Source organism: Rattus norvegicus, chromosome 10, assembly GCF_021556685.1.
Source record: "Rattus norvegicus strain SHRSP/BbbUtx chromosome 10, alternate assembly SHRSP_T2T, whole genome shotgun sequence".
Lineage (NCBI taxonomy): Eukaryota > Metazoa > Chordata > Mammalia > Rodentia > Muridae > Rattus > Rattus norvegicus.
The window spans coordinates 90,515,999-90,659,874 of record NC_141543.1 but is presented as its reverse complement, the minus strand read 5'-3'; the positions used below and the strand labels follow the sequence as shown (position 1 = coordinate 90,659,874).

General features: G+C 45.0%; 6 protein-coding genes and 2 long non-coding RNA genes across 13 annotated transcripts in view; 6 read left to right on the top strand and 2 right to left on the bottom strand.

Annotated features, from left to right (window-relative positions):
• Nucleotides 1-1,349, bottom strand: part of LOC148003103 (uncharacterized) — a 16,055-nt gene extending 14,706 nt beyond the window's left edge. Inside the window, exon 1 of the long non-coding RNA XR_015632107.1 lies at nt 842-1,349. This is a non-coding gene — a long non-coding RNA (uncharacterized LOC148003103). The remainder of the gene's footprint in view (nt 1-841) is intronic.
• A 30,264-nt stretch (nt 1,350-31,613) lies between these two features.
• On the top strand, nt 31,614-40,807 carry Krt20 (keratin 20). The gene is given in 8 exon segments (NM_173128.2): nt 31,614-32,057; nt 34,282-34,364; nt 36,511-36,667; nt 37,261-37,422; nt 37,614-37,739; nt 38,554-38,774; nt 39,446-39,483; nt 40,535-40,807. Coding segments are annotated over 8 exon segments (1,296 nt in total). The 5' UTR covers nt 31,614-31,646; the 3' UTR covers nt 40,633-40,807.
• Nucleotides 40,808-47,100: 6,293 nt separating this feature from the next.
• Nucleotides 47,101-54,814, top strand: Krt12 (keratin 12). Of its 3 annotated transcripts, XM_087573173.1 has the most exons (9): nt 47,101-47,245; nt 47,336-48,084; nt 49,394-49,476; nt 50,531-50,687; nt 51,607-51,768; nt 51,854-51,979; nt 52,117-52,337; nt 53,414-53,484; nt 54,376-54,814. In XM_087573173.1, the coding sequence occupies exons 2-9, from the start codon at nt 47,419-47,421 to the stop codon at nt 54,471-54,473; spliced, it is 1,584 nt and encodes a 527-aa protein (XP_087429299.1). In that variant the 5' UTR covers nt 47,101-47,245; nt 47,336-47,418; the 3' UTR covers nt 54,474-54,814.
• Nucleotides 54,815-82,435: 27,621 nt separating this feature from the next.
• On the top strand, nt 82,436-87,021 carry Krt10 (keratin 10). 2 transcript variants are annotated; one of them, XM_087573532.1, is made up of 8 exons: nt 82,436-83,371; nt 84,140-84,222; nt 84,681-84,837; nt 84,944-85,105; nt 85,199-85,324; nt 85,557-85,774; nt 86,035-86,337; nt 86,638-87,021. In XM_087573532.1, the coding sequence occupies exons 1-8, from the start codon at nt 82,748-82,750 to the stop codon at nt 86,642-86,644; spliced, it is 1,680 nt and encodes a 559-aa protein (XP_087429658.1). In that variant the 5' UTR covers nt 82,436-82,747; the 3' UTR covers nt 86,645-87,021.
• Nucleotides 87,022-96,962: 9,941 nt separating this feature from the next.
• Nucleotides 96,963-107,255, top strand: Krt28 (keratin 28). 2 transcript variants are annotated; one of them, NM_001415700.1, is given in 8 exon segments: nt 96,963-97,456; nt 97,873-97,955; nt 98,766-98,922; nt 100,552-100,713; nt 100,794-100,919; nt 104,605-104,822; nt 106,597-106,652; nt 106,918-107,255. In NM_001415700.1, coding segments are annotated over 8 exon segments (1,389 nt in total). In that variant the 5' UTR covers nt 96,963-97,012; the 3' UTR covers nt 107,061-107,255.
• On the bottom strand, nt 97,265-98,991 carry LOC108352132 (uncharacterized). Its single transcript, XR_015632104.1, has 3 exons — nt 98,902-98,991; nt 98,109-98,157; nt 97,265-97,345 (listed from the first exon to the last, which is right to left on the bottom strand). It is a non-coding gene; the product is annotated as an uncharacterized LOC108352132 (long non-coding RNA).
• A 14,396-nt stretch (nt 107,256-121,651) lies between the features above and the next one.
• Nucleotides 121,652-126,942, top strand: Krt27 (keratin 27). Its single transcript, NM_001008824.1, is given in 8 exon segments — nt 121,652-122,065; nt 122,698-122,780; nt 123,136-123,292; nt 123,682-123,843; nt 123,939-124,064; nt 125,631-125,848; nt 126,057-126,106; nt 126,803-126,942. Coding segments are annotated over 8 exon segments (1,350 nt in total).
• Nucleotides 126,943-133,159: 6,217 nt separating this feature from the next.
• Nucleotides 133,160-143,876, top strand: part of Krt26 (keratin 26) — an 11,426-nt gene continuing 709 nt past the window's right edge. Inside the window, exons 1-8 of one of the 2 annotated variants that reach the window (XM_087573526.1) lie at nt 133,160-133,407; nt 136,160-136,242; nt 137,399-137,555; nt 137,678-137,839; nt 137,925-138,050; nt 138,999-139,216; nt 141,617-141,675; nt 143,237-143,876. The exon at nt 143,237-143,876 is cut by the window's right edge and continues 709 nt beyond it. In XM_087573526.1, coding sequence (XP_087429652.1) covers nt 136,169-136,242; nt 137,399-137,555; nt 137,678-137,839; nt 137,925-138,050; nt 138,999-139,216; nt 141,617-141,675; nt 143,237-143,388 — 948 coding nt within the window. In that variant the 5' untranslated portion in view covers nt 133,160-133,407; nt 136,160-136,168 and the 3' untranslated portion in view covers nt 143,389-143,876. 2 annotated transcript variants of the gene reach the window in all.

The following is a 143,876-nucleotide window of genomic DNA, read 5'->3' as shown; positions in this document are numbered from 1 at the left end:
TGTTGGCCAACTATCCTGAGCATGAACGCTTCCATGGAGAATGCTTAGTGTACCCAGGGTCACTCCATTGGAGAGAATGATTTTCCCTCTCCCAGGAGTTATCATTTGCAAATGGCTTCTTGGTTAGGAATGGTACTTTGTGCTTGCTTCTCCTCCCTGCTGGGATTTTAACAAGATAGATTTTAATTAATAAAAGATGTCCTAAAAACAGAAAAGAAAGAAGTTTTTTCCCTTTAGTGTACATGCATGTGTGTGCTCATGTGCGTGCAGGTGCAGGAGTGTGGGAGTGCATACAGGTGTATATGCATACAGGTGTATGTATATGCAAGGGCCGTCATTCCTTGGTCACCTTTTCGTTTGAGTTGGAGTCTCTTACTGGTCTGGAGCTTGTTATTAGGCGAGGCTGGCTAAGCCAAAGGTATCATCAACCTGTCCCTACATCCCCTGCACTGGGATTACACGCATGTAACACCATATGCCATGCCTTTTAAAAGTGGGTGCTGGGGATCAAACTCAGGTCCTCATGCTTGCAAAGCAATCACTTTACTGAGAGCCATCTCCCCAGAGAAAAGACTTGGAGCCATAGTTCTTCCTTAGACAAATAGATGAAACTCCTCCACCTCTGTGTGTCTGTCTGTCTATATCTCTCTGTCTCTGTATGTCTGTGTCTCTGTCTCTCTGTGTGTCTCTGTCGCTCTCTATCTCTGTCTCTGTGTGTCTCTCTGTCTCTATCTCTGTGTGTCTCTCTCCTCCTTAGCTGTGTACTCATTGTCACGCACAGCCTTCAATGTTCCCCCCAAGACCCCTTCCAATCCCCTTTATTGGAATGTAGACTACTGACCCATTCTGCAGCTAGCCTGTAATTCTGGGATCCACCCTCCGGAAGTGCTGAGCTGGTTTCCTTTAGAGGCCGTTGGAGCTGGGAGGGATCTTCCCCAACGCAGTTGCCCTTTATACCCTTACTCAGCCGGCCAGCTTCCTGGGGCAGGAGCTGAGGAGCATGAAGCCAGGTAAACCCCGTTCATAAGAGGCCACTGCTCCTTCACAAGAGAAGCATCTCATTCTGTTGTTCTCCAGCGCACTCTCGCCTCAGAGTCACTGTGCCGTAGAATGATTCGGGGGGTGGGGTGGAGGGGGAAGATGGAACCTTCAGTAGGAGGAAGACTTGACCAGGTGTTCTTGTAAGGATGGTGAAATCTCCAGTGGCCTTATCCTCCTCTTGTCTCTACCCGTTGTCTCTCCTTCTTCCTTTAGCCCAGTCCCACCAGCATCCACCGCTGTGAAAAGCTGCATTCAGTCCTGACTGAGACAGTGTCTCTCTATGTGTTTCAGGATGGCCTTTAGTTATAAATCTTCCTGTCTCCACCTCCCAGATTCTAAGATCATAGGCTTGTACCACCACACCTGGCTCTGCTGATTTTTTTTTTCTTTTTTAACTTGAGTATTTCTTATCTACATTTCGATTGTTATTCCCTTTCCCGGTTTCCGGCCAACATCTCCCTAACCCCTACCCCTCCCCTTCTTTATGGGTGTTCCCCTCCCCATCCTCCCCCATTACCGCCCTCCCCCCAACAATCACGTTCACTGGGGGTTCAGTCTTAACAGGACCAAGGGCTTCCCCTTCCCCTGGTGCTCTTACTAGGCTATTCATTGCTACCTATGAGGTTGGAGCCCAGGGTCAGTCCATGTATAGTCTTTGGGTAGTGGCTTAGTCCCTGGAAGCTCTGGTTGCTTGGCATTGTTGTTCATAAGGGGTCTCGAGCCCCTTCAAGCTCTTCCATTCCTTTCTCTGATTCCTTCAATGGGGCTCCTGTTCTCAGTTCAGTGGTTTGCTGCTGGCATTCGCCTATGTATTTGCTGTATTCTGGGTGTGTCTCTCAGAAGAGATCTACATCCGGCTCCTGTCAGCCTGCACTTCTTTGCTTCATCCATCTTGTCTAATTGGGTGGCTGTATATGTATGGGCCACATGTGGGGTAGGCTCTGAATGGGTGTTCCTTCTGCCTCTGTTTTAAACTTTGCCTCCCTATTCCCTGCCAAGGGTATTCTTGTTCCCCTTTTATTTGTTATTTTGTCTTTTTTTTTTTTTTTCTGGAGCTGAGGACTGAACCCAGGGCCTTGCGCTTGCTAGGCAAGCACTCTACCACTGAGCTAAATCCCCAACTTGTTCCCCTTTTAAAGAAGGAATGAAGCATTTGCATTTTGATCATCCGTCTTGAGTTTCATGTATTCTGTGCATCTAGGGCAATTCAATCTGCTGATTTTTTTAATTGAAGTAAAATTCATGTAACGGATATAAACTATTTTTCTTACAGATTATTTTTTCGTGTTATTTTAATTGTACACACGTCTTATGTTCAGAATATGTGTATATAATGTACAATGACAAAGTCAGAGTATTTTGTATTTATGTCTCCATGACTTCTTTTTTTTTCAGTGTGAACTATTAAATAAACCGCCCCCAATGCCAGTGGTAGAATACATCTTCATAAGTTGTCGAGTCAAGATATCTCAGAGGCCACGGAAACAATATAGGCTTTTCCCAGTCTTCTTGGGTGCCTATCAGAACTAGATGATAAGACCCTGTTGTAAATACACCACACACATAGGATGCATGAAACACAGACACCACGTAGAACTGAGCTGGAAACTTCCTCCATACCTACTAGTTTCGTAGTCCCTAAGGATGCTATGCAGGCTACGGGGGCGGGGAGAACAACAATGTTGTTCAGCGTCCCATGATTCAGCAGAACAACCTGCCAGGTAGATCTGCAGACAAGCACTGCAGTTGCATTGCTGTTGAGGGGATGGCCGATTGTTCTTTAAAATACAATTTATTAGAGTTTAGATCTACTCCACAGACAGGAAGTCCTGCCTGGTTCTGTAAATCTAACCCAAAACCCATGGCAGGGGAGATCATAGGTCCTAGGAGGGAGCTAAAGGCTGTTGTTTATCTGAATTGATGATCCTGAGCCGCCATCTAAATCGATGCTGATGCCCGTAGACAAATGCTACTCTCAGCCTCAGTTAGGGACACCTTTCTGTCCCATGAACAGTGGTAAGCGCAGAAACTCATGGATGCACAAGATGCTGAGAATACGTAACAGACAAGTGCTCAGCCCTAAGCGAGACGCTTCTACCGCCCGCTCTAAGGCTCAGGGAACCTTGCAGAAGGAAGAACAAACCTAAAAGCCAGAGGATGAGAAGAGATGCAAAGTGTTGCCTTCTGGGTAAGACACAGCCATGGCAGTTGTGAGCTCATAGCAGCTGAGGAAGCTTACACTAGGCAGTCGGGCATGGATGGTAGAGGGACTGGGGGTGGGGGACTTCCCCTCACTGCTGAACTCTTTGCTACTGAAACTTTGGAGAGCAGAGAAACCAATGCCTTTGGTTGTGTACCTATCAGTGTGCCCGTCAGCCTCCGGTGGATACCTCCCATCCAGTGGGTGCAAAGGTGAACTAAATGGCTCACAAAATAAAACCCAAGGCCATGAAGCTTGGAAAAAGACTGGTAGGGATGGGAAGTATAGTTGATAGGGATGGGGGCAGGGTAAAAAAGGAGAGGGGAAGAGAGTAATCTGAACACATTATGGAATTATCAAGCAAGAAAATTAATCAATAAAAAGGCAAAATAAACTCTGATTAACACATAAATAAGAGTTAGGCATTTTTACGAAGAACTAATTTATTTTTTAGACAAAACCTCTCTACTTAGCCCCCAGCTGACCTCAAACTCACTATCCTCCTGCTTCAGCCTCCCAAGTATTAGGATCAAAAGGCGTGAGCCGTCATACCCAGTGTTGCCAAGAAATTCTAATGACCAGGAGCTGGATGGAAGGGAGACGTCAGAGCAGATACAAGATGGGAAAGCAAGTAGGCTCTCAGAGTCTCCCTCATCGCAACAGCCTAGGCTCCTGCCTTGACTCGGGAGGTCTTGGGGCTCCCACCCTAAGTCATCAAAAGTATCCCCACTAGCTTTCTGTTTCTTGCAAACCTGTGTATGTTTTGCCACTGATACCAGCGTCCTCCTTTCAGTGACTGAAATCATTTTAAATGATGTTTTTGAAAAAGTGGCACATTAATCAGTGCCTCTCAGGTACGGTCTCTATAGCTGTTGAATTCCTGCATGGACGAACTTTGATGGCTTCTAAAGTCACACGGAGTAAAATCTGCAGCTCTTGTAGGACACGCCTGCCTGTAGGTCCTGCCCTCTCTCTGCCTTCCTCCCCTGAGCACCACCACTGGGCCAGGGTGTTCCATTCACACACTCTTATTCCAGACTTTGCACCAGGAAGGTCCCTGACCCCAGACTTCGTGGCTCTTCCTAATTGGGCCTGGCCTCATTGCTCATAAAAGTATGCCCTCACTGGCTTTATCATGTGTACCCTCTGACTCACTCTCTTCCCCTCAACCCCCACCCCCAACCCCAGACTGGACTCCATGGGGCAGACACCTGTGTTTTCACTACCGTATTCCCAGTATCTACAGCAGAGCAGGACACACACTCACATTTATTTGCATTTATTTATGAAAGAATGGGTGGGTGAATATCAAAGCCCTATAAGGCAGGTCTTTAAAAATAGCATTCCTTGTCTCTTACTCCTAAATCTTCTTCTCCAACATCTCTTAGCTATTCTGGCATTAGCCCACAGATTTCTAAATCAAATGCTTGCTAGCTACACAGTAAGATACCGTACATGTCAGCGGCAGGGCATAGCAAAAGCAACCTGAACTGACTAAGAAAGCTTCCTCCCTGCCAGCTAACTTTCACAGGGAAAGGGTGCTAGGCAGGCCACTGGGAGAGAAGGGGCATCAGCGGTCTTACCCAGTGCTGGACCCTCCATGTTGTAATGTCAACGCGTTAAGCAAGATGTGCTCACAGATGAAATGGGCATGGCTGTCATGGGGCAACCAGCTGCTTTCTGACTGGACTTGAGGCCTGCTCCACAGAGATACCTGTTAGTGTAAAACTTCTCCGTGTCCCATGACTGGGGAGGTCATAGGCCCTTGAGGGAGCCGACTATTGCTGTTTCACTCAGTGGTCTGTCAAGCTGCCTTCTAAATACTTAAAACGTTTATATCCATGGATTTGTATTATCTCTGACTTTGATTTTAAAAAAAACTTCTTAATGCATGAGTGGTGGAAAATGCAGAGACTCGTAACTGATCAACCAGCTGCGAATAAGTGTCAGTGAGTGTTCACCCTAAATGGGACATCAATATCTACACCCCGCCATCTCCAACCCCAATCCTCAGGGAACATTGCAGCAGAAGGGGCAGAAGCTGGAGGATGGGAAAGAGAAATATACTGGGAAAAAACTGTATTCTGGACATGACGCAGATGTTACACTCAGGAATTCACACCAGCTGGGGTTACTGGCACAAGACCAAGCCAGTCAAAATTCTATTATCAAGAGATGTCTTAGCTACTCTTCCATAGCTGTGACAAAGCATGTGACCAAGGCAACTTATAGAAGAAAGACTTAGGACTGGAGAGGGTGAGTCCATGACTATCATGGTGGGTCATGGCATAAGACCAGCAGGCGTGAGAGCTTACGTCTGATCCACAATCATGAGGTAAACAGAGTGATAACTGGGAATAGCAAGAACTTTTGAAACCCTAAAGCCCACCCCAAGTAACATGCCTTGGAGAACCCACACCTCCTAGTCCTCCTCAAATAGTTCTACCAACTGGGAGCCAAGCATTCAAGTATGTAACCCTATGAGGGCCATCCTCATTCTCATTCAACCACTACAATGTGAGAGGAGCTCACAAGTCCCTGATTCAAGCTGAGAAGATACTGGCAGTCAATGGCTGTCAGGGGAAGCAATGTCAGTTTTCCTTAGGTGTGGGGGAAGTGGACCATGCCACCAGACAGAAAAACTGGTAAGGTCGAGCTGGCTCAAATCCAGGGGAATCTCAGAATTGAGAATAGCAAGTGTGGTGTCAACTCTCTGCCAAGCTACCTGATCTGGAACTTAACCATGATACCCCACTGAGAGGACAGTGACAATGGGTCATGTAGCATTAAAAACTGCAGTTCTCCATGCTAATGAGGTATCTAGATGGGACCCAAGAGTTCAACCAATGAGATTCCCTTTCTGGGCATTCCCTCCTACAAAGGGTATTTAATCTCTGATTCGCCCTAAGTAAGGTGTACTCATTCACACCGTCCATCAAAGAAAACAGATAGCAAGGGCCATCTCCTTCAGCAAGGATCACTGCAGGGGAGGCCTTTGTCATAAAGAGCTGGGCCTAAATCTCCCAGAGAAGCCCTTCCCACTTCCAGCCCCACCCTACTCTCGGCACTCTCTCAGAACCAAACTGGATTCTGCTGCCATCCAGGGCTCAGTCCTCCCCTTCCTGCCTGGCTCATAGATTTCCTGAGAGGAAGCGTGGACCTGTGGACCCCCATTCCCAACTCCCTGTGGTACCCCAGCAGCATCCGGGTACACAGGAAACTAGGAACCACAGCGTCCACCTTAGACTCCACTGTTTCTCACCCAGGGAGACAGGGACTGTGTTCTGCCTCCCCTGAGCATCTTCCCAGGGAACCCCCAGCAGTGAGACTGATGTGCAGCCTGGCACTTAGGGGTGTGCTCACTTTTAAATCAACTCTGCTACAATGCACATCCAAGAACTCAGCAGATCACTAAAAGAAGGGAGAGGGGAGATAAAAATTAGGAAAAGGCATGTGTTGGAGGAGTCAGGGTATAGATGTGGTCAAAATATATTGTATACAAGTATAAAATTCTCAAAGAATGTCTTAACACTGTATTTAAAAACCAGATGTGTGCACTGCTACTTATGGCCTTATCAATTTAAGACCTAAATTCCTATCACTGATGATGACAATACATGACTCACAGTGCCCTACACCTCCGGCAGCCACTTCTCTACCTACCATGTATAATCACAGAAGAATGTAGTGTGTGTGTGTGTGTGTGTGTGTGTGTGTGTGTGTGTGTGTTGTGTGTGTGTGTGTGTGGTGTGTGTTGTGTGTGTGTGTTATGTGTGTGTGTTGTGTGTGTGTGTTATGTGTGTGTGTTTGTGTGTGTGTGATGTGTGTGTTATGTGTGTGTGTTTATGTGTGTGTGTGATATGTGTGTGTTATGTGCTTCTGTGTGTATATTCATGAGTTTTATTTATGTGTGTAGGAGTGTGTGCTGTGTGTATGTGAGAGAGACTTCATTTTGTATGTGCATGAGTTCGTGTGTGTATGAGTGTGTGTGTGTGAGTGTGTGTGTGAGTGTGTGTGTGAGTGTGTGTGTGTGTGAGTGTGTGTGTGTGAGTGTGTGTGTGTGTTAGGTCTCTATCCCATGAACAGAAATGTCTGCCTGTTTTGCTCAGGGAATAACAATGCTAACCACAGAGAAGATGCTAGAGAGGAGAGTGTGTGTGAAGACATATGGAATGAGTTGATAAATCCTCAGCTTTGTGGCCTGAGATGTATCCCCAAGGCTACACTGTCCATTCCTCTTCCCGTGTCCCTCTTGACCTTGACCACCTAGCTAGTTACTCTCCCTTGAACACTGTGTGGGCATCTGAGCACTTCTAGAAACCTTCCAGCTTTACTCCTCTGGGTTCTCACGTCTTATCATTAGCATATATTGATTTACAGCTTATGGTTTCTTTATTAATCAGTTTCTCCCATGAGCCTGAAGCCTCCTTATAGACTGCGGGAGATGTCTAGGCCCCAGTGTCTTTCACAGCTTCTGACTGATTACAATAGATTCTCCAACGTCTCTGAGTAAATCTCGCTTAGCCCTGCCCACCACTGTGAGGCAGATGGTCTTCCTGCAGTAGGCAAACCCCTACAGTCAGCTGCCAGGACAGTGTCCAAGTGTGACTCCCCTTCCCTCTGCTTTCCCTCAGCTTCAGCAATCCCAGGTCATTTCATACACTTACTTTTGCTGCTATTTTTCTATCTCCTTCCATGTTTAAGCCTCTCTCAAAAATAAGTATAGCATGCGGTTGGAGAGGTGGCTCAGCAGTTAAAAGCACTGGCTGCTGCTCTTCCTGGGTTTCGTTCCTACAGCAGCTCACAAGCATCAGCTGACTCAAGTTCCAGGGGACCCAATGCCCTACTCTAACTTCCTCAGGTACCAGGCACACATGTAGTACACAGATATACATGCAGGCAAAACACCGATACACATAAAATTAGAAAGACAGACAGACAGACAAGATGGACAAAGACAAAGATCTTTCATATTATAGTTACTAGAGTCTGAGCTACATTGTTTCTTTCAAGGGAAGCTAATGGCCTTATAAAATATGGTCTCTCACTAGCCTGGTTTGAACAAAACAAAAAACAAAAAAAAACAAGAAAAACAAATAAACAACAAAAAAAGACATAGAAAACATAGCCAGTTCCCTGCAATGTTCCCTGTGCTCTGTGACCAGCTGGTCTGCAGACTGAACTTTGAGTCAAAGACATTACACATTTCACTCTAATAGGAAATGATGTCTTGGGCTCCATAGCTTCGAGTACATTTCAGCTATTTTATTTCTAATCTGAGCTGTACGGCTAAGACATTTCTGCTGTGTTTAAACTTCCGGCAGAAGAGAAAGCAGTTAACATATAAACTTTCACCTGCATGAAATTCCATTCTGAATGGACCAGCTGACTCATTGGCAGAGCCCATGGTCACAGAGTAATGAACCGTGAAGGGATGGCTAGGAGGGTGGGGCCGCTTAAACGTTGACTGAGGAACGTTTTGTCCTTGTGATGAATGAATGGTCTTCCATTGACTTCCTGCTTCTCATGCATTATTGACTCAGAGTCTCCTGGGTCCCTTTTTATGCTGTTATATCACCTTGCAGTGATGGGTAAAGGAGAAAGAACATAAGCTCTTTAAATGCCTCCCTAATCCATTACTCTCTTATACCTGCAGGTAACAGTAAGGACGCAATGAGGTGAGTGTGAGCCGCCTACATAGTTTGAGGGGCCAAAAATAGAAAGCGAAAACTTTGTCCTGAAATAGAAAATTCAACACAGCAGAACTGTCAGTTAAATGTCAGAGCCCTCTAAGCACATATATATCCACAAAGCCTACCCTAAAGAGGAAGTCAGGTGATGGGTTAGAAATCCTCTTATCTCTCCCCTCTTCCCTTCCCAACTTTTACGACTAGAATGATCCTTACATGGTTGAATAAAAACTTGTTACCATCTTGTTCTGCCCGGCGTTTTTTTTTTCTTCTAAATATCTCATCCTTCTAGTCAAGAAAAGTCTTACTAGATGCCACTGATTCCAGAGAGGGCTAAGTCAAGTCCACCTTTGGTCTGACTGTGATAAAAAGGTTTACCTAATCTACGATAAGAATGTGTACTGTGCAAACATGGTTACAGGGAAGAGTGCACGGTCTCAACCAAGGACAAGCTTCTTCAGACATCTGACTCACCACAGATCCTGTTAGATTCAGACTTGGGAGGTACAGAGGAGATACAGGACATTAAGGGTGATAACCACTCTCTGAGTAGCAAAGCCAGGAAGTACCCTGTCCCTTGAGGCACACACTAGCAATAGGGCTAGACTAAAGATGGGACTTCTCTGAATACATATGAACCAGGAGGTTAGAAGATACACAAGATTTCAAATACTCCAAAATAAGAGAAAATATCCCACTAAGAACAGTGTATTTTCTAGGTAAAATATGTTATTATAATTCTGTTGGTTTTGTCTTGTAAAGTCATTGTGGATGACACAGTTCTACAAGATCAGTGTAGCCTCATGTGTCCTTCCTCTCCAGGGGATTCAACTTTCAGGCAGGAGCATGGGGCCAACCCAGGGAAAGATGTGTTGAAGATTGATCTCATCTGGCAAGGTCTAACTATGCCAAGCTTCTTCTCTCTCTATGTTAACTCTCTCTGTGTCTCTGTCTCTCTGTCTACCTCTCCTCTCTCTTCCCCCTCCTCTCTCTTCCCCCTCCTCTCTCTCTCTCTCCCTCCCTCCCTCCCTTGTCTCTCCTTCCTCCTCTCTCCCCTCTCCTCTTTTCTTCTTCTTCTTCTTCATCTTCTTCTTCCTCCTCCTCCTCCTCCTTCTCCTCCTACTTTCTTCTTCTTCTTCTTCTTCTTCTTCTTCTTCTTCTTCTTCTTCTTCTTCTTCTTCTTCTTCTTCTTCCTCTTCCTCCTCCTCCTCCTCCTCCTCCTCCCCCCCCCCTCTCTCTCTCTCTCTCTCTCTCCTCCCCCTCTTTTTCTGGAGTCAGTAGACTTTAGCACAAGACCTTATTTTACCACATGCAACTCTACCCTAACTAGTCCACACATAAAGTCGATGTTCTGTGTAAGTCTTTCTTACACCCTCACACTTGCAATACTTCCTGGCCACTATATGTATGAATTTCAAAATAACCATATGTGTCCTCAGTCACCATCTCCTTCAGAAATCTGTCTCCAACTTACCTAATATTTTCTATATGAACCCAGCCAACATCAGTGACAATACATTTTTTTTTGAGTCATGACTTCACTACATAGTTCTGGCTATCCTGGAATTCACTTTGTAGACCATGCACCACCATGCCTGGCTAATATTTATTTACTTCAGCAGTATTTTTTCTGTCCATGTTTAGGTTATTATACAAAAGCCATGGATTTAGTTATGACATTTTCATTTGTTTAAAATTTGTCTTTGGTCTCATTCATTCCCCTCCCCCGCTCTGTCCTAGCTCCACCCTCTCTCTCTCTGACTGATGCCTTCCCCCAAACCTCAGACAGTCCCCCCTTTCTTTTTCCATGTCCCTCTTTTATTTCCCCTAATATTTCTTCCTACCCCTTTCTTACACCCACATATGAGTACATAGATCTTTATATACATCTTTATAAATATTGTTTTAATCTAGACTCTGTGCATAAGAAAAAGATTTGTGGCATTTGTCTTTCTAAGTCTTGCTCACTTTACCTAACACAGTGATTTCCAGCCCTATTTTCCAGCAAATGTCATATTTTCATTTTCTTTACAGTTCCACAAAACTCCTTATGTGCAGGCCCCACATTGTCTTTATCCATTCACCTTTTGATTGCCTTGGTGCACATTTAATGACTCTTCTTGGTCCTCACCAGGTTGTAGCCATCACCAAGTTCATGATCCCTGTGCTTCTATTATGGCATCTGCTATGAGGAGCTACAGTTCAGTGGGCACTGCCTGGCACCATGTACCATGTTATGCACCTCAGCGATACACTCTCATTTAAGCCTCACACCAATGCTATACTGGTCATAAGCACCGTCCTCCACTTCATGACTGAAGGAAATGCTTTGCCCAAGTTCTCACCACAAGCAAATGTAGAGGCAGGTTCCGAAACAGATCTCTGACTCTGTCTTGGTCCAGCAGAATTGCTCAGAATCATCTGTTCAGCAAGCAGGCAAAGGTGACGTTGGACACTATGACCTACAAATGACATTGACCAAGAATCACTGGGGAAGAGTCTCAGTGAGGAACTGTTGGTATCAGGTTGGCCCGTGAGCGTCAGTGACGAGTTATCTTGGTTGTCCTCATTGATGGGCAAAGAACCAGCCTGAGGTTTCCAGAACTACTTTTCAATTAATTGACCATTGCTTCGGAGGTCAAATTTGCTGTATCATTTTCAGTTCTGACATTTTTTAAACACTGTGTCAGCATAATTAGGGGAGAAAGGAGATTGGAACTTGAGATCTAACACCTGAATTCTGGGCAGGGGTCACACTTTTTGTATTCCAAAAACATAAATAAGCACACACTGCAGTCTGTACTGTACTTTGGAAAATTCACCAGGTAAATCTTCAGGAAGGCCTCACGTGACCTAGGAAAAAAATAAACCCTGCATCAGAAAACAGAGCAAGTAATGGGTTTTGATCTAATTGCCCAGAAGCATGTGTGTCACCATTAGCGTCAACACCTCAGAACCAGTATTACTCTTTAATTACTCCAGCCTTCCCACACCTCGAGTTTTTCTGACAGCCCGTTTCACAAAGCCGTATTTGTTTTGAGAAAAGTATACCCAGCTAGCAGCCATCGACCCAAGATTCAGCCATAAAAAATCCTCTTCTCTTTCTCCCCAGGCAGCAATTATTTCATATCTGTGTCAAACACAAAAGAAATTGTTCAGGGTTTCCCTTCCTTTTCATCACTCAGAATCCCAGAGAACAAGCAACCGTCTTTGTGTGATCCAAGGCATCAGAAATGTTAGTTACATTATGGCGGTTGAATAGAGACAACTCCTTGTTGGAAAAAAAATTAGCAAAACAAGTCTCCATTGGTATCTAGTGAGTCCCCAGAGAGGTATAGAGCAGCAGGTTTCGAGGGAAGCAGGACACGGGAATAAGACGAACCACAGGAGCTGTTATTGGTGCTGCTGAAGCTTGCTTTCCTGCCGGGCCCTGACCTTCTCTCTTCTGAATCACACTAAATGAGGCCCCCTAGTAGAGCTCTTCTGTCCATCCCTCTGATGCCCAAATGGGATCGCCTGAGGACTAGTTACTTTATTAGAATGTAGAGGGTGCGATTAGCTTATTTCCTGAACTCTGCAGATCCACCTGCCTCAGCTCTTTATCCCAACAGCTGTTCAGGTCTTAAGCCCTATACTTCCTGGTCTCTCTTATCCATGTACATTAAAAAGATAGTGGTCTATATCTGGTTAAAAGATGTAATAAATGTGACTTTTTGGCCTGGTTTCATGCCTTTCCTAGTCTGTTTCCTTTCTAGCCCACCTTCCCATTGCATGGTCCTTGAGTTCCTGCTGGCCCTTCTCTGCCATACCCAGTGCCCAGGTCAGTGAGGGTCTGCGTGAACAGGGCCCTTCTCTCCCTCACTGTCTCTGTGATTCCAAATCTTACACAAATCATGTCTCGCCGGGGTGTCACTGTTCTGCAAAGCCTTCCCTGACTTCTTCAGCCTACAGGCTTCTCCCCACCTCTGAGTTCTCATATCACTGTCTGTCTCTAAGCCTTCGCTTTTTCTACTGGTTCACACCCATGACAGTATTTCCTCTACTGACCACCAGCTCCCCAAAAGTGAGCCACCTTCTGATTTGAATAGTTCTGCTGCTCCTCTCTCTGAATGTGCAAACTTTCACTATGCTAAGCACTTACACAGTACAGGGTAACATCTTGTTTCCCTCTCAATGTCAAGCAACCGTGTAACTAATATTTCCAAACCTTTGCCTCTTTTGGCTCTAACCTACTCATGCTTTTAAAATGTCCTGTAAGATGCGGCTTACACCCTTTTTATTAAAGAGACTATGACCCAGGATTCTGTGTGGTTAACACAAGGTCTCCTTTATCAAAGCCAATTGATCTACTGTAATAAAACTGTGGCCAGAGAGGTTTGCCTAGCGGGTGGACACATTAAACATCTCAGAACACTGACTAACAGTTCAGCTCAGTTCTTGCTCTCCCAGATTCTCTTTGTACTTGAAGCATGATGGATGAAAACATTGTTGCTACTGACCACAGTAGAATATCATCTTTTCTTTTGAAAATTCCATTCGTGCATACAGTGTTTCTTGGCCACATCTGTCCTCCACTCCCTTCCTCACGTTCCCACAGCCCATTCCCAATACATCTCCCACATCACTATTGACTTCATGCAGTGTGGAGGGAGCTCTCTTAGTCAATAGAACACACTGAAAGGTAACAACCGAACAGCCCTCTGCTCTGTAACACGAACACATCTGCCACTGTGTTCTGCTAATAAATAATTCATCTCTTCCCCTCATATAATGTTCTTGGGGGCATCATGCTTTGCCTTGGGAAGATCCCGGGGCCAATGGTGACCCAGAGCATCCGATTCAGTTCCGTGCTGTTAGGACCACACGGAAAGAGTAGATCTTTCGTCCAGCACCTGAATGGAAAACAGAAGGCACTGGGCTTATATTGAACTTTTATAGTGACCTATTAACCAACAATTTAATTGAGAGTGTTGTTTCTCAGCAGGGTGGTGTTTGCAAAAGAGTTTCCCTAAGCCACACAGAGAGCAAAAGATCAATTTAGAGAGCAAATATTGTGTTATCTAATCTCAACTTTCCATGTTTGCACTGTTGCTACAGGGAAGTCACTAACCCACGGGGGCTTCTGCCATCTCGTTTGCAGAGGGAGGAGGCTGGGCTGTGAGACTGATCTCTTCCAGATGTGAGACCCAGGATAGTTCACTGCGTTTAAGAAGAGGTCACACAAGAGATGAGAAGATGGGGTCAATGACTGCCACTTGCTTCCTTGTTTTACAGGAAAAAATAACTAAATTTGGGTCGTCCAAGAAACATAGAAGTACATTCTAAAACTGAATTCCTGCCCATTTCTTCTCATCACGTACTACCCAGTGTCTGAGCCAGGGCCCGCTGGAGTGACATATCCATCACATTTAATGGTCACTCCTTAGACCTCTGCGGACTGTTTACACACTAGCTTCTCCTCTGTCTTCCACACCAGCTCCATGCTCTCCTCTCATCCCAGGAAGTCTCAGCTCCAAGGACGGTTTGTGTAAAGCTGAGTCAAAATTGCATCTGCAGGCAAGAATCAAGCCCTGGGTTTGGCGAATGCCATTAGGGGTCCCAGGATTGTTCAAGCACACTTTAAAAATGGGGATACCCTTTCCTCCCCTCCTCCTCATGGTGAGAAGCAAGTAAATCTTTCCTGGGGCCCTACGAGTAGCACATGTGTGAGAGCAGAGTCCTTAATGGTCTGTTGAGTGAAGGGGAGCACACAGAGGCTTTCAGTGGGACTGGTCTCTAGCTACTGTGCTTTGGATGCATTGGGGAGCGAGGAGAGGGAGAGTCTGGCTGCCTCCTAAGGCATCTTGTGCATAGCCTTCAGGGCAGCTTCTCCCTGCATCTATGCATGAAACGTCTGCAATGAAGACATGTTAGATAAATGGCTGATGGATAGAAAGTTCAATGCTAATTGATTATTACTGTCTCATAACAACGTTTGACCAACTGTATTAAAGCCTGTACCTAGACAACCTCCACAAGTTGCACTCAGGCACCATAAAGATTACACACTCGGAGAATCATAATTAGCAAAATGCTCAGCTTTGGGTTAATGCAGAGAAGCAGAAAACCTGGAGGCAGCAGGGAGATGTGCATCAATGCCATCTTCCCCAGATTAACTTATGGTCTGGCTGTGCAAAGACCTGGCAAAAGTATGGGGAGACGGAATGAGCTAGAATTGTGGCGGTAATTAATATAATAAGGAGAAATGTGAAATTCAACAAGGTCAGAGGAAATCCTCTATTACGCATAACCAGCCTTGACTCTGTTGGATTCGGGGTGGAAGCCAAGAAAACTCTCTTTAGAGACAGAAATTTTAAAATGTAAAATGAGCTTTGTTTTCTGAGCGCTCAGGGAAGCGGCCAGTTTGGGTTCTGAACCGCATCCCTGAAGCGAGATTGCACATTTTTATAGGATGGGAACACAAAGCCAGGGGATAAGGAGCTGGGAGGAGCTGCAATGTTATCCAATCGTATTTTGACATTATGGGTTTAAAAAGGGAGTACCTGTTAGAGACTGGGCTGTATCTAAGGTATTCAGTTTCAAGGGCCTTAATTTATTCTCCTGGACATTAGATGCAGAGCTAAGAGTGATAAGTGGACCAAGGAGTGGGTTGCTACTAGAACTGGGAACATGAACTTGTTTGACCCTACCAGAAAGATGGCTCCCTGAGATGGCTGGATCCAGAAAACAGTCTTTCTACAACAGAAGCTGTTCAGTTATAGGGAAGTCCTCAGATCCCCTAGGGCCTGGGACCTGGGATTTAGTTTCTCCCTATGATTAAATGGAGTCTGGAAATGAAATGGTAGTACTTAGAATACGTTTCTTTTGCTTGTTCCCAACAGTCTTCAGAAGGAAACACCCAACCATCCTCTTCACACAGAACGTGTTCAATGTAAACCCAACACAGGCCGGTCACACTTTCTATCTCCAGAAATAGACATCCCATCTCCCTCTGTCACAGCACCTCCCCAAACCCTCTCCCAGCCCTGCCCCTAAGGCATACCTATAAACTCACAGATCCTTCCAGCAAGACTTTTGAGAGAAGCTTATGAAGCCAGGCAATGTGTTCTGGTGTTAGGCCACTTTCAGAGAGCCTTTCGGTGGCTAGCTGGGAAGCTGGGAGGTGAAATCTAAGTGGCAGTGGAGACCCTAGCCTATGGTATAGCCTGTGGCACTTTGGGATGTCTGTGGGAGAAAGCTGCACGCTCTGAGTAAAGCAAGCTCAGGAGAGAAGCTGAGGGGTTGCAAACAAAGACTGCAGGGGCAAGGCTACCGGAGCCCATTGGAGTTTGCGTCATGACAAATGCGTTCTAGATGCTTCATACAGAGCTGAAGGTACAGTGTTCAAAGTCTGCCTTGCTGCATTTTGGTCTTACTCTGGTCCCATCCCTCCTTTCTGTGCCGCCATCTCTCCCTCTTGGAATGAGGATGTCTCGTCCTGCCCTGTCATTGTATATTGGAAGTCTATCTGTTTGTTTTGCTTGTTTGTTTGTTTGTTTGTTTGTTTGTTTTATCTTGCAGAGGCTCCTGGCTGAGAGATTGACCTGAACGTTGCTGGAAATGTTGAACTTCAACTTCTGAATGGCTCGGAAATTGTTGAGACCACAGGGATTCCTGAAGTTGGGCGGGCTGTATTTCAAATGACGAAATAGTCGTGAGCCTTTAGGACCTGGGAATTCTATGGATTGAATCTGAAATGTTCCCCCATGGAGCCTTGGCTTCTAATACTTGCTACCCAACCCTCACCCTCGCAGCAGGCGGTACTAATTTAGAAGGTCGTGGGAAAGGGAACCTAGCTAGCAGAAGTAGGTCACTAGACATAGGCCTCTGAAGCTTAAGCCCTTGGTTCATCTGCCTCACTTCCCGCTTCCTGGTTTGCCCTAACAGAGCAACTTCCACTGCATCCAACCAACAAAAACGGAGATGCTCCTCCATGCCTTTGAGATCATGGTAGGCTGAGACTGCCTGAAATCACGATCCCCAAACGATCTTCCTTCCCTAAAGTTGCTCTGGTTGGGCATAAAGTTGGGAACAGCAAAAGTAACTAAAATAGTGGGATTGTACATCCCACTACGGTTTTGGTTCTTTTCAGACTGCGTGTGTATCACTGACCAATTCCGTGTTCTTTTTTTTTCCTTTAAGTAACCCACTGCATCTAGAGCTTTCATTTTTAACAATGAATTCACTCCCTCCTTTCCTAACTGGTTTTGTCATGCTCAACCAGTTCTAAACTGGGTTCCCACACTCAGGACTTTCTGAGCTCTGTGGGCTCATCCAGTAGTTTATTTTGCAGGATACTTGAGAAGAGATGAAGATGTGAACAAAATTATAAACTCAGTGTCATCACACATGCGCTCTTAGCTTGTCCAAAGAGACTTTGTCCTTTTCCCAAACATTTAGAGGGGGAAAATTAACTGTATGTGCTGCACTCCCTATCAGTTGCAGTCCTCCAATAGATACCTAAAACTGTAGACAGCGGAATATCTATACTGTTACGAACTGAATATCCACTGTTTCCTAGAGTTGAGAGGATAGTCAATGAGCAGCAGTGTTCTACCGTGCTTCCATATTTGGTCATTACTGACACCATTACTTCTGTACCTTGGGGCCATTATTCAGTACACTAAGAATTACCTGAACACAGATACTGTGGAACTGTGATAGCTGGTCTGGTAATCAGACAGTTTCTAAGTTGCTTAGGGAGAAGTAGCACAGACCATGGAATCTGAACAAAATTGGCCCCTAGGTGGAACAGACAGCAAGGGGACAATGTGAGATTCCATCATTCCACTCTGAATGGCCCACATTGAAACTTCAAAGTGATTATTTCTGAAAACTTTATACTTAGTCCATTAGAGAGAGGCATTCTACTGTTGCAGTTGTTTGTATTTTGTTTATTTTTATTATTATTATTATCATCATCATCATCATCACTATTGTTGTTATTATTTTATTTTTATTATTGTGAGATAATAAAGTATAAGTATATGCCTACCCTGGCATGCATGTTTTACTTGATATTATTTTTAACCAATATTCATTTAGATGGGTCTGTAATAATCACTTCTCTGTTGCTGTGCTAAAGCACTATTGCCAAGGCAACTTATAATAAAAAGAAACCATTTATTTGGGGCTTACCACTTCAGAGGCAGGCAGGCCTGGCTCTGGAGCAGTAGTCAAGAGCTCACATCTTGAGATGCAACAAGGAGGCAGAGCACTGGGAATGGCTCCAGTCTTTTAAAGCCTTGAAGCCCAACCCATGACATACCTCCTCTAATGAGGCCACACCTCCTAATCCTTCCCAATCAGGTCCACCAATGGGGACCAAGTATTCAAATTCATGTGCCTATGAGGGCCATTCTCATTCAAACCACCACAGTTATAGATCTAGCTCTTGCTGGTCCACCTTCCATGCTTGCACCTTGGATCCTACATCTGCAGAGAGTACAACTTTTCAGATTACTTTTCGTGAGGCTGTAGGGGCTGATGACAATTCTTTTTCTTCCTGAGATATCTCTGCATTGCCCTCCTTCAAACTTAGGATCTCTGAACAAGAATGGTCCAAGAAGGACGGTTATTTTCCCCCAGCATATTGGACACATCATTCATTCCCCATGTTCAAGTGGCCTTTGAGAGTCAGCTGTCCCTCAAAGCCCTGTGCCTGGGCTAGTGGTCTATCTTTTCTCTCTACCTCACTCAGGTTTCCTTATGATCTAGTCTTTGTTCTGATGGTATGGCTATGGTTTATTTGTATCCACTATGTTTGAAATTCATTAGGCCCCCATAATCTAAGGATTTGTTACTTTAAACAATTGTATGAAATTCTCTGTTTTATTTGACAAGTATTTTCCTTTGCTCTCTTGTCTTTTTCTGGAACTTTCTTCCTACATATTTAGGCTTTTTCAGTCTACTCTTTACACCTCTTGACTCCTCTTTGTCATTCGGCTAACAAAGCCTTTTCTCGGGAGCCTTTTCTCGGGAGGATCTAGTTCAATAATTTTATCTAACCTCGCTTAATATATTGCTACTACCATCACTGAACATTTAATTAGGTAATCATTTATTCTCTTTTACTCTTCAATTCTGCAGGTAGATCTTACAATCTCTTAGAACTTACTCCAACTTTCAAGTTTATCTTTCATTTTCAAGAAATGACTCAGGTACAGTAGCTTATGTCTGTAATGCCAGCACTCAGGAGGCAGAGAGAGGCAGATCACTACAAGATCAAAGGCAACCTGGTCTACACAGTAAATTCCATGCAACAGCATTCCCATAAACAAAGAAACACGGGTGCATTGTTGTGAATGACAGTCACCCCAGCCATGCAACCGCCATCTTGGGAAGTTCAGCGATTCCCTCTTGAAAAAGCATCATACCAGCCGGGCTTCTTGACTAATTTATACCCCGGCATGTAGGAATAGAGACCCTCATCTGAGTATCTAGCCACTTCCTACCACTCTGCTTAAATCGCCCATGCCCTCAGGGAGGGGCTAGAATTTTCAAGCTGGGGAAGACTAGGAAAAGGGGGTGTTCTGCCTATACAGTGCTGAGGAAGCCCTTTGACCTGCTGAGTAAAGGCTTTTTCAGGTGTGGCCTGTTAGGGAGAGGAGTAGCCACACCCTTGTTGATAATTCTTTCCCTACGCTCTATAAGGAAGCTCAGTAAACTCATTGGTTCCCCAAAATGAGCTTTGGAGAAATTGTGTCTGAGTTTGTTGTTTGTACCTTAGAATAGATAGGCATTGCTTATGTGTACCCTGGGAAGGAATCTCAGCTTCCTGCATGCATGTGTGCATGGAGGCCAGAGGTTGATGTCAAGTGTCTTCCTCAACTGGTCTCCACCTGATATTTTTGAAACAGAGACTCTTGTTGAACCTGAATTTCATCGGCTCAGCTAGGCTCGCTGGCCAATGAGCTCTAAAGATCTGCCTGTCTCCAGTACCCGCTGTTGGGACTATAGATGTGGTACCAGCTTTTGAGCATGAGGGCTAGGAATCTAAGCTAAGGCCCTCATCCTTGCTAAGGCACTTTACCAGACTGAGCCATCTCTCTATCCCCTACTGTGTCTCCTCTGTATTACGTCTTCTCTTACACTTGGTTTAATCTTGTGTTGTTCTGTTTGTCATGGCTGTAAGAGCAATGGGAGCAAAGAGAGACGCATATGTACATCACTGAGTTGGTTAGTTTTTGTTGACTTGACACAAGCTCGAGTCATCTGGGAAGAGAGAGACCCACAACTGAGAAAATGCCTCCATAAGATTTCCTGCGGGGGCTCTCTGCTCCCAGACCCGGTGAGAGAGAGACCCAACCGCCTGGTCAGGTGGGCACTCCTGAGGCTACAGAGCGGAAGAGACCACCAACTCTGCTCACCCCTGCCCACATCCCTGGCCCAAGAGGAAACTGTATAAGGCCTCTGGGCTCCCGTGGGGGAGGGCCCAGGAGCGGCAGGACCCCTGCCTGAGACACCACCGGAACCTGAAAGAAACAGACCGGATAAACAGTTCTCTGCACCCAAATCCCGTGGGAGGGAGAGCTAAACCTTCAGAGAGGCAGACAAGCCTGGGAAACCAGAAGAGACTGCTCCCTGCACACACATCTCGGACGCCAGAGGAAAAAGCCAAAGACCATCTGGAACCCTGGTGCACTGAAGCTCCCGGAAGGGGCGGCACAGGTCTTCCTGGTTGCTGCCACTGCAGAGAGCCCGTGGGCAGCACCCCACGAGCGAACTTGAGCCTCAGGACCACAGGTAAGACCAAATTTTCTGCTGCAAGAAAGCTGCCTGGTGAACTCAAGACACAGGCCCACAGGAACAGCTGAAGACCTGTAGAGAGGAAAAACTACACGCCCGAAAGCAGAACACTCTGTCCCCATAACTGACTGAAAGAGAGGAAAACAGGTCTACAGCACTCCTGACACACAGGCTTATAGGACAGTCTAGCCACTGTCAGAAATAGCAGAACAAAGTAACACTAGAGATAATCTGATGGCGAGAGGCAAGCGCAGGAACCCAAGCAACAGAAACCAAGACTACATGGCACCATCGGAGCCCAATTCTCCCATCAAAACAAACATGGAATATCCAAACACACCAGAAAAGCAAGATCTATTTTCAAAATCATATTTGATCATGATGCTGGAGGACTTCAAGAAAGACATGAAGAACTCCCTTAGAGAACAAGTAGAAGCCTACAGAGAGGAATCGCAAAAATGCCTGAAAGAATCGTAAAAATCCCTGAAAGAATTCCATGAAAACATAAATAAACAAGTAGAAGCCCATAGAGAGGAGACACAAAAATCTCTGAAAGAATTCCAGGAAAACATAAATAAACAAGTAGAAGCCCATAGAGAGGAGACACAAAAATCCCTGAAAGAATTCCAGGAAAACACAATCAAACAGTTGAAGGAATTAAAAATGGAAATAGAAGCAATCAAGAAAGAACACATGGAAACAACCCTGGATATAGAAAACCAAAAGAAGAGACAAGGAGCTGTAGATACAAGCTTCACCAACAGAATAGAAGAGATGGAAGAAAGAATCTCAGGAGCAGAAGATTCCATAGAAATCATTGACTCAACTGTCAAAGATAATGTAAAGCGGAAAAAGCTACTGGTCCAAAACATACAGGAAATCCAGGACTCAATGAGAAGATCAAACCTAAGGATAATAGGTATAGAAGAGAGTGAAGACTCCCAGCTCAAAGGACCAGTAAATATCTTCAACAAAATCATAGAAGAAAACTTCCCTAACCTAAAAAAAGAGATACCCATAGACATACAAGAAGCCTACAGAACTCCAAATAGATTGGACCAGAAAAGAAACACCTCCCGTCACATAATTGTCAAAACACCAAACGCACAAAATAAAGAAAGAATATTAAAAGCAGTAAGGGAAAAAGGTCAAGTAACATATAAAGGGAGACCTATCAGAATCACACCAGACTTCTCGCCAGAAACTATGAAGGCCAGAAGATCCTGGACTGATGTCATACAGACCCTAAGAGAACACAAATGCCAGCCCAGGTTACTGTATCCAGCAAAACTCTCAATTAACATTGATGGAGAAACCAAGATATTCCATGACAAAACCAAATTTACACAATATCTTTCTACAAATCCAGCACTACAAAGGATAATAAATGGTAAAGCCCAACATAAGGAGGCAAGCTATACCCTAGAAGAAGCAAGAAACTAATCGTCTTGGCAACAAAACAAAGAGAATGAAAGCACACAAACATAACCTCACATCCAAATATGAATATAAAGGGAAGCAATAATCACTATTCCTTAATATCTCTCAATATCAATGGCCTCAACTCCCCAATAAAAAGACATAGATTAACAAACTGGATACGCAACGAGGACCCTGCATTCTGCTGCCTACAGGAAACACACCTCAGAGACAAAGACAGACACTACCTCAGAGTGAAAGGCTGGAAAACAACTTTCCAAGCAAATGGTCAGAAGAAGCAAGCTGGAGTAGCCATTCTAATATCAAATAAAATCAATTTCCAACTAAAAGTCATCAAAAAAGATAAGGAAGGACACTTCATATTCATCAAAGGAAAAATCCACCAAGATGAACTCTCAATCCTAAATATCTATGCCCCAAATACAAGGGCACCTACATACGTAAAAGAAACCTTACTAAAGCTCAAAACACACATTGCACCTCACACAATAATAGTGGGAGATTTCAACACCCCACTCTCATCAATGGACAGATCATGGAAACAGAAATTAAACAGTGATGTCGACAGACTAAGAGAAGTCATGAGCCAAATGGACTTAACGGATATTTATAGAACATTCTATCCTAAAGCAAAAGGATATACCTTCTTCTCAGCTCCTCATGGTACTTTCTCCAAAATTGACCATATAATTGGTCAAAAAACGGGCCTCAACAGGTACAGAAAGATAGAAATAATCCCATGCGTGCTATCGGACCACCACGGCCTAAAACTGGTCTTCAATAACAATAAGGGAAGAATGCCCACATATACGTGGAAATTGAACAATGTTCTACTCAATGATAACCTGGTCAAGGAAGAAATAAAGAAAGAAATTAAAAACTTTTTAGAATTTAATGAAAATGAAGATACAACATACCCAAACTTATGGGACACAATGAAAGCTGTGCTAAGAGGAAAACTCATAGCGCTGAGTGCCTGCAGAAAGAAACAGGAAAGAGCATATGTCAGCAGCTTGACAGCACACCTAAAAGCTCTAGAACAAAAAGAAGCAAATACACCCAGGAGGAGTAGAAGGCAGGAAATAATCAAACTCAGAGCTGAAATCAACCAAGTAGAAACAAAAAGGACCATAGAAAGAATCAACAGAACCAAAAGTTGGTTCTTTGAGAAAATCAACAAGATAGATAAACCCTTAGCCAGACTAACGAGAGGACACAGAGAGTGCGTCCAAATTAACAAAATCAGAAATGAAAAGGGAGACATAACTACAGATTCAGAGGAAATTCAAAAAATCATCAGATCTTACTATAAAAACCTATATTCAACAAAATTTGAAAATCTGCAGGAAATGGACAATTTCCTAGACAGATACAAGGTATCGAAGTTAAATCAGGAACAGATAAACCAGTTAAACAACCCCATAACTCCTAAGGAAATAGAAGCAGTCATTAAAGGTCTCCCAACCAAAAAGAGCCCAGGTCCAGACGGGTTTAGTGCAGAATTCTATCAAACCTTCATAGAAGACCTCATACCAATATTATCCAAACTATTCCACAAAATTAAAACAGATGGAGCACTACCGAATTCCTTCTACGAAGCCACAATTACTCTTATACCTAAACCACACAAAGACACAACAAAGAAAGAGAACTTCAGACCAATTTCCCTTATGAATATCGACGCAAAAATACTCAATAAAATTCTGGCAAACCGAATTCAAGAGCACATCAAAACAATCATCCACCATGATCAAGTAGGCTTCATCCCAGGCATGCAGGGATGGTTTAATATACGGAAAACCATCAACGTGATCCATTATATAAACAAACTGAAAGAACAGAACCACATGATCATTTCATTAGATGCTGAGAAAGCATTTGACAAAATTCAACACCCCTTCATGATAAAAGTCCTGGAAAGAATAGGAATTCAAGGCCCATACCTAAACATAGTAAAAGCCATATACAGCAAACCAGTTGCTAACATTAAACTAAATGGAGAGAAACTTGAAGCAATCCCACTAAAATCAGGGACTAGACAAGGCTGCCCACTCTCTCCCTACTTATTCAATATAGTTCTTGAAGTTCTAGCCAGAGCAATCAGACAACAAAAGGAGATCAAGGGGATACAGATCGGAAAAGAAGAGGTCAAAATATCACTATTTGCAGATGACATGATAGTATATTTAAGTGATCCCAAAAGTTCCACCAGAGAACTACTAAAGCTGATAAACAACTTCAGCAAAGTGGCTGGGTATAAAATTAACTCAAATAAATCAGTTGCCTTCCTCTATACAAAAGAGAAACAAGCCGAGAAAGAAATTAGGGAAACGACACCCTTCATAATAGACCCAAGTAATATAAAGTACCTCGGTGTGACTTTAACCAAGCAAGTAAAAGATCTGTACAATAAGAACTTCAAGACACTGAGGAAAGAAATTGAAGAAGACCTCAGAAGATGGAAAGATCTCCCATGCTCATGGATTGGCAGGATTAATATAGTAAAAATGGCCATTTTACCAAAAGCAATCTACAGATTCAATGCAACCCCCATCAAAATACCAATCCAATTCTTCAAAGAGTTAGACAGAACAATTTGCAAATTCATCTGGAATAACAAAAAACCCAGGATAGCTAAAGCTATCCTCAACAATAAAAGGACTTCAGGGGGAATCACTATCCCTGAACTCAAGCAGTATTACAGAGCAATAGTGATAAAAACTGCATGGTATTGGTACAGAGACAGACAGATAGACCAATGGAATAGAATTGAAGACCCAGAAATGAACCCACACACCTATGGTCACTTGATTTTTGACAAAGGAGCCAAAACCATCCAATGGAAAAAAAGATAGCATTTTCAGCAAATGGTGCTGGTTCAACTGGAGGGCAACATGTAGAAGAATGCAGATCGATCCATGCTTATCACCCTGTACAAAGCGTAAGTCCAAGTGGATCAAGGACCTCCACATCAAACCAGACACACTCAAACTAATAGAAGAAAAACTAGGGAAGCATCTGGAACACATAGGCACTGGAAAAAATTTCCTGAACAAAACACCAATGGCTTATGCTCTAAGATCAAGAATCGACAAATGGGATCTCATAAAACTGCAAAGCTTCTGTAAGGCAAAGGACACTGTGGTTAGGACAAAACGGCAACCAACAGATTGGGAAAAGATCTTTACCAATCCTACAACAGATAGAGGCCTTATATCCAAAATATACAAAGAACTCAAGAAGTTAGACCGCAGGGAAACAAATAACCCTATTAAAAAATGGGGTTCAGAGCTAAACAAAGAATTCACAGCTGAGGAATGCCGAATGGCTGAGAAACACCTAAAGAAATGTTCAACATCTTTAGTCATAAGGGAAATGCAAATCAAAACAACCCTGAGATTTCACCTCACACCAGTGAGAATGGCTAAGATCAAAAACTCAGGTGACAGCAGATGCTGGCGAGGATGTGGAGAAAGAGGAACACTCCTCCATTGTTGGTGGGATTGCAGACTGGTAAAACCATTCTGGAAATCAGTCTGGAGGTTCCTCAGAAAATTGGACATTGAACTGCCTGAACTGCATATACCCAAAAGATGCCTCAACATATAAAAGAGACACGTGCTCCACTATGTTCATCGCAGCCTTATTTATAATAGCCAGAAGCTGGAAAGAACCCAGATGCCCTTCAACAGAGGAATGGATACAGAAAATGTGGTACATCTACACAATGGAATATTACTCAGCTATCAAAAACAACGAGTTTATGAAATTCGTAGGCAAATGTTTGGAACTGGAAAATATCATCCTGAGTGAGCTAACCCAATCACAGAAAGACATACATGGTATGCACTCATTGATAAGTGGCTATTAGCCCAAATGCTTGAATTACCCTAGATCCCTAGAACAAACGAAACTCAAGACGGATGATCAAAATGTGAATGCTTCACTCCTTCTTTAAATGAGGAAAAAGAATACCCTTGGCAGGGAAGGGAGAGGCAAAGATTAAAACAGAGACTGAAGGAACACCCATTCAGAGCCTGCCCCACATGTGGCCCATACATATACAGCCACCCAATTAGACAAGATGGATGAAGCAAAGAAGTGCAGACCGACAGGAGCCGGATGTAGATCGCTCCTGAGAGACACAGCCAGAATACAGCAAATACAGAGGCGAATGCCAGCAGTAAACCACTGAACTGAGAATAGGTCCCCTGTTGAAGGAATCAGAGAAAGAACTGGAAGAGCTTGAAGGGGCTCGAGACCCCAAAAGTACAACAATGCCAAGCAACCAGAGCTTCCAGGGACTAAGCCACTACCTAAAGACTATGCATGGACTGACCCTGGACTCTGACCTCATAGGTAGCAATGAATATCCTAGTAAGAGCACCAGTGGAAGGGGAAGCCCTGGGTCCTGCTAAGACTGAACCCCCAGTGAACTAGTCTATTGGGGGAGGGCGGCAATGGGGGGAGGGTTGGGAGGGGAACACCCATAAGGAAGGGGAGGGGGGAGGGGGATGTTTGCCCGGAAACCGGGAAAGGGAATAACACTCGAAATGTATATAAGAAATACTCAAGTTAATAAAAAAAAAAAATTTCCTGCGGGGAAGTCTATGGAACTTTCTCTTGAATAATGGTTGCTATGGGAGGGCCCAGCCCACAGGATGGTGCTGCCCTTAGACAGATGGTTCTGAGTTGAATAAAGATAAGCAGGAAAAGCAAACCATGAGGAGCAAACCAGTAAGCAGCATGCCTTCCTGGGTCCTGCCTCTGCTCCTGCTTCAGTCCTTGCCCTGACTTCCCTCACCAACCATGCTCAGGACATACGTGTCAAATCCTGAGCTCCCTCAAGTCACTTGTGGTCATGGTATTTATCACAGCAATAGAAAGTAAAGTAAGATAATGGTATAAACAGTGTGTGTGTGTGTGTGTGTGTATGTGTGTGTGTGCCAGTGTGTGTGTCAGTGTGCCAGTGTGTGTGTGTGCCAGTTTGTGTGTATGTGTGTGTGCCAGTGTATGTGTGTGTCAGTGTGTGTGCGCCAGTGTGTGTGTGCCAGTGTGTGTGTATGTGTGTGCCAGTGTGTGTGCCAGTGTGCTGTGTGTGCCAGTGTGTGTGTATGTGTGTGTGCCAGTGTGTGTGCCAGTGTGCTGTGTGTGCCAGTGTGTGTGCCACTATATGTGTGTGCCAGTGTGTGAGTACGTGTGTGCCAGTGTGTGTGTGTGCCAGTGTGTGTATGTGTGTGTGCCAGTGTGTTGTGTGTGCCTGTGTGTGTGTGTCCCAGTGTGTGTGCCTCTGTGTGTGTGTGTGTGTGTGTGTGTGTGTGTGTGTGTGTACCATTTAGGCTGTGTACCATAAAGCCTTGGCTTTACATAATTATACTCCACAATATCCAAACAACAAGGACACCACCTAACGACATACCTCTCATAGCATATCCCTGTCGCTAGGTGACTCATGGCTGTGTATCATAGTCTCACTCTGATAATCCAATAGCCACTGAGATAACAGATCCGCCAAGCCCATCCCCAAGTCATAAATGAGCAGAAACACCAAATAAGGGTGAACCATCAGCTGGAGGCGCTGGACTAATTCAGGTAAAGACAATAGTATAAGTTGACTTTCATGCCATTGAACAACCCCCTCAGCGTCCTGCTTCAACAAAGAACATACGTCAAGTTTCTTCATCTCTTCTCTCTTCACCTGCCTCCTGATCCCCAGAAACCCTCCCTATGTGCGTTCTATGTCTGTATATCTGAGCTGTGATAGCTTGTCTGTGCTGTGGAAAAGCGAAAGTAGAAAGTCCTCTGAGAGCTATAACAGCACTTCAAACTCCTGTCCAAACTTAACATTAATCGTTAACGCTCAGCTGAGTAGTCGCGGAGGTCAGAATGCATCTCGATCACATACAGGAAGTTGGAATCTAGTGAGTATCCAAACAGCCTGGAATAGCAAGGACTCTAAAGTCGTACCTGTGTGTACGCATAAAGGCCAATAGGCTCTTTATTCAGTCTCTGACATAATTTTCTTAAAAAGAATTCCTATGGAAACAGTGGCTTGACTTCCCGTAGTCACTTTATAAACTAGAATAACTTGCCAAAGGGTAAGTCTCAATGACACATGGAGAACCCAGTGTCCTATACTAAGTGCTCCTGTGTAGAGAGAGATAAAGGCTCCAATCGGAGTGCTTCTACTTAAGCAGATCAGTGGTGGATGGGACGGCAGAGCCCCGACCCTATCGCCTTGCAGTATCAGATGTTAGTTCAAATTTGAAACATCGAAAATCTATAAATAGTATGCAATAAGGTGAAGTTATATCTTCAGACAATTAGAAATGGAGTTTAAAGTCTGAATTAAATATAACTGAGTCTGATCGCAAGGAAGAATTGATCTAAAGAAGAGAATACAAATTATAAATACAGCTGTATTTAGATCCCTTCCTATTACAAGGCTGTGTCCGTCAGCCTTCGGATACTGTGACAAACGCCTGAGGTAAATGATTTAGAGAAAAGGTTTGTCCTAGCTCGTGATTTCAGAGCTTCTACAGACAGGAAGAGAAAGAACAGCTTCCAAACATCCCCTTCAGAAGCGCATCCCAGGTGACTCCTTCCACAACATCCCACCTCCTAAAGGTTCTACCTTCTCCCACTAGTACCTCAGACCAGGGACAAAACCTTCAACGTGGGGACCCTGGGAGGACACCTCAGACCACTCTTAGCACTAACTGTGGATTCAAGTGGTGCCTTTAAACATCTTCAGTGCATATGCTAGTGTGTGAACCTCAGGGAAGACTCACCTCAAATTTTGTACAGTTTTACTGGTATAGTTTTCCAAAGGCTTTTAATCAAACAATTTTCTCACCTACCCAATTACTCAACACCAAAAACCACATTCATTCACACACACACACACACACACACACACACACACACACACACACACACACACACGGTCTATGTGTCTCTAAAAGCTTGCTAACTACAAATTTCAGCTGTGACAGCTCTTAGCAAGCTGACTTATGATCTAACAAACGTGAGCTGCTTGCTGCCTGTTCAGCCATTGATGGTGCTCAGTGGGCAAAGATGAGCTGGGGAAAGTATGAAGACTATGAGCCGTCCACAGAGACCGCACACAGCCTAAGGCGGGGCTAGCCTGTCAGGTTTTCATTCTGTATAGCTTTTCCTTTATCAAACTTATGGCTGAGATAAAATATTTATTACTTAAAGGTATGTTATTTATAAGACAGAAACAATAAGACCTTACTTTCTTTTAGAAGAGAGTTATTTGGAAAAGAAACATTTAGGAGAGACTATACATTCTTTTCTCTGTGTGTGTGTGTGTGTGTGTGTGTGTGTGTGTGTGCATGTGTGTGTATGTGTGTGTATGTGTGTGTGAATGTGACTGTATGTGTGTATGTGTATGTGTGTGTGAATGTGACTGTATGTGTGTATGTGTATGTGTGTGTGAATGTGACTGTATGTGTGTGTGTATGTGTGTATGTGTGTATGTGTGTGTGAATGTGACTGTATGTGTGTGTATGTATGTGTATGTGTGTGTGTGAATGTGACTGTATGTGTGTGTATGTGTGTGTGTGTGTCCACTTGTTTTAATCATATTCAAGTCTCCAATCAAGTAAGAATTAAAATGGGAGTTGGTTGTGTGTTTTCTGTGGCCTTTCCAATCCCTTCTGATTAATTTGATTTAAAGAAATGGCGCAAGTTCTTCAGCAGAGGAGACATTTTCAGTCAGAAAACGAAAGGGAGTCTGTGTGGAAGCTCTTGCTCCAACCTAGGGAGTGCTCACCATCAGCCCCCTCATCTCATCAGCTGGTGAGGCGCAGCCCACAAGGGTGTGTGGAGGAAGCAGCAAAGTCCGCTTGGACACGGATTCACCCTCCAGAAGGAATGTTCCTACTCAAACCAATCAATAGGCTGAATGGCTGGGGCTCAGAATAATTGCCCTCTTAATCAGCGACTTCTGGGAAGTTATGTGTGAGTCCCATAACCCTGCAACCTTCTTTCTCTTTCCCAGGGTTGGGGGGAAGGGGTGGGGGAAGGAGGAGGCAGCAGGGGGAAGGGAGGGGGGAAAACACTCTCAGGGAACCACTGCACTGATCTACAAGGTGACACAAGCTTCTGCAGCTGGGACAGATCGGTGTCCTAAGAGGCAGCTCCTGCAGGCATCCTCAGGAAGGCAGAAGCAGAGTCTCCTGGTGTTATCTAGCTGGCCTCAGACAGGAGAAGCAGGCTCCCACACACAACAGACCAGGTATTAAAAACGGGAGTTTCTCAACAATTTCAGTTTTTAAAAGCATTTTTCAACCATTTAGATGCTAATACTTAAAAATATTTGCAAGATTTCTATAATAAGTTTGCTTTTTTTAAATAAGGCTAACCTAGGAGTTCCTGGCAGTTGCAGGCTGCTGGGAGCCAGGACGAGGTTCTATGACCACGGACAGGTTGTCCACACCCCCATAGTTGGCCCCACACCCACAGTCATACAGGCAACACTAATTAGATTCAGTTTTTTTTTTTAAGAAAAATGAAAAAGGCATGAAGTTGTGTGGGATCTGGGTGCAGTTGGAGAGGCGAGTCTGGGAGGATATTACATTGCATATTCACGGATGAAATTACCCAAAAACACTATTTAAAATATCTTTAAAAAAAAAACACTCCGAAATCAACTGATCCACCGCCTACCGATACTCATTTACATATTCACCTACTGACTATACTCAGTTCTCAAATTCTTGGTGAGTGGGTTTGTGCACTTCAAGACAGGGTCTTGTTACACAGCACTGGGCTAGACTTCACTCCTTACTTCAGCCAGGCTGGCCTCAAACTTGTCCTGATCCCCCTGCCTCTGCTTCCCAGGGGCTGGAATCACAGGTGCTCACCAGCCTACCCAGCTCCACTCAAGATATTTCAATAGACTGTAAACGTAAGTTCTAAACAAGGATAAACTTAAAAGTAAAAATAAAAAAAAAATTTTTAAAGAGCCTGAAACAAAGCGTTTTCTTTTCAAATTCATTATCATTGGAACAAGCCATTGTCTTTTCTCACCAGTGTGACTTACTTTATGCTCCCACAGCTGCCTTGTTCAGCGCCTAAATTATTCATATAGATTGTAAATATTCTTTATTTGTATACGGGGAGGGAGGGAAAAACCTGCCAGGGCAGGTGCAAGACCTGAAAGAACACCCCCTTCCTCGTCCTTTTTGTTACCTCTGTTTATTAAAAAGAAACCACCACCACCACCACCCCCAGAAAGCCTTTAAGAAGTGCCTCTAGTGGTAATTTCTAGAATGGAATAAAACCATATTTCCGTACAAAAGAGGGGGAGGGGAGGTAGGAAGGTGGACTGTGTCATTTCTGAGGTGACACTGCAGCAGGGGAGGAGTCTCTTGAACTCTATAAAAGGTTAGCGCCACAGCACCGTGAGACAGGCTGTGTGCTCCAACTCCAGGCTACAGGTGTTGCCTCCCGGGATCAAGATGGACTTCAGTCGTCGAAGTTTCCACAGAAGTCTGAGTTCCTCCTCACAAGGCCCAGCACTCAGCACGAGTGGCTCCCTGTATAGAAAGGGGACCATGCAGCGTCTGGGGGTTGCACCCAGCGTCTACGGTGGGGCTGGAGGCCACGGCACCCGCATCTCTGTCTCCAAAACCACAATGAGCTACGGGAACCATCTCTCCAACGGAGGGGACCTGTTTGGGGGCAATGAGAAATTGGCAATGCAAAACCTCAATGACAGATTGGCAAGCTACCTAGAAAAAGTGCGCTCCCTGGAGCAATCCAATTCCAAACTTGAAGCCCAGATCAAGCAGTGGTACGAAACCAATGCACCGAGCATCATCCGGGACTACAGTTCCTACTACGCACAGATCAAAGAGCTGCAAGATCAGGTGAGCCATGAAGTCCGTGATTTCTACCTCACTGTTCAGTTGCCTAATAGATTAAGAGAGATGTATGCTAGGTGAATTCAAACACATGAAGCAGATTAGGTCGAAATTTATAACTGAAAAAATGCATCTTATCTCGTGGTATCTGTCAACAGGATGGGTTTAACCCATGCTTTTTCTAAAACTTCAACCTAATTGCATATAAAATATGACCATTTTATCATCCAAGATCACAGCCTATATCTTTGTCTATGGTTTACAATATAAGGTCTTCGTTGTGAATGATCTTATTTTTTTCAGAGACCTGCCAGGGTTTCTGTGAGTTTGCTACTTGTCTTCACTAACTCGGAAGACTTCAAGTTTGAAGAGATTTTTCATCTTTCGTTATATGAATGTTATAATAAAAGTATTAACCTACTATGGGAATAAATAACAAAAGGCTCCAGGGAAGACACAATACATATATTAATGATATCTATACTGATTGATTGATAAATGGTTGGATGATAGGTGATTGGATGGATGGATAGATGGAAGGAAGGGGGAGGAAGAAAGGAAGGAAGGAAGGAAGGATTGGTCTTTGATACAAGATCTGTGTATCCCAGTTTAGTCTGGACCTCACCATCCTCCTGCCTCCACTGCCTCAGCACTGGGATTAAAGAAGTGTGCTATCATGCAACAATTCTGATACCTGGATTTTTTTAATGCCTTGTTTAATTATCTCCTCACTATCAATAAGCATTTTATAATGCATCTCTGCGATAATGAAATGTTCTATTGCCCCCAATTCAACTTTATTACAGTCATATCACCATCTGCTCCTGTATCATCCACGGTAGGTGGGGTTCTCCTTTTTATAAAGGCAATGGCATAAGAGTTGGAGACTTTGCTCCTGACTAAGGAGGTCAGCATTAGCACGTACCATTGGCTTAGCTCCGGGGTTCTTATCTAATCAAGAAAGGCCTCCCCTTTGGTTTTGTTTATATCTTAAAGTTATTACCCCTTTAGAGCAAAGACCTTTGACTGAGCCAGGGGCCTCTTCCTGGGTTATATGACAGACATCAGTGCAGCTTAACTTCAGACTTTACAGACCACCAAGCTATGGTGCTCACATTACTTCATCACCAGGACCGTCCTTCAGGCTTTTTGATACAACACAAAATTCAAATTAAGCACTTCTCACAAGGTCGATGCTTCTGAATTGACATGGGGATTTTCTGTGATACTGAGGCACAGCCCTCAGTGTCCAGTAGTTTGAGGCCTATCGAGTGGCCTCTCGCCAGGAATAGCCACTGAGAGGGATATGCCACTCTACTATCTTCTAGAAGTAGACTTCTAATTCTCATCCATCTTAAAGAACACGGTGTTTGCCTTGAAACACGAGAACCTGAGTTCAGTCCCCAGATTAAAAAACAAAACTGGAGAATGTGTGCTTGTACTCCCTGCGATGGGGGAGTGGAGACAAGCAGACCCCTGGGACTTGCTGGTCATCCAGCCTGGCCTAATTGGTGAGCTCCAAGACACTGAGAGACCCGGCCTCACCCCCCAAAATGGTAGCACTTAAGGAATAGCATGCAAGGCTGTCCCTTGACCTCCGCATACGCACACACAGAGAAAGATGCACATGGATCCAGGGTGCACCCATCCTTCTGTCCTGTGCCTAACTCGCACAGACAGCAAGTTCCCATTCAGCCACTACTGCATAGACACCGGCTGGGTCCTGAGCAACACACATGGCGAACAATGACAGCACATGAAGTGTCTGACGTGAAACAGGCCCGGACCAAAGAAACCATCACTGAAAGGGTAGATGCAGGGATGCTGTGGGGGCAACAGCAGCAGGGGTGCATTCGCTGCCAGAACTGGAAGATGTCATGGGGTGGGGGACTTCGAAACAGTGTTGACTGAGCTGAGGGGAAGGAGCTCGAGCTCACCAGGTAAGAAGGGTTAACAGCAAGGCTCCAGTGTGAGCAGTGTCACAAACAAGGCGCTCAAAAAGGTCCAGCGATGTGGGTGACTTCAGCTTTCATTTCGTATGATCAGAAAAAAACTAGGCCAAGCCACTACACTAATTCCTCTGTCACTGTTCCTCTTGTTCTCCCACGGTCATTCTTGAAACGAACATCACTTATGATGGAATCACAGTTGTCTCTGAGGACCAATGAAATTACCTTACACTCCTTCCCAAAGGGAAAATGTCATTCTTTTTTCCTCTCACATTTCCCAGATTAAGGATGCTCAAATAGAAAATGCCCGATGCGTCTTGCAAATTGACAATGCTAAGCTGGCCGCAGAGGACTTCAGATTGAAGTAGGTTCTCTAAATGGTGTGTGTGTGTGTGTGTGTGTGTGTGTGTGTGTGTGTGCTGTGAACAGATGCCATGACCAAGGCAACTCTTATAAGGACAACATTTAATTGGGGCTGACTTACAGGTTCAGAGGTTCAATCTATTATCATCAAGGTGGGAACATGACAGCATCCAGGCAGGCATGGTGCAGGAGGAGCTGAGAGTTCTACATCCTCATCTGAAGGCTGCTAGCAGAATCCTGACTTCTAGGTAGCTAGGACTAGGGTATTAAAACTCCCACCCACGGTAACACACCTACTCCAACAAGGCCACTCCTCCTAATAGTGACACTCCCTGGCCCAAGCATATACAAACCATCACAGTGGGGTGTCATTTGGGTTTCTGTTTTTGAGATAGGTCCTTGCTTTGTAATACAAGCTGGCCCCAAAGTCAGCATCCTCCTGACTCAGCCTCTAAGGACATGGAATTACAGATGTCTTCCATAATACCCAATACCATGATAAATTCTTCTGAAAAAGAAATGCTTTTAGTGGTTTTTTTCCCCATTTATTTAGCAGGTATGTGTATATGTGTATATGGCAGGGGGAAGGAAAGGGAGAAGGAGAGGATGGAAAGGAGAAAAAGAGAGGCAGACAGACACAGGGTGTTGCCAGGTGCATGTGGAGGTCAAGGGACAGTTGGCAGCCGTCAGTGCTTTCCATCCATCAGCGGTTTCCAGGGACAGAACTCCAGATGTCAGATTTGGCAGGGGGTACCTTTGCCTGCTGAGCCATCTCACTGGCCCTGAAAAAGAATCGACTTTTAATAGTGCTTTATCATGCTTAGATGGGCATGTTATTGTGAGTTAAGAAGCTTCTACTTCATTATTTCAGAATAGTGGAGCATAGGGCTGTTAGAAACTATGTGGCCCTGCCCAGCACTTGCTCTCCCAGGATGCTAAGGTTTGTTTATCCACCATTCTTTCTGAACACCTCCCAGTAACTGCCACAGTTCTGGTTGGTCAGCTCTGGTCACTAGAATATTCTTAGTGACCTCACTTCTGCTCTTTCACCAACTAAAGCTAATTCTATCACAAAGCAACCCAGGACTCCATCTCTTCACCGGTGGCCTTCTGTGATGTGAGAGCCACATGTCTCCACTGGGTGAGCATCCACAGAATCGCTCCACAGACTCATGTGGCTCCCGTATCACAGCCAGATTCCACAGACGAATCCCGTAGCTTCCAGTGTGTTGGAGTTCTCTGGTCTCACCCAGCCAACCAAAGAACCGGAACCAACCTATGATTAATGCACTTCAGATGTCTTCACCTGCTTGGACACACTCACACGACCACATTCCCCAGAGCTGATGAACAGTAGGGCTTCCTGATCCCAACCTGCAGGGTGTGTCCACACTAAGCGCCCCACAGTTTAGATGCTCAAGGAGACTTAAAAAGAAGGAAATCAGAAAGTCATACGTGAAGGTGAGGCAATTAGATCCCTGAACCCCGGCTTTGCCCCGTCAGCAGCTGGGTGTTCTAGTGCTATCATTTGGTTTGGCTTGGTGTGTTTTAATTTGTGCCTTTGTCAGAGGCTGTAGAGGGAAAGGAATGACTGAGGTGACCCACACTGGGAACATCTGTTTATAAAATGATAGATAAGTTCCCCTTCACCCCTAGCCTCTGAATTTAGAAACTCTTCAAAGTTACTTCAGACTAAAAAGGAACGGAATTTTGTGACTCGTGTGTGTGTGTGTGTGTGTGTGTGTGTGTGTGTGTGTGTGTGTGTGATATGTGTATGAACACTTTGCCTGCACCTATGTCTGTACACCATGTGTGTGTCTGCTACCCACGAAGACCAGAAGACCAGAAAAAGACATCAGATCCCCTGGAACTAGACTTACAGAGATGGATGGGAGCCACCAGAGGATGCTGAGAACTGAACCAGAGTCCTCTGCAAGAGCAGCCAATGCTCTTAAGGACTAAGCCATCTCTCCAGCCGCACGAGAGTTATATTACAGAGCAAATGATCTGGCCCGCATTCATTTTTCATTAATATGTGAAGGAGATTGTTATAAAATACATGAATTATCTATCTCATTATGTTACGTTACCTCTTCTACACTAACTTTAGAAGACTTGAGTATGTCTGCATCTTGACTCATCCGCAGGTTTGAGGCTGAAAGGGGCATGCGGATAACTGTGGAAGCCGATCTCCAAGGCCTGAGCAAGGTCTATGATGACCTGACCCTTCAAAAGACAGACTTGGAAATTCAGATTGAAGAACTGAACAAGGACCTGGCCCTCCTCAAAAAAGAGCATCAAGAGGTAAGAAATATGCAGGGATGGTATAGGACGAGACAGCTCCAATCATATAAATGAAAGGAAGAAAAACAGGAGGAAGAAGAGGTGATAGTGGTGGTGGTGGTGGTGGTGGTGGTGGTGGTGGTGGTAGTGGTGGTGGTGGTGATGATGGTGGTGGTTGTGGTGACGGTGGTGGTTGTGATGATGGTGGTGGTGGTTGTGATGATGGTGGTGGTTGTGATGATGGTGGTGGTTGTGATGATGGTGGTAGTGGTGATGATGATGGTGGTGGTGATGATGATGGTGGTGGTGGTGATGATGGTGGTGGTTGTGATGATGGTGGTAGTGGTGGTAGTAACGGTAGAGGAGATGATAGTGCAGGTGACAGTGGTAAAGACAATATCAATCATGACAATAAGCCTAACTTCGTTCCAAGATGTTGCCCTCGGTTAAATAACTCCAAGCCGTGCTCGGACCACAGGAAGCCCCCTTCTTATTTCCTTTCATCTTTATTCATCCCCGATGAAAGAAGCCACAAGATGATTTATGTCTCCTCCACCAAGCCTGATCTGAGAATGTATTTCAAACTAACCTCAGTCAGAACCGCCCTCTCATAGGAAGTCGAGGTCCTTCGCCGGCAGCTGGGCAACAATGTCAACGTGGAGGTGGATGCCGCTCCAGGCCTGAACCTGGGTGAGATCATGAATGAGATGAGACAGAAATATGAAATCCTGGCCCAGAAGAACCTGCAGGAGGCCAAAGAACAGTTTGAGAGACAGGTAATTCTGGAGTGGTGACAGATGGGTAACACTGTTACACGGGAGAGAGACCATGTTTTCTCTCGTTTTCCATCCTTCCGTCTTTCTTCCTTTCTGTTCTTTCCTCTCCTTCGCTTGCCTTCCTTCCTTTTTTTCTCTCTCTCTCTCTTCTGTATCTCCTTGCTCATTTTTCTTAATTCTTGGAATTTTAGACTCAAACTCTGGAGAAACAAGTCACAGTGAACATTGAGGAGCTGAGAGGAACCGAGGTTCAAGTCACGGAACTGAGACGCAGCTACCAGACCCTGGAAATAGAGCTCCAGTCCCAACTAAGCATGGTGAGCCCCTCGGATCATGTTCAGAACTCTGGAAGCACAGACAACCGAAATAAACAACCTTTCCCCTTGCAGAGCCAACAAGGAAACAGGTCCAATGGCTAATAAGAACTATGCCACAGGAAGAAACCAAGGCAAGGGTAACAGGCAATGCGGGGCAGAGGAAAGAGTAGATCTGGAAGCTTCCACAGAGAAAATCACATTTGTCCTGGATCTTGAATCAAAGATGAGCTTTAAGTTGCAGGAAAGGGGTAGAGGCATTGCAGGCTAAGTAAGTTATGTTGACAACCCTCCCAAGACGACATGATGGCATTCCACTTTAGGAGTCAAGGCTAAAGGGACAGACCAGTCTGGGTCATGTCAGGGTGGTGGAAGGAGGAGAGAGAGAGTTGAACTATGGGGCAACTCTTAGAGTTGAATCTCAGGAGAAAAGGGAAAGGCTCTGTCAGTTTTGCCTGCATGTCAACCGCCAAAGAGTCACATGATCAAGCCTGGGCCCGTAGCTTGAGAAATCCAGTTCTCAACTGACACCATGAATTGTGTGGCCAGGCCTACTAAAGGGGTGACAGGCATGACCTCTTTCCAAGCAAGGAAGTAAACCTCGACGCTGTGGCACCGTGTGCATCACGCTGTGGGAACCGTAAAGGTTAATCGAAACAAAGCAAAAAGGCAAGAGGTGGCAGGGGTAACTGGCTGACTAGGCAGAAAGAGCTAGAAAACCGGGTGGTGCTCAAAGGCTGCAAAAGTTCTTCCCAAAAGACACAACGGTTGCGCTATCCACAAGTAAGAATCCCCCCTCTTTGTCTTGCATGCTTAGAAAGAGTCTCTGGAGCGCACCCTGGAGGAGACCAAGGCTCGTTATGCCAGCCAGTTGGCGGCCATCCAGGAAATGCTGAGTTCCCTGGAGGCCCAACTGATGCAGATCCGGAGCGACACTGAACGCCAGAACCAAGAGTACAATATCCTCCTTGACATAAAGACCCGGCTTGAGCAGGAGATCGCCACCTACCGCCGCCTTCTGGAAGGAGAGGACATAAAGTGAGGCTCTTAGCATCCCGGAATGTGTGTCTCTCTGTGTGTTTGCCATTCTCCTTCACAGTCCTTGTCCAGCCAATCCCCAGCACAATAGCAGTGTTACACACGGGACAACGAGGCAGAAATACACCAAACAGTAGAGAACACCCCACACAGCAGTAGCCTATGAACGAGGTCTGTGACAGGACCGAGTCAGAAGACGGTTCTCCAAAGGATGCCGATCACCTTTGTGTTGATTCTTGTGCTAAGTGTATAGCTGGAAGCATAATGCCCTTTTGAAAATTCTCACTGACTGCTCATGAATTAAACCACCGGCCGCGAAGGCCCACGGGAGCCAGTTTGTAGATGAGCAGAATTGGAGCAACGTCTGCCTTCGCATATAAACCTCCCCCGCAAAACAAACAATCAAAAAACCCCACAGACTTGAACGTTTGTCCTAATTTTAGTCCTCAATGTACAAATTTCTAGTAGATGATAAGTAGGTCGGTGTTTTCCAAGCTAAAAAGCAGATCACTGCAGCGTGAGATAAACACAGTCCAAAGGACAGACATAGGAAAAGAACATTTAACCACATGTCAACCCAGACATTAGAAAACAAAGGGGCAAGGAGGGAATCCCCACAGCTTTGACCCGGCAGTAATGCTGTCTTTCTTTCTGCTTACTTCACAACACAGAACTACAGAGTACCAGCTAAACACTTTGGAAGCAAAAGGTAAGTGTTCTGCACTTGGGCACATGTCCTATAGTGCGGAAATCTCAGCAGCTCCCTGACAGCTGTCTGTCAGTGGGGGAAGGTGAAAGGTGGAGGTCCTCCAAAGCACAAGTGAGGGGCAAGTTTCTATGTGTTTGTTTGTTCCGTGTGTGTGTGTGTGTGTGTGTGTGTGTGTGTGTGTGTGTGTGTGTAAGAGAAAGGAGAGAGGAGAGAGGGGGAGGGGAGGGAAAGAGAAGAGAAAAGAAAGAAGAGAGAGAAGAGAAAGAAGAGAGAGAGGAGGGGAGGGAAAGAGGAGAAGAAAGAGAGAAGAGAGAGAAGAGACGGAGAAGAGAAAGAGGAGAGAGAGAGAGGAGGGAAAGAAGAGAAGAGAGAGAAGAGAAGAAGAGAAAGAGGGGAGAGAGAGAGGAGGGAAAGAAGAGAAGAGAGAGAAGAGAAGGAGAAGAGAAAGAGGAGAGAGAGAGGAGGGGAGGGGAAGAAGAGGAGAGAGAGAGAGAGAGAGAGAGAGAGAGAGAGAGAGAGAGAGAGAGATTGCCCATGCCACACTGCATGGAAGTCAGAACAACTTCCTGCCTACCACCACATCCAGCATGTTTTCAAAGGAAAACCATGGGTTTCAGCACCAGAGCACAGACCCCATACTTGTTTAGCAAGTGCTGTATTGGCTGAGCTATCTCACCAGCCTCAAGGCATCAAGATTCTAAAAGGCTTGGACATCATGCACAGAATGCACTCAAGTGGAGACTTTGGCACACTCCCTATGACGAAGTGCCTTTCTTAACCCATGCTATGGCTAGAACAGCCCCGGGTCCTGGGGAGGCAGGGGGTTGGGGGGGGGGTGTGTGCAACTAAAATGTGGATTTCGTTTTATTCGAGATTGCCTATTTTTATCTGAGGTGAGAAGATGGGGGCCTTATGAATTTGGGGAGAATGAGATACATCGTTCTATGCTTTTTTATAAAATCCAACTTAAATTTGTATATGGAAAAAGTCGAGTGATTTTTCAGGGTGGCCATGAGCCTGGACCAACTTCTAATGTCTGACACTCACACAGATATCAAGAAAACCAGGAAGATTAAGACGGTCGTGGAGGAAGTGGTAGACGGCAAGGTCGTGTCCTCTGAAGTCAAGGAGATAGAAGAAAACATATAAACAGCTGCCAATGGGGAGGCTGCTCCAGCTGTGGCGTCCGGAAACCGCATCAATACTGTGCGGTGACTGTCTATTTATTTACCGGGCTCTGTAATTAAATATAAACGTTTTCACTCTGGGGAGCTGTAAAGGGCTTGCAAGATTAAAGCCAGTGAATCCTGGAACATTTAAGCCACCTTCACTGTGGTCCTCTTAGGGCGGAGGAGTTCAAGCAAACAAACCTCTCACGTCTGGGGTTTTGTTTTTCTTGTTTCTGAATTCTAAAAGCCCCCTGTAGGGTTCTCCCAGGAGGCAACTTCCCAGTTACTCTCATTGCCCTCCTGTTGCCTTTAAGCTGCCTTTGCCTCCCCTCCTCCAACCCAGTCGCCTCTGCCACCTCTCAGAACTCAACTTAGTCACTGAATCATTTAAGACAAATTCCAATCACGAATGCTGAAGAGAGTAAGGAGCCCTGCGCAAGGTGATTGACACGGGGCTCGGTTAAGAGCAAAACTAGACTGGAGGTAGACTGGTGTCTTCTTGTCGTAGTAAACTGCTTAGCTCATTAAACGTAGCTTTATTCGGTGAATGTGGGGTATGGAGTGTCTCTCACGGTTTTTCTTTCGTGAGACTCAGCTACAAACTGCGAAATCCACCTATGTAACATGTGCACCCGGGGGTTGTACAACGATGACCACTAATCCTTGAACATGTCCACCACCCTCAAAGACAGAGCCCATACCCACTGGCAGTCATCCCCAGTAGACGAGGATTTCGGACACCAACCTTGGTCCCCACGTGGATGCAAATACAAGTGCACTTGCAACACGAATGGATATGCACTCACACACATGTGTACATGAACCATACACACACATTCACATGCACCCACACACATGTGCCCACACACATGCATATGTATACATGGAAAGTGCAAAATAAAGAAGCCACGAGTAGATGACACACATAACTGTATTCTCACATCTCTTGCATTTGAGTGAAAAAAAAAATAGGGTTGGGGATTTAGCTCAGTGGTAGAGCGCTTGCCTAGCAATCGCAAGGCCCTGGGTTTGGTCCTCAGCTCCGGAAGAAAAAAAAAAAATGACTGTTCTGCATGCTAATGGGAAGTTTTAATTTGCCCTGTATCATTTGCTTCCTTCTTAGTAGGTTGATAAGACTTAACATTGCTACAGGATTGTGACTGTCGATTTGACCATTGTATGAAAGATGGCCCTATGGCTCATTGAAAACTGTCTAGCATTTACTGAACACTCACTGTGCGCTAACCAGCGGCAAGCATTCATAGGGTCTCACTTCAGTCTCGCAGCGATGGTATGAGAGGGGAACAATCCCGTGACTCACTGAACCTGTCGGGATGCAATAGCTAACACTTTCGTACGACTGGACTTTATGAGATCATCTCCCCCTTACATGCAAGTGTTATGCATAGAGACATGCGATAAGTGGATTCCCTGAATCACCGTTGGCAATCACCAGTTCCAGAATGGTCTGGAACTTTGACAGGCAAACACCAGAGACTACAAATCGAACCAAAAAAAAAAAATTAAAATTAAAAAAAAAAAAGCAACACTCTGGAATTGCCCATCCCAGGGTGCCGGTGTGTTCGTTTTAAAAGGTGGAACTGAGAATCTTCAGTTTCAGATCAGAAAATGGAGAGGGTTTTTTTTTTCCTTCCTCTTGTTTTCTGGTCTATCTCTGATTTTTTTTTTCCCCAAAATAGTCTTTCAAAGAAAATAAAGGGAGACCACATGCACAGGTAGGAAGGATGGCTGGCCTCCCCTCCAGTTCTGTCTGTAATTTCTATGCAAAAGAGCAGTGCTCACCTCTGCGCCTGTTTGTACTGAGTAAACAGGTTTCGAACAGAGCAGTCTGGTCCTGATGGGCACACAAACCCAGTGAAATCTGGTCGTTCTGAAACATGGGATGACACAGTATCAGACCTCAGAATTAACATCGTCAGGGGACTCTCTCATTCATTTCTCGCCCACCACACCACACCTCTAGAACCATCCCCCCCCACCTTGCTTTTTATAACGACTGAGCTCTAGGGTCCAACCCTCAGCCTCATTCACACCTTTTAGGGAGTCATGCTCATCCCTAGCCCAGGGCCACATATATGAAACACAAGAGACCCCAGAATCTTCCCCCGCTCACCGGGTTTTAAAATGTAATCCCCTGCAAGAGGGGTTGCCATGAAAATAACCAGTGAGTCACAGAAGTGTTGAGTCTGACTTGCAGGAGGTGGATTCAGGTGTGAACTCAGTCGGGTGTGAACTCATTCGGTCGGAGCTCAGGGAACTAGCTGTGACCAAGACACCATGAAGGCCACACTTAATAGAATCTAAAGATTATAAACAGCACATCACTTTCCCATGTTGAATATCCCATAAGTTGTGCAAAAGTGGAAGCCATGTAACATATACCATAGATAGATAGATAGATAGATAGATAGATAGATAGATAGAGATATATAGATATACAAATATATCATATATATGATGTATAATATTTAAAACACTCATCACACTCATTTTTGCAAAACTGAGGATCAAATTTATGGCCTTATGCATGCTAGGCAGGTGCTTTATACGAAATCAAGAAGACTTAATATTCTCCCTCCTCCTCCCCCCCTTTCTCCCTTCCCCCTCCCCCTCCCCTTCCCCTCCTCCCCTCCCCCCCTTTCCCTCTCCCTCTCCCTCTCTCTCTCTCCCTCTGTGTGTATGTGTGTGTGTCTGTCGTCTGTCTGTCTGTCTTCCTCTGTCCCTTCCACACCGTCTTTCTTTCAATCTCCCATGTATCCCAGGCTGACTTCCAACTTAATGATTCTCCTCCCTCAGCCTCTCAAGTGCTGTTAATACGAACATTGGCCAGCACACCAAGCAGATCCTTAATTCTTGTTAGCAACTCGTCTTTCGTCTCTGTGCCTCACCTTACGCAATCACTTAGCCAACAAGTTCTCGCTTGAAACATCTCCGCCTTTTTACCATTTACACGGCTGTCAAAGAAAATTACGTTCACCTCTAAAAACTCAATGACAGAAGGCAATGACTAGCACCAGCCTCCCTCCCACCAACTAAGCTAACAGGCCATGGTGAGCAGGGTGGGGTGGGGAGAGGCAGGGAACATGGCATCCGGCCTTTCCAAATAGTTATTGAAAAGGAAATATGTCTCTTTCCAACTTCCAAAGTTATCCCCTTACACACGAGTTCAGAATAAGTTTTAATCCAGCATTCCAGAGAGTCAGGGCACGATGATCTTTAAGTGAAGTGCATTTTCGTGATGCATTTAAGCAAATTTACAAATAAGTTCTTTCAAGCAAACCAACTCTGGGTATAAAATGATGGTTTTTAGCCAAACGATAGCCTGGGACTCAGGGTAAAACATCAGTTAGACACCTGATCTCTACTCAGGAGAACACATGTGTAGAAACATAAATGTCTATTATGAAAACTGAAAACCTAACACAGGCTATAAAGCAAATTTACTTAAACTATACAGCCGGGCAGTGTCGGCATATGTCTTTAGTACCAGCCTTCGGGAGGTAAGATCTCTGACAGTTCGAGGCCAGCCCGATCTACAGAGTGAATTCCAGGATGGCCAAGGCTACACAGTGAAACCCTGTCTCAAAAAAACAAAAAGTACAATAAAAATGTACATGAATATATACGTATAAGGATGGAAAGCACGCATTTCAGCACAAAGTTGACTCCGAGTCTAAAAATACATGTTATTGACATTATTAGATGCTTATAACTGCTAAGTGGAGGCTTCGTTTGGGGTGCATCCCTTTTGATACTGGAAACGAGCAACGGCCTCTGTTTTGTTTCTATGGGGGTAAAATGGAGCCACTCTGCCTTGTGAAAGTGTCGCTTGTGAGTCATAGGAAACAACCACAATGTCACCCACCCAAGCTTTGTAATATGTCTGGAGATGAGAGCAGAGGACAAAGCCCAAACTAAAGACACATTTGCCTAGGCCTTGGCAGAGTCTCGCACGGTGTCATTTTTCATAGACCACAGAAAATCATTCTGTGGTCTTGGGCTGTGCCCTGAGAGGTTCCAGGAAGGACAGAGTCAGAGTTTCTGGTTGTGTGTGGGTGAGAATGCCGATCTCACAGTCAGAGAGATCACAGTCACCTTGTGCCCTTTCTAGTTTACCGAGAGAAGCATCAGGGTTGTGCCGCTGTCTGTAAACGATACTGCGGATCCAAATTCTCTCTCTGCCTTAAATAAATCAACGTCCTGACTCTGACATGAAAATGGGATAGAAGGGCCTCTATAGGAACTCTCTGAAACACAAGGTCTGTGGCCCACTTGGTCCAGTGCCTGGACAACAGCAGGAACATGGGAACTGATGTCAGATCAAACAAGGACAAGCTCTGCCAGCAAGCTTGGGGCATAGATTGGAAGAACCCTTGACGAAGCCTCCATCCGGGACTGCATTTCTTGCCATCTCTGTTAACAACTTTGAATTAACAAATTTGCACGCTCCCAAGAAGTGAATCAAGTGAATTGCAGACTCTCTCATCAAACCTTGTCTGCCTGAGATTGCTGATCCTTCCCAGGTTTACAGTATAAATGCATAATTTCTGCAAACCTCTTGCTTTGAAGCCCTGCCCGTTCTTTGTGACTGTGTGTAGATTGGGAGGAGAATGTGTCCCTTGCAGGGAGACTGTGTTCCCTATTGAACAAGGTTTAGGGCAGTTGCAAGTGGTTGTCACCATCTGACCCTGGGAAACTGATTTGAAAAGGCATCAGTCTGTTCTGTCCTGGGTATTTCTCCTTTTATTTTTAAAGATTTACTTATTTTATGTATATGAGCACACTATAGCTGTCTTCAGACACACCAGAAGAGCACATCAGATCCCATTACAGATGGTTGGGAGCCACCATGTGGTTGCTGGGATTTGAACTCAGGACCTCTGGAAGAGCAGTCAGTGCTCTTAACTACTGAGCCGTCTCTCCAGCCCCAGTCCTGGGTATTTTTTATATAGGCCTGCTATGAAGCTCAGGTGTGATCTTCTGCGTGTGCTTCTGAGTCTCGAATAGGCAGCTCTAATTCTAGCTTGGTACGACTCCAGATTTAAGATCTCAGCTCTGGGGAGCCTAGATAAGGGCAAACGCTATCTGGATTAGGTGGGTGTTACTCAGGCTGAATGAGGAAGGATCTTCCCTCTGTCACTGTCAAGCAAATACTGACCTTGAGACCAACGCTGATGTTATAAAAGCCAGAGAAAGAAGCATTCTCTGGGACCAGAGCTCCCAGGAAATATGAAGCTGCTATTAAAGGAACCTATGCCCCAGAGCCTTCTGGGAATGTGCAAACGCTCTCATTAGTAACACCTCGCCCTCCATATGCTATGCTGGAATCTGTTAACACTTGGTGCTGCTTGTCTCTATGCCAGTGCTCTCCTAAGTCTGTAATACACAATCATGAGTCAGCAGTTTGCCTTATCAAGAGGAAAATCAACCCCATACATCTTGAACGCTGATTTTGTAAGACAAATGAACCGGGCATGGGTGATGTCCAGGTGTCTGTTAGTTATGCAAGCTTTATTAAATAATAAGACCAATTATGTTCAAAATATAAATCAACAGTCGTCTACACCTATATCTTCTTTATATTAGAACAGTTCCTGTATTCTCTATGTGCATAGAAAGCTGTTTTCAATGATAGAATTAGTTCACAGTGAGGAACATGGACACCTAGACCTCATTTGAAGAAAGTCCCTTCCCTTTCTCACCCAGCCGAATGCCTTTAACCTAATTCCTAAAGAGCTCTCCGGGCCCTGAAATTGCACCAGTAGGGTTTCCTCTGGCATCAACATTTTCTCTCCTTTCCAGTTAACCTTTCAAGGTAACATACTTCCCATCAGAATACTGTTCTCACGCCCCATACATAAGCTGTATCTGTGTCAAAGGCTATATATATATATATATATATATATATATATATGTGTGTGTGTGTGTGTGTGTGTGTGTGTGTATTCAAATAAGACTTATAACGGGAATGTTAGTTTTAAGAAAACCATGACATAAAAATCTTTTTTATTATTATTATATTTTGGACAGTGTTTTTTCTTTGTGCGTTTTGTTAATGGTGAAAAGTCCTAGGTGATCTACAATCCACTCAGTCAACGGGTTCACTACAAAATTCTCATGGGTAACGCCATTGAGGAAATGGCAGTGAGCACTCAGCCTAGAGCCCAGTGTCATGGTTTACTAAGAAAGCCAATTCTTTTGTAACCATAAACATTCGACTTCCAAACAGCTGGCCCCGTGGTTCTCTGTTCTGCTTTCAGCAAAACAAGAACCATGCCGCTCCTAACAGCGAATGTTTGCAGAACCTTGCAAGCTCAGATTCTAATGTCCACTGAGGAAACAGCCTTGTTTCTCACCTCCCAGGAATGCGCTCTTCATCTGCCTCTGAAACTGTCTCTACAGAGAGAACTACGAGCATGGTTGGCTGGCTTATATTGTGTTTCCAAAAGAAACAGACAGGGAAGAAGGGGAAAGAGCTTCAGGAAGCATGGGGCTTCGGAAGATTCCTTAACGCTCCAGCTGTTACTTTCCTGGAGTCCGGAAGATACAGGAAGTGCTGAGGGCGATCGAAGGTGACAGATTCCTTACGACAGCCTATCTGTTCCACCCAGCCTTCTTTCTTGTGTGTCAGATATCTACTGGAAATGGTTATTCAATTATAGCTATATCAGTGAATTTTCATGATGCATAAATCACAAACCCCGCTGAGCTGGCCGACTGGGTGGAGGTGGGCATCGGAGTTGGAATGTGGAGAGTGAACTCTTTAACCGCAACGCCCACCTCACAGTCTATAAAAGGTGCGACCCCTTCTGGCATACCAGCACTGCGGTCTCTCTGGGGTCACCACCTTGCCAAGCTCTCTCTCTCCAACAACAGCATGTCGCTTTCAGTCCGCACCTCTGCGCTATCCAGGAGGTCATCCTCACAGAATGGGGTGGCAGGCAGACCTTGGGGTGCATCTGCTTCTAGTGTTGCCTGTGGCTATGGGGGAACAGCCTCTGGCTTTGGAGTTGGCTGTGGAGGGCTCCTTTCTGCGGCTTCCATGTTTGGGTCTAGTTCTGGCTTTAGCGGTGGCTCTACAGGTTGCTCGCCAGGGCTCGGCACTGCCTATGGGGGACCTCTGGGAGCCGGCGTGGGAGGGATGGGGATAGGGGGTAGCTCGGGCGGTGGCAATCTGTGTATCTTTTCTGGCAATGATGGAGGACTTCTTTCTGGTTCTGAAAAAGAAACCATGCAAAATCTGAATGATAGACTAGCTTCCTACCTGGGTAAGGTTCGCGCTCTAGAGGAAGCTAACGCGGAACTGGAAAACAAAATTCGAGAGTGGTATGAAACTCGAAGAACTGGAGACTCCGGGTCCCAGAGTGATTACAGTAAATACTACCCGCTGATTGAGGACCTGAAGAATAAGGTAAGGGGAGGGGTTTCAGAAACCCTTTGAAATTATTACAATAATTATAAAAATAAAGCCTCTTAGCTTACACATTTTTAAACTAGATTGTACTTGGAGAATTTCCTTCCCTCAAGAAGCACAGAAGTGCAGCTCCGTTCATTGTAAAGTGGCTGTCCGTCCATTGCCTGCAAGAAATGCGCATTTCTTTTTTTTTAATTTTTTTTTATTAACTTGAGTATTTCTTATTTACATTTCGAGTGTAATTACCTTACTCGGTTTCCGGGCCAACATCCCCCTAACCCCTTCCCCCTCCCCTTCTTTATAAATGTTCCCCTCCCCATCCTCCCCCCATTGCCTCCCTCCCCCCAACAATCACGTTCATTGGGGGTTCAGTCTTAGCAGGACCCAGGGCTTCCCCTTCCACTGGTGCTCTTACTAGGATATTCAATGCTACCTATGAGGTCAGAGTCCAGGGTCAGTCCATGTATAGTCTTTAGGTAGTGGAAATGCGCATTTCTTAACTTATCAACATTATTTTCGATAAAAAGCAATCAATACATTTGCATTTAGGATGAGGTTGTTCCAAACCCTTTGGCGATTTTTGCTTTGCTATTTGTTTTGTTCTACTGGGGGTGCTGGGAGTGAACACGGGGCTTGGGGCATGTGACCAAGTGGTCTCTCATTGAGCTACAGCCACAGCCTTTGCCTTAGAAAAAAACAGAACTGGCGGCCATTAGACCGAACGAGGTAACCCAAGCCCAAATAGGCAAACGCCGTCTGCTCTCTTTCAGATGTGGATTCTGGTTTGGAAGGTTTAAGTTTCTGTGTTTGAGTTTAAGTGAGCACCTGTAGAGACCAGAAAGCTCGAGAGAGGACGAATGGCAGGGAGGAGGTGGTTAAGTGGGTGTAGAAAAACACAGGTAGGGTTGGGGATTTAGCTCAGTGGTAGAGCACTTGCCTAGCAAGCGCAAGGCCCTGGGTTCGGTCCCCAGCTCCGAAAAAAAGAAAAAAAAACTGAAAAACCCAGGTAATATGAAAGATGAAGGAAGAAGGGTAACACACGGGACGGTTTAAACGAGGATGAGGTAGGGATGCACAGAAAGGTAGGGGTGAGGAGGGAAGACCAATCAAAACTGAAGATGAATGGACCAGGTATACACATGCTACTTGAAACGCTGAAAAGAAAGTGATTTAAATAAAGTTCGAGTTTGGATGGAGGAAAGATGTACTTCAAGTCACCATTTACTCTGACTGTCCAAAGCAACACTTGTGAACTATACCAGTGCTCTAAGACCCCGTGTTCGTGTGTCTCCCTCTACTCTCCCAGATCATTTCTGCCAGCGTCAGCAATGCCCAGCTCCTCCTGCAGATTGACAACGCACGGCTGGCTGCAGAGGACTTCAGGATGAAGTGAGTCTGCTGGTTCCTCCTCCCACACCCCACCACCTGCCTCCATCAAAGGCTAACGGTTCCAATGTCCTGCAGTCCACATGCCGCCTGTCTTCAGTGCGCTCCTAATCCACAGGGCACTTTTAATAGCACTGAGAGGCAAAGCGCTCACAGTGCCCAGCTTTAAGGTCTAAGTTGCTTCCACCTGGAGCTACAGATCATCTCTTCATAATGAGTCACAACTTTCAACCTGACAATTGTGCCTATGTTTAGACCTGAATTTTCAATGGATCAAAGTGAATTAACAATATTTTTGCCAAGGGGTTAAATGGAACAATTGTGTCCCCGATGACGCATATGACCAAAAGCTTAACCATGCATTTACTTTTGTGTCCCAGTTCCTTTCCCACACCCCACCCTCCTGTGCAGAGGGAATACGAACTAATAATTTCCTTTTTATATTACAAAACGTCCCCACAGGAAGTTGTAATGTCTATAGTCCTGAGCCTGAGAAGGTGGAGTAAAAGCTGCTAATGAAGTAACAAGGTTTAAAACTGCCCACAAAGGGAATCAGGCAAACAGAGTAACCATCGGTTTATCTCCGTCTAGTTTTAGGATATCATCAGAAAGTCAAACCACAGGGAGCCTTCTCCCTGAGAATGCAAGGGTCTCTGTTGATAGGCAGTTCCCACTTCATTACTTCATCTTTCTTCTCTTTTCTACCAACGAACAGTAAGAAGTCATACTCTCATGCAGAGGAAAAGTCACAAAATCAAAAATTGCATAGAATAGTGTTAGTATGCTTCTCCCCCTTCCCCACCTCCTCCTCTTCCCCCTTTTCTTCTTTCCTCCTTCTCCTCCCTCCTCTCACTCCTCCTCCTTCTCCTCTGACGAGGTGGGAGTCTCAGGCTGGCCTTGAACTCACTATGTGACTAACGATGACCTTGAACTCATGGCTCTATTTCCCAAGGACTAGGATTACAGACATGGGCCACACAGCCCAGACGACAGTCAGGACCCCTCTCAATGGTTGCATTAATGTTGACTTCCTAAACTGTGGGCACGTGCTTTTCAGGTATGAGAACGAGCTGGCCCTGCGCCAGACTGTGGAGGCCGACATCAACGGGCTGCGCAGGGTGCTGGACGAGCTGACCCTGGCCAGAGCCGACCTGGAAGCACAGACTGAGAACCTGACTGAGGAGCTGGCTTACATGAAGAAGAACCACGAGGAGGTCAGAAATGGCTCTATTTTTTTTTTCTCCCAGACCCAAGAATTGCAATTTTGGATTAACAAAGTTAGAAAATATATTATCTCTGTGTTGCAGTGACTACTTATTTTTGGTGTCCCTGTATGCGTGCCCCTCACCCCTACCTTCTTGTGTGTTACAGTACTTTTTATTAAGGTTTAATGGATTAGAGTATTAGACTCGGGATAGCAGGGAGTGCTCTGGTTTTATTAATTCCCTTATTAAGTAATGGCAGGAATTTTAATTTCCTTCATCAAATGTTTTCTTTAAATATGGGGCATTTCAGAAATGAAGAAGTAAACGTGTGGATGATACACACACCAGCCACATATGTTAGAGATGTGTGACCAGTATATGACAGGGAGATCTGATGTGTGTATCAGAGGCTGGGGCACGGACAGGAAGAAAGACCGCTGGCAATGGGCTTCTAAGGACGCTTCCGCTGGGTTCTCAGTGACTGTGGTGTGAAATGAGCCCAGGTGACACGTGTGGCCCTAACTCTGCACCAGTTGCCAGAACAACCAGCACACAGGTCTCTCTTGTTTCTATAAACTACAGAGAGCGAATGTTCTAGAAGCAGAGCCAGCAACCACAGGCACAGAACGTGGAGCCCTTGGTCATTCAAGAAACCTGAGAAAATATCATGGTTTTGGGGGGGGGGTGTTTGTTTGTTTGTTTGTTTGTTTGTTTTTGTTTTCCTAGATCAAGAGACAGGTTTTCAAACTAAAAAAAAAAAAACAGTGTTGATGTCTTGCACTAATATTTTGCCTTTATACCAACTCACTTAAAAATATAATTTTATTGGTATTATCGTGGACGAAGAGACCCAAGAAGGCAAAAGTACCTGGGGACCCCACTAGTCGCATGATCTCCCGCATCTTTCTCTCTCCACTGTTGTCCTTAGGAACTCCAAAGTTTCCAGGCAGGTGGTCCAGGTGAGGTCAATGTAGAAATGGACGCCGCACCTGGAGTGGACCTCACCAAGATCCTCAATGAAATGAGAGCCCAGTACGAAGCCATGGCTGACCAAAATCGGAAAGACGCAGAGGCCTGGTTCCTTGAAAAGGTAACACCACGACATCTGATGCGTTCCCAGAAAGCCCTTTGAGCCAGCACGGAGCTCACCCCATCCACCCGCTTTGCCGTTGCAGAGCGGAGAGCTCAGAAAAGAGATCAACAGCAACACGGAGCAGCTTCAGTCCAGCAAGAGCGAGGTCACCGACCTCAAGCGCATGGTGCAGAACCTGGAGATTGAACTCCAGTCCCAGCTCGCCATGGTAGGGTAACATAGGCTCAGAGATGACAGCATCGTTTAACTTCCAAAAGAAAGATGCTGCACCCACCGTATGCTGGACCGTGGGCTGCCATCTTGTTCTCGGATCCCCACACCGCTCTGCCTCTCTCCCAATTGCAGAAGTCGTCCCTGGAAGGCTCGCTGGCTGAAACCGAGGGTGGATACTGCTGCCAGCTATCTCAGATGCAGCAGCTTATTGGCAGCCTGGAGGAGCAACTCCAGCAGTTGCGGGCTGATGCAGAGCGCCAGAACGAGGACCACCAGCGGCTGCTGGGCGTCAAGGCTCGCCTGGAGATGGAGATTGAGACCTACCGCCGGCTCCTGGAGGGGGATAGCCAAGGGTGAGCAGACAGTAAGATTGGAAGCATCTTAGGGGATGAAAGACAGTGGAGACCTGATAGCAAGTTGTTTTGTTGTTGTTGTTGTTGTTGTTGTTGTTGTTGTTGTTGTTATTGTTTTGGGTTTTTTCCTGCAATGGGAGAAGAGGGCCTTAGCAGATTAAACAAGAAAACAAATCTTGCCAGTCATCCTAGCACTGAGAAGCCGGAGGCAACAGGAGCCCAAGTTCCAGACCAACCTGAGCTACATCCGCCCACTGCCTGCAGGAAGAGGGGGTGTGGGCTGGGGAGGAGCTCAGTGGGTAAAGAGCTTGCAAGGGTGAAGAACTGAGTCCAGAGCCCCAAAACCCACCTGAAGTGTGTCTCTCCCCTCGTGGCTCCTGCTGAAGGTGGAAGGTGGGGGCATGGATAGCCCCAGAAGTTTTCGGCCCAGTGTGTCTCAAACAAGGTGTAGTCCAGAACCAACAATGAACATGTACTCGCGTGTGTGTGTGCGCGCACACACACACACACACACACATACACACACACACACACACACACACACACACACACACAAAAGATTTTTGAAGAGGAGGGGGAGAAGGATAAAACGACAAATGTAGAAAACGCATGCCTAGAACTTATTAAAAAAAATAGGATGTAATCAGCCATTGCCTCACTCGATACTAATTAATAAAATACTCATTGAAAATGAATGCCTACACGTTCTAGAAGGGTTCTTGTGGCTTGATGCCAGAGATAACACATCGACAGCAGCCACCTGGACCACCCCAGCCCCGTGGTAGCAAGCCCACCCTCAACCATAACAGCCTAGTCTGGAGGGAAGAACCCCAGATTGTAAATTAAGATTCTGAGACCCAACTCCTCCCCTCAGAGCCCATTGTAGGTGGTTCAGATGAAAATGGGTGCTGACCCAATTGGTTGCCCTCGTGGTGCATCATTCAGCCAAGGGACTTGCAATAGCAATTTTAATTTTTGCCGTGGTTTTGTAGACCTCTCTAATGCTTAAACTCAAGCAGCGGGGTCTCCTTACTCATCCCAACAATCACTGAGCACAGCTTTCATTTTCTTTACAGTGATGGTTTTGATGAAAGCTTATCCCTCACGGTCTCCAAACCTCAGGCACCATCAGTCGACTCCTCTAAAGGTATGGACACGAGAGTCATTCAAAATAAGTCAGCATCTCAGTCATGAGTGACTAAACTGTACGATCTCACTAAACGCTGAGCGTAAGTAACTTAAAATGTATTTGTATTCTGAGCAGGGGACATATCACTGTCTCCGCTCAAACACGCTGAGCAGTGGGGTATTGAACTCTCGGCAAGCTCAAGTAAGAAAACCCTACTGTAAGAAGACGAAACGAGCACCTTGAGGCAGGGTTTCTCTGTGTAGCCCTGGCTGTTCTGGAACTCCCTCTGTAGACCAGGCTGGCCTTGAACTCATGAAGATCCACCTGCTTCTGCTTCCCAAATGCTGGGATTACACTCATGCACTACCGTGCACACTTCTTAAATGCTTTAACATACACCAGGCTCAGTGTGCTTGCCTGCCATCCTATCTCTTGGAAGGCTAATTGTTTTTTTTTTAATAAAAATTAAAAAAAAAAAAAAAGGAGAGTGAGTTCCAGGCTATCCTGGGCTAATATTTAGCAAGATCCTGAGCTGAAAGGAAAAGGAGGGAGACGTTGAATATTTTGATTTGTGCACAGGACAGTCCCGAAGAAATTTCATTCCCACTAAGTAAGACTCATTCAGTTTGGAATGGAAGTCACTTCCGAAAGTCTGAATTTGATGAAAAGTTTCAGTTGACCAAGAATGAACTTGGGGTTGACAATGGCTTAGTAACGATCATTACCCTCCATCAGCTCTCGATCCTGAAGCCCGACTGTTGTAGAGGGCACTTCTACAACACAGTACAAGCTGCGTTGCAGCTGGCCACGTGTGCTTCCCGGAGGGAAGCCTCCTGAATACCTTGAGTCCAATCAGAAAGACGATTTAAAAAAATAATCATTACCCTCTTTTCTGCTTTTTCCCTTTAGACCCAAATAAAACTCGAAAAATCAAGACAGTCGTGCAGGAGATAGTGAATGGCGAAGTGGTCTCATCCCAGGTTCAGGAACTTGAAGAAGCGATGTAAGGCCTCACTCGGGCTCCTCTGGAATGCGAAGGTTACGGCTAGAAGTTACTGCTTCCGTGTGTTATACTCATTCAGCATCTGTTTTGGCCAGTTTCCTTTCCCTGGGATTCTCTGTTCACGCTGGGCCTTGTTAGCATTTCTGAAACAATATCCAATTACACATCTCTGTGGCTGTGCAGATCTTCATTGCAACCCCAGATCTCCTTACACCTCTCTGGGCCTGAAGGGGTCTTTTCCACTGTTTTTTCTGGTTTCCTGGACCATTTGTTTCATCCCAAAGCTTTGATGGAACAGTATGGGTTTAACAGCGCTAATTTGAATTAAAGATTCATGGCAATGAAGTGAAGTGTGTGCCTCTCCTTGATTTCAATAACAATGTCAAGAACATAGACACAAACCTTTAAGATATTGATAATGAAGCACTTAAATATTCAGACCAAAAAAAACTGAGGTTGGAGATTAAGTTGATTATTTTAAGGCGCCATCCTCTCGGAGATTGATGAAACTTTTTTATTTTCCATTTTAGGAGAGAATAGTTATTCCATTCATTTCCTAGAACCTTCTTTCATACAGTCAATGGGTTCCTATCCACTTTATTTCATACACTTGATGACCTGATGCTAGGGGTTATGCATCAATCATAGCCATCTGGACCACCTAGGTCCCACAGTGGCAAGCCCATCGTCAACAATGACAGCCATGTTGACCTGATGCCATAGAATGGAAGCTAGGAGATTCAATGGTGAATAAGACTTGAGATCGAGGTAGACATCTGCCAGGCACAGTGACACCTTGACAGGGGACACACAGATGTTCTGAAGAAGAATGGAGGAAGAAGGGATCAAGTTATTTGAGGGCAACTGTCTTGTTCAGAAAAACAAGCGGTGGAGAGAGAAAGAATAAAGATCATCCATGGAATGAGATGCCAAGGGTGGGGACCTCCATTGTGTTCTCCTCTCTCCTGTCTGGCGGTGCTGAGGACTAGGGTGGGGCTTTATGAGAGTGAGTCAGAGTCAGACCCACAAGCCAATGGCAGAAGTCAGGTTGAGTTGACATAGAAGATAACCAAAGTCTAAACCCGGCCTTCCCCTTCTCTGGAAATGCCCCCCCCCCCAACGCCTGCAATATGGCTCCAAGACACCACTCTCCCTAGAAGCTTCTCTTATGCTTTTCTCTGTGAACCATGAATGTTCACTCCAACCCCCGGGTTCTCTCTCTACTCACGTCCTAGTAATTTCATCTGGTCCTGTGTTTGTAAATGTTATCTATACGTCGATTATGCCTTGGGGTGGCCTCCACGAATGACCCCAGTTATTCTCACCTCCTGGCACTCATGTGGAAGGAAGTGACAGACATGGCCTCCAGGGACAACCCTAACCCCTGATATTACCCAACCCCAACTCTTCCCAACATTGATCCTAACCCTAACCCCAGTGCAAAGCTACCTTGGCAGGAGGAGGAGGAGGGTAAAGCTAGGAGAGGACTGTGGAAGTGAATGTGGTCAGAGTAAGTAATGTACAGCGATCAGAACGCTGCTGTGCAGTGCTGTGGTCTCTGGAAATATCAGAGGCCTACAAGGTTATACTACGAGGAAAAGCAACTGTCTATGCATGGTCTCACAAATTCTCCCACTGAGGTTCCAGTGGCTCAGACTTCCTAGACTGGCACCAGATTCCAAAATCACGGCCTTCTCCCCCAGCCCCCCACAATCTTTGTGCGATATTCTCCAGGCTCAGCAACAAAAGTCTGAAATACTGAAATCCTTGCCCTCATCAGCAAGATGCAGTTAGCACGGCACCCACCCTAGTGTTTGGGGTGCTATGAGAGGATACTTCAGACCAGGGGGAAGGAGCATAAACAAAGGACAGAAAGTGATTCCTCCAAGTTCTGCAGGGTATCTGGTCAGGGCCCACTTTCTGGACAGAGGGAAGAGTTTGAAAGGACTTCTGTTCTGTAACACACTGATCCCATCTGCAAGGGCTCTGCCTGAACAGCCCCCCAAATGCTGCACCTCTTGATGCCATCACACAGGTGATTAGATTTTATTTGAGGGGAACACAAACTTTTTCAGACCACAACAATGACCTAGTGAGACTCCAGTCTCTACCACTAGATCCCAGTCCCTGATTCAGCAAGGGCGTGAAGGGCCCTCAGGACTCCGCAAGACGCATATTGAGAAAATGTCCTTAGGGGAAATAAGACACTCAAATCGGGATCACACATAAATAAGTAAAAACAACAACATGTTGTTTACAATTATGTTAACGTGGGAAAGTTTACAAATTTAAGTTCTTACTGTGTATGGGGTTGTTTTGTATAAAACTCAGGAAGGATCTGGAAAATGTGGGCTATGCTACATTGTTACAGCAATCTCTTGGGACTGCTAAGGGTTTCAAAAGTATGCTCTACTTTTCCTCTTGTGTGTGCCTTAAAAGTTTAACAAGTACATTATTACTCTAGTGATCAAGGATAAGACGGACTTAGTCATTTAGACAAATGTGTTTGGTGAAAGTTTAACTGAAGAGTGGAAACTACCTAGAAAGAACCACTTAGGGTGTAAAGCAAGACTCCGTTTGGCTTGGTGACAGCGCCATCTGCTGGAACCTCAAAAGGAGAAGTTTAAAAAAAACTACCTCGTTTGTTCAAATCACTAGAGATTAGGATATTAGGTTACTTCTTTATTGGAGAGGAAGAAGGAAGTCAGGAGAGGGAAAGAGGAGCAAGGAGAGTTGGAAGAATAGTTTTTTTTTCATTATCAACTTGGTAAGTTATGACTGTCTAACTAGTAATCACTCAGCAGGTCTACTAGACAGATTCTGTGATGTAAAATGAAGTTAGTAATTAATGTTTAGAATACCAGACAGGCAAGCTGATCTTCTTGAGCACCTCAAAATGTACTAAAATATCAAATAAAGAGATAACACACTCATGTTCCTGAATAAATGACCTTGTGTGGAGTAAAATGTTTTTTAAATGTTAAACATGACTGTAAGATTAAATTTTATTAAGATTAATACTGTCGGCTGGGAAGATGGCTCAGTCAATAAAGTATTTGCCATGTAAGCATGAGGACCTGAGTCCAACACCCAGAATCTCAGAGACTGAGACATGTGGATCTTTGGGGCTCACACTGGTCAGCCAGCCTTAACTTAATGGTGAGCCTGGGTCCAAAGTCAGACCCTGTCTCAAAATACAAGGTGGACAGAGTCTGAATAAGTACATCTAAGGTGAACCCCTGATCACTACAGGCATGCATACCTATGCTCATGCATGAACACATACATGTACATGCACATGTCCACACAGGCATGCATGCTTGAACGTGCACATGTGCACATGCATGCACACTTGCATATGCACGTGCACATGTGCACATGCATGCACACTTGCATATGCACGTGCACAGAGAGATTGGTATTATAAACTCAAGAACTTGAAAAATAGTGTGCTGTCTGTATCTTTTTGATCACCGCAGCTAGTTCCCAATGCTTTGGCTGAATCATCTTGCAACAAATTCACAGAAGATTATCACCACCAGAATTCATGGTCCAACCTAATCACCTGGTGAAGTTCACACACTAGAATACAGCCCACCAACTTATAAAGAATAGAAATAGTGATACAGAAACCCTGTGGCAAGCAGGACATGGTGACAGGTCACTGGAATTCCAGCTACTCTGGAAACTGAGACGGGAGGATCCTATGAGCCCCAGAGTTTGGAGTCAGCCCAGTGGCTAAGCTTGAGAAGCCCCAACACCAAAGAATACGTTTCTATGATCCCATGTATATGAAGCTTTAGGAAAACCAGGTCTCCTCCCCAGTGGCAGCAGGTCAGTGGCCTCCTGGGATGAAAGGTCAAGGAGAAGAAATGAACTGGCTTACTGGGGTCCCAAGACAGCCTTTGACATCGACGGACTTACTGATGACAGTGACGGTGACATCGGTATATCTAATTCTCAGACCAGGAGCTTTAAGTGGACTCATTGTTCCGTATGTGCAGAGCAATGTAGTCTGCAGGTATAATCCTAAAATGACGGTAGCCAGAGGGTTGGTTCGTCTTCATGGTGATCAGCAGTGGAAGCAGGGGGGCACGTGGGATGAGCAGAGGCGTGCCTGAGAGAGCCAGTACCTGCTCTGAGCACTGGCTGTTGACTCATCAGGGATTTGGAATATTATGGCACAAGCTCGGGGGGTTCCTTATTCATGATGTCAAAGACACCAGGCGCCTGCTGTCCACTGTGCCCGGTAAGAACAGAGTCAATGGCCAGTGGGCTGAGTTTGGTTCCAGCTCTATCACTTACTGGTGGTTTTATTTCTCAGTCTCATCTATAAAACCTTGGTATAGACTAATGCCTACTGAGTCAGGGGCCTGGCACAGTGGGTGAGCTCTTATGTAGTATTACCAGGCACTGAGTTCAATCCCCACAACCAGAAAATAATAAAGTGCCTACCCCCCATAATTATTATAAGAATTCAGGGAGATAATTCACTTACGGCACTAACTCAGTGTTAATCGTTATCAGTCAGAAAATAAAAAACACAGCATCTCTGAGACTAGAACACCAGCTAATTTGCATATCATCCCCTTGATACTTGTGATTTTCCTTCTCTTCATAGGCACTCTGAAACAATTTGGATGTTGGAAAAGAAATATGCAATGTTCTTGTGCATCTGATATATTCTGGGCCTGATACACAGGCAGGGAGGGGGTCGATTCTATTCGCCTTCCGGTCCCCCAGGTAACTGCCAGCATCGGATAAGTCCATTTCCCCACAGGAGCTTTGTGAGCAGCAAACCTCTTGAGAACCATAAGCTGCCTTAAGGCAGCTGCTCACACTGAAGGAGAGAGCCTCACACCCTGTGACCTATAAAACAGGTGCTTGGGGACCTAGCCCTTGCGATATTCCAGCTCATGGTATAATGTAGTCATGAATAAATCTACAGCTTTACAGGTACTCAATGGTGTGTTTGCAAAACTCAGAATAGATATGTTTAAACTTCATCAGAAGCAGAAGCATGGGCCTCAGGCAATTCAGAAGTCATTTCTACCCTCGGGTCGTCCTTAAAATTCACTGTGAATTTTAGTTGCTAAAAGATGTCACTGTTTATATAGTATTCCACATATGTTCTCTCTGTGTGTGTGCATGTATGTGTGTGAGTGTGCATGCATGTGCGTGTGTGTGTGCATGCACACATGCTGCTACACATAGTGTAGAGGTTGGTGTGTATGCCTTATTTTTTTATATTTATTATTACTATTATTTTGAGACAAGGTCTCTTCACTGAACTGGACCTAGCCATTGGACTTACAGGCACACAATGCTGTACTCACGTTTGATTGTTTGTTTGTTTGTTTGTTTGTTTGTTTGTTTGTTTGTCTGCTCGTTCATTTGTACATAGGTGCTGGACATCCAAGCTGGGGTCCTCCTGCTTGTGCAGCAAGCACTTTCCCGATAAGCTGTCTCCCAGCCCTGTGCATACACTTTTAACGAGACGCTACTTTCTGCCTCAAAATCATGGGAACAAATACATGACTCAGAAGCAGACCTTTGTTTAATGGGACAATCCACAAAGGGCAGCAGGCTCTAACGCTGACAGGAGTCGTTACTTCGGGCTCTGTTCAGGAAGGAATTGTTTTCCTGAGCATGCTACTCCACTCAAGATGGCCCACTCTTTACAAAAGGACGGTCATAACGTGATGCGTATTCACAGGAACTATGGGAAAACGCCATAAGCACAGGACACTGTGACAGGCTGGGCAGTCTGTTTGTTGGACCCACCTCCTACAGTTACACATATATATATTGTTTCTCCTAAGAAAAGTGTATCTGTTCTGAAATATTTCATTTACTGGGACCTGCTATGGGGTTTTAAGAATTCAGTTAACAGTTTCACTTTTCCAGTGAACAGAGCTACAAATGTAGCGTTTAAGCCAGTTCAAGTGTAAATTGTATTTTTAAGCAATGTCCAGGTGGTGCAGTTTTAAACGGTATTATATATTCCCTTATTTGCATATTGATTCAACAGATTGATTTGCCATCACCTACCTGTAAGTATCTATCTATTCTATTGGAAATAACGCCAATCTGCATGGCCTACATACAAATACAGAACCCAGCACCAAACATTGCTCTCCTTATCTACCTGGTACAGGTGGAGTAAGGCGGTACTGTTGTTCATGGGCAAGTGCCATGTCCCAGTCCCACACACGTATACACGCCTGTTCAGCAAAGGTATGAGGAAGAGCCTCTCCATGCAGAAGATACAATTCTTACTCCTTTTTCTATTGGTTTTTAAAAGGAGCAACTCATACGATGAAACGGAAATTCCCAGGGCATGTTTTCTAACGGTGTGACACCCTTAAATGTCTTGTTACATTGTACATTATATGTAAGGACTCCCAGGATGCTTTACATTTGGGGGACCTCTATTCTAAGCCATCTTGTGTGCTGGATGACAGAGTAATTTCGATGTAAAAATGCCCTATCTTATCTAAGAGCAGCTGGGTAAGCTGGCAGATAAATTTTTATCAGTCAAAAAAAAAAAAAAAACACATAGGCAGTCAGCACCCAAGCAAGAGATAACCCAGGAACAAAATCTGTGGCATCCCATCTGCACTGATCAGAATTCACCAGCCTGGTCATAGATAAAAACACAGCAGAGTGTGTTGGTTCCCTGTTCTCCTTGTTCAGAGGTTGGGGGTCAGCGAAAGTCTTCCAGGGCAGCATATCTGACCGAAGACACTCGGTTCCCCACTGGAGTCCCCAGTGGCAGAGCTCTCCCCTGTGTGACCCTGAACAGTGTTTGCACAGCTTGCAGGGCTGCAGGAGCTGGAAAGCTGAAAGCCAGCCAACAGGAGGATGAGAGTCACCCAAGGGGAAGGCTCGGTTCAGCAGGGAGGAGACCAATGGGAGCCTGAGTCATCGTTATCATGACTATCCGTCACCTTGAGGGTACCTGAGGAACGGTTGCATGACAGGGGATTGTTTCTGAGGAGTGAAGGCAAAATACGTGTCGGGCTGTCTTTCCCAAGACACACCAAAATAGCAAGTTACACAATTATTTGTCAATTTAGACAGGAGATATTTTATTGCCACTGTTACAGAAAGGGACCTTTAATCAAATAATCTGTGTGAGTTTTCACCATACATATGCATATACATACATATATACATCCTCTCTAACATCCTTCTGTTGAGGCTTTTTACCCTGATCATGCTCTGTACCACCTAAACTATAGACGTCTAGATCCCTTCGTCCAACAGCACACTAAGTTCACCATGAGCACATCTGCCTGTGTCTCCTACATAGCTTGCTCTGATTATTTCTCTCCATTACCATGACTATCATCACCCCCATCCAAGTTGGATGCCCAGGCAGCTTCCCCTTTACCCCCTCCTTCCTGTTCCCGGCTCACAGATGATCTCATCACTACATTGCTCGAAACTCTTCAAACACTTCAAGTGTCCTTGGGATAAATACCAAAGATCCATCCCAATCAAGTCTGTACTTTCTCAAACTGGGGATCTCTTTTATAGTCACCAATTCTGCTGGCCTGCCTAGTGATTTTAAAATACTACCCATAGGTATTTAAGGTGTAGAACATGGTATGATGATACATACTTACACATACGTGTAGTGAGTACTACAGTCCAGTAAAATATAACCCTCTTTTCCTTCCCACTCAGCTTCCTGTCAGACATTTCCTCTTGACTAAAGGGGTATTTTCTCCCCAGTTGTGGTCAAACTAAACCCTGCTTATCAGTCAGGTCTAGCTCAAATATCCTTCTGGAAAGACTTGATTAACCTTCTCCATCGCCATTAACCAAATCAGTTTCTCTTGATATACATACATGCATACGTATATATTTCCCTTTATATCTCTTATCACAATTTGCAGTTCTATATTTATCTGTATGACAATTGAAACAATATAAGCAAGATCTTTAAGGACAGGGGCTGTATCTGTTTTCAATCTAGGAGATCCACTGCCTTCTTCTGGCCCCCAAGGACACTCACACTCATTTGCATATACACCACACAATCATACACAAAAATAAAAATAAGGCTGGAGAGATGGCTCAGTGGTTAAGAGCTCTGACTGCTCTTCCAGAGGTCCTGAGTTCAAATCCCAGCAACCACATGATGGCTCGCAACCATCTGTAGTGAGATCTGATGCCCTCTTCTGGTGTCTTTGAAGACGGTTACAATGTACTCATATAAATAAAATAAATAAATATTTAAAAATAAATAAATAAAAATAAATCTTTAAAAGAAAAAAAAACATAGTTCCAGCACCCCCTCATGTCCAGTAAGAAATCCTTGTCTCAAAAAACAAGTCCTGGAGCAACTCTCGCAGTGGACCTCTTAGCCTCCACATACACACACACACTCCCATCTGCATGCACACGCTCATGTCCACCACACACACATGAACACGCATATACATATGTACAAACATGCACAGTACTGACACCCAGAACAGGGACTAAAATGGCACTTACAGCCCACCGCAAGAGGTGGTCAGGACTTGCTGGATACACAGGCACGAAGTCATGCACAAGTGTCAAACTATTGAATTAAAGCTGGAATACCCGTGTCACTCTCGAGGGAGCTCCAGTACTTAGCATGGAGCTGCCACATTCAAAGTGCTCAGTAGACACTTCTTACATAGACGGTGAATGTTGTTTTCCAGGGATATCCACCAGATCTGAGCCCTAGGAGGCTCAGAGAAGCTTTTTGTCTCCCCCGCCCCAGTGGACAGCAGTCAGTACAGAGATGCCCAGTCGCTCAGGGTGCTGAGAATAAGAGACCGAGTGCTCAGCCCTAGATGATGTCTCTATGACCCCGCCACCAAGGCTCAGGGACTATCCCAGAAGAAGAGAGGCACAAAGAACAAACATAAAAGCTGAAGAAGTGCTGTGATGTGCTGTCCGCCGACATGGCTATCATGATACGCTGTCCGCTGACGAGGCTACGGTGAACAGAGGCTGCGTTTATTTCTCCAGTTTCCACCACTCACCTCTGGTGATGCTGAATGAAGCAACCCAAGCTCATCAAGATACAACAGATAAGCAGCATGCGGCGCTAAGAGGACACCATGAGTATCTTCTACCCAGATGTGTTATTTGTGATTAAATATGCAATGCTGATTTATTTAAATTAATGCTTAAATACTTCAATTCAGTCCCCTGGAAATTACTTATTATTCTTACTTTGCTCTCCTTAATTCTTAATCAAACAACTTGACTGACTGCTGCCGACTGAAAGGCGCTGAGAAAGGCGTTTCCATTTTACTGAGGTATTGGTTGGGTTTGGTGAATGTTTTCCGTGCATTCTGTGGGGACAGAAAACTTCCCTAGAGCATGAAAACCTGAGCTTGGTCCTTTCTCAAGCTTACTGATAGAAATCACGTTGCTCAATATCTGGTGATTCAGTAGAAAGGGCTCTTCAGTTTCAACAAGCAGGCTTTTAACTCATGACATTTTCTGAGGAAAGCAACCTGAAGACTTCTTCCCACACATACTAAGAATGCCAGTCAGTTGTTTTGACAAAATAAGGTAACTTGGTTTCTAGTCCGTATTTATCAGATAAAACTATGCCCATAGACATTCACTTATAGAAGCAATGTTGGCATTTCCTAACTCAGCCTTACAGAGTACAGTCAACTCAACTGTGGGCATAAAAGAGAATTCTCCCAAAGCAACTGAGGGAAGACTAGGTTTATAGGACAGAAGAAAGAAGAACATGGTTTTAATGTCAGACTACTCCTCATAACCTAGATCAAAATAGAATGGGCGTGTCTCAGCCCTTGTCATCGGGGCTACTCTAGAATTTACTTTCCTGTCAAATGAATATCTACCCAGTTTTACAGAGGCAACTGTGGGCAGCCACGGGTGCAGATCACCTTACCTTGAGGTATAAAGTAAGCTATGTAGGAGAGAAGATGCAGACAGGATGCTGCGGACCTTTGGAGATGGAGAAAAACTGCATAGGCTGATTAAGAGCCGCTCTCTCGGAGCAGCACCTCAGCAGAGCCTCCATATCTGAGCAAAGGACTACAACACTGTGACATCTCCCTGCATGGTGCAAAGGACAGGTGATGGGCAAGACTGAAACCATAGCATCCGACTCATAGAACCCCAAGCTCCTCGGCCACAGCAATCCAGACTTCAGTCTTAGAAAACAACCCAAAACTTTACTTACACCATGTGTGAGCCTGGTGTGCATGGAACCCAGGAGATTGCATCAGATCTCCTGGGACTGGAGTTACAAATGGTTGCGAGCCACCATGTGAGTAGCAGGAATTGAACACTGATCCTGTGAAAGAACAGCCAGAGCTCTTTACTGCTGAGCCATCTCTTCAGCCCAAAGGTGATTGATTTTAATGAATATACCATCATTTATTCAGATGGTTTCTTTTTCAGGGAGTCAGACGATTAGAGATGCAATACTGTCCCCATCAGCATTACAACGAAGTCATCCAGGGGACTAGAGAAAACAATCTCAAAATTCATACAGATAGGGGGAAAAAAGGGAGAGTCACATGGCCAAAGCTATATTCATTAAAACAAACAAAACTGAAATGTCACACAGCCAAAGCCACCGTAACACAGCACAATGTCACAGCATAAAAACACACAGATGCACAGCTCAGGATGGCCATCCCAGAATCAGTCCATGAAGTCCATGAGACTGCCAACCAATTCGTTAAGGATTTTTATTAGCACATATCAAATTATATAACAGACTTCGTTATAAAAATGTCATGCCTGTATAGATGGTTTTGGTTACAGTCAAACGCCTGCCTCACGCTCTCTCATCCGCCTTCCACTACTGATCCACATCCTTCCTCCCAAATAATTCTTGCATTTTTTAATATAGATTTGGCATATGACAGAAATATGCAATATCCGTCTTCCTGGTCCACCTTACCTCACTGGCATGCTGACCTCCAATACCACCCATTTCCCTGCAAATGGCATCATCTCAGTCTTCTGGATGCCAGGGCAAAGGTAGCACCATGTATTGTTAGCCATCTAAAAACAAATCCTGTCTAGAAAACAAATCCCCAGTGCTTAACACAGCCAGGACGTAGTGGGTAAGCCACACACATGGGAATTGGAAATACCACATCATGTATATCCCACTGAAAAGCTCACAGGAAAGCGAATTCGGGGCACAGTTCACTAAGAGAACCCATGCCTACCATTTGCAATTCCCCCAAATCGATCCATTCATTTAAAAAACTTTTTTTTTCTTATTTTTGGTTAGAGGACAAGATTGGCTGAAGTCCAATGATCAAACTATTTGGTCTGTCATTTGGCACATTTTCCAATAAGAGCTTACGCTGATTGAATTTTTCATTTTGGTACCAATTAGGCTGTCATTTATGTATGTGGCTCCAGTCCATGAGTCACCCAAAATTATAAAATCTGGGAGCAATCATAATTTTTAATCACCACCCCTCAGCAGTTGACGGTAGAGCACTCTGCAGCAGGGACTAAGGAGCTAACTACATTCTAAAGGGCGGATTGAGCAAAAGGTATTAGGAAGAGCATTCTGAGCAGCATGGGGAAGAGCGATCTCTAATAGCTCAGCAACCGGGGAGAACAGAATATGGATTCTCAGGGAAAGTTTGTTTGGAGTGAAACAACAACAACAAAAACCCCAATATGTGTTATTAGATTTTGCAATGGCTGTGTTGCAATAAAGAAATGTGATTTTAATTGAAGAGGAAGATAATTACAGCTTAAGAGCCAACTACTTAATCAACACTACAATCAGAACAGTCTTAGTGACAAACGTTGGCCCCACACCCAAGAAGAAAGGTTGAACCCAGAAAGTGAGTAAAGCAAGTTTCCATTACAAATGTGCTCGAGCCACCCTGGAGCCACGCCCTGAAACTGGGGGGGGGGGGTGCGTTTACGTTCCTAGTGATCACTGCATTTAAATAATTTCCACAAGTTTAGATAAGAAAAGGAGAGACTCTGTTTTGAATTGTGTCTCCAAAGGATACAGTGTTGCTCTGGAGATGGGCACACTGGCATACAACACAGCACACATTTCCCCAGACAATATTCCTTGAGATGATACTGTAAACAGAAAGGAGTCGGGGAGGGAAGCAGATTATAACTCCAGATATACAAGTGATGCGGGTTAGGACGGCTCCTACGATGCGGTAGAGGGAAGCCATGTTGTCTGAGGAGCAGGCGAATGAGCTGGTGGAAAAGACTTCAGGAGACTTGCCGGCTGCATGGCCGTGTCTGTCTAACAGATTTCAAGCCAAGATAAAAAAGATTTCCGAGAGTCATTTGTAACACCTCAAATAACACTTGTAAGTCAGTGAGTTTCTTCTACACCTGAAATATTCAAGCTGGGATTGCTGATATTGATAAGGGGATCTTCTTAATGTTGAATATTTAACAAGTCAAAAAGGAAGCAAATTAATATTAGTGACTATCTTCTGTGTACAGATGTTTCGTGTTATCTAGATTACTGATCTCAAAAAAAAAAAACACATGCCTCTGTCAGATCTTTAGAAAATGCATTTTAAAAAAGAATTAGAGAGCTGAAGAGATGAGTCAGCTGTTAGGAGCACTGGCTGCTCTTCCACGGGACGAATTCAATTCCCTGCACCCACGTGGCAGCTCACAATTGTCTATGACTCCAGTTCCAGGAGATCGAACACCCTCACACAGAGACACGTGCAGGCAAACCACCAATGCACATAAAATAAAAATAAATGATTTTAAAAAGAATTGATAGCATTTCTTTTGCAGGGATTAAGAGAGATTGCATCGTGTAGCATAGTCCCTGGAGAGACAGCAGAAACTTGAAATGTGGTGATAACCTCTGAGGTCCTTTGTAGCTCTATTCCAGCCTGAGCCATGGCAGCGAATGTGTTGGTGGTCATGTCTGGTACTCTGGTACTCTTTATGTTAAACTATCCAGAGAAAGCAGGAAGAAGGTATTAGCTTTCTTTGTGCCATTAAACTCAAAAGCCAGACCGTTCCTTAGGTCCTTTCCGGCTGCGTCTGTGTATTTCATGAACACATTGGATGATGGCAAACCATCTGAAGCTGGAAAGGGAGACGGTTTTAGCTCGCACGGGTCAAACCTAGAAAACCAGTTGTGATTTCCTTGATTATGGTTATTAAGAGCAATTCTGTGGCAAGTCTAGTTATATCAAAAAGCTGTGTCCTCATCAATTAGGACAATCAATTAACATCTACGCCACGTCATCGGGAGACTTTGTGTAGGATGTGTTGACCCATGCCTGCAATCCAGCACTCAGCAGGCTGAAAAGGAGGATGGAGAACTTCAGGTCAGCCCGGGCACATAGGGATGCTGTGTCAGAGGAAATGGCAAAAGGGAAGGAGAAAGAGGAGGGAGGGGGACTTTTGAGGTTTTGCGTTTGTTATCTCTGATCTACAAAGTCCCTGAAACTATCTTTCTATTTTTCATTATCAGTTCTTGAGTGCATATAGGAAATAAATTCTTTTTACCAAGTGGCTAGCTAAAACAATGCTCATTAATATCATTCCTAAACCCACTAGTGGGAGTACATGCAAAATATGAAATCAAGCAAAGGGTTGCTCACAGACTAGGTCAAGAGAGTCTTAAGATGCAAATTAGAATCACTTCGGAAATTTTGTCATGGTCCATGTTCTGCAGATTTTTGGGTCCAGAAATGGAATGTTGCCATACATGGGGGTCATCCGACATTTGATTACCAGGCTATGCCAACTACATTCACATGATACAGATGTCTAGATGGTAGTTCCAGTTTAACAAGGAAGGCAATATTTTCTCAGTCACCCAAGAACACTTTCCTGAGGACTCAACTTCCCAACAATGGCCACAGTTGGCTTCTCTAAAATATAAGGTTGGCTTTTTCTTTTCACCACGTGTCTGTTTTTTATAAATTCCATATGGTAAATTTTAAATTATCCACCCAAAATTTAGATTCATTGGGGCTTAGGGGATACAAAGAGAGGTAAAATGCCACCCTATCCTTGTGAGAAGTCATGCCTTTGAGGGTTTGAAAGCTAGGAGACCAAGAGGCAGTCATCATTACATGGGATGGTAGATATAGACAGCTATTCTCAAACCTTCGTGAGGGGCTCAGTGTCACTATTACTTTGAATGTTCTTCATTTTTTCAGGATCCTGCCTGTGTCATCTCACTTCTAGGGTCCCTGAGTCTTCCTTTTTTGGTTCCTGGAGGGAAACATTTCCTAAATAACCTGAAGACTCCAAGTCCAGCCTCCTTCATTGGCCAGTGTGCCCCATACGTTGTCCTAATGACACCTGTTTTCCTCTTTGCCGTTCCTTTGTCTTGTACGCTCACTTGGAATGTTCTAGTAACACAAGATGTAGGTGACTTCATTCTCTCTCCACCCTCTCCTTCCCTGATGATAAATGGTCTGGCTTCTGTGCCCTAAATTATCTGGAAAATTGTTGTTCCTGGATCTCCAAGGATCTTGTGGCAATAACATAGATGTTTTTCTCCTAGCATTACTTCTCCATGCGCTCTCTCTCTCTCTCTCTCTCTCTCTCTCTCTCTCTCTCTCTCTCTCTCTCTCTCTCTCCAGAATATGAAACTCACAACCTTGAAGAACCTTCATCTGGAGAGTGCCAGGTGAATCACCTTGCTTCCATCCATTCTGTGGTTTCCTGAGTTTCCCTGGGCTTCCAGACCACTCCTCATTCGTTTCTTTTACTGGGTGCTTTTCTCTGAGACAAACTTGACTTGGAGGGTTCCCCACCCTTCAGGCTTCACCTTCAGCTTGCTCTTCTCTGTACAAGTCAGGTGTCCTAAGGCTTCCCCCACTACCATGGTATGGATCGACTTGACCGTCAGTGGGTCCCTAAACTCCCATCAACCTCAGTGGTTCTTTTCCTTTGCACAAGCTGTCAGATTATACAATCTGTAAATTATGAAGACTGGGGCTGTGAGTTTAATTTTAGTTAATACCTTGGAATGATTCACTCTCTAGTCACAGAAGACAATGGCAACTTACAGGCTCTTTCCAGAACAGCCTAATTGAAACACAAGCTGGAATCTTAGATGTTGTTGGCCAGTCCATCTCCTCAAAATTCTCTTCTCTCTTACCTTCTAACTTCTGTCTCCTGGTTCTCTCTCTCTCTCTCTCTCTCTCTCTCTCTCTCTCTCTCTCTCTCTCTCTCTTTCTCTCCCTCCCTCCCTCCGTCCCTCCCTCTCTCCCCCCCCATCAAGCCTGTTAATATATTATATGCTGTGGTATCTTTGGTCTTCTTCCTTTCTCCCCACAATCCATGCTTCCTCTTTGCCAAGAACATGCAAACTCAGCCAGATACACTTTCCTGGATCCCAAGATACACAGAGCCATGAGATAGCTATTCTTGGGTGCCTCATCTCCAGTCCTCCTATCCCAAATTCACTGGCTTTCCTACACAGACTGACCCTCCTTTGTAGTCATATCAATTAATGAGGTTCCTCAAAGCCCAAACCTAGAAACCTCGTCATCTTAGACTCCCCCACAAACAGTCTGTAAATGGCCGCAGCTGAATGCCACCGTTCAGCTCCTGCCTCTCCTTCCTTCCTGCACCACCGCTGCCTTCATGGTGTCTCATTGTCCTTTTTTCCACCTCAGACCCTTGAAACTCCTACCTTGCCTTCCTACCTCCAGTTCCCCTAAACTCCTTCTAGTGCACACTTGAGCTTACAGATGTTGGGGCCACGCTCATCTCCTATTTGATGGCTCTCACTCATCTACTCCATGACTCTGGCCTCAAGTCCAAATTCCTTAAGATGGCATGAAGGAGCTTCCCAGGGTGGCCCCAACCTGTTTTCAGGCTTATCACTTGGCACTCGTGCACATCTGCTTTATGCCAAACCAAACTTCTCAGTTCTCCGTCCCGGCTGTCTCCATCTCCTCTGTACATGAGGCCTCCTTGTCTACTGTGTTGTTTTTATGCAAAGGTGCCATTCCTGGGGCTTCTCCTTAAGCCTCCCAGGAACTAGTTTCTCTTAGGCTGCAGTGCACGTGTTCTATACAAATCTGTATTAGGATCTCACTCACCTTAGCCTCTACAGACTCCAGCGGGGTGTCTAACATATATGTGTGGAGAGTAAGAATAACTATTATGTCATAAATAGTTATAAACAGGAAGCCAGGGGGTGGGAGGTTACAAGGGCAGAGGGCAGATGAAGGGGCAGGGAGATGAGTGGAATTCGTGTGCGTGATGTGAAATTCACAAAGAACCAATAAGTTAAAAGTTCAAGGAAATTGAAGTCAACTCCTGGGACAAGGGACTGCAGACAACCAAGGGCTTGCCTTCCCTTTGTCACAGCAAACCATACTGTCGAGTTGAACTAAGTGAAATAATACAGAGAAATGTCATCTTCCAAGTTTTCACCCCCACTGTGCCCAAATTTCACTCAGATCAAAGGTGCATGCTCTAATCTAAACAGTGAATACCTCTGCACTCCTTCCCAGCTCTCCCATCGGTAAATCACACCTCAGCCTCAAGTAGACTAGCCGGATGGTAATCTGCAGAATACCTCTTCTCACGGCATTGTTAATGCCGAGGAAACAGGAAGTGGAGGCTGTCCAGGGAGGACAAACTAAACTGGGATGTGGCTTTGGGCTGTCAACACCAGAACACGGGATTAATGGCTGACGGGGGCTGGGGGAGGGGGTCTGTAGAAAGTAAGAAGTCAGCAACGCAAATATGTACGAGCAAGGATGGAAACTCAGGTAGATGCTGGCTCCTTTCCTCCACAGAGCAGGGAACACCCTCTCTCACACTCAGCGCAGCCCCACCTCTACACACGGGCTTGGCTCTGCCTGGGAAGAGCTCATTGTCCTCTCTTACTTAACTCCTGCTAACTCCTGTAACCTCTCGCGGTGGTTTCCACCCTCTGCCCCCATTATCTTTCCTTTCCTCTGGTAAGAAGGGAAAGAGAAGACTGTAAGGTGGCTTCTGCAGTCCCAAGACATCAGCCCCAGGGGCGATTCTATCTCTGCTCACCCTGATCCCACCTGAGACATTCTCTTACCTCCCACCTTAACTGCACCAGTGAGCAGGCACAGGAAGGAAGGAGTCTAGGTTTCCACACAACGAACACACCATGCATGCATTCGAGGCTGTTTCTGCCTTTCGAGACCGGCAGCAGCGCACCTTTGAGAAACACAAGTCAACCTGTGAAGAGGATGCACCACCTCCAAGAGTAGGAGTCGGCAGATCTCACTGTAGCCATTCTTCCTCCAGCCTTTCCTAAAGACAGACCGTCACCCTCTTGGCCTTGTCCACTCCAGCACTGTAGCAATAGTTTTTGTTAATTTGCTATTGTGTTTGGAGCTAGGGGCTAAATGTATCCTTCCTACCCAATTCTCTCCTCCTCAAAGTTACAGCTTAACATGATTCCTTCCTCCCTTCCTGGATATGCAAGAACTCTCCCTCCACGACCTATACCATTTGAGATGGTTTGACATACACAGTACTATGAACTCTCATTAGTCATGCAACATGAAATCGCCCGCTTCGTCTAAGACCTGTAAGAAGAGGCTCACACTCTGTCTAGTAACCCTCAACTCTACTTGGATCCCTCTCTGAGCTGTCTGTCTATGAAATCTGTCTTTCCACAGTGTTAATAGTCTTTCTAATAAACCTCTTATCCAAAAGAACAATCCATCTCAGTGTCCCCTGGAACTCCTGAACCTTTCAGACTTTCTTTCCTATGTTATAGGAAGCCCAGAAGGGATGACCACTCAGACACGGATCATAGCCAACTGAAAGCCTTTATTCCAGATGGCTCGGGCCACAACCAAGTGTTCAAGGACCTACGTGTGGCCCCAAGTGTATAGAGCAAAAAATTTTGAAGGGCAGAGACCTCGCTGATGCCTCTCACTCAGCAGATGCAGTGAGAAGCTTCAAGAAGAAACCAGCTGAAGAAAGCAGTTTCAACAGAGGCTAAGATGAGCAGTTGGCTGGCTGGAGGGGGCTTCTGCACAAACAGGCAGTCTTAACAGAGGCTAAGGTAAGTTAAGTAGGACATGTTAACCTTTGGTTCCTACAGTAGCGTTAAGAAGCTTTCCATGGGAACAACAATGCCAACCAACCAGAGCTTCCAGGGACTAAGCCACTACCCAAAGACTATACATGGACTGACCCTGGACTCTGACCTCATAGGTAGCAATGAATATCCTAGTAAGAGCACCAGTGGAAGGGGAAGCCCTGGGTCCTGCTAAGACTGAACCCCCAGTGAACGGGATTGGTGTGAGGAGGGCGGTAATGGGGGGAGGATGGGGAGGGGAACACCTATAGAGAAGGGGAGGGGGAGGGGTTAGGGGGATGTTGGCACGGAAACCGGGAAAGGGAATAACAATCGAAATGTAAATAAGAAATACTCAAGTTAATAAAGATTAAAAAAAAAAAAAAAAAAAAAAAAAAGAAGCTTTCCCCAGGATTCTCCATCGAGGAGTTCAGATTCTAGATGAACCTGAAACGGCTTCAGCAGGAATACAAAATGGAGGAATCACTGCGTGCCCTTGCCCCGTCACACCTGCGGCCATAGTGGGGTGCCTAAACTTCAGAACTGGCCCCAGACCTTTTCAAACCAACTGGAAATACACACGTGGAGAGTGACCAGGGAAGGACTATTTGCAAGGGGTAGGTTTGGTATGGGAGGACAACTATGGGTAGCAATTATCTCCATGCCCAAAAGGACAAAAGAAGGTCATTTACAACAAGAATATCCCATAAGGATGGCCTGCTTGAGAGGAGTGAGTGTGTGTGTGTGTGTGTGTGTGTGTGTGTGTGTGTGTGTGTGTGACAGACAGACAGACAGAGACAGACAGAGACAGAGACAACAGAGACAGAGAGACAGAGACAGACAGAGACAGAGAGACAGAGACAGACAGAGACAGAGACAGAGAGAGGGGTGCACAGGCCACAGGTCAACCTTGGGTGTTGTGATTGCTTCTCCTCAATGCCATCCACACTTACTTGGTTTTTTTCTTCTTTCAGGGTGTTTGTTAGTTTGTTTTTCTTTTTGAGACAGGGTCTCTCTTTGGCATAGAGCTAGCAAATCTGGCTATGTGAGCTGGCCAGTGAGCTCCAAAGATCTACCTGTCTGCCTCCACAGCACTGCACTTACAAAGGTCTCCACACTTGGCTTCGTGTACGTGGGTTCTGGGGAGCAACACGGGTCCTCATGCTTGTGTGACACGCACTTATGGACAGCTAGATCTTACGTTGCTATGGAATCTGGTTCCTAATTCCTCTCCTCCGGTATTTTTAGTTCTCAAGGAGCACTAAACTGTTTTGTTGGCAGGTGTTTCTGATACAAGAAAGTTTCTCTTCTACATAAATATACACCAGCACTGTTGGAACTAAGCGCTAGGTTCCGACAAAATTATACCGTGTAACAGGTCTCATGTGGGAGGTTTATTAAAAGAGATACAGAGGCTGCCTGGGAGATGGGGGGAGTTGGGGGGAGAGAAACATGGCCTTTTATCAGGGCTGTGGTGCACCCACATCCTGCAACAGGGGAAACAATGGAAACGTGTCACCTCTGGGCAACTAGTATTGACATGTCTTGTCAGGGGGTCCCTCAGGGGCTGGCTGTGAAGGTGCCTGATTGTCAACATTGTCACGGGGTCCCTTTTAGGCTGGCCAGGGAGGTGCCTGATCGCCAACAAGCCCTAAAAAGACACTGTCGGCGTTCCCTGACAGAAGCTGAGCCTTGTCTGTCTTTCCCTGTATTTCTCCCCTCGTGCTTCAGGGGATCAACAATACATGTAACTGCTACCGTCTGGATCTCGTCTACTCAAGTGTAGCAAAACTATGGGTTCTTAGGACCACCACAGTCTGACACAGAAACGGCAGAACTCTCTGGCTGCAGGAATGGGCTGCCTCAGACTGAGGTGGAGGGAGATGGCCCAGAGCCTCCGTGCACAGATATCTTGGATTCTTGGGGTACACTGGAAGATAGGTAAGGAAGAAGAGACAGAGAAATCTGATGAGGAGACAAAAATCAAAGAGGAGAAAAAGCTGCCTGGGTGCTGACGCTGAGGACTGGTCCATGGAGCCAGAGCCGTCTGTACTGAGCAGGAGGAGCAAATGTGTGAGACGCGTCCACCATTTACACTCTTTTGTTTTGTTTCCTTTTAAATGTTTATTTGGATGTAATTGTGTGTGTGTGTGTGTGTGTGTGTGTGTGTGTGTGTGTGTGTGTGTGTGATGTATTCATGTGTGTGTCTATGTGTGTGTGCACATGTATGTACAAATATGCACATGTATGTGAGGGTATCTTCCTCAATTGCCTTCTAATTTTTTTTTTTTTAGACAAAGTCACACTGAACCTGGAGACCACCAACTCGGTGGCCATCAAGCCTGAGGGCTTCTCTGGTCCCCTCCCTCCCACAGCTTGGATTACAGCCATGTGCCACCAGGCCCTGCTTTTCATACCATGCTCGAGACTTGAACTTGGACCTTCATGCTTGTGTGGCAAGCACTTTTCAGAGTGAGGCATCTCCCCAGTCCACCCATATGGGTCCTTAAAAAAAGAAGTAATAATTTTGCTTAAAACTAGCCTTTTAAGTGTGCAAAGTGTGATTTCAGCAGGCTTCTGCCCAACACCGCTCTTTTCTTTCTCACCAAGGTCTAAAATTCCTGTTACAAGGAACAGCCTTTCATTTCAGAACTAAAGGGCTTGAAACACAGAGGCGGAAGTTCTGAAATGCATCCGGTGAGTAGACAGTGCTTACCAGAGGCATGAGTGGCACCACATCCTCTAAGAATGAGAAGCTAAATCACAAGAAAGCCCACAGCACCCGTTGGGGTGCACTGTTTACAGTGCTGATCCGGTTTTAAGGACAAATGGATACCTAGAATCAGTGTGTGCTCGGCTCTGGGCCTGGGAGGACCATCAATAAAGAAGCATCCATGATCCGTCCACAGGACCAGGGTCCAGAACAGCCTCCTAAGACTGCACTTCAAAACATAGCTAAGCCGTTCATTCACCTCTGCTTCCTGGCTGTGGACGCAGAGTGAGCTGCTGGTTTATATCCCTACCGCCATGCCTTCCTTCAAAAAAAAAAAAAAATCATCTAAGCCAAAAGGCATACTCATCAAACCTGCTTACCTTAAAATCTCCACTTAGTTCAGTTACAGGGAGTGAGTGCCATGCTCTCCTAAAACAGGCGTTTGACAAAAAAATAAATAAATAAATAAATAAATAAATAAATAAATAAATAAATAAATAAATAAATTCCATGTTTATCACAGCAACTGGTGTTTCTGGGGGAGACTTTGAAAGCACGAAGCATAGCTTAATTCAGTGCCGAGAAAGGTTGGGCTTAAGACTATGCAATCTAGTGGCAGGCTTTGTCCATCTAGCTGGGCCACTAATTCATCATTCATTATCCCCCAAGCTTCAGTTTCCTCCTCTATGAGTGGAGAATAATAGTTTCAGGTTGTCGAGCGACTGATGGGCCCACCAGGCTCCAATGGAGAACCACATGGTTCCAAGCCCATAGCCACGTAGAAGGCCCTGGTTAAACTTGGTGGGGTCACAAAACAAAACAAAAGGACAAGACTGTGGGGAAGGGATTTGGGGCAGGGTAGGGGCAGTGGCAGCAGGGTGGAATGGAGCTAACAAAGGCCTGGGCTGAGGGATCACGCACTATATACAAGTAGGAAATTGTCAAAGAACACATTCAACTGCCTTTTTGTAAAGAATGAAAAACTAGAAAGTTCTACTTAGCCCCACCTTTTAACCAAAATAGATTTACAGAAGCTGGGGGATTCCAAACCAGCAAGCTCTGGTTTGGTTTGCTAGCATATTAGGTCAGATGAGCACTGTATTCCGCAAGACTTAAAGAGTTAAAACCTGAAGGAGAGGATTAAGCCAAATGGGAGCTAGCAGCTTCTGGGAAAGCCAGCAGTGTAAAAGGATTAACGTCACGATTATGCACGGTGGCTAATTGCATCGACTTAAGGACTGTGTTGGGGCTGAGCACAAGCCTGACGGTCTTGAGAGCCTCCAGAAACCAGCGCAGGAGAGGCCCTCCCGGAGCGCGTGGGCAGAGCCAGGCACAGGGGAGAGCTGCAGGTCTGACCTCTTCCAGGACAGCTCCACTCACCCATTCTTTTTCCCTCCAAATAAGTCTGTTTTCCACCACAGCACCATTTGAAAATGTGTCCAGTTTGAAAAAAAAAATAAATATAGAATTCCTGTGTAATCATTAATTTTGCTAAACCTCAATGCTAGGAAATACAGTTTTAAGTCATTTCAAGGGAGTTTGAGGAGTTGCTCAGAAAATAAACCAGATGAAATGCCAGCAAAGTCCTTTTCAGGAGACCTTTGGGTAAACGACGTAACGACGTAACGTTGCTGTTAGGATTTGGTGAGATAAACGTGCAGGTGAGGTGCTCGGCACAAGGCCTTAAACTTGGAGACTCTCAAGGCGCAGATGAATGGTTTAATCCAAGAAATTAAATAGTCTCGGGATGTGATCAGTCTCCAAGCCTGCACAGCCAGAATGGTCATGGTCAATTTCCCTGATGCAACTGCATTGCACTGAAATAGTTACTAAAGTCTAGCGCCTGCGTTCTTATCCACTCGGGGGAAACACGTGACTCAGATAAAGAAGTACATCGCTATGAAATTAGTCATTTGGTTTTTTTTTTAAGCCAGTCTAAGAATTTCCTGAATAACATTAAGAGATTCGTTTTACTCCGTATGATTTCCTTCCCTTCAGTTTATACATTGTATACTTAATTAGAATAGCTAGAGGAGGTGATGATGACTGTGTAGTTTAACTTCTATGTCCCATTTCTGAGCCAAAATCTTCAATATTCTATTTAGATTTACATAAACTTCGTAAGACAGACAGACAGACAGACAGAGAGAGAGAGAGAGAGAGAGAGAGAGAGAGAGAGAGAGAGAGAGAGAAACAGAGACAGAGAAAGAGGTTATACCCAGTAGTACTATGGTTTACACCCAGCCATTCTTTCAATTATCAACCTGGGTGAAGAAGAATTCTGTAGCTTTGTGAGAGTAAAAGCCAGCTGCTAGAACTGGACGCTGTTCACGTCGGCCTTTAAGACTGGAGTGTGCCCAGGTTGGTTTGATTCTTTCTCTTTCCTTGTGGGAACCAGGATGACGGTTACATTTTTGCCTGCTACCCTGTGTCACTGTTTCCTTCCAGAGGCTTCACAGTGGGCAACTGTCTTTCACAGAACGGTGTCAACTTGACCAAAGGAAGAAACCTGGGGTACAGGAGGGAAATGTAAAGGCTAAATCATGCTAAATCTAATCCTATTGTACTCCATACTCACAGGGGTACTTAAGGAGAAGGCCACCTGGCCAGTGAATTCAAATTCCATGATACAAGTCCTTATCTCAGTAGTACCAGGGCAATCTCGGCAAATGACTTGATTGAAGAGGGAAATGCAGGCTTAAGGTCTACCTAGTCTCCGTTGCACATCACCCAAAGCTATCCTGGGAATATTATGTAGAATCTTGAATGTCTTATCCTTATAAAACATTTTCAAATCCACAAGTGTTACTTTTTTTTTCCAAGAAAAATCAACTTTTGACTAGCCTTTCGGTTTTCAACTTGCAAGAGTGCCAACATGTCCTGGGGACAAAGCAAGGAAAAGAAAGTGGGGGAGGGGAGGCACTGAAAACCCCGCAAAGAACAATCACTATCTACAAGGTGTGCCGAGAATCTAAGCCATCGTTTCTTCTACAGAGGAGGTCAAATGGCCAATAATGAGGCGGCCAGCACTCCATGTCACAAACTTCAATGCAACATAAGAACTATCTCAGGCAGTCTGCAGCTGTGGTTGGGTGAGTGGAATAAGCCAGCCACAGGGAAGAAGCTATTCCAGACTGGGGGCAGGCAGTAAGCAAGGTCCTCGAGGTGGAACTGAGCAGTGTTTGGCCAAGAGTGAAATGGAAAGGCTTGCTTGTAAATGCCATCGTACTTCACTGGCTTATATAGTACTGGCATTTTGATATTTCGTAGCATTGGCCTCCATATTTTACAGGATAATAACTTGAAACACAGAAAAGCTGAGTGTTTTGCCCAAGGCCATGTAATTACTTTATGAGAATGCAGCTCTTGTTCAGCCCTGCCACCCTCACCGCAGGGGGCATAGGGTTGGCTGGACAGGGGCGAGCCAGGTTATAGAAAAGACTCAATCCATCACAGAAGCTAGCATGCTGATGAGGTGATGACAGTGCCGCTTCCACAGCATTAATCATGCCACGGTGAAGACTGGATCTCAAGTGACACGAGGAGCCAAAAAACTAAGTAAGACTTCAGAAGCTGGTGAAACCAACCTGGGGAAAACATTCGAGAGGCAGGGTTAGAGTACTGGCAGCAAAATAAGGTAAAAGTAGTGGGCTGCTGGTCGGCAGAAAATGGATGAGTTTTTTAAAATCAAATGGAAGCAAGGCTAGCTCACGGAAAAACGGATGGCAGGCTCGTCGTGAAGTAAACAGGCTCAATACTCCCTCACCCTGCTCTCCCTGGCCACTTTCGCCCTCTAGCCCCAACTTTTCAGTGTGTGTATGCATGTGTGTATGTGTGTGTGTGTGTGTGTGTGTTCATGTGTACATACATACATGTGTGTGTATATACATGCCTGTGAAGATCAAAGGTTAAAGTCAGGTATCTTCCTTGCTGTCTACCATATTCCTGAGACAGGGTTTCTCACTGAACCTAAAGTTTACCAATAAACCGGGCTGGCTGCTGAGCCAGCCTCAGGGGGCCTCTTGTCTCTGTCTTCTTGCACTGGGACTCCAGGCAGGGATCATCAGGCTCGACCTTTTTCACACAGGCTCTGAGGGGCTGAACTCAGAAAGTAAAAGCACTTTAGCCACTAAGCTGTCTCCCATGGCCCATGCTTTCATATTTTGCAGCCCTAAGTGGGTTGGGCTGTAAGAAAAAAGATCAGTGACGATCACAGAAACATCCTCCCAGCTCTTCTGCCTGCTGTCTGCTGTCCTGATGCTCTGCATTTATTAACTCATGAGTCTCCCAAGATAGCACCTTAGAGTTAGCAAAGATAGAATTCCTACTTTAGAATTTAGAGAGGAAACGAGGACCCAGCTTCCCAGTAAACAGTGCACCTGACCCTAGAGCCCATCCACAGAGGCACTACAGCATCCTCCAGAGCTCCCAGGCAGTGTCCATCTCAGTACAGGCCAAGATACTGGGAGGGGTGGATTGTATAAGATCACGCAGACTTAGGATCACTGAATTGGACAGGTTTTCCAATGAACATGCATGGACCTTATCGATACCTTGTCACAATCAGTCTCTCACATGACTCCTGGAATCTGCACCCCTTGGCACTCTGTCCGTACCCTCCACTGTAGCCTAGATTGTTCTAACAGTCTCCTGGACTCATGGGGATGTTTGTTCCCCTCTCCAGGGACACACTATATCCCTGGAGGAGCAGGAATTATATCTTAGTCACCTATGTGAGCCCAGGTCATACTGCAGGTGCTCAATTCAACCTGTTGAAGAAATGAATAATTAATGAATATGAACGACACGTTCCAGCCAGACAGGTTCACTTCGAGTCTCCGCCTGCTGGGTATTGTTTTAGTCCTCACTTCCCAGGACATCTTCTCTCTGCTGTTGCACATACTGAAGACTGAACCATGCTTCACAGGACTCAGCTCAATTCCACCTGTGCTGTGACATTCAGTCCAGTGACCTCAGCAACATCAGCCCAATGTCATGGAAACGGTCATCTCTGTTGCTACTGCAAAACCAGACTCTAGCACAACGGGCTGTGTGCCTCTGGGATCATTCCTATACGTTTTTAAGGTTTAGTGTTCCCCAGCTATAAAATTAGGCAAATGTTATCTGTCCTTAGAGAACTAGGGGACGACTGAAAGTAAACCATCTGAAGACCGCACATGGGGGGGAAATGTGTGCCCCACACTCCTTTACCATGCATGTACCACTTAAATAGCATGTCTTGGCATTTCCCTTCAGTCTGACTGCAAAGACTTGGAGAGATCTTAAGGACAGGAGCAGGATGCCATCCACATCCTTCTGAACATCTCATGATTTACACAGAAACTCTGAAAGCAGAGAGACTGTGAGGTGGGCTGTCACAAACACATGCAAGCGATGATCACATTCTCGTCGGCACCTCTGTGATCCCACTCATGCCCAAGACTCAATTCAAACAGTAAGAGCAACTACAGACAGAGGTTTACTCCCGCAGAATCTCTCCCTACTATTTTTAGACCAATCTTAAAGTAGATTGAGGTTTTTATGTTTTTCACCAGTGCAGAAAACTAAAAGACAACACTAAAACACAACCTAGGAAAGTCAACACTGATGGCCATAGTGGCTGTCAGTAACATTGAAAGCTCTTTGCTCTCTCTTTCCATCAAGTTTTGAGAGCAAGGTTTAACCTCTCTGAACCAGCCAAAGTCTTCTCTCCTTGCAGTGAGTCCCGATTGATTTACATGTTATCTACGCATGAATCAATTCCCATGCTCAGGGCTTTTTTGTTTCTTTCAGCTGCTGCCCTACTTGCAGGTTCTGACAGGTTGGAGGAGCTGCAGCCTCACAAGCTGCACCTCACAGACGCCTCAGCCAAAACCCCCTTTCCCTGAAGAGACCAGTTCTGTAGCTCCTGTTCCACGGAATGTGCAGCCACAAATTTATTTGAAAAAGCAATTACTAATGGAATCCTGCCAACTGCCTGTGTCTTCAATATTCCCCTGTTTCTATGTTCATTCTGTTTTTGCTTTTTTCCCAGGGGAAGAAGCAATTGGTGAAATTCAGAGCCTTAGTTTCTCTAACAGCAAATCTACCACAGAAGAGAAGGAATATGTAAGGTGGGAGAATAGAAAACAGGCAAACCCAAGAGTCAAGCACACGTCCAACCGTGGTCCAGCCAGCTAGCATTAGAAAAAAAATCACTCCATGCCTTAGCTTCACCTTCCTGTCAAAACTGAGACAGTAACAGCTAGCCCTATGTCAGTGGGTTACTCTGGAGATTTTTAAATCCACCTATCACAAAAAACATTACATAATTACGTAATTCTAAAACATGTGTGAATCCATACCGATATAAATATATGTGTAATATATTTTAACAAGGGCAATGCCATAGCCTATGGGTAGTTATAAAATAATTTTATGTCATGTAAAGTCCCAATTAAATACTTCACTGGATACTGTCCCACTGAACCTGAGCGCAGTATATCCAGAGGAAATATGTTTCTCTTGTTTACTGAGAAGGAAAATCTGGCTCTGGAACAGAGGTACAAGTCTAGCTATAAGTCCTGAAGCAAGTGCCATTCCATAACCTGGATTTATGTTGCCACAAGAAAACTTTTCGTGCAATAAACCTCCCTTTGTAATCAGCCAGAGCTTAAAGCACTTCAGGTTAGTTCTTCCCTTGTGCTCAGAATTTCTGCACTGTGGTCTTCCTTGCACCTGAACCACGAATTTAAAAGTATGAAGTGACATAAACTAACACTTCATGACATTATGTCAAGAATTTGAAGATCCCATAGTCGTTCCTGTGTTCGGTTCCCTAAGTAAAAAATATGAATATACCCTCATTTGCCAAATAAAAAACCCTCCACATAAGGGATTATATATGTGTGTGATATATATCAGATGTAATAATATATATATTATATATCCTATGTATACATATATAGTATACATACAATTTCCTAAATTGTGCTTCTTAAATGTGGCAACTTAACACTAATAATATAGGTCAGCATATTCTATTTTTTTATTTACTTACTTCAAGATCCTTATTATAGCACAATCCCAGCACACTTGCTATTTACTGCAATTTTTAAAGCTATCTAGAACAGGAATTTGAGAAAATTCTTATTTCAACTGTAATCTATAAGCAAAGTTCTTTTACTTTTTGAACTTAGCAAATACTAAGTACAAGCCAAACTGACTTTAGAAAAATTAGATTTTTACTGGTTACTCAATGGTCTTCCAGTGGTACAATGTACTCATCTGAACTCCACCCGTTTTCAGTTTCAACACAGCAAATTTCCCATTTGCACTCAGGGCAAATTCAAGAGCATTGAGAAGGTATTGGTTATTACTGAAGATAATTTATGCAATCATAAGCCAAAGATGCTAAGCTCGCAAAAAGAAAACCATACAGGTAAGCAAAGCCCAGACGCTGTGAGACACGCCCTCTCCGTATATAAAGGCTCGGCACTGTCCTTGGTAGCAAGCACTCCTCGGGCTACACTACACCACCATGTCTGTTCGATTCAGCTCCAACAGCAGGCAGTACTCCTCCGCCCGAAGTGGAGGAGGAGGAGGAGGTGGTGGTGGTGGATCATCCATCAGAGTTTCCAGCACCAAAAGCTCCCTTGGTGGAGGGTACAGCTCAGGGGGGTTCAGCGGTGGCTCTTTTAGCCGTGGGAGCTCTAGCGGAGGTTGCTTTGGGGGCTCATCAGGTGGCTATGGAGGCTTTGGAGGGGGCAGCTTCGGGGGTGGCTATGGAGGAGGCAGCTTTGGTGGAGGCTACGGAGGAGGCAGCTTTGGTGGAGGCTATGGAGGAGGCAGCTTCGGTGGAGGATATGGAGGAGGCAGCTTCGGTGGAGGCAGCTTCGGTGGAGGAAGCTTCGGTGGAGGAAGCTTCGGCGGTGGGCTTGGAGGAGATGGTGGTGGCCTTCTCTCTGGAAATGAAAAGGTGACCATGCAGAACCTGAATGACCGCCTGGCCTCCTACATGAACAAGGTCCGGGATCTGGAAGAGTCAAACTATGAGCTGGAGGGTAAAATCAAGGAGTGGTACGAGAAGCACGGCAACTCCAGCCAGCGAGAGCCCCGGGACTACAGCAAATACTACAAAACCATCGAAGACCTTAAAGGGCAGGTAAGTCGCCTTAAACTCCAGGTTTCTGTCGTCCCATGTGTGTAATGCAGACAGATGAAAGGAAGCTAAGCATAGCACAGCTGACCAGTGTCTCTCACCTGGTAACTTTTCCTGTCTAGTGTAACCAAGTCATTTATGAAGGCATGGCCATGTCAACCTTCCTCTAGCATGTGTGTTGCCTGTCTTCCAAGATGACAGACTACTGAGAACCTTATAGGTTTTAACAAACATATATGAGTTCACAGTTAAATATGCTAGATCATATATAAATGTGGGAGCTAAAACAATTTTAAATGAGTATGAGATATATATATAGATATATATATATATGGCTTACTTACAATTATAAACAAGCCATATCCAGCACTAACATTGCAATAACAACTCTCCAGCATAGAAATGAGCTACCCCCTGTCTCTGGGGAATCTGTTAACTACATGTGTAAATTCACCCCTAGAAGTATTTATTAACAAATGAAACAAATACCGACGTGAGTTGCTCAAAGGTTAGCTGCAACACAAACAAATCCCACGCTGTAAAGGAGAAGCTGCAGGAATAACACACTCCCAGCCAGTGCTCAGAAAGGAATCAGGGCTACTGAAAACATGCTCAAGGGGGAAAGTACGGGCAAGTTCGTGAAAGTCGAGGTTTAAATTAGCCTCCCTCCAGATTTTTGAAAGAGAAATATAAAAACACAACTCACCTATGCTAGCCTGAAAAGCCATGAGCCCACCTGACCTTTTCAATAACTTGTGTCTCTCCCTTCAGATCGTCAACCTGACAACTGACAATGCCAATGTCCTGCTGCAGATTGACAATGCCAGACTGGCAGCTGATGACTTCAGGCTGAAGTAAGTTGCGTGGATGTGGTGCAAATAGAGCAGGGGCTTCAAACGACGCCCCTGGACACCCACGACAGCTTTTATGTTCTCCTGAACTCTCCAGAGTCAAACAGTGATGAGCTGTTAAAAATTATTAATTCTGGGGTTAGGGATTTAGCTCAGTGGTAGAGCGCTTGCCTAGGAAGCGCAAGGCCCTGGGTTCGGTCCCCAGCTCCGAAAAAAAAAGAACCAAAAAAAAAAATTATTAATTCTAATCATATCTTTTGGGCAATTATCAAAGAAAGATGTACTTGAAAGTGACAGCTTTCTTCATATCAAACTATTAATTAATATTCCCACATGAACTCATGTGTTACGAATGTTGCTGTGGCATGAAATCAAATCTGTATTTGGACTGTTAGTCAGCCTTTATCCAGGTACACCTTCACCCTCCTGTATATCCAGTGTCTGTATCCTGCTTGTTTCAGGTATGAGAATGAAGTAGCCCTGCGCCAGAGTGTGGAGGCCGACATTAATGGCCTGCGCAGGGTGCTGGACGAACTGACCCTCAGCAAGGCTGACCTGGAGATGCAGATCGAAAGTTTGACTGAAGAGCTGGCTTACCTGAAGAAGAACCACGAAGAGGTGACACAAAATTACACAATTACATCCCCCCCCCCACCTTTAAAGAAAAAAAGCTCATCTCGGTCATGGTGCATTCATTAATTAAATCTAACTGTCCCTCAAACAGGAAATGAAAGACCTTCAAAATGTATCCACTGGTGATGTGAACGTGGAAATGAACGCTGCCCCAGGGGTGGACCTGACTCAGCTGCTCAACAACATGAGAAACCAATACGAACAACTTGCAGAAAAGAATCGCAAGGACGCAGAAGCCTGGTTCAATGAGAAGGTAAAAACTAATCGCCCTTCTCAGCGAAGCCCATGGAGACTTTTTTAGCATGCCCAAACGTTCTCATCTTTTCCCGTTTTTTTGATCCTCTAGAGCAAGGAACTCACCACAGAAATCGACAGCAACATTGAACAAATGTCCAGCCATAAGAGTGAAATCACTGAATTGAGACGCACTGTTCAGGGTCTGGAGATCGAACTACAGTCCCAGCTGGCCCTGGTACGCTAAATTTTATAAACTGGTTTCTATTTTATCCTGCCATTGTTTATGCTAAGAATGACCTGGGGGCAAGAAATTAAAATCGAAATTGCAGCTTTGCGCGGGAAAAGAACTGTTCGCGTAGAATCAGTCGTGCTCAAACTTTGGCAGTATTGCCATTAAGCATGAATCCTATTTACCCTTACTGAATAATTCCCATGTTTCACTATACTTAATAAAACCTTCTTCTCAGAAACAATCGCTGGAAGCCTCCTTGGCAGAAACAGAAGGACGCTACTGCGTGCAGCTCTCCCAGATTCAAAGCCAGATCTCCGCCCTGGAGGAACAACTGCAACAGATTCGGGCTGAAACCGAGTGCCAGAACGCCGAGTACCAACAACTCCTAGACATTAAGACCCGCCTGGAGAACGAGATCCAAACCTACCGCAGCCTGCTAGAAGGAGAAGGAGGGTATGTTGGAAACCCGCAAATAACCCTCAATTGCTTTCCTTCAGAATTCCACTTAGCAAAGCTTACCCAAACCCAAGGAAAAACCAGAGGCTGGAAGGGGAGCAGTAATGATTTCAGGAATTAGGGCTGTGTATATAAATATGTTACGGAAACTAATAGACAAACTTGACTGGATTATACTTTCTTAATATTGCACTGGAGCGCAACCTAACGCTTCCACGTTACAAGTGACCGCATTTGACCCTTCACGCTCTGTTTAGTTCCGGAGGCGGATCCTACGGCGGCGGCGGACGTGGCGGCGGCGGCCACGGCGGCAGCTACGGCGGCGGAAGTACCGGCGGCGGCGGCGGAAGCGGAAGCTACGGCGGTGGAAGCTCCGGCGGCGGTGGCCACGGAGGCAGTTCCGGTGGCGGCTACGGCGGCGGAAGTTCCAGCGGCGGTGGTCACGGCGGCAGTTCCGGTGGTGGCTACGGCGGCGGAAGTTCCAGTGGAGGCCAGAGCGGAAGCGGAGGGTTCAAGACTTCCGGGTCCGGTGGCGGGGACCAATCGTCTAAAGGCCCAAGGTCAGCAGAAACTAGCTGGGGTAATCTGAATTAGTTTTAACTTTCTCCAGCGGTTTTGTTGCTCTTTAAACTCAAGAACTGATTTTAAAACAATGAAAATCTTGAGTTAGATCTTCATTTGTGTTTTTAATCATAGTATAGACACCAGTATTTGAAAATGCCAAATACAGCTTGTATTTTCTTTTTTTCAGAACAACTTGGAAAAGTTGTATTATCTTCCTTTTGTGATAGCTTATTAGTGGCTAGGATCCCTACAAATCTTTTCATCTAAATTCTAATTTATTTTTTTATTATTCGCAGATACTAATAAAACCAGAGTGATCAAGACGATTATTGAGGAGGTGACACCTGAGGGTAGAGTCCTTTCGTCTATGATTGAATCAGAAACCAAGAAACACTTCTACTAAGCTGCTTAGAAGAGTCTCTAAACACAGGCCAACTGTACAGACGTGTGGAAAACAAAATGTCCAGGAAAACACTTCTGTCTTAATGGTCTATGGAAATAGGTTCGCTCCTTGAAATTAAGGGTCTAAAAGGTGTTTTGTGGTTTCTGTATTTCTTCTTTTCATTTATCAGAAAGTGTTCTTTTGTGGAGAAAAAAAAGAAAACTTTCTCATTTACTAATGAATTTCTCATTTACTAATGAATTTCAATAAACTTTCTCACTCATGCAAACTATGAAAATTTGTCAGAATTATTATTTAATTGGGTGGGTGTGCCTGGGGCAGTATGAGTTGTCTGCATGAAAAGGTCCATAATTCCCCCAAGCTTAGTTTTTCTAAAGATACACAATGAGTAGAGAACTCCCAGCTCTCTGGCTGTAACCTGCTTCAGTCTTGGAAATTTTGAAACCATCTCAAATAAGATTTCCAATATAAAAGGAAGTTTCGTATTCTCTTTCTTATTTCTCGTGTTTTCTGACTCTGTTTCCAATTATAATATTGCTTCTCAAGTCTTATATGCCACTTGTAATACATCTTCCGACAAAGTCAACCAGTCCAACAGAAATCATCAAAATAAAATTATTTTGTGTCTGCCAGATGACAGCAGTGAATCCAAACAGACACCTCTAAACCTCCTGCTTCCCCCAACTCTTGATTTGTAATCAATACTCAAGACCTTGTTCTTTCAGTATACACTTAATTATATCTCTCAACCAGACCCCAACCATGCTGGCTAGTTTTGGGTCAACTTAGACACAAGGTAGAGTCATTTGGGAGGAGGGAGCCTCGGTTGAGAAAATGCCTCCCTAAGACTACAAGAAGGCCTGTAGGCATTTTCTTCATTAGTGACTAATGGGGAAGGGCCCAACCCATTGTGGTTCTGGGTTCTGTAAGAAAGTGAGCTGAGCAAGCCAAGGACAGAGTCAATAAGCAACGCCCTCTCATGGCCTCTGTATCAGATCCTGCCTCCAAGTCCCTCCCCTGTTTTCCTTCAATGATGAACAGTGATGAGGAGGCATAAGTTGAATAAACCCTTTCCTTCCCAAGATGCTTTTGCCAGGGTGTTTCACGACAGCAAAAGTAACCCTAAGACATCAACGGGAATTACTCAGTACTCTACTTGGGGTAAAGAGGGAAAGCCCTATGTGCTTTTGGATTGCCCGTGTCCATTGACTAGCAACATCACCATCCTTCTTGACTTGAACTCTAGTGCTTTTCAAGATCTGAGCCCTGATCCCTTGCCATTTCAGTGGGATGACACTAAATAAACCCTACCCTTAAGTATAACACACTTCAGAATGTGGCCAAGGGGGCAGTGCCCCTCCACAGACATTGAGAATCGGGCTCTCTTTTAATATCAAGAATTAAATTAATTTTTTTTAAAAAATTACTTTCTCAATCTATATGCATTGAGATTCCTTGTCTTTGAGTACTTTGCGATTCCTTTGGGATACTAAATCATACCCCAGTGCAATCTAAGCTAGACTATAATACTGGAGAAATGACAGAGTCTGCCTTACACATTGCTTAACCCCACCCTAATGTAGTTGGTCTTTTTTTAGCACAAATTGTTAAGTACTGGTTGAGCAGCAAAATCAATAAGTCATGTCCATGTAAGTTGACCTCCCAAAGTGAACCCAGAGGTACTAGGGACTAAGAATCAAAAAGAGTGTACTTGCTGTCCTGTATAACAACGCTGTCCCTGTATAACAACGCACACGAGACCAACTCTTCTGTGCCATGAACATGTGATTATTTTAAACACATTGTAGACAAACTGGAAATGTTTCTGTTGAGCCAAAAAGGAAAAGAGTATTCGTGATGCCCAGGGCCTTCCATGGGCTAACAGCTTGACTAGCTCTCTGCCTTCATACTTCTTCCCTTACCCTCCAGCAACAGCCACCCCCGTCCTGGCAGACAGCTGTAGAAGTTCGAGGGACTGGACTGTAACTAGTGAGGATGTTTCTAATGTGAATGTGGGGGAAAAGCCATCTAAATGCCAAAAAATCAAAGCCCTGGAGACGTCTCCCTGTTCTTCTGGCATTGGTAGAAAAGGTAGGGGGTGAAACGAGCGGCTCCTTTAAGGAGGCAAGACACGTTCTAAGTGGTAGTGCAGAGAGAACCCTCCAAGCATGAAAAGATGGAGGCAGCACAAACAGCTGTCTGAGGAAGGACAAACCCGAGAGTACACGTCAAGGGTTTGTTACACATCTGAGTATCAACTACGAAAATCTTTCCACAACTACAAATGCCAGGATCCTGATGAACAAAAGGAAGGCCATGGCAACTCCTAGGTATGGCTGAGGAGAAGGTTTTTATTGTAGGTATGAGAAAGAGAACAACCAGAAGCATCTGGAAAAGTCCAGCCTGAACATGGCCATCAGAATAGACAGGGCCATGAGAGGTGAGGGGAAGAACGAGAAAGGAAGAGAAGAGAGAAGGGCAAGAGATGGGACCAGGAGAGGGAGACGAACCAAGAGGAGCATATGGACAAAGAGGCCAAGAAAGGACCAAAAGACTGTATAGCAAAAATGACTGCGTGGTATAGGAAAGACGCTGAGAAATGAGAAGCTCGGGGTCTGGAGAGGTTTAGGCTACAGGGCTGGGGTGCGAAGTGCTGAGAGGAGCCAGGAGTCTGCAACAGATACTTGGGATGCTGGGAGCATCCACTCTGCTAGGTTAATAGGCACCTTAGCCATTTGTCCTGAGGTTCTTGCCCATGTGACATCTACCAGAAGCAAAGGAGACTGGAGTGTGCCCAAGAACATGATTCGGTGGCTAAGATGCATCCATTCATTCGACAAGCACAGTTGTGCAAGCTGTGTCACACACATGCTAGACCTTGGAAGCAAACAAAATCAAGACATAGCCACTTCCTGTCATTCCTGGCACGGATGTGTCCATCAGGGACTAGAGATGGTGGACGAGACACTAAGGCATTCAAATCAGAATGTCACGTCAGGGAAGGGTCACTAGAAAATATGAGCCTTGCATTTACCTGGAAGAGGGCCGAAGCTGGCTAATTGGAAAGAATGTGAACTCTAGGACAGCCAGAGACATGTTTGCAGCGGCGCAGTGTAGCAGCACCCAAGCTCCCCACTGCTACTGTGCCAAGAAAACTTCCTTAGAACCATGATTGATTGCTTGTCCTTGACTTAATCATTTCCCTAAAGTTCATCTCGTTCTGTAAGGGAATATAGCCACAGTTCCTGACCGTGTGGACTTCTACGAGGAACCTTTATTTTTACTGCTACAAGAATAATTCTTGGCTCCTCTCTCTTCCATTCTCTCCTACCCACACCCCAGCTAGTCACTTCTAGGTGCTAGTTAGACTGTCTTCAAAATTATCACAATGCCATCTAGCTCTGTCCTGACTCAGGTCACCTTAACGTCTCCACCAAATTACTGCGGCTGGCTCTCTGGTGATTTCTCCACTGACTTTTATTCCATCACCAGCCATCCCTACACTCCAGCCAGAACAATAACCGAACAAAAACTGCTTACGCTTCTCAACAGTCACCTTTAATGCTCAGAACCTAATTCAAAGTCCCTCCCCTAGCTCAATACACCCCTCGACCAGCTTCCTCCTGACACATTGACATCCATACCTCCTCCAGTTCCTTGAAGGCACCCCACTATTCCTTCCTGCTACAGTTTGGTTGTGCTTTGACTGTGTTCCCCCAAAGTTTCATGTGTTAGAAATTTGGGCTAACACGTGAAAGGATGGCTATGCTCAGAAGTAGTGGGACATGTAGTCAGACTCTTGGCTATTCTGTGGGGTCTTTGTCCTCCGCCCTCCCTCATCCCTTTTCATCCACACTTTCGATGACCTAACACTAGAGTGGAGAGAAGAAAGAATAGAGGGGGGAAGAGGGTGATGTTACATTAGATGACTTCCTGCTGATTATGGGGCATTGGGGTTTTGGGGACAAGTTTGATCTTCGCCATCAGGATATCTAATTTCTTCTTGTTGTTTCTTCTTTGCACACAACTGCTTAACAAACCTCAGCCAACAAGAACCAACCAACAATTCACCAAATGCAACCCTGCCTCTAGGAGACTTGTCATTTGTATATCCTCTGAAGAGCTCCCATGATTCAAAATGTCACACACACACACACACACACACACACACACACACACACACACACTCAGAGCTGGCAAAACCATACCCTTGTCAGAGTATAAGGCAAATCATAGTCAGCCGTTGTGGACAATCTGAAGCAGACCCATATCCCACACCCGGGATTAAAATGAAAACATAGTCTTATAATACTTGGGGGGGGGGGGGTGTTTTCCAAAGAAACCAAAATTCTCATTACAGGGGTCTTTCAGAGTTGACTCCCACTGGGAGTTGATTAAGGCACTGTGAGCACCACCCTTGGAGAGAACTGAGGAAGTTCTCCTGAGATCTGGGTTAGTCCCCTAGAAGTGCTGCTGTGTCAGAGAGGTCCTGACCCCTCTGTCTGTGTTCTGGCTTCTTACCTCACCATGTGACCCCTCCCTTCATAGCACTCCCTCCACAACGCCCAGCGTGAGCTTCTTACAGAGGCTGAGGACAGGACTTTGTTCATGAATGTTCATGAACCTCCAGTGCTGTTAGCTAAAAATATTCCCTTCAATATAAAGTGTTAGGTTTCCGGTAGCTTGCCATAGTAATATAAAATAAAATAACTCCCCTCTAAGACTGCCCCATCCATGTGCCAGCCTAGAAAATAATATTTTTCATGTTTCTTCCATGTGCTTAATGTTATTTCTTTAAAAGATTACCCCAACCTAAACTAGGTACACATGTTTCTTTCCCAAATTTTTAACACAATTTCTATTTTATGGTTATTAGGACAACTCTACACACACACACACACACACACACACACTCCATAAAAGTTGAGAATGTGTCTGTTTTTCTTTCTGCATTACCTGCTGCTAACACAGAGCCTGGTACAGAAATGTTCACTGACTATTTCTTTAAGACTTATTTAATTTTATGTAGTATGGGTATTTTGCCTCCATGCGTCTGAGCATGCCACTCATGCGGTACCTTGAAGGTCAAAACAGGGCAACTCATATGTGGGTGCTGGGAATCCAGGTCCACTGCAAAATAAACACTGTGACCAAAAGCAACTTGAGGGAGGAAAGAGTTTATTTCGTGTTACAGCTCCTGATCACAGTCCATCACGGAAGAAAGCAGGGTGGGAATTCAAACAGGGCAGAAGCCCGAAGGCAGGAACTGAAGCCAGGTCATGGAGGAACTGCTGCCTTTGGGCTTGTTCTCAAGCTCTGGTTCAACTATTTCTTATACCTCCTAGGACAACCTGCCTAGGGGTGAAACCGCCCAAAGTGGGCTGGGCTTTCTCACATCAATCTCTCTCTCTCTCTCTCAATCTCTCTCTCTCTCTCTCTCTCTCTCTCTCTCTCTCTCTCTCTCTCTCTCTCTCTCACACACACACACACACACACACACACACACACACACACACACGACTTGCCTAGAAGCTAATCTGATGGAGGTATTCTCTCAGTCTAAGATCCTTCTCCCCAGGTGGCACTAGTTTGACAAAAGGAAATGTCTCCTTTTCTTATTTCCAGTTTTCTCAAGATTCATCCGAGATGATGCACTAGACGCTCCTATGGAATCTGTACAGCACACTATCAATACAAGGCAGTCTGGTCTTACATTAATCTCTTCCAGCTGAGGGCCACAGTTCTGCCCGAAAGACCAGTGACATCCATTTGAAGGGCAGCACCGCCCCCTGGTGGAAATAACGGGTAGGGGCAAGTATAGCCACCAACGGATGGTCAGAGAGCTTATTTATTTAAACATGTGCTTCTTAGGAGTTTTTGATTTGTATGTGTGCCATTGTATTCTTAATTGGTGAATAATGCTCACACACATATATATATATTTTATATACTGTATTGTCTTGAAATATGTATAATTGAGAAATGACTAAATTAAACTGACATATCACATACCTTTTTTATGATAGGGACACTTAAAATCTACTTGTATTAAATACGTTGTTTTCCCTCTTATTTTGACACAAAATGTTCTCTCGGAAATGTTTTATTTGCATGTGAATCATATACAACAAATTAGTTGCCTGCTCATTACGCAATTTTAATTATAATAATTAGAAGCAATAGTAGTAGTAGCCATTTATTAATAATCAAGCACTGAAGATACTTTAATTATTAATATATGCTAATGTGCTCCTTTAGTGTTTCGATTTCAACAATTCAATCAGAAGAATGGTTTTACAATGCGTAAACAATTCAGACTGTGGATGCCAATATGTAAAGTAGGTATGCAAATCAGCGTGCATCACGAGTAATTATTCATAGGTAAAATAGTCTCCTGGAGTCACTTTTCTTCAAGTGTGTGGTCCCCCGCTAGGTTGCCCTGCTCTAGCTGATGGCCCCACGTCTGTGATTCAGGCACTGATACCTCAGACACACCGGGTTTAGGAAAATAGAAAAACAAGAAGTTGGGAAGGGGATGTGTGCACGTAGGTCTGGGAGGAGTTTGGAGAGGGGTATGGCTGTGATGGAAACAAGTTGCATTCATCTCTGAAATTCTCAAAGAGTAAGTGAATCTCCAAGTCACCGTGACCAGACAAGTTTACGCCCAGTGTGTGCCTGGTAATCCGGAATAAAATGCTTGACATGTCTGGGTCTTATTTATCTAACCTACTAATAAGGAACTAAGTTAAGAGGTATCTGGGGCTCTTCATAACTGTGACGATGTCCTGCAGCTTTGCTAGGTCGTGCATTTAAAGACTATACCAATGCTGACCACAGCACCAGCCAGCCAGCCAGGTTGGTGGTAATTCATGTCCTGGCAACACCAATCAGGACAGTCAGTATCCTCGAGATGACACCAAGACCATACCATGTCTCCACCTGAAACTGAAGCCGGTCATTTCAAAGTCCCCCCAATCCTTCCTTTCTCCTGTCCTTTCAACCATCCTCACCCCACCCTTCTGGGCCACTGTCCCAGGGAAGTTTCCTTCACTTTCAGCTTCACTTCCCCAGCGTGTGCACAGACACACACACACACACACACACACCAGCCCCACCATCAATCAATAGGGCTGCCATTTATTGAATCAGTCCACTTTCTAGACTGATGAGATGGAAAATTTAAAGTACATTTTGACAATTTATTTGAAATGTTTCTGAAAGCAACTCTGATAAAAGAAAGGAAGGGAAGGAGAGAGGGAGAGAGAGAGAGAGAGAGAGAGAGAGAGAGAGAGAGAGAGAGAGAGAGAGTGCATTTAATGGAGAATCTGCCTTACAGCATTAACTATTCAATGTGTCTTTCCTCTAGATGTCCTAGCAGTAACATCTGTCAGAAGCCCCTCATTAGTCCCTGTCCCTGTCTCTCTCCCTACTGGTGCACTCTCTCCTCCCAGTTTTCAGCTTCTGTCTTCTCTCCCTCCTCTGGTGTCACCCTGAATCTTTCCTTTCGCTTCCACTCCACACACCCCATCTATGAACTTTAAGACAGATAATACAAATAAACCCATCTTCCGTCCATCCACAATGCTACGTCCAGCTTTGTGACACTTAATTCTTTTTCAATTTATTTGTGTGTGTGTGTGTGTGTGTTGTGTGTGTCTGTGTGTCTGTGTGTCTATGTCTGTATCTGTGCAATGCTATGCCCTCCATATAGAGGTCAGAAGACAACTTCCAGTGTCAACCCTAACCTTCAACTTTGTTTGATGTAGGGTCTCATTGGTTTTGTTTTGTGATATGCTAAAATGCTTTTACAGAAGATGGCACCCAAATGCCCCTTACCACATACTCTTGTCAGCCCATCATCAAAGGATATCAGCAACTGGCTGCAGGTCCATTTCTCTCACCTCCGACATCACGATTCCATGTCCACTTAACATCATGGTCCACTTGTTCCTCGTTCCATAGCCCATATCCGTTGAGCCCAGTCCCTGTGGCTGGTTTCTGGATTTGAACGGCATCTACCTATTTTAAAATTCTGTACATTGGTCTCCCCTCTCCAGTTGCTAAAGTTTGAATGTGGTTTGCGTATGTCTTGAGGTTTCTGTGCTGGAAACTTGGTCTCCAGGTGATGGCTTTGAGGGAGTGGAACCTTTCAGAGGTTACACGCCGCGGAAGGCAATTGGCTCAGTGTTCATTAGGGACTCTGCCTCAAAAAGGACTCACACAGTTTTGCTTGTGGGACCCAATCAGCTCTTGTGGAAGGGCTGTTTTAAAGCAAAGCCATCCCCAAGTATTTGCTTCTTCTTCAGAAGCTTTTCCCTTCCCGTTTCTCTACCACATTGTGATGAAGACAAAGGGACCGTCACCAGAAGCTGAAAAGATGGTGCTGCCCAATCACAGATTCTCAGTTTCCAAAACTGTCAGTTAGAGAGATCTCTTTTCTTTATAAAACAGCCAGCCTCGGGTGTCTTGTTAAAGCAACAGAAGTCGATTAACATTGAACCAACCTCCCCTCAGCTTTACCCAAGACATGCTCACTCTGGCCTCCTCTGTGACACAAAGACATCCAATGACTCAAACTCTTTCATCAGCTTATCTGTCTCTCTGATTTTGATCCTTCCTTCTTTATAATTATGTAGCCAGACACCCCGGTCATTTTCTCTAGAGCACCAGGAATCTCTTTGGCAGTCTTTTCCTTCAGATCCCCTGAAACCTACATCACTCTGTCTACACTATTCCTTCCAAATACATCATCGAGCATCAACTCGAAATGAGAACTGTGCCCTCAGTTCTGCATGCCAACCCCTTCACACCTTGCTGGCCAGGCGTTTGCCCAGAGCAATGAGCTTACTCTAAATATTGATTCTGCCTATTGGCAGCCATCTGTATCTGGGGTATCCAGCAACCTCTCAAATTCAGTTAGTCAGAAATTAAGCTTAGTGTTCCCACCTTAATCCCATCTCAGTCAACATTATGAATTCCCAGCTATGAAATCAGTTATAAGAGCTAGCCCCAGCCCCAGCCCCAGCCCCAGCCCCAGCCCCAGCCCCAGCCCCAGCCCCAGGCCCAGGCCCAGGCCCAGCCCCAGCCCCAGGCCCAGCCCCAGCCCCAGGCTCAGGCCCAGCCCCAGCCCCAGGCCCAGCCCCAGCCCCAGGCCCAGGCCCAGGCCCAGCTACTGTGTACTTGGCATTGCCTTCTTTGATCAGCCTGAGATACATGGCAAATTCCAGGCCTGGTCAATAGTAAGATCCTGTCCAAAAAAAAGAGAGAAAGAATTCTTCCTTTACTCTCATATGTTAATCGATAACCACTTCCTCCCTACTCCCCCATCTTCTGTACACGACCATCTTCCTCTTTCCCACCTGGCCATTCTTCTACTTCTGTACTCTGCCTTATCAACTCGTTTCAGCTTGATTCCTTTGCTGCATTTTTATTAAAATATAATTGCATCATTTCCCGCCATTCAATTCTTTCCTTCAACTCCTCCCTCGCCCCTCGCCCCTCCCCCCTCCCCCGCCTCACTCCTACTCCCTACTAGGTTCCTGGCCTCCTCTTCTTTTATATATATATATATATATATATATATATATATATATATATATATATATATATATATATATATTATATAAAAGGACTGTAACAGCGTCTCTTCGTGTCTGCAGTATTGAGCTCCCATCTTCCATAGTATACTAGACACGGTAGCCACAGACTGTGTCACCGGCCCACATGTGTGTCACAGCTACGGAAAGGAGGAATTACCAAGGATGTACTTATTTAAAATGACACGGTTTTTGTTCTCAGGGGATAAAATACCTGTTTCCGTAGCTAATAGTCCTTCATCCACCTGCATAGTAAACCAGGAAGACAGGGCCTGTCTCTGTCTCACTTAGCCTGTGACACTGGATCAGCCCCTGTACGGGATAATGACAGCGTGTTCACAGGGTCTCTGGATGAAAGAAAAGGATTAGTCATTCAAAATTAAAAGTCAAAATAATGAGCTTAATATAGAACTAAACCCTACTTTGTGTACGATAACAAATAACCTGAAGCTAGGGGGGTGGGGGGGTTGCTAGGCATTAATTACTTTTTAAATCACCCAATTATGCATCATTTCATGCTAATCTAAATGATGCCATTTCTCTCTCAGCAGACACCACTCAACTCGAGACGGCCCCCACAACCGTGTATAAAAGCTCAAAGAACCCACAAGCAGGCAACGTTCCTTTGAAATTACAACTGCCCGCGGACCCGTGGAACGTTTGCCTGGCACCATGTCTCTCCGGTTTTCTGGCGGATCCAGGCACGCTGGCCTACAGTCAGGATCCCTCAGGCCGCCCAGCGGAGGCGCAGGCTTTGCTGGGAGCAGTGCGGCCTGCGGTTCAGTTGCTGGTAGTGGATTTTCTTGGGCCTTGGGAGGGACACTGTGCAGTGCTCCTGGTGGGAGCCACGCTACTGGTGCCCTGGGAAATGTCACTTGTGTTGGCTTCGCTGGAAGTGAAGGAGGGCTCCTCTCTGGAAACGAGAAGGTCACCATGCAGAATCTCAACAACCGCTTGGCCTCTTACCTGGATAATGTGAAAGCTCTGGAGGAAGCGAACACTGAACTAGAGAGAAAGATCAAAACTTGGCATGAGAAATACGGACCCGGATCTTGCCGTGGGCTTGACCGTGACTACAGCAATTATCATCTAACCATTGAGGACCTTAAAAGCAAGGTAAGGTCACAAACTTGAAACTGGCCAAGTAGTTAAAACTTAATAACTTTCGGCAAAAGTATATAAAACCACAAAGGGAAATGCTTCGTGGCTGTTCTCTAACTTGCATTTAATTTTAATAAATAATTCTTCCCGTTACTCAAAATTAGGAGCCTTGATTCAATACTTTCAATGTAGCTAAAAGACTAATCCCACTGTGTACTTTGAAATGCACTTATAGATAATAAATCATTATATTCTAAAAATTATGCAATTATCTGAGAATGAATTTAAAACATTACTCTTTTAAAATTAAATTATAAACATTCTGATAATTGCATAAGTCTAAAAAACGGATGCAGGGGCTTGATTATTTTCTAAGTAATAAATAACAAAAGCAAGGTTATTTCTGTTAACTTCCTTTTAATTTCCTCTAGGTCATCTCTTCCACGGCTGCTAACGCTAATATAATTCTGCAGATTGATAATGCCAGACTGGCTGCTGACGATTTCAGACTAAAGTAAGTGACAGTGACAGTCATGGCCCCGAAACTGAGCCCCTATGTGTTAATGTTGCAAAAAAAAAAAAGTTCATTTTCATCTCAAGTAAAATTACAGCCTAAAGGAATGAAAGGATTTCTGTTAGAAAAATGACAATTAAGTGAGAACGTTACCTATGCCTTCCGTCCTTGGAAAAAGCTGCCCTTGCTTCTCCACGTCTGCCTAAAGTAATGTGAAGCACGCAGTAAATGCTCAGGGACTACTGTCCACTCCCTAAGAATGCTAACCTAGGGCCTGGAGGAATGGCTCAGGAGTTCAGAGCACTGACTGCTCTTCCAGAGGTCCCACGGTCAGTCCCCAGCACCCAACTCACGACTCTTTGTAACTCCAGTTCCAGGGGATCTGACATCCACATACATGCAGGCAAAACACCAATGCATATAAAAAATAAGTAAAACTTTTTCTAAGATGTTAACTTAGATAGGATTATGAAATGGCTGCTGTCACTTAACGGGCACTTCCGTCTCTGTGATTGGTTAGCTGCTCCTTGTCCTGCCCAGATTTGGAGGGACAGATCTTTATGCATAGCTGTTTTGTTTTATGACAAGGACTCACTCTGTAACCCAGGCCAGTCTAGAACTCACAATCCTCCCGCCTCCAGCTCCTGAGTTCTTAGAATACAGACATGAGCTACCCCACAGGGGTATTTTTCTGTGGATTCTTATATTTAGAGTCCTGGTCTGATTTCAGATTTCCAGCTGACATCTTCGACTTCTTGAAGAGGTCTAGCGTGTACTGAAATTCATCTAAATCCACTCCCTCCCCTCAAGGTATGAAAACGAACTCACCCTTCACCAAAATGTGGAGGCCGACATCAATGGATTGCGTCGCGTCCTGGACGAGCTGACGCTCTGCAGGACGGACCAAGAGCTGCAGTATGAATCCCTGAGTGAGGAGATGACTTACCTCAAGAAGAACCACGAAGAGGTAGGAGAAGCTTCCCTCTAACCAACACAGCTCTGCCCGTGAAAAGTCTAGGGAGGGAGGTTGTTGCTGTTCTAGCACGAATCCGGACTCACGGAGACCACACACAGAATCTACTTGCCTCCCACGAGAACATTAGAGGAAGGAAAGTTAGGAGACAGAAAGAGACCGCTAGAGAGCAAGAAGAGTTACGAGACAGACATAGATAGAGACAGAGGGGAAGGGGGGGGATTTGTACAGCACAGCACCAGAAGGCCCCAGGGATGTTTGGCAGGACAGTGATCACACACACACACACACACACACACACACACACACACACACACCAAGGAAACCAGGAGAGGGAAGGGAAGGAATGACAAGCCCCAGGGAAGGACTGGAAACACTACAGGATCCATGTCTTCTTAAAGGCACAGCCACGGAAAGAAGGCAGCTTTGATGGCACTGAGGGTGGGGTAGAAAAAGCACTTGCATTGTGCCACCCTGAGAGCATTTACCACACTCTCTGTGGCAGGTGCCATCAGTCTAACTGCAACTAGTTTGATAGTTTGATTTTTGAAAATCCACAGCGACAAGAATTTTCCTTCGTATGGAATCTTACAGAAAATTTTAAAATACAGAAATACATTAAGAGTAGCTTTTTAGGGGAGATCTATACACATGGATGGATAGATAGATAGATAGATAGATAGATAGATAGATAGATAGATAGAGAGGAGGAACGGATAGAGAGAAAAAGGAGAGGGAGAGAGAGAGAGAGAGAGAGAGAGAGAGAGAAATCTTAACTAAGAAGTCAGATTCTAGTTTAAGGAAACAAAAGTCAGCCAGGCATGGCAGTACATACCTGAGGCACTTGGGAGGTGGAGGCAGGCAGGGGCATGGGACCTGGAGGCCAGTCTGGGCTACATAGCAAGTCCCTGTCCTGGGATAGGGGAGAAACCTGAGATATTAACACTGTGAGATCCAAATGAAAAGATCAGCTACTCAGTGGACTGGGATAGATGCCACAGCTGAACGGTGTAGCCGCTAAGAACAGGAGTCGGGAGTCCAGTCCATTCTGCCTCTGGCCAGATCCCAGTGAGCAACTTAGGCAGCTGTCTTCTCCTCTCTGTGCTCCACTCCCCTCATCTGTGAAGGGAGTGCCTGTCTCATAAGGATGCTCAGACTTGTAGCACTTGCTCAGAGCAGCGTCTGAGCAATGGTCATTCAAATAAATGGCTATTAGCATCCCTTGGGTGAAATTCCACAGTGGCTGGGATTGGGGGCAGGCGGAGGCTGGGTTTTCCTCTGTCTCCCAAGTGCTGGGATTAAAGACGTGAGCCATTACCTGCTGGTTCAACTTTATAATCCCAGCTTTTTGGAAGCTGAAGCAGGATAATTCCCTAATTCAAGGTCCAGCCTGGGTTACATAGTGAGTTCCAGCTTAGTCTGGGCTCCAGAGTGAGATTCTGTCTCATAAAAACAAGGATGGATAGACGGAAAGAAGGAAGGAAGGAAGATGGATGAATGGATGGACGACAGCCTTGAACACAGACTAAATAGCACCCATAAATTATTCATCACTCTGGGGACTTTGGGACCTCTAAACCCTTCTCAGATGGCATGTGGACAGTCGCTTGCATTTCACTTTAGGAAATGAAGGTTCTGCAGTGCGCAGCCGGAGGTAACGTGAATGTGGAGATGAACGCGGCCCCGGGCGTGGACCTCACCGTCCTGCTGAACAACATGAGAGCCGAGTACGAGGCCCTGGCTGAGCAGAACCGCAGGGACGCCGAGGCCTGGTTCCAAGAGAAGGTGAGGGGAGCTAGACCTGCTCTGTCTATGGTACCCTAGCAGGCCAGACTCAGTGTGACCCTGTGCACCCTTCCTTCCAGAGCGCCACGCTGCAGCAGCAGATCTCCAATGACTTGGGCGCAGCCACCTCAGCCAGGACTGAGCTGACAGAGCTGAAGCGCTCCCTGCAGACGCTGGAGATCGAGCTGCAGTCACTCTCAGCAACGGTAGGTGCTGACCCCAGACCGCCTGAACTTCTGGTTCCCAAAAACCGAAGAGAAGCTTTTCTTTTCTTTCCTGAAAGGGGCGCACGGGGGATGGGGGAGGAACAGCAGTAAAAGCATCCTAGGAGACAGAAAGAGGCAGTGTCTTCCTCACAGACGTCTTGATACTGCTAAGTTCCTTCCTGGACGGCGCCCAGAGTTCATTGTGGTTAAAAAAAAAAAAGGTCTGGCACCCAACTCCACCCTGTACATGGTTCGTTCAGCGCCCCAGAGCATGCTGGGCAGTGTTGTTTCAGTTAAAACATTAAAGGACAGGACTAGCGTTCCTCGTCCACATGGGCCATCATCTCCGACTACTCGGAAAGGCATATTAAGAGACAGTACACAAGGCTGGAGAGGTAGGTCTGCAGTTAAAAGAACCCACTCTTTTAGGGGAGCCAAATTTAATTCTCAGCACCCATAAGGCAGCTAACAACTATCGGTAGCTCCATCCAGTCTCGCGGTATCTGATACCATATTCTGTCTTCTGCAGACATTGTATACCTGAGGTGCACACGCATACAGGCAAAACAGCCGAACGCATAAATTTTTTTAAAGAAAAGTACATGTCAACCCAGGCGTGGGGGCTATCTTCCCTCTCACCTACTCTGGTAAAGTTCTCATACCCCAGCACACACCCCACAGCCTGGCACTCAGCCTCTTAGGAATATCTGGGCCACGGAGAAGACTTCGATAGTTACCATGGAAACAACCTAGAAACCTACTTTCTGTCAAGGCTGTGAGCTGACAGCATCCGTAAGGCTTGACTTTGAGAAGTGTGGCAAGCCGGTGGCCCAAGGATTCCCCATCCTCATTACAAAAGGTTTTGCAATCCCTGAAGACACCAGGGTGTCACATGAACAAAGAAAGTGCTACTATAAAAATCAGAACAGTGAGTCAGCCACAAAGGAAATCACGGCTCAGTAGACTAAGAAAGACCTTTTGGTTTAGCCAACCTGAAAACACAGTCGCAGTGTTCTATCACTTAGTATTTAGACAGAAGATTTACCATTGGCTGAGCCTCGGTTTACCCAGCATGCCCCTCTTCCCCTCACTCTCCGTTCAGCAGCCTCTCTAGCCCTTCCTTCTGTATTCTCTCTTCCCTAAAAGCATCAGAACTCCGCATGATCTTCTGCTGCTGCAGGGATGAAGCCTCCCTGTTTCTGAAAAAACAGGATAGGCAATAAACTCTCAAATGTCCTCATCAGAATTAGAAGCATTTTCACATAGAAGCAATGCTGTCGTGAAGCAGTTAGATTCTCGGCTCAGATCACCCATCCCGGGGGTCAGGAAATCGGGTCAGGAAATAACCCACCCTGCAAAATCCGTTTAACAGCCAGTGCAACCAAGCTATAAAGTAATACTTGTAACCTAGCTTCCATACCCAAGATTCTTTGGTCAAGATAAATCGCAAGTTCAGTTTCCCACAGGGAGAACACAAGTCAATTACAGGTTGGAGGTTAGCTCTGTGTAAACACCCACGTGTTTGCTTCCTGTGTTGCGCCAACTTCCAAGTTCATCTGGTTCTTTCTCATCAGCACTCAACTTTCCCAGTAGAAGGCAGTTAAGAGAGATGCTGCCCCCTTCCGGCTTCCCAGGGTATAAGCCATCTTATAGACTATCCTAGGGAAGAAAGGCTTTGAGGCTTTGAACTGCGGTTATGCCCCTCCCTGACACCTTGGTAGCCTGCACCTTTTCTTTCTTATTACCATCTCTGTCACCTTCTGCTCGCTTGCTCCTGGAGAGCCCAGGAACCTGTCCAAATGCTGCAACCAGACTAAATCAGGATCGTAAGGGTCTCGGCCCCATTAGACCCTCACATGCCTGTCATGATGACTATCTCACTACATAACTACTTCTTTGCAACCCTAGGATTGAGTTGCTTCATCATATGTTGGTGATACACAAACTTATCCTTAAAATTAGAATGCTATTAATGCAAAAAGGAAGTAAGCTAGGGAGCTGGGGGACAGCTCTGCCGGGAAAGGGCTTGCCGGGCAAACATAAATAAGGATATGAGTTTTATCTCTAGGACTCCGTAAAAGAAGCCAGGCATGATAGCATGAGCTTGGAATCCCAGTGCTGGGAAATAGAGACAAGAGGATCCCTGGGGCTCACTAACCAGCCAGTGTAGCTTAATCAGTGAGCCCAGGCTGTCGAAGGAAGGAAGGAAGGAAGGAAGGAAGGAAGGAAGGAAAGAAAGAAAAAGAAAGAAAGAAACAGGGTAAGGAAACAGAAAAAGAAAAAAGTATTACCTGAGGAATGATACCCAAGAATGTCCTCTGGTCTGTCTCTCTCTCTCCCTCCCTCTCTCCCTCTTTCTCTCTCTCTCTCTCTGTCTCTCTCTCTGTCTCTCTCTCTGTCTCTCTCTCTCTCTCTCTCTCTCTCTCTCACACACACACACACACACACCAGAGAGAGAGAAGGCATTTAAAATTCAAATGCATTTATTATGTAAACGCTTGAATCAACTGCCTCCAAAAATGCCAGGCAGAGGCTTGCACCTCCTTCTAACAGAGGCGTTATGTCCTGTGACGTAAGAGCAGTAGTCATGCCACAGGAAGACAAGGGAAATGAGAGAGTGGAAGAGGCACTAGACATTCTGATAATGATTAATATCAGAGGTAGTAACTGCCCGGACACATATATTTCCGTATGATAAGACAAAGAGGGAAATTACCGTAATTGAAGGAGGAATCATGGGGCAGGACAAATTACAGTCTAAGGAGAGAGGAAATGAGGTACTCTTAGGACATAGTGTAGACACCATGACCTGCATGTAATGAGCGCCGGGGCCTTGAGAGCCCACCCTGCTAAAGGATTTATTCAGTCTGAACAGCTTTAAAAAGAGGACTGTGGTGAACGACAGAAAAATCAAGAATGGATTACAAAAGAAACCAATAGTCCAGTGGGTCTAGGGATAGGACAAGAGCTGTTGAGAAGTGAAGTTTTGGTATAACAGTCAACCCTCCAAAGCTATTTTAAAATATAAATTATCCTTTATATTGGGGTTGGGGATTTAGCTCAGTGGTAGAGCGCTTGCCTAGTAAGCGCAAGGCCCTGGGTTTGGTCCCCAGCTCCGAAAAAAAGAAAAAAGAAAAAAATTATCCTTTATAGATTTCTTACCGTGCTGTGCCCCAAAAGTGCTTTTATATACGTGTTTGTCTTAACAAAAACTGTTAACAAAATCTTAACAGTCAAACATCTTGGGGGAGGAGCAGTGAGATGCCTCAGGGGACAAGGGCATTTGCTGCCAAGGCTCTCAACCAGAGTTTGATCCCAAGAACCCATATGGTGGAAGGAAAGAATCAATTCTGCAGGTTGTCCTGCGATCTCCACGTTTGCTGTGGCACATGCTTACACACAATCGCTTGCACACACGCACGCACGCACACACACACACACACACACACACACATATACACGCGGCGCACATAAATATTAAAATAAAGTCTTGGGTGGGGATCATTTATCCCTTTTCAGGCCATTCAGTGCTTGTTCACCCAAGGTTAATAACAGGCTCCACCTCCTTTGTTGTGGTGACGAGACCCTAACCTGCCTGGGGAGTGGTCCTGGAGGGTACTGAGAAACCCAGGACTGGGTGCTCCTCTAATGATTTCATCCCTTACTGTGATCTTTGATGTTTCAGAAACACTCTCTAGAGTGCACCCTAGCGGAGACCGAGGGCAACTACTGCTCGCAGCTGGCTCAGATCCAGGCTCAGATCAGCGCCCTGGAGGAGCAGCTTCACCAGGTGAGGACGGAGACCGAGGGCCAGAAGCTGGAACATGAGCAGCTGCTGGACATCAAGGCTCACCTGGAGAAGGAGATCGAGACCTACTGCCGCCTCATAGGCGGAGACGAGAAGTAAGATCCGTGGGAAGTCCCCAACAACAACCATGCTCTACCCCTCAGCGTTCAATGCTTTCAGACTGTGGTTTCTCTGTCCCACTGCACAAAAATGCACATCCTTCTCCTGCCTCTAAATAGAGGAACCGTTTCCTCTATATTTCGTACATCACAAAGTCCCCTTATCTACTGCGGATGACTCCTGTCATTCCTGCACAAGTTCCCCACTACTGTCCACGTTAAGCCTTGGAATTTGAAGATTCTCCTGACCCCTGTCCCTCCTCCAAGTCCCCTGAACAAGACCCCAGGACACATTCTATATGTATGTGTGGCTCCTAGGATATTTTTGTTGCATATTTTTATATGTAGCTCTTAAGCTAATAACGTACTTTTTAAATTATTGGATTAAAAAAATCGAATGGGAGGGACTGGGAAGATGGCTCAGTGGGGGAAGTGCTTGTCTGGCGAGAGCCTGCCTTTGATCTCCAGCACATTTGTAAATGCTGAGGGCAATGGCTGTACTTGGGGTCAGGGGAGAGACTGCGGATGCTGAGTGCTCCCTGGTCAGCCAATCGAGGTGATTTGTGTGCTGTCGGTTCATGGAGAGACCCTGTCTTAAACAGGGTAGAAGGACTGAGAGATGGCTGAGAGGTTAGGAAGCACGTGTTGCCCTTGCAGATGACAGGTTTAGTTCTCAGCACCTGTAGGATTCACACCATTCTGTACCTCCAGTTCTTGGGAAACTGATGCCCTCCTCTAGCCTCTGAGGGCACTACATGCACGTGGTGCATACACATGTTTGCAGGTGAAATGTTCATGCATGTAGAATAAAAATTAATAAGTCTCTGTCTAAAACAAAGGGTGAGAGCAATGAGGGAAGGTTCCTCATGCCAACCGACACACAGCCACACTCACACACATACACTCACACACATACACACTCACATACACACACTTACTCATATACACATACTCACACACATACACACTCACACACATACACATACACACATACACACTCACACACATACACTCACACACACTCACACACACATACACTCACACACATACACATACTCACACACATACACACTCACACACATACACACTCACACACATACACACACTCATACACATACACACACTATACACATACACACGCTCACGCACACACTCACACATATGCACACATACATACCCACACATGCACACATACACATATTCACACACACAAGCACACACTTACAAACACATACACTCACACACATACACTCATATTCATACACACACATACACACACTCACTCACACGCTCACTCACACACACACCCATGAACACACTCACACACCTACATACATACCTACATGCACTCATACACATACACATACTCACATACATACTCACACACATACACATACACATACTTACAAACACACACACATATATACATCTATGCACACACACTCATATACACATACTCACAAACACACTTTCACACACATGCACACACACATTCACACACTCAACAAACACACACACAATCACAAACATACTCACATACACACATACACATTCACATACACATACCACCAACACTACCACTACCAAAAAGAAAAAAATGGAAATATTTTTAAATCTGCTCTTTAGATAACTTGTAATCACTTCCTGCTCCTGCACACAGATCATATTTTTTCAAAAGTAAAATTGAGATCTGTTGAGTCATTAGTTCAATGAAAGTTTCCTAAGTGATAATGGACACCAATATAAAATAACAAAGTTTTCTTCCCTCCAGTTCCTGCTCTAGCTCAAAGGGTTTTGAATCTGGAACCTCGGGGAATTCATCCAAAGGTAACAAAAACCTCGTTTGATTTCTATAGCAGAAAATCCCTTTACATCAATGGCTCTCACGCATAGTAGCAATGTCTACAGTTAGGAAGTTTTAAGTAAAGTGCTCTGTACTAGAAATGTTCTCCAAACACCCCAAACTCTTATTTTAAGCCCATAACCCTCCCCCAGTGTGTGCGATGCAGTGCGAGGAGCCAAGCAATGGTGTCCTTCTTCACGTAAACTCTCGGGGCAGAATACGGCCATTCACCTGTGTTTTCTTCTCTAGATGTATCCAAAACCACACTGGTGAAGACCGTGGTTGAAGAAATAGATCCGCGTGGTAAGGTCCTGTCCTCCAGGATCCACTCCATCGAGGAAAAGATGACCAAGATAAGCAACAGCAAGGCTGAGCAGAGGGTTCCCTTCTAGCTGCCACGCTGGGAAGGGGGGGGGGGGTAGCTTGGGGACGGAGCCAGCATGGCTGCACAGTTCTAAAACTCAGGGAGAATGGAAACGCTTTCTTCTATTACAGATAAGTGACCTTAGACAAAATACCTGCTTTCTTAGTGACTGTCAAAGGATGCTGGGTGTTTGTGTCCAAATAAAATAACTGATGGTAACACACTTCTGTTTGCTAGTGACTAATAACGAGTTGTGATTTTTTTCACCCCCGTAGGTAGACCTTTATGGAAAACGTCTTTATCGAATTTCACTCTAGTTTTCAACAACAACTAACAATTCGATCACACGGTATTTAAAAATAAATATCCACTAGGCATAATCTTCAAATCCCACCACATCTGCATGAAGTAAACACGGGGGTCGAGGGTACTGTCAGAAAATTCTCCTGCAACTGACACATTCTACCACTAGATGGCGCACGTCTGGTGTTTTTGTTAAAATGGCTCAAACTAGCTCAAGCTGCCACACAGACTTCTGGGATACCCCCATCTAACCAGAAAAAAAAGATCTCTGAAAAGATCTACCGCAACCAAGTCCAAGTTGATGGCTTTCCAGGAAAGACTATAGAAGCTTTGCTCCGGGAAGCCCCAGACAGAAATTTAGGCATTGCCAACCACAGGGTCCACTGCAAATACTCAGTTTTGAAGTTGTTAAGAAAGAGCAGTAGACTGTTGGGCACAACCACATTCCCATAAAATTTTATTTAGAGGCGCTGAGATTGTTTTTTTAATTGCAAATAATTTAACGTTTCATGAACTGCTATTCTTCCCATGTTTTCAACCGTTTAAGATGTAAAAGCCAGGGACTGGAGAGATGGTTCAGCAATTCAGAGCATTAGCTGTTCTTCCAGGGTAGAAGGGAGTACCATGACTTTAGAGTTGTAAATCTGTTCTTCCTAGAAAATGACTATGCCATTCAGCTCTGTGGTTTCCTGAGCTCAGCGGAAATTAGGGCAACTGGACCCTGACGAAGTTCTGCGAATAAGCACATATTCTCCCCCTAGTCCCTGCAGAATCCCACTGCTTTTTACTGTCGTGAGTTTGTGGACTTCAAGGTTCTGAAGAATCAATACCTGTCTGGAGGATAAGGAATTCCAGCACTCTGCTTAAACAGTTAGTTGGTTTATTGGAGGTGTTGCTGCTGCTGCTGCTGCTGCTGCTGCTGCTGCTGCTGCTGCTGCGACAAAACCTGGAGGGGAGAGGCTGGAGAGATGGCTCAGCGGTTAAGAGCAGTGACTGCTTTTCCAGGGGTCCTGAGTTCAAATCCCAGCAACCACATGGTGGCTCACAACCATCTGTAATGGGATCTGATGCCCTCTTCTGGTGTGTCTGAAGACAGTGACGATGTACTCATAAATAAAATAAATAAAATCTTAGAGAGAGAGAGAGAGAGAGAGAGAGAGAGAGAGAGAGAGAGCGCAAAGATCTCATTCTGTATCCCAGGTCTGCCTACAACTCATATATAACATAGGCTGACTTCAAACACATAGCAATCCCCCTGTCTCAGTACTGGGAATACAGGCATGAATTACCATACCTGGCTTTCAGTAGTTAGTTGTTACCAAAAACAAAAAGCAAAGCAAAACAAAACAAACAAACAAAAAACCGTCACAGACATCTAAGATGTGTGGAAGCCCTTTCAGGCAGTGAATTACCTCAGGTTTCCTGTAAGGGCAGGAAGTAGCTCCCAAGAGGCATTCTGTGCTATTTCACATGCTACAGAATGGTGTTTGGTGGTAATTTGATACAATCAAGTTAGGTGTGGTTGCAAACTGTAATTTTCCTCTGGTTACTGCTTCTCCCTGGACGTCACACTTCCTGTGAATGTGTGTGTCTTATGTCTACTAACTTGTGCCTAGGTATTGCTAACTTTCTTTTTCTTCTATTACTTCTCATGCGTTTCAGGTGATTTTTGAAGGGATAGATGACGTCTTAATCTATTAGCAGGCACAAAATGTTTCATACAGGAATACATCCATTTCTACATTTTCTCTTTGCTGTGTATTAACATTTTGTGGGGTTTCGCCTCACGTGGTTTCTTTGACTCATTTTCTCCAGGCAAGTATTCCTTATTTTTAAAAATGAGGTGCAATTCCAAATGACTCTTTAATTTCTCAGAATTCTCTTTTCTTTTGCTTGGATACAGGATTCAAAATTGTTGGCTTTGGGGCTGGAGATACAGCTCAGTGGGTTTTTTTGGGAGCTTTTTGTTTTGTTGTTTTGGGAGTTTAGGTTTGGTTTGATTTGGTTTGGTTTGGTTATTGGTTTCCTGAAACAGGGCTTCTCTGTGTAGCCCTGGCTGTCCTGGAACTCTGCAGACCAGGTTGACATTGAACTCAGAGATCCACCTGCCTCTGCCTGCCGAGTTCGGGGATTAAAGGTGTGTGTCACAACTACCCAGCATGGCTCAGTGCTTCAAAGTACATTCTGTTCTTCCAGGGGACCTGAATTTGGTCCTCACACCCATATAGGTGTGTTTATAACCACCTGTAACTCCAGCACCAGGGGACCCAGTGCCCTCTTGTGCACTCCAAGAGCATCTTCACTCAACTGCAAATACACAGGCACACATGTATAAACACAACTAGAAAGAGAATAGACCTTTACAACAAACCTCTCTAAGAACAGACTCACAGAACAATATAATACAACGAAGGACCTAGAATGCACTGCACAGCTGCAGTCACTCAATGTTTGGCAAAGGGACAACACATATGGGAGAAAGCCCTCTCAATGAAGTGTTGGGAAAACTAGATATCCCCCAGGTAGAGCAAAGCTAGATTCCTATGTCTCACCCTGGGAAAGAACCAATTCAGTAAAGATCTGAACGTCAGACCTAAAACCTTGAAATACCTAGGAAAAGCACCTTAAAGTCTAAGCTTGGGAAAAGATTTTTCTGATAAAACTCCAACAGTTCTGGAAATAATTTGCCGATGGGATTCCCATTAAAATCAAAAGCTCCTGCATAACAGAGAGAAAAATCAGGGGAGGAAAAGCAGCCAACAGAATCGGAGAATACCTTTGCCAGTCAAACCTCTGATGGGAGATTAACATCTAGAATCTGTGAAGAACTCAGTAAAGATAACTGTCAAAGATCAAAGCAAATGCCAGGCGTGGTGCCCATCTTTAATCCCAGCACTCAAGAGGCAGAGGCAGTCAGACCTCTATGAAATCCAAAGCCATTCTGGTCCACATAGCAAGTTCCAGTCAGCAAAAGCTGCATAGTAAGACCCTATGTATTGTGAGATGATGTCATTATGCAGGTGAAGGCAGGTACAAGATAGAATGAGGCCTGTCATTGGACAAGAAGGAAGGATGGGCGGGAGAAAGGTTCGAGGGAAGAGGAGGAGACTGGGATGGACGGAGACTGCGGAAGAAGCCACGGAGAGAACATGGAGGCTGATGTTAAGATTCCACTGTGTAGCCCCACACCCGCGGATCCCAGCCCGAAGCAGCTCTCTGCTCCCAAACCCCGTGGGAGAGAGATCTCACCGCCTGATCAGGTGGGCACTCCTGAGGCTGCAGAGCGGAGGAGACCACCAACACTGCTCACCCCTGCCCACATCCCTGGCCCAAGAGGCAACTGTATAAGGCCTCTGGGTTCCCGTAGGGGAGGGCCCAGGAGCGGCAGGACCCCTGCGCCTGAGACACCGCCGGAACCTGAAGGAAACAGACCGGATAAACAGTTCTCTGCACCCAAATCCCGTGGGAGGGAGAGCTAAACCTTCAGAGAGGCAGACAAGCCTGGGAAACCAGAAGAGACTGCACTCTGTGCACATCCAGACGCCAGAGGAAAACACCAAACGTCATCTGGAACCCTGGTGCACGGAGGCTCCCGGAAAGAGCGGCGCAGATCTTCCCGGTTGCTGCCGCCGCGGAGAGGACTTAGGCAGTACCCCACAAGCAAACTTGAGCCTTGGAACCACAGGTAGGACCAACTTTTCCCCTGCAAGAAACCTGCCTGGTGAACTCAAGACACAGGCCCACAGGAACAGCTGAAGACCTGTAGAGAGGAAAAACTACACGCCCGAAAGCAGAACACTCTGTCCCCATAACTGGCTGAAAGAAAACAGGAAAACAGGTCTACAGCACTCCTGACACACAGGCTTATAGGACAGTCTAGCCACTGTCAGAAATAGCAGAACAAAGTAACACTAGAGATAATCTGATGGCGAGAGGCAAGCGCAGGAACCCAAGCAACAGAAACCAAGACTACATGGCATCATCGGAGCCCAATTCTCCCACCAAAGCAAACACGGAATATCCAAACACACCAGAAAAGCAAGATCTAGTTTCAAAATCATATTTGATCATGATGCTGGAGGACTTCAAGAAAGACATAAAGAACTCCCTTAGAGAACAAGTAGAAGCCTACAGAGAGGAATCGCAAAAATCCCTGAAAGAATTCCAGGAAAACACAATCAAACAGTTGAAGGAATTAAAAATGGAAATAGAAGCAATCAAGAAAGAACACATGGAAACAACCCTGGACATAGAAAATCAAAAGAAAAGACAAGGAGCTGTAGATACAAGCTTCACCAACAGAATACAAGAGATGGAAGAGAGAATCTCGGGAGCAGAAGATTCCATAGAAATCATTGACTCAACTGTCAAAGATAATGTAAAGCGGAAAAAGCTACTGGTCCAAAACATACAGGAAATCCAGGACTCAATGAGAAGATCAAACCTAAGGATAATAGGTATAGAAGAGAGTGAAGACTCCCAGCTCAAAGGACCAGTAAATATCTTCAACAAAATCATAGAAGAAAACTTCCCTAACCTAAAAAAAGAGATACCCATAGGCATACAAGAAGCCTACAGAACTCCAAATAGATTGGACCAGAAAAGAAACACCTCCTGTCACATAATTGTCAAAACACCAAACGCACAAAATAAAGAAAGAATATTAAAAGCAGTAAGGGAAAAAGGTCAAGTAACATATAAAGGCAGACCTATCAGAATCACACCAGACTTTTCGCCAGAAACTATGAAGGCCAGAAGATCCTGGACAGATGTCATACAGACCCTAAGAGAACACAAATGCCAGCCCAGGTTACTGTATCCTGCAAAACTCTCAATTAACATAGATGGAGAAACCAAGATATTCCATGACAAAACCAAATTTACACAATATCTTTCTACAAATCCAGCACTACAAAGGATAATAAAGGGTAAAGCCCAACATAAGGAGGCAAGCTATACCCTAGAAGAAGCAAGAAACTAATCGTCTTGGCAACAAAACAAAGAGAATGAAAGCACACAAACATAACCTCACATCCAAATATGAATATAACAGGAAGCAATAATCACTATTCCTTAATATCTCTCAACATCAATGGCCTCAATTCCCCAATAAAAAGACATAGATTAACAAACTGGATACACAATGAGGACCCTGCATTCTGCTGCCTACAGGAAACACACCTCAGAGACAAAGACAGACACTACCTCAGAGTGAAAGGCTGGAAAACAACTTTCCAAGCAAATGGTCAGAAGAAGCAAGCTGGAGTAGCCATTCTAATATCAAATAAAATCAATTTTCAATTGAAAGTCATCAAAAAAGATAAGGAAGGACACTTCATATTCATCAAAGGAAAAATCCACCAAGATGAACTCTCAATCCTCATCTTCGATTGGTTTATATACAAGTGTGCAATTTCTAGGCTTGAAAGTAAAATGATGCTATCTGGTGCTGGATAGAGGAGCCTTATTTTTTATTATGGCAGCTTGCTATTTTTGTAACATGGTGATTTGGTTGAACACAATAAAGTACAGTAGTAACTGGAAAAAAAAAAAGATTCCACTGTGTATTTACAGGTTGTTATGAATGTTCTTAAGGGATGGATGTGTACAGGGCTTTGTATGTTTAGGTGGGCAAATATATCTTATCAATTAGATCAGAGGTTATTGTGTTGTGTGTTCTTTCATGTGGCGATTTAAGTTTAAGAGAGTGTGCAGCAGCTAGAGACAGTGGGCCACCACAGAGTTGGAATGTGTGTTTCTGGCGTGATGGCAGCCTGCCTTGGGAACTAGATGAGTAGAGAGATGGCTGCCAGGCCCAGAGAGATGTCATCGGCAGTGTGATGTGGGATAGAGCAAAACGGGTGAGACGCTTTGCTGACTGAGATGAAGCTATCTACAGGATATCTTGGAGCACTGCGGTGCTGAACCTGGGGGGTGGGGGGAGACAGCACTTTCTTATAATTTTATAGCAACAATGTATGAACACACACACACACAGAGGGAGGGAGAGAGAGAGAGAATGCATATAAATGCATATAAGTGTGTGTGTGTGTGAGTGTGTGTGTGTGTGTGTGTGTGTGTGTGTGTGCATGCACGTGTGTGTATCTATGTGTATAGAGGAACCACTCAGTAAATGGGCACGTGAGCTGAACAGACAATCCTCAAAAGAAGAAATACAAATAGCAAAGAACAAGCAGACAGATGAAAGGTGTTTGACACCAAAATTCACAATTCCACTTCATTCAGTCAGCACAGTTTTCGTCAAGAAAACAGACGGCGATAACCCTGCTGCAGGCGAGGGGAGCAAGGTCCTTCATACTGTGCAGGTGGGGTGTAAACTAGTGTGAGGCGATGGGTCGGCATGGAGAGTCGTCCAGATCCCGAAAACAGAGGCAGGGGAGTCAACCTAGCACAGGCACATTCGTGTCTGCTAAGGTACTGTTCTCAAGAAGCAAGACAAGGAATCGACCCACATGAACATCAACAGATGGATGGTGTATTAGTCACCTTTCTATTGGCGTGATAAAACGCCGTGACCAAGGCAACTTACAGAAGAGAGAGTTTATTTGAAGCTTACAGTTTCAGGAGGATAAGAGACCGTGACCACCATGACGGGAAACATGGCAGCGGCAGGCAGGCAGGTGCTGGAGCAGTAGCTGAGAACTTACCTCTCTGTCCACAAATAGGAAGCACAGAGGGATAACAAGAAGTGGGGGGAGTCTTCTGAAACCTCAAAACCCACCCCCAGGGGCACACTTCCTTCACCAAAGCCTTGACTCCTAATTCTCCTCAAGCAGCCACCCATTGGGGAACAAGTCCTCAAATGCCCAAGACTTACAAGGGACAACTCGTTCAACCACCACAGATGACTAAAGAAAAACTCGGTTCTGGAGTATGGTTTACTCATAAAGAAAACCACGTATATAATAGTATTAAGAAAAAAAAAAAAAACATGGGTCCAAAAAAACAAATATTGCATGCCTTCTCGTATGCGGCATCTACATTTCAAAAGAATACATAAACCATGAAAACAGAAGGGGGACTATGTGAGGGAAAGGGGTGTCCAGTGGGGAAGAAGAAAGTGAACAGATAAAAGAGAGCCGGGAAAGCACATAACACACGTGTGAGAATGTGATCGTGGAACCCGCCCTTTCCTCCGTAAACTAAAACACGTTAGTTTTAACGAGGTGCCGGTTTGATTTCTAAGGTTTCCCATCTCCCCTCCCACTTGGTACTTTGCCCTCCTGTTTCCTGCATCTCAATGATCTGGTCAGCTGGCCCCTCCCCCAGCTGCTTCTCCTCACCTGGGACTGCTCTTGGAACAGAGAGCCACAGCTGGGCACTTCTGAGAGCTCACAAGGCCTGGACAGTCTCATTCCCATTGGAGCTCGTAGATCTCTTCACTCAGCTGGGAAAAGCTAAATTCTTCCAGCCCCACCCCCTCCTCCTCTGGGATCTGCTATGATTTCTGGTTGGCTTTGGGGGGGGGGTGTCTTATGATCAGAGTCTTTAGAGGCCTGTAGTCTGTAGTCTGTCCTACTTGTTTCTGTGTTGCGACTCATGCCAATATGGTTACCTGTAGATCGGTTATAAACACTGTACGTAGGCTTTGGTTGTCTGACATGAATGTTCTGCGTGACTTTTATGGAAGGACTTTGAAATCCTGCCACCTTTTTCCCAGAATTCTAGAATTTTTTTTTTCCTGTCTTTATCTGTTCTGCTTGGACTCTGATGAAATGGCTTTAAGAACTCCTATCATCGTTGCCTATTTTTTCTAAACATCTCTTCCATAGTTTCCAGTCACTCCCTTGTCTTCCCCTCACCTCTCTCCCCTTCTCCTGTCTCATTTAGAATAACATATCTATCTATAATTATCAAAAATATACATTGAAGTACCAGAGGAGGGAGACCAGGAGGAGGAGAGGGCCAAAGAGAACAACAGGGAGGGAATATGGCAAAATATCCGTGTGTGTGTGTGTGTGTGTGTGTGTGTGTGAGAGAGAGAGAGAGAGAAACTGTCATAACAAAACCCATGCTTTTACACACATGCTGAAAAAATAGCATCAAGCTTTTTTTTTTTTAAGATTTACTTATTATATATGAGTACACTGTAGCTGTCTTCAGACACACCAGAAGAGGGCATCAGATCCCATTACAGATGGTTGTGAGCCACCATGTGGTTGCTGGGAATTGAACTCAGGACCTCTGGAAGAGCAGTCAGTGCACTTAACCACTGAGCCATCTCTCTAGCCCAGCACCAAGCTTTCCTACACCCAACTTACTTCTCAGTTGTGCCTCATCCGTTCTTTAAATCCATCAGCTGAATTTCGCTTTTAGTTATATTTTTATGTACTTTTTCAGATTGACCTGTGTGTGTGTGTGTGTGTGTGTGTGTGTGTGTGTGTGTGTGTGTGGTGTGTGCTTGTGTACGTATGCAAGAGAGAGTATACAGGTGTCACGGAACACCTGTAGAGGTCAAGAGACAACCTGGAGTGTTAGTACTTCAGGTCCAACTTGGTTGAGTCAGGATCTCTTTGTCGATGTGCTGCTGTGCCTACCAGGATAGTTGGCCTGAGAGCTCAAGGGATTCCCCTGTCTCAGCACCATGTCCGAATACAAACACTGGGATGACGGACACTTGCTCTGCAAGTCTGGCTTTTACATAGGATTCAGAGTCAGGTCTTCACGCTTTCATGGCAAAGGCTTTTTATCCACTTAGCCATCTCCTCGACCCCCTCCCTTTTTTTAAATAAAAAAAAAATCTGATTGTATCCAATGAATCCATTTGTTACACAAAGTCCTTGAAAATTCACACGTTAATTGGCCCTAACAGGATCCAAAGGGCAGCAGATTGGACCTGCCAAAGATGATATATCAAAAGTCGAGGTGGACCAAGAATGGTGGTGTTTATCTTTAATGCACCTACTCAGGAGGCAGAAGCAGATGGATTTCTGTGAGTTTGAAATCAGCCTTAGTCTATCTACCCTGTGAGTTCCAGGCCATCTGGGCAATGCAGTCTGGATGGAGATGGAAAAAAAAAACAAAAAAAACAAGGGCTCACAGTTTCTCACAATTTGACAGGTTATAAGTTTGAGGGCTTGGACTTGGGCGGGAAGGCAATTTTATACATCATCTAATGGATTTGGGTCATTTCTGCTCTCCATTATCCTCTTACATCACGCCACCCAAACCCTCCTCTTTCTCAACAAGTTCCCCTCCAACTTCGATGTCACCAACTTCGATGTCTCCAACTTCGATGTCTCCAACTTCGATGTCTCCAACTTCGATGTCTCCACCTCGATGTCTCATGTGTGTGAGCCCGCTGAGTTTAATTTGTGTTGCTTGCTTGAGCATGGGGGAAGGATTATTTAGTGGAGCCTGGCTGCACTGCTGAATGCTGTGCCGCCCCCACCCCACCCCTGCCTCCAGCAGCCATTAACTAATAGTTCCTTAGGGAAGGATGAGGTCTTGTGAATCCCTTCGCTGTATAGGATGAAATGCTGCTACGCCCAGACTTGTTCTGCTCTCATGCAGGGAACCAGAACCGCAGTGAGTCTGAGTAAAATAGCTCTGTCGGGTCCAGAAGACACCGGTTCACCCTTTTCTCCCTATTGGCTGCCTTACTCAGACGTCCCGCCCACTCTTCCGGGATGCTCCCTCAGCCATGGAGGGGATGATGTGGCGGACCCATCTGATGCTGAGTACTCAGTCACTTAGTATTAGCGCTTTACCACCGGTTGTGAATCCCTGCATCACCTGTCACGCGTTGCATAAAGGAGCCTCGCTGACGAGGGCTGAGAGCAACACTCATCTACAGGGATAGATAGAAGTATTTAGAAGGCACTTTGGCAACGAGGCCATTTAACAAAACAGCAGTAGTGAGATCCACCCCAGGGCCTGTGACCTCCCCAGCCACGGGCTCTGGACTGGTTTACAGAACCAGGCATGAGGGTGTACAGGACCAGGAATGAATTCAGGCCCGTGTCTTTTTTGCTAGTCACTTGTTTGTTGGGAACCCTTCCAGTTCCTTTGCTTCCTAGGCATTAAAGCCACGTGTGTGTGTGTTTGTGTTTTGTATGTACTTCCTTGTAATTTCTCGGTTGTTGGTCTTTCATGTTCCACAGACTATAGTTAACATTGACTCCTGGTCATGTGACCTTCTCTCTCCTTCATTTGTTTGTTTAGCTTGGTTGAAACATAACTTTAAGACCTTGTGGGACCCGGGCTGAAATGCTTTCTCAGGTATTACAGAACACCACTAACTTTGTTTTGGACTTGTGCATACATGCGCAGGTAAGCAGGTGCGCTTATGTGTTCCTTATGAACATTATCCACATTTTTATTTCAAGTCAGCGTTTCTCTGTGTAGCCCTGCCCGTTCTGGAACTCATCCTGTAGAACCAGGCTGGCCTGGAACCCAGAGATCTGCCTGCCTCTGCCTTTGAAGTGCTGGGATTAAAGGTGCGACCCCACCCCCTATCCAAATTATTTTTTTTTTTTTGGTTCTTTTTTTTTCGGAGCTGGGGACCGAACCCAGGGCCTTGCGCTTCCTAGGTAAGCGCTCTACCACTGAGCTAAATCCCCAGCCCCCCAAATTATTTTTGAAACGTAGTCTCTCTCTGTGGCCTAGGACTCCCCGTAGACTTAAGCTGTCTAGCCAGCAAACCCCAGGGATCCACCTGTCTCTGCCTCCCCATTCCTGGGGTTACCAGCACATGCTGCCACACCTGGCTTCTTCGGACCGGTGCAGGGTCTCAGACTGAGGCCATATTGCTGCTTTACTGACTGGTTCAGATCCCCAGTGCTACGAACGTAAATTCTAAGTTAATTCATTGGATTGGGCTTTTTCAGACCACAGCCGTTAACTTGGTTTCCTGAGTATGTTGTCTTCCCTATAGCTTCCTGAGCATCAAAATCATTTTATCCCAACACCTTTTGTCCCAACATACAGGAGGCAAAGGCAAGTAGATCTCCATAGTCTGAGCCTGGTCTACATCAAAGTTCAGGCCATGGGGCTGGGGATTTAGCTCAGTGGTAGAGCGCTTACCTAGGAAGCGCAAGGCCCTGGGTTCGGTCCCCAGCTCCGAAAAAAAAAAAAAAAGAAAAAAAAAAAAAAAAAGTTCAGGCCAACCAGGCTGCACAGAGAGAACCTATCTCAAAAAAAAGAAAGAAAGAAAGAGAGAAAGAGAGGAAGAAAGAAAGGAAGGAAGAAAGAAAGAAAGGAAGAAAGAAAAGAAAATTCATCCCAACTAAAACCTTTCACTTTCAGAGCACCCCCTTAATAAATCAAGGTTATCCTTTATGTACGCATGTGTGTATACATGTGTGTGTTTGTTTATTGAAACAGGCTAGCCTCTACTTGAACCTATGATTCTCCGGCCTCCGCTTTCTAAGTGGAGCACACCACCACAGTCAGATTACATCCTTCTTTTTTTTTTTCTTAATTATTCATTTACATCCCTCTCACTGCCCTCCTCCCAGCCACCCCCTCTCACAACCCTTACCCCATCTCCCCCTTCCCTTCTCCTCTGAGCAAGTGGGAACCCCCTGGGCATCCCCCCACCCTGGTACTTATAGTGTCTGCAAGGCTAGGTGCATCCTGTCCCACTGAGGCCAGACAAGGCAGCCCAGGTAGAACGTATCCCACAGACAAGCAACAGTTTTGGGGATCAGCTTACATTCTTAAAGGGCTTTTTTTCTTTTTAATTTGTTTTTTTTGTTGTTGTTGTTGTTTTCTTTTGGGTTTTTTTGATTTTTTGTCTTTTTGTTGTTTTGTTTTGTTTTGTTTTTTTGTCAGCCCACTACTAGAGTTTTACCTTGGAAATGTAGTGAAATTGATCATCTCTTTGTTTATTTGCTGTTGCCGCCTCGGGATCACAAGTAACCAAGGATGACCTTGTATTTCCGGTCACCTAGCCTCCACCTTCCAAGTGCTGTGACTACAGGCCCCTGTAGTAGCAGGGCACAGCAGGGCACGCCTGTGACCCCAGCACAGCAGTGAACTCTGTCACCCCAAAACTGAGGAGGAGGAGACAGGTAGAATCTTGCTACTTACTGGCAGCCAGGGGACACAAAAGAGTAATCCCCCCGCTTCAGCAAAAGAGTCTGGCTCAAAAACTAAGCTGGAGTAGCAATGAAAGAATGATACCCCTCACCCCAAACCCTCAGACACGTTTTTATAACTTCAACGCTTTTCTTGTGTTTGCTCTTCTGTTTTGATATACTCTAGCCATTTTTTTCCATCTTTATTAACTTGAGTATTTCTTATTTACATTTTGATTGTTATTTCCCTTCCCGGTTTCTAGGCCAACATCCCCCTAACCCCTCCCCCTCCCTTTCTATATGGGTGTTCCCCTTCCCATCCTCCCCCCATTACCGCCCTCCCCCAACAATCACGTTCACTGGGGGTTCAGTCTTGGCAGGACCAAGGGCTTCCCCTTCCACTGGTACTCTTACTAGCTATTCATTGTCTAGCCATCTTTTGAGTGTGCAATATTTAGTAACTTCTAAAGTTAATTAGAAGTGGTTTGTTCTGAACTTTTTCTTTGACTTCCTTTTTAAAGGATTTATCTCATTTTGAATTATTCGAGCGTGTGCACGTGTGTGTGTGTGTGTGTGTGTGTGTGTGTGTGTGTGTGTGTGCGTGTGATTACAAGTGACCATAGAGGCCAGAGAGAACCTTAGATCCTCTGCAGCTGGAGTTACAGGTTGGTGTGAGCTGCTAGTGTGGGTGCTGGGATTTGAACTCTGGTCCTCTGGAAAAGTATCAAGTGCTCTTAATTGCTGAGCCACCTCTCCAGCCACTGGATTTCCTGATTCAAATTTTTTGGCTTCCTTTTCTGTTAACCCATCTTCTCCGTTATGAAATTGTATGTTCTTAGCTCGTTTGTTTCGAATATTCTCAACTGAAAGCGATGTCCAATGTCCCTGGAAAACGTGAGATCTTACATTTTAAATTCTTACAAACACAAAAAGAAAACCAATGCAAAGAACATGAACCAAGGCAAAAGACGGGAAGGGGAAAATCTCCTGAAATACGATGGTAAGCCAGCCAGGTGACAGCTCTAGCAGAGAAAAACGTCTTCCAGGGCAAGCAGAACACTGCAAGCATCTAGCATTAACAGGCAAGACATGAATAGAAGAGAAAGGGGGGGCAGCCAGAGGTGTGGAGGGATTCTCAGGGGTCAGCTGTCTAAACCTCAGGCTGACTGACGTCACCAGTAGCTAGTGGAACCAAGGCAATGACTGAGAATAAGCACAAGAAACAGTGGCTGAGCGGGCACTGAGGGAGGCCCACATGTACAATCCCCACACTCCAGAGCCTGAGGCAGAAGAACCACAAGTTTGAGGCCAGCCTGGGCAACATAGTGAGACCCTGTCAAATGGAAGAAGGGAAGAGAAGAGGAGGGGGAAGGAGGGGGGACGGGGAGGGGGAAGGAAGGGCTGGATGGGAGGTGTGGTAAACCTGAAATCTCTAAGATAATTGAACCAAAGTTTAGGAAGAAGTTAGAGGTAAGACGTGGAAGAGACTGGCGCAGAAGTAGCCTAAGAAAAAGAAGATATATGAAAATACTAGTAACCTCAATCCTTCATTTACAGCTAAAGACACTGAGGGCTTCAAAGGCTAACCAATCCCCCTGTGTGGCCTGCCTAGCGATACCACTGTAAAAACCTGCGCAGAATAAATGGGAATTCAAGAAGGATAAAGATCAGGGGAAACTTTCTGTTTCCAAAAACAGAAACCTGTATTTGTTTGATCTTTTGATTGATTGATTGATTGATTAATCAATCGATTTTTTTTTTCCATTTTGAACTCCACTTTTTTTCCGTCTGGAAACTAGGGCTCATGGTATTGAAATTATTTTCAATGCGTCTGATAGAGAACGACGCTGGCAATGTTTGGCTTGCCAGAGAACTACAGATGTTAGTCAAAGGAAAAAGAACTGTATCTACCCCGCTTCTTTTGAATTCTTTAAAGGAATTTTATACTGCTGAGGCCCAGAAGGCAGGAAGAAGGGTTGCTCACACTAAATTGAAAGGCATCCCTATAATAACCTTGATAATACTCCACCCTGCTCGCTCCCAGGGGTTAACAAACATCAAGGTAACTATCCACCTACGGAAGTGGACACAGCAGAGTAAAGACATTCATTAGGGGAAAATGTCACCCACTTACAGATAATTCTCAATGAGCTGGCAAACACCATTTTGCTAGGCGAGACAGAGTTCATCTAGAGACACCCTAACGATGCATATATAAAGCAGTCTTCACCCAGTAGGACATTCACCATTGGGGCAGCACTGCAGAGTGATCACCATGTCTGTTCGTTTTTCCTCCGCATCCAGACGCCTGGGCTCTGTGAGGCTCTCCAGCCCGGGAGCAGCCTTGGGGGCTGGAAATACCTGCGGAGTGCCAGGCATCGGAAGTGGCTTCTCCTGCGCCTTTGGGGGCAGCTCATTGGCAGGGGGTCTCGGCATGGGCGGTGCTTCCTGTGGGGCCTTCACTGTGAATGAGCATGGCCTCCTCTCCGGCAATGAGAAGGTAACCATGCAGAACCTCAATGACCGCCTGGCTTCCTACCTGGAGAATGTACAAGCACTAGAGGAGGCCAACGCTGACCTGGAGCAGAAGATCAAGGACTGGTATGAAAAATTTGGACCTGGGTCGTGCCGCGGTCTTGATCATGACTACAGTAGATACTTCCCCATCATTGATGACCTCAGGACCCAGGTAAGAAGTTCAATGACATAGAAGTCACAGCAGGACATGGAGCCCAGCTTCAGGAACTTCATTATCAAGATTCAAAATCATTTCTGGGCTGGAGAGGTGGCTCAGTAGTTAAAAACCCTGCGGGGTTTAATTCCCACCATCTACATGATGGCTCACAAATCTGTAACTCCAGTTCCATGGTATCCAACGTCTTCTCCCAGCCTCTGGGGTCACCGGGCACACACATAGTGCACAAACATACACTGAGGAAAGACGCTGATACACATGGAAAAGTGAATTTTTAAAGCAATAAGAATTCATATTACAATTATAACCTTTGAGCACGACCCACCCATCATTGGGAACCAGGCAAGCCTGTACATTTTTTAGTAACACAGAAATATCAAGAACTGCCCAATGTCTCCAACTAGATATTTATAAGCTTACAGGGGGGGGCTTTTTAAAGCGATGAAGTAGGAATTAAAATATAAACTAAAACTGACTAGATTTAGTCATTTAGTCCCCATTTCCAAAACTCTCATCATCGGTCCTGGGTGCGAGAAGTATTAGTGTGATCTCGTGTGTAACTTAATTGCAGGAAAATTTGAATGTTTACCAATGGCCTCCCTCTTACCTACCCCTCCATTCATCAGATAATCTCTGCAACTGCACAAAACGCCAACATCGTCCTGCAAAATGACAACGCGAGACTGACGGCGGATGACTTCAGAATGAAGTGAGTCGAGCCAAATTAAAACAGACCAAAAGCTACCCTGGCACCTCCCTCTTTTCCTTGGGCCATTGGGGGTTCTTCTCTGCTCTGCTTTTGTCCGTTTATCCATTTTAAACCAAATCCATATGGAGGAGACCTCATTAACTGAGAAAACTCGGAGCTTATACAAAAGAATGTCAAGCTCACAGGAAAGAGAACCTTGAATATTCCCATTAACTTATTTCACAGAAGGGTGTCTGTTCTGTCCTGGGTAGTCATGCTGAAACCAGATGTATTAGGTCGACTTCTAGGGTGACCTGTAAAGTGGGATGACTCAAATCTGGTAGGAGAGAATGAGCCTTTCAAACACATCTCTAAGGTACGAGAACGAACTGGCGCTCCACCAGAGCGTCGATGCGGACATCAATGGCTTGCGGAGGGTCCTGGATGAGCTGACCCTGTGCAGAACCGACCTTGAGGTCCAGCTGGAAACACTCAGTGAGGAGCTGGCTTATCTCAAGAAGAACCATGAGGAGGTAGGTACCCAACCTTCCCAGTCTTCACAGCCTGCCTCCTTCCGGGAATCAAAAGCTAATTACGTTTTGATAAATAGTGTATCATTCTGAAGTCATCAAGACAGTTTTTAATTCCTCCTTACACCTTTGAAATATTTCTATTATTCCCTGTCAAATGAAACAACCAAGCCGGGGGTAATATCTTACAGCTACAATCCTAGATCTCAGGGAGCAAGGAGGAGAGTTCTAGGGGCAGCCTGAGCTCCAGAATAAGGCTGTCTCAAAACAGAAAAAGAAACAGACCTCGCAAAAGAGAAAAAGAAATCTATGAGGCTTTGAGCCTTACAGATCCTGTCCACTTGGCTTCCTTAACAAAGCGAACCTAATGTCGTTGAACGAATCTGTTTCAGGAAATGCAGGCTCTGCAGTGCGCGGCCGGAGGTAACGTGAATGTGGAGATGAACGCAGCCCCCGGCGTGGACCTCACCGTCTTGCTGAACAACATGCGAGCCGAGTACGAGGCCCTGGCTGAGCAGAACCGCAGGGACGCCGAGGCCTGGTTCCAAGAGAAGGTAAAGCCAGGCTCGCTGGCACGCACCCCGCACCAAGCATGAATGCGGATGCCGCGCTGCCCGCACCCTCCTGACACCAGCTCCTGACTTTGCAGAGCGCTTCCCTGCAGCAGCAGATTTCAGACGATGCTGGAGCCACCACCTCAGCCAGGAACGAACTCACTGAGATGAAACGGACTCTCCAAACCCTGGAGATAGAGCTGCAGTCCCTCTTAGCCATGGTAAGTAGGGAGGTCGAGGCGGATTTGCTTTGGAAACTGAGAAAAACTCAAAAGAATTTTCATCCTCACTTGGGATTTTATCCACTGATTACTCTATTGGCATCTGCTTGAAAACTACACCTACATGTTAGCAAGCCCTGGAAACCAGCAACTACAATTATTGTAGCGTGCTCTAGGAGAAAGCTAATTTTGCCTTGAGCCTTCTCTTCCCAAACCCAAAGATCAACACATTCATCTCTGCACAGCATAAATATCTTCCCTGGACTCCCCACCCAGTCTTCTCTCAGTCAGTTAATTAAGAGCACTTAAGTTCCTTTTAAGTGGCATGAATAAGGAGCAAAGTAGAGGTGTGAAGGTTGAGTCTAAAGCAAAATCTGCCTAATGACAGTAATAACACCTTTTCCATTAAGGGTTTGCCCAGCCAGTGCCCCCACAGGTTAGTCCACAAAACCCCCTGGGGCACAGACAGGCGGACTTCACCACTCACACCATTATCTCCAAAAGAAGCAGCAGGTTCAAAGAGGAGAGGAGATTCCCAGAGTTGCACCATCAGAGGACAAAGAATGGGACTTCCTATCCAATTTACCAAACTTAGTCTCTACCTTTCCGCCTGGGGCTAGGAAACTTCGAGCATTTACCCACAAAAGAATGCCTGTGCACTATGCGAATGTATGTAAAATTACAGGAAGATGATATAGGGCTTCAAAAGGGTAAGATATTGTTATCTAGCCAGGCATAGTGATTGGTGCACTCGTTTAATTAAGTAAAGGCAGGTGGACCTCTGTGAGTTTGAGGCCAGCTGGATCTATTTAGTGAGTTCAGGACAGCCAGAGCTCCAGGGCTATGTAGAGAGACAAAAAAACCAAAACCCTGTCGTCCTCATTTAAGTAAAACTATAATAGGTGTTCCCTCTTGTTCTGTATAAACTCACTTGACTTCATTTGACTTTACAAGCCAAGCAATTAGACAGTTTAAAGTTTAAAGGGGCCTCGCTTTTCTTTGGATCACAATACCTACACACTGTTTATACAACTGACTATAGACCGGCAGGAGACAAAGGCTTCCTGTGACTCACAGTGAGGGAGCAAAGTGTAGGGGGTGGCTACCACAGACTAGTCTGGTGTCTGCCGTGAATAATGAACAAGTGGAATCTTTTAGGTGGGCATGGTTGCCTATGTATATATGTGCAGTGTGTATCCACGTGTGCAGTGCGCATGTTGAGGAGTCCAGAGGTCAGCCCCGGGTGCTGATCTTTGGAACTGTCCACCATGTTCTTTGAGACAGTCTCTCAAGTGGAACCTGGGCGTACAGATTAGGCTACGTAGGCTGATCCTCAAGTCAGAGAAATTCTGCCATCACTTCACCAGTACTGGCATTACACACACAGAGACTTTTTAATGTAGGCGTTGGGGACATGCTGCCTGGCAAGCCCTTTACCAACAGCTGTCCTCGCAGCTCTGAGTGTGATGGATTGCCTTGTGTGAGGATAACTCTCTTCTAAGAGACCTGGCTTTTTCTGAATCAATACAGTAACGTTCTCTGCAATACCATCTTCCCAAACTACAGAAACACTCTCTGGAGTGCTCCCTGACGGAGACCGAGGGCAACTACTGCACGCAGCTGGCTCAGATCCAGGCTCAGATCAGCGCCCTGGAGGAGCAGCTGCACCAGGTGAGGACGGAGACCGAGGGCCAGAAGCTGGAATATGAGCAGCTGCTGAACGTCAAGGCCCACCTGGAGAAGGAGATCGAGACCTACTGCCTCCTCATAGGAGGAGACGAGGGGTAAGTGCCCTTCCTGCAGAATACTCCTTAAGATTCCTAAACACCACCTGACTCTGAGCCAAGTCTCTGTGGTCCAGATCACATGTGACTAAAACCTCCCTCCCCAGTGTTACTTCAGCAATCAACGAACATCTTCTGTAAGTCGGTGCTGGTTTATGGCTTAGCAAAACATGCATGTAATTAATGCAAATGTATTTGTGTTTTACAGCTCTTGTGTTAAGTCAAAAGGCCAAGGAGGACCCGGAAATCAGACAAAGGGTAAGCGAAAGCTCTATGAGGTGTTCATGGTTTCTTCCTCTCCTCCTTTTTCTTCTTTCCTCCTTCTCCTCTTCCTCTTCTTCCCCCGCCCAACCCTCTCTCCTGTGTGTGTGTGTGTGTGTGTGTGTGTGTGTGTGTGTGTGTGTGTGTGTGTGTGTAGGGGCACCTGTCTATGGAGACCAGAGGGCAACCTCTAATAGTATTCCTTAGCCATGTTAGTCCCCATGTTTGTTTGAGACTGGGTCTCTGACTGTCCTAACGCTTGCCAGGTCGGTGAGATTGACTAACTACTGACTCCCAGGGATGCCCCTGTCTCTACCCCTCCAGCTCTACAATGACAAGTGACTTGTTTTATGTAGTTTCTAGGGTTGGAGCTCAAGTTCCCATCATTACAAAGCAAATACTTTACAGAGACTGAGTCACCCCGTCGGCCTTGCTTTCTGTTTTTTTTTTGTTGTCCGGGTTTTTGTTTTGTTTTTCAAGATAGGGTTACTCCATGTAGCCCCGGCTGTCCTGGAACTCTCTTTGTAAATCAGGCTGGCTTCAAATTCAGAGTTCCACCTACCTCTGCCTCCCGAGTGCTGTGGTTAAAGGCGTGTGCCACCACACCCAGCATATTATCTACTTTTCAAGTGATGAGTTATTCTCTACCTGTGGATTTAGCACAATTTTAAGAGTTTGTTTGTGTCGTGTTAGATTCACCTAAAACCGCCATTGTTAAAACTGTCGTCGAAGAATTAGATCCCCGTGGCAAGGTTCTGTCCTCCCGAGTCCACACTCTGGAAGAGAAATCCACCAAAGTCAACAACAAGAACGAGCAGAGGATCCCTTCTTGAACTCCACCTCTAAAACAGAGAGCTCTAACTTCAAAAACCAAATCTAAATGGTTTTCCTACATAGAGCCCTCTTAGGTTTCTGCCTCTCCCCAGGAGCAAAGATGAGCTCCTTTTAGATTAGTGACATTCTTTGGCTTTCTCTCTGGTTTCAATAAACGCCTTCCTGTTGCAAGTTATCCTCCCTGGTTCTGGTCCGTCACTTCATCTTAAGTATACCGTCCCACAGAAACTAAATTCTACCCCTTAATTTTCTCTGTTTAATCTACTGATCTTTGCAAGTTGGGAACTGGTTGAATTCATATTGGTGGTAGTCACATGTGAGTTCAAGACTCAGTTGATATGGCAACTGGTTGAATACAGAGTGGTTTGGCACATGTCTATAAGATTTTGTCTTCCATCCTTCCAAGATGCTGGGCAAACATAGGCTGGGTGCTGGGCACTGAAAATAAAAACAGCTAATTGAAAATAAAACCCAGTTTCTGGAGCTGGAGAGATGCTCAGTATCAGCTACTGGTTCAGTTCCCAGCACTCATGTGCTGACTCTTGAATTCCTGTAATTCCAAGGGACCCAATGTCCTCTTCCAGGCCTCCTTGGCCTACATACAGTGCATACAGTACTCTGTATACATACATGCTAGCAAAACATACACATAAAATACAAATAAGTAATCATTTTTTAAAAAACAGATCTTGAGTATAACAGACTAGTGGAAGTAAAAATAAGAAATTAAAAAGTCACAAACAGCCTAAACATAAAGGAAAAGGGGATTTTTTTAAGAGAAGAGAGAGAGGGGTTACATAAGAGGGAGCTGAAAGTATAAAAGCCAGAGTTAGCAGAAGACTGTGGTTCCTGGACATGACAGGGCTGCTATGCTCGGGAGCTCTGTGCACAAGACCCATGCAGTACTAAGCTACTCAAATCTCCAGCACTGATTGTGAAGGGAGCCATGGAGTCTCACCCATCCTCCCCCCAGCTAAGGAACTAGTGGCATGATGGCCGATAGGGGAGTGGAGGTGAAAGAGGAGGAGAAAGATGGTGAGAACTGGAGGATGGGGAGGAGCGCTGTGAAATACTGTCTTCTAGACTTCACATAGCTACTGTTTCCTGACCTCACAGCTCTATGTTGCATATGTGGCCATAGCTACCTACACAGGATCAAGTCAGCTATATTCCAGCAGAGATGGAGGAGGTGATTCACCAGGGCCTACCCCTTACAAAGGAGCTACTGGCAGTGGATGGTTACTAGGGAAGGGAGAATAACTCTTTGTTGAAGTTATGGCCATTGGTAGATTTCCATGCTCTCGAGGATGGTTCAACACCCATGTACATTTGGGCAGCATTAAAAAGACTTAGAAGGTGATGAAAGAAAAAACATGAAATCGGGAGAGAGTCATATTGTGGGTATAACAGTTACTTTTCTCATACAGTGATGTAATACCATGATTGAGACAACCTACAGACGAAAGACTCTGTTTTGGCTTGGACAGTTAGAGTCTATCACAATGCCAGGGCAAAGGTAGCAGGCAAGCACGAAGGCTGGAGTGGAATCCTGGTTTTTTGTTTGTTATTTGTTTTTGTTTTTTAATTTTTTATATTTCTAAGATTTTTTATTTTATTTATGTAAGTACACTGTAGCTGTCTTCAGACACGAGGGCATCAGAGCTACCATGTGGGTTGTTGGGAATTGAATTCAGGGCATCTGGAAGAACAGTTCTTGCTCTTAACTGCTGAGCCATCTCTCCAGCTCATGGAGCAGAATCCTTAGAACTGACATCCTGAACCACAAACCCAAAGAGAGAGTGACCTAAAAGTGATGAGCTTTAGGCTCTCAAATCCCACCCCCAGAGATGAACTTCCTCCAGCAAGGCCATGCTTCTCAAGCCTTCCCAAACTACTGTCATCAACTGGGGACCAAGCATTCAAATTGAGCCCAGGGTTATAAGGAACATTTCTCATTCAGACCACCATGTAGGGGATATAGGAATAATTGGAAGGGGAAAATAAGATTATATTTCATTATCTACCTGTATAAAATTCTCTAGATAAATAAAAATTAAAATTCATTAATGGAGAATAGTGACTGTGGATGTCATTTAGTTTGTAGAGTGCTTGACAAGCATGCACGGAACCCTCATTTCCATCCCAGCATCACATAAACCCGGGTGGGGTTGCACACACCTGTACTTACACTCTTGGACGTAGATGGAGGAGGACTAAAAGCCCAAGGACATTTTTAGCTACACAGAGAAGCCATCCTGGACTGCATGAGACCTAGCTTCAAAAATATAAGTAAGATAACACAAGATACCCGGGTGAACCTAAAAGTTAAAACACTTGACTTTTGAGTAACTGGCTTTTACATCCTATTCTCTTACGTCAAAACCAGAAGGGGGAAAAAAGTCTCTTTCTGCATGTCTCCATAGTCAAAACTACTTAGCCACTGTAGAAGACAGTTCAGCAGGTTCTTACAAAACTAAACGCACTCTGATTGTCCGATTGAGCAAATGTCTGGAAACCACCGGATCCTTGCTCCTCCACCCAAAGGAGGTGAAAACACCTCCACACAAAACCCTGAGCAGGAGGAACTAGAGAGATGGCTCAGTGGTGAAGAGCATTCGCTGCTCTTCCAGAGGACTGGAGTCATGTTCCCAGCACCCGTGTCAGCAGACTCACAACGCGTCTGTAACACAAGAGATCCAACCTCCTCTTCTGGCCTCTGTGGGCATCGGCATATGTGTGACATAGACTCACACCTACTCAGACATGAGTGAAAATAAATCTCTTTTTAAAAAACTGTACAAAGATGTGTATAGTGAAATTATTAATTAATTAACAAAATTCAGGAGCAAACCAGATGCCCTTCAGTGGGTGGGTAAAAAAGAATAAATGACAGCAGATTCAGAGGTGGGGGGGGTACTAACAAACCAGGGCTATCAAGCCAGGAAAAGACAGGAAACTTGAATGTGTGTTACTAAGTGAAAGAAGCTAATTTGGAAAGACTGCATCATGTAGGAGTCCAGCTCTCTGACATCCTGAAAAACACAAAACCATGGAAACAGTACACACAGGTCAGTGGTTGCCAAGGACTGAGAGAAGAGGATAAACAGTAGGGAAGGGGCAAAGGGATTCATGGGACTATTGAAAGTACTCTATATGCTACTTACCATGAGGGCAGGCAGGGGTCGGTATGTAATTGTCCAGCCAAAAGAATTCACCAAAAGTGAACACTAACATGATCCATGGTGAGTATGATATGTCAAGGTATCTTTGTGAACAAATGTTCTGCTCCAGAGAGGACTGTTACTGCGGGCCAGTGAGGGCTGTTGATAAGTTGGGCGTGATGTGGGGAGAGGGGAGTAGGTGGGATATTTTTGTACCTTTCTCTGAATTTCATTGTAAAATTAAAACCATTCTTAAAAACTCTTTACAGGGGGCTGGGGATTTAGCTCAGTGGTAGAGCGCTTACCTAGGAAGCGCAAGGCCCTGGGTTCGGTCCCCAGCTCCGAAAAAAAGAACAACAAAAAAAAAAAACTCTTTACAGATTTTTTCTTTTTAATGACTAAAGAGTTAGCTCAGATTTCTTCAGTGGTTGAGATGTCTGATCATCAAGTCACCCAAAGGAAGGGAACAAACTCTTTCTACTGGAACCAAGTAGAGAGAATAGGTGGGTGTACTGGGTGTACTTGTGCCTTTTAAACTATAACTTCTAAGGAAGAATCAGCGATAACAGATAAGCACTAGGCTACGTCCTTGGTCCCCACAATAGCCCTATAAGGTGGATACTGTGGTCATCACCATGAATAAGGAAACTGAGTCAGAGACCAGTGGACTATTTTCCCAGAGTCACACAATTAATAACCGGAGGTGCTGGAATCCAGGTAGTCTGACTCACCACCCATGCTTAGCCACAACCTGACACCATGCTGGTGAGAACCAAGAGCTCTGAGGCTCCCCCTCCTTCTAGTGATAAAGGGGTTGCTAGCTCTAATTGTCTTCTCTTTCCCAAACCAGAGAAGCCATTAGGGGAGGAGCTAACACAACATAATCTGGTTCTCAGAAGAAACAGGAGGAATCTCGTCACAAAACAAACCACTCCTGTTCAAAAAAAGTGTTTTCCTGGTCAGGCAGGGTGGCTCAGTAGGTAAGGATGCTTGTCGCCAAAGTCTGATGACCTGAGTTAGATACCCAGGGTCCACATGGTGGAAGGAGAAAACTGATACCTGAAAGTTATCCTGTGATCTCTACATGCATATTACAGTGCATGCACACATGCTCACATGCACACACATAAACACACACGCACCACACAAACACACACACATAAACACACACTAAATACATACAAACATACGTACATAAAAAGTTTTTTTATAAAAATGTTCTTCTAGGATAGTCAACAGAAATGAAAAATATGCATCTTTAAAGTTTTAGATTTCTTTTTCTTATTCCTTTGGTGTGAGTGTGGATGTTGGTGTAGGGACACACCATGGCGCACGTGTGAAAGTCAGAGGACAACTTGCTGGGCTTGTGAATGTAAGTCCTCTCCTTCCGCCATCTGGAATTGAACTTGTACCCTCGGGCTTGGCATCAAGTGCCTTTCCCTACTCAGGCATCTCACCAGTCCCTAGGATTTGCATTTTAACTGATGGAACACTGGAAACTAAACAGTTTATGCGCAGTCAGGTCCTTAGAGGAAGACAGACAAGTAAAACTTCATCTGGAAATGAGACATCGAAGCAGCATGGAGGTTCAAGTTCAATTCAGTTTAGTTTCTTTAAATACCAGCCTCATGCATGGAAGGCACTTCAGTACTTACTAGCAGAGTCTCAAGAAACGACGGCTGACACACCAGCAGGTGTGAACACTGCTTTCCAGCCGTGAACGCACAATCTGAAGAAACAAAGGCACCGATAGAAGTGACCTGGGAATCCATTCTAGTCATCTTAAGTTTCCAGAAAAGCAGAAATATAATTATAATAATAATAATAATGATAATAATATATAAATAAAACAGATTTAGCCTTTTAAAGTTTTAGTTTAGAGGGATGGAGAAATGGCTCAACCATTTGAGCATTTGACCATTGAGCACTGGCTGGTCTTGCAGAGGACCTGGGTTCAATTCCCAGCATCTACCCGGCAGCTCACAACCATCTGTAACTCCAGTTCCAAGGGCAAGGGGCCCAACATCTTCTTCAGATCTCTATGGTGCCCAGACATACCTGCAGACGAAACATTCCTACACATGAAAAATTTAAACTTTAAAGAGTATTGGTTTGCGGGAAATCTGGGATGACGAGAAGGAGGAGATTCATCCTACTCCTAAGCAGCAACCATGTTTCCAGGGGGTCCGTGGTCATCCATGCTGCCATGATACCGAGCTCTGTGATCTACGTGGCCGTGGTGTTTCCACAGCCTACTCATCTGCAAAATAGTTCTAATAACATATGCTTGACTTAGTCCACAAGAGATAAGTTAATTAGTATTTATAAGCTACCTGAAGATTAAGCAGACTGTGTTAATAACACTTTGCAGTCTCGTTAGAACTCTTATCTTAAAAAAAAAAAAAAAACTCAAGTCTCATAAACTATTTCTCTGCCAACACACTGTCTTGGTTGTCTCATTCATGGGAAACACTGGCAAAAACTGTAAAAATCCGGCCAGTCACAAGCAAAATCACTAATAATTCTCTGGATATAACGTCTAAATCTTATGGTATGACGCTATGATCCCAATTACGATTCTGTATGAATTGTTTTTAAATATGTGTGCTTGTTTAGCTCACGCATTCTTGTCCACTTGGATAGCTTTTGTCTTGCAGTGACAAACACCCGATACTTCTCAAACTTCAATGCCTACAACATTAAAAAGTTTCATCCGGGAGAGAACTCATGCTTCGAAACTAAACTGGTAATCAGTCAACCGATCAATTTGTACCCACCATGGGTGATGGGTCCAACCCGCCCCTGTCCGATGTGTCCACCTTATTATAATAATACAAATAATTAACATTTGTCTGTGCCCTTCAGACTGTCTTCTAGCCATTCATTATTGGAGCTGCTCCTTGAAGCCTTCGCCTGACACTGTGGGATGTGATTATGTTCGTTTGTTCCCAGGGAAGAGACGCACAAAGAGGCTGGCTGGCTTCCCTAGGGCTTTGTGGAAAAGAAGAAAGTGGCGGCTTCCCCATGGCAACCAGTCTCCTTCCCCATGGCAACCAGTCTCCTAGGTACCAGGTCACAGGTTTCCTAGATCGCGATGGAAACAGCCCTCTCCTCCACATATTTTGTTCCCCACTAATCAATGCGAAGCTCAGACCTTAAAGTTACAATGCTTTACGTACAAAGATGAAAGCCAGAGAACCACGACAGGAGAAGGCAGGGTAGGGCACGCCTGTGATTTCGGCATTTGGGAAGGCGGAGGCATGAGGAGGACCAGACAAGTTCAACGTCAGATTGGTCTATACGGTAAGTTCCAGGCCAGCCAGAGCTATAAAATGAGACTGTATCTCAAAATTAATTTTTAAGGAAAAAGGGAAATCAAAACATCTTACCAGACACAGCAGCATATAGCTGCGGTACCAGCACTCCCACAGCTGAGAGGGGAGAACTGGAGTTCAAAGCCACCCTGAGCTACCTGAGACCCATTCCAAATGGTCAACAAAAAAGAAAGAAACTCTCAATACAAATCCCGCCAAAACCACATATTTATAAACTTTAGCAAAGCTAATACGCACAGAACTTCTGTTAATCGCTTCTGACGTACTACAAACAAGTGTCAGGGGCTGGTGAGACCTCTCAGTAAAGCCTTTACCATGCAAGTGTGAGGACATGAGTTTGATTCCCCCAGGAGCCTAGTGGAAAAGCCAAGAGCTTGGGCATGCATCTGCCATCCCAGTACTGGGTAGGCAGAGACATGTTGATCCTGGGGCTTCCTGGCCAGCAAGCCTTGCCTACCTCACAAGCTCCAGACCAATGAGACCTCATCTCAAAAACTGAACAGGAGGGCTGGAAAGATGGTTCAGTGGTTAAGAGAACTGTCTGCTCTTCCAGAGGTCCTGAGTTCAATTCCCAGCAACCACATGGTGGCTCACAACCATCTGTAATGAGATCTGATGCCCTCTTCTGGTGTGTCTGAAGACAGTGACAATGTACTCTTATAAATAAAGTAAATAAATATTTTTTTAAAAAAAAAGGAAACAGGATGGATGGCAGAACCACTCCTAAAGTTGTCCTCTAGCCTCTACACTTTACGTACATGTACACACACATGCACCTGCACATGCAAACACCCATTAACGTGAATATGCATGCACCTGAAAAAATAGATCAGTTCAGAAATTCTTATTGGCAAAAGATAAGGAGTTTCTGTCTCAATAAGAAGGGAACAGCTCAGTAAAATAGGGACAATTGAGATATTCTATTCTAGTGCATTTCTACACAGGGAGCAATTATTTCCAACGTGAATTCTTTGTTGCGTGGGATGGGGTCTCTCCACCCTTTTTCCAGGGGTCAAAAGAATGTAAATTCTCACCTTGGTAACACAAGTAATGGTTTTTTTCCCTCTGTAATCTCTGGGGCTGTGATTTAGTGTTAGTAACACTGTAAAACTATGAATTAGGATCACAGTCTCTGGCACCTTTTTCATATATAAAAAAATATCCTCCGGGCACCTTGCCACCTACCGGACACTATTAAAAATCACCCACTTATGAGAAACAGCAATTAGGATATGAATAACGTTTTATTACAGATCGGCATGGCTAAGATTGAGTCCTATAAAAGCCAGTGGAGCTGTCGGCCCATGGAGGATAAACTTCGGCTTTGTGCCTCTCTGGGGAAAGGCTGCCGTGCTGTGCTGTCGCCATGTCTTTTCGATTTTCAGGGGGATCCAGGGTCTGTTCTCGAGCTGGGTCGGTCAGGCTGTCCAGGGGAGGGGCAGGCTTTGTGGCCGGGAATGTGTGTGTTGGGCCGGGAGCAGAAAGCAGTTTTTCTTGCACCCTTGCGGGGATCTCTTCTGGAGGAAGCTTTGGCAATGAGGGGTCGAGTCGGGGAAATAGCGTTGGCTTCATTAACAACGAGCCAGGACTCTTCTCTGGGAACGAGAAGGTGGCCATGCAGAACCTCAATGACCGTCTGGCATTGTACCTGAACCATGTGAGCTCCCTGGAGGAGGCCAACACGGACCTGGAGAAGAAGATTGAAGACTGGTATGAGAAGTGCGGGCCTGGTAAGGGCCGTAGACTGGACCATGACTGCAGCCGGTATTTCCCAGTCATTGAGGATTTGAAACGACAAGTAAGAAATGCAGAGTCCCATACTGTGGCTAGAGGCATGGGGGCGGGCTTAACTAAAAGCTAATCAGCCGTGAGGTGTGGTGGCTCACATCAGACATCCCAGCGACTGCAGAGGCTGAGACAGGAGGATCACAAGGCTGAGAGGGCCCGGGAGCCTAGAGACCCTATCTCAATTTAAAAAAAAAAAAAAAGCTAGGAATATAATAGAATTTTTCCCAGCATGCCTGTGACTGAGTTCAATCTCCAGTACCATGAATATGCTTAATTAGTTAATTAATTCGTTTCAAATGTACTTAGCAAGTTTATGGGATGTGGAATTTGCTCACTCTCTGTTCCCAAAGTTGAGGGTGGCACCTGACCAAAAAAAAAAAAAAAATGTAGAATCAATAGTGGATGAGAAATAGCTTCGGAATCAACATAATTGATTGTATATACAGCCCTGTAATCCCAGCCACTCCAGAGGCTGGAGCACGGGGGAATCACAAGTTTGAGGGCGGACTTGGTAATTTAATAAGATCCTGTTTCAAAAGAAAAAAATTAAAATGGGAGCAAGGGGTGTAGTTCGTTAGCAGAGTGCTTGCCCAGCGTGTGCATGGCTTCTAGGTTCAATGTCCAGCACCACAAGGATGGTGCACGACTTATTTTGTTTTGACCTTTAACTCAAACTTTTTGATGAATGACAGGGAAGTTTTCAGTGGGCCTTTTTATTATCTGAATAAAAGAATGGCTGGGCTTTTGTTGGTGGCGGTGTTGGTGGCTGGTTGGTTGCTCTCCTCTAATATGCTAAGCAAGAGCTCTACCGCTGAGTTACACCCCAAAACCAAGTTTCCTTGACTATCCAAACAAGATGCAAATGCCTGAGACCGGTTCCCACTGACGCTGGAATGAATGTCCTTTGACGTTTGTCCGTTTGTCCCGTTCAGATCCTGTCTATGACCACCTGCAATGCCAACCTTGTCCTTCAAAATGACAACGCCAGACTCACGGCAGATGACTTCAAGATGAAGTAGGTGAAAGTGGACGGATTATCATTAACAGTGGCTGAAAGACCACAGCTGCACTAGAGAATGTATCTTTCGCTTTTAAAAACCTATTTGTGTGTGTGTGTGTGTGTGTGTGTGTGTGTGTGTGTGTGTGTGTTTTAGTTTATGCACTTGAGTGTTCTACCTGTATATGTGTCTGGGCAGGACTTGTGTGCCTTGTACCTTTGGAGGCCAGAAGGAAGCATCGAGTCCACTAAAACTGGAGTTACAGACAGTCGTGAGCCACCGTGTGGGTGCTGGGAGCCAAAAGTGGGTCCTCTGAAAAAAGCAGTCTGTGCTCTTAACCACTGAGCCATCTCTCCAGCCCTCCAAACTAAACTAGTATAATGAAGCCATTCTATTCTAGATCAAGAAAGAAGTAAACATTAATACATCCTTATAAAGAAGATCTATCATAAATTTTTATAAACCTGACACTATATTATTCTGACATGCTATTAGATGGCAAAGATCAACTGTAAAGAAATGACACCTCTAAAATAATGTACTTCTAAGGCCTGGGATGTCACGAAAGGGTTTGTCACAAGAACATGAGGATCTACCTAAGTTCAGACCCCCAGCATCCACATAAAAAGAAGGGACCCGAACACACATGTAAATCCAGTGCTGGTGAGATGGAGACAGGGCCAGGCAGTGGTGGTCTGTGCCTTTAATCCTATCATTCCAGAGGCAGAGGTAGGCAGGTATCTGTAAGTTCAAGGCCAGCCTGTTCTACATACTGAGTTGCAGGACAGCCAGAAGGATACACAGAGAGACCCTGTAACAAAAACCCAGGGGTGAGGGAGACAGGAGAGGCTTGCTAGCTAGCAAGTCTAGACAAACTGGTGAGCTCCAGCTTCATCGAGAGACCCTGTCTCAGAAAAGAAGGGAGAGAGATATTGAGAAAGATACCAATATTGATCTCTCACCTCCACATACACATGCCCATGCAAACACATACGGGGGGGGGGGGGATGTACCTATAAGCTAATAGATATCTCAAACTATTTTAATAATTTGACATTGCAAGAAACCTCAGAAATACATGCAGAACCAGAATATGCCCTTGGTACCCAAAGTGCCTTTATAAGTTGTACCTGTTGGTAATCCCAACCCTAAAACACCTTCACACCCTTTAAGGTATGAAAATGAACTGGCCCTGCACCAGAGTGTTGAGGCGGACACCAACGGTCTTCGCAGAGTGTTGGACGAGCTGACGCTGTCCACAACCGACTTAGAAATACAACGTGAGGCTCTGAGCGAGGAGCTGACGTACCTCCAAAAGAACCATGAGGAGGTAAGGAAGAGCCTTGCACACCGATTTCCCTCCTCAAGCCCTCTAATCATTCGCCATCATATCCAGGATGTGGATATCAATCAAAAACCTCCCCCTGGGTATTAATGTTTACCCTTTTCCAGGAAATGGGAGTTCTGCAAAATGCATCAGGGGGGAACATCAATGTGGAGATGAACGCAGCCCCGGGCCTGGATCTAACCGCCATGTTGAACAACATGAGGGCCGAATATGAAGATTTGGCTGAGCAGAACCGGAAAGATGCAGAGGCCAGTTTTAAAGAGAAGGTACGCCTGCGGCCGGTGACACCAGAGGGGCTCGTTTGGCAAACAATCAAGCGGGCTACTAACCCTTCTGACGATTCCTCTTCAGAGTGCATCGCTGCAGCAACAGATTTCAGACGACGCAGGAGCAATCACGGCGGCCAGAAACGAGCTGATGGAACTGAAACGCAATCTGCAGACTCTGGAGATAGAACTTCAATCCATCACGGCTATGGTACGTGAGAACGGAACTGAAGGCGTGCGCGTCTGCGCACTTTGCGCTACTGCAGCAAAACACCTCGCTCAGGATGTTTTGTAAAGAAAGGGGGTTTATTTACTCACCCAAGTAGTGCGGCCCCAAAGGTGCTAAGAGCCCTCTCTGGCTACACCACATCATAGCAAGTGGCATCGTGGCAGAAAACTGAGCATCGTGAGACCGGAAGCTAGAGCACAGGGAGTGCCCACGCTCAACTGTTCTAAAATAGCCCTCTCTGGAGAGCTAACTAGTGTCCGACTAGAACTAAATTGATTTACTCCTGGAGCCCTGGGTGACTTAATCTCTCACTAGCCCCACCTCTTAAAGGTCTCCACTTACCTTAATGTCACAACATTGGGACCGAGCCCCTCATACATAAATCCTCGAGTGGACATACCCAAACCACACATAACACCTAACATTGCATTTGCATAGGTAAGTAAATGATATCTCATGTCTATAAGAGTTTTGTCTGCATGTATATGTGTGCATCATTTATGCATCTGGTGACTGTAAGGCTCAGAAATGGACGTTAAATCCCCTGGAGCTAGAATTACAGTCTCTGGAGAGGCACCAGGAAGCTGCTGGGAGCCCAGGTCCTCTGCTAGAGCAGTAACTGTTCTTAACTGTGGAGCTGTCTCTCCAGCCCCTACAAGATGAATATTTACAACATTAAATATTAGTCTACATAATTAAACAACCACCATATGTTATATTAAATATCAGAAATTCTGTCCATACGCACTACTTCTGACATGGCATTCCCAAACCTTGACATGCTTTTCTCGGTGAACCCCACCCGTTCTGATTTTTTAACTGAGAATAGGCACACCTCGCGCTAACACCCCCTTCCACCTCAAGAATGTTTCAGCATGGACATGTCGCCCTCTCTTGCCTCATTCAAGCCTCACTCTGCTTTTTCTTCAGAAACAATCCTATGAAAGTTCATTGGCCGAGACCGAAGGGAATTACTATGCGCAACTCCAGCAGATCCAGGAGCAGATTGGGCTGCGGGAGGAGCAGCTGCAGCAGACCAGAACGGAGACGGAGAGCCAGAAACTGGAGCACGAGCAGCTGCTCGGCATCAAAACGTGTTTGGAGAAGGAAATTGATACATACTGCAACCTACTAGACCGAGAGGAACAGTGAGTACCAATGTCTGACACAACTAACTGCACAGGAGCTGGGTTTCTATGTGGTTATTATACATTTGTTACATGTTATGTAATGTAGTATGTGCTTGCTACAGTAGATTACGGCATATTTAGTATATCTTCAATTTAACTTGCAATACATAGCATACACGGTACATCCTATAACTTCATAAAAACCATATATATACATATATAATATATATATATATTCAACTATGTCATTATTGCATACAATGAAATTAAAACAGACAGGAAATTAAAATCCAAAACTCAGGTTTCTTTTGGCTTAAGTGTTGTGGTGTTGTTGCTAATAATGATGATGATGGTGATGAAGGTGGTGGTGAGGGTGGTGATGATGATGGTGCTGGTGATAATGATGGTGGTGATGGTGGTGGTAATGATAGTAGTGGTGATGGTGATGATGATGGTGGTGGTGATAGTGATGATGATGGTGGTAATGATGGTGGTGGTAATGATGGTAGTGGTGATGGTGGTGGTGGTGGTGGTGGTGATGGTGATGACAATTTCTGAGACAGTATCTCATTATGTAGTCTAAACCCTTAACTCTGTGATTTTCCTATCTCAGTCTCCTAAGTACTGGGATTATGGGCATGGGCCACACATACATCCTAGAAATCAAAGATCTAAGTATGGAAAACATCTGCATGCATAATTTATATAAAGAACAATTAAAAACAAAATACTTGGTCATCCCAGTATCTGGTCCAAGGAAAAGTTTGCTTTCTTTTATGTTTATGTTTAAATACATTTCTTAAAAACTAACTTGTTTTATCACTTCGGTGGTTACCCCACCTATACCCTCTGTCCAAGCTCAGAATGAGGATTAAGAATATCTCACTGGGGGCTGGAGAGATGGCTCAGTGGTTGAGAGCACTGGCTGCTCATCCAGAGGTCCTGAGTTCAATTCCCAGCAACCACATGGTGGCTCACAACCATCTGTAATGGGATCTGACATCCTCTTCTGTCTGAAGCAGGCATACATGCAAATAGAGTGCTCATATACATAAATAAATAACTCTTTAAAAAAATCCCACTGCATTGGTGGTACAGCAGTGAACATAGCCATCTCCTGAGAAGATGTTATAGAGAAACTATCAGAGTTTGTTAGCCAAGATCCCAAAAGCCCCAGAATTGCAGTCTCGGTTGTGAGTCATGTCCCAAGTGAATTTGAACATGTAATTAACCCTCTTTGGACCACAGTTACCTTTTTGCTAAAGTTGTAAACACAGTAAAATCATACTCTGTTCTCAGTCACAGCATATCCCTATGCAGACAAAACATCTTGAGAGAGGCTGACACTAAACCAGGCCATCAGTTACTAAACACTGGCCCATGTTCATACCATGTGTTAATAGCTGCCTTCTGCAGTCTCTGAGGCCAGGGGGAGCCCTCAGCAGACTGGTGGTGGTGGTGGTGGTGGTGGTGGTGGTGGTGGTGGTGGTGGTGGTGGTGGTGGTGGTATTTTGTCTTCAATACATCCCACTACAGTTCCCCCTCCTTCCACTCCTCCCAGTCCCCACTCTACCCTCCACATCTCCCCTCTCTCATAGATCCACTCCTCCTCTGTTTCCCAGGGATATCCACCAAATACAGCATAACAAGATACAATAAAACTAGGCACAAACCCTCATATCAAGGCTGGACAGGGCAGCCCAGTAGACGTTGGCAGTATAGTGGTGGACACAGCTGCCTTGCAGACTATTCTAAGAGAAGCCAGCAGTGATGGCTCCCTCCTTGGTATCTGGAGACCATTCATTCTTCTCTTAACATATAGTACCTTTTAGGCACTGTTAAGCATAATGCTTTACGTGAATGTGTTGTCTTTCTAACACTATAAACTACTGTGTTTCTTAGGTCTTTATTTCTCTACAGCACCCAACCTACCTCTTAGAGGAGGCATTGAACCGTTGAATAAAAAGTCAGAACACAAGCTTGGGACAGATGCCCTTGTTGCTAGATAGAAGAGACGATATCCAGCCATAAACATCCCTTTAATCTCTTCTCACTGTGCCGAAGTCACCAAAAGCTTATTAACATCCCTTTAAAATAAAACAATTTAAAACTTACTGAAAGTAGAACTCTGAAATTATTATTTCTGGGGGTGGAGAGAGATGGCTCAGCAGTTAAAAACCAGTTCAACTCCCAACACCCATGTCAGATAAATCACAACCAAGTGTAACTCCAGATCCAGGGGAACTAATGCCCTCTTCTGGATTCGCCTGGCAACTGCATCTATGTGGATGCACACACACATACATAAACAAAACTAAAAATAATTTTAAAAAAAGAAACCCTGTAATTTCCAACTCACAATCATTTATTTGCTTCCAATTGAAAGGAAAATATAATAACCTACCCCTTTCTTCACAGAAAAAGTGAATCCACAGGTTACAAACCAAAGGATCGCAAGCCTGCAAGCGAAGTCAATGGTACGGAAGAGATTTTACTTGGTGTAATATTGTGTGTGTGTGTGTGCATGTGCATGTGCACATGTATGCATCCTAGCACGTGTGTGCCTGCTGTGCATGGATGGGTAGGGCAAAGATCAACCTCGGGTGCCTTTCTCAAATGCTCTCCACTTTGTTCTTTTGAGACAATCTCTCGCAGGTCTGGAACTTGTCAATCTGGCCAGGCTGGCTGGCCAGTGAATGCCCAAGGATCCTCCTGTGTCAGCTTCTCCAGTGCTGGGATTGCAAGTGTGCCCTACTGTGCCTGGCTTTTGTATGTGCACGCCCAGGGATTAGACTTGGTTCCTAACACTCCCACAGCAGGAACGTCAGTTACCCAGCCTGAATGATCCTGCTAAACCCCTTCAGCTTTATTAACCGACCATCCTATGTGTTAACTAAAAAAATTGTTTTCAGTTTAGATCTAGTGAGTGGACCAGCGAGGTCACTGTGACTTGACTGACTGATTGATTGATTGATTGATTTTTAACTAGAGTTTTGCTAGGTAGCTCAAACTGGCCTGGAACTCAGTCTTTTTGCCTTGGCCTATCACACGTGAGGATTACAGATGTGCACCACTATACTAATCACCTGACGATTCTTAGTATTTATATCTCACATCCCTGTAGAACAGATGTGTTTAAATTATAAAATTTAATTTGTTGTGAAGGACAAATCCTCAAGCATCTTTACTGCTTAGAATGCATTGTTTTTAAGTTTTACTGCTTATTTTAAAAAGTGCTAAAATTTTAAGTCACTAAAATAAAAGAAGCTGGTATTTAAAGAAGGCAACAGTTCTGGCCCGGTGATTCAGGCCTATGATCCTGAGTACTTGGGAGACTGTAGCCGGACGTTTGTAGATTCTGGACTTGTCTGGGTCACAAAGCGAGTTGAAAACCAGTTTGAGTGATTTAATGAAACTCTTCTCTCAAAATAAAGAACGAAACCAGGGATAGATATAAGTGAGAGACAAGAATCCTGGTCTAGTATATTTTTGAGTATCTGGGTTCAACCTCCAGTTCTAAAAGGAAGAGGGGGCAGGGAGAAAGGGGGAAAGGAACAGTGGGGGAAGGAGGGATAGAAGGAAGGAAGGGAGGAAGGGAGAAAGGGAGAAGGCATTGACTATTTCAGACCTACATTTACCTGATGCCTAGAGTCTCTCGCTGGTCTGGAGCTTGAAAATACATATTTCATTTGTGCTTTCAAACACCCTTTGCACACAGACAGACAGACACACACACACACAAATACACAGAGAGAGGGGGTTAGAGAGGGAGAGGAGAGGGAGTTTGAGGGGGAGGAGAGGAGGAGGAGGAGGAGGAGGAGAGAGAGAGAGAGAGAGAGAGAGAGAGAGAGAGAGAGAGAGAGAGAGAGAGAACATTCAATCAGGCCTGGCTCTTATTAAGAACTGACCCCAAACATAGCATTGTATCTCAATTTTCTTCAAACTCACAAAAGAAACACTTGAAATACATACCTGCCATGGCTAGGTGCCTCTCCCCTGTCAAGACTGACCACTGAACTTTCCCTAACTTCATTTTAGACTCAGCAGAAGAAACGTTTGCCAGAACAGTGGCTGAAGAGCTAGATCAGCTTGGCAACCTCCTTTCACTTCGAGTGCACTCCGTGGAAGAAAAATCGTCTAAGATCAGCAATATCACCATGGAGCAGTGGCTGCCTTCCAAAGCCCCATGAGGCCAGCAAGATGGTTCACCAGACAAGACGCTGCCTCTGCGAAATCCCTCTGCTCAAGAAAAATCATCCATGCCTGCTCCTATGAGCCAAACGACTAGACTCAAGTTTCCTTTTCTTCTTCCTCTTCTCACGCGGTTGTGGGCCACGCAGACGGAGGCACTAGGACCCTTGGCTTTGACAGAGAAAAGAATTTCATGGACAGACAATGTGAAACAGAATTGGAGATTTACTAAAAGGCCATTTTTCACTTAGATCTAAAGCATGGCAGTCGATAGAGAGGTGTCCGGGACAGGGGTGAGATAGACCCAAGCATCAGTGTGGGCTTCTCCCCGGAAAGTCACGCTTAAGTGTCTTTAGCAAAGGTATATATAGAACTTTGGTACCTCTCAGGTCATATCTCTAAGGGTTACAGGAATCAGCCCTCTTCTTTAACATTGCTCGAAGGGTGCGGCTGAGAAGGTTTAAACTTAAAACTAATTTCCTTCAGT

What these genes read in the sequence shown, in the direction of transcription:
- Krt10 (XM_087573532.1), top strand. Translation starts at nt 82,748, where the DNA reads ATGTCTGTTCGATTCAGCTCCAACAGCAGGCAGTACTCCTCCGCCCGA. An exon ending in TCGAAGACCTTAAAGGGCAG is followed by an intron (nt 83,372 to 84,139) that starts GTAAGTCGCCTT and finishes CTCTCCCTTCAG; the next exon opens with ATCGTCAACCTGACAACTGA. An exon ending in GCTGATGACTTCAGGCTGAA is followed by an intron (nt 84,223 to 84,680) that starts GTAAGTTGCGTG and finishes TGCTTGTTTCAG; the next exon opens with GTATGAGAATGAAGTAGCCC.
- Krt12 (XM_087573173.1), top strand. Translation starts at nt 47,419, where the DNA reads ATGTGGAGAGTGAACTCTTTAACCGCAACGCCCACCTCACAGTCTATA. An exon ending in GCAGAGGACTTCAGGATGAA is followed by an intron (nt 49,477 to 50,530) that starts GTGAGTCTGCTG and finishes CGTGCTTTTCAG; the next exon opens with GTATGAGAACGAGCTGGCCC. An exon ending in CTGGAGGGGGATAGCCAAGG is followed by an intron (nt 52,338 to 53,413) that starts GTGAGCAGACAG and finishes TTTTCTTTACAG; the next exon opens with TGATGGTTTTGATGAAAGCT.